General features: G+C 35.8%; 2 non-coding genes and 28 pseudogenes across 2 annotated transcripts; all 30 read left to right on the top strand.

The window, feature by feature from the left end:
• Window positions 1–2,947: 2,947 nt before the first annotated feature.
• On the top strand, window positions 2,948–13,502 carry LOC147387990 (G-type lectin S-receptor-like serine/threonine-protein kinase At4g27290; annotated as a pseudogene).
• A 20,238-nt stretch (window positions 13,503–33,740) lies between these two features.
• Window positions 33,741–33,859, top strand: LOC147387991 (5S ribosomal RNA; annotated as a pseudogene).
• A 338-nt stretch (window positions 33,860–34,197) lies between these two features.
• Window positions 34,198–34,316, top strand: LOC147387992 (5S ribosomal RNA; annotated as a pseudogene).
• Window positions 34,317–35,070: 754 nt separating this feature from the next.
• LOC147387993 (5S ribosomal RNA) lies at window positions 35,071–35,189 on the top strand (annotated as a pseudogene).
• Window positions 35,190–35,536: 347 nt separating this feature from the next.
• Window positions 35,537–35,655, top strand: LOC147387994 (5S ribosomal RNA; annotated as a pseudogene).
• A 349-nt stretch (window positions 35,656–36,004) lies between these two features.
• LOC147387995 (5S ribosomal RNA) lies at window positions 36,005–36,123 on the top strand. The gene has a single exon (XR_015171618.1). It is a non-coding gene; the product is annotated as a 5S ribosomal RNA (ribosomal RNA).
• Window positions 36,124–36,471: 348 nt separating this feature from the next.
• LOC147387996 (5S ribosomal RNA) lies at window positions 36,472–36,590 on the top strand (annotated as a pseudogene).
• An 801-nt stretch (window positions 36,591–37,391) lies between these two features.
• LOC147387997 (5S ribosomal RNA) lies at window positions 37,392–37,510 on the top strand (annotated as a pseudogene).
• A 302-nt stretch (window positions 37,511–37,812) lies between these two features.
• On the top strand, window positions 37,813–37,931 carry LOC147387998 (5S ribosomal RNA; annotated as a pseudogene).
• Window positions 37,932–39,165: 1,234 nt separating this feature from the next.
• Window positions 39,166–39,284, top strand: LOC147387999 (5S ribosomal RNA; annotated as a pseudogene).
• Window positions 39,285–40,108: 824 nt separating this feature from the next.
• LOC147388000 (5S ribosomal RNA) lies at window positions 40,109–40,227 on the top strand (annotated as a pseudogene).
• A 351-nt stretch (window positions 40,228–40,578) lies between these two features.
• LOC147388001 (5S ribosomal RNA) lies at window positions 40,579–40,697 on the top strand (annotated as a pseudogene).
• A 349-nt stretch (window positions 40,698–41,046) lies between these two features.
• LOC147388002 (5S ribosomal RNA) lies at window positions 41,047–41,165 on the top strand (annotated as a pseudogene).
• A 347-nt stretch (window positions 41,166–41,512) lies between these two features.
• LOC147388003 (5S ribosomal RNA) lies at window positions 41,513–41,631 on the top strand (annotated as a pseudogene).
• Window positions 41,632–55,763: 14,132 nt separating this feature from the next.
• LOC147388004 (5S ribosomal RNA) lies at window positions 55,764–55,882 on the top strand (annotated as a pseudogene).
• A 349-nt stretch (window positions 55,883–56,231) lies between these two features.
• On the top strand, window positions 56,232–56,349 carry LOC147388005 (5S ribosomal RNA). Its single transcript, XR_015171627.1, has one exon. It is a non-coding gene; the product is annotated as a 5S ribosomal RNA (ribosomal RNA).
• Window positions 56,350–58,077: 1,728 nt separating this feature from the next.
• On the top strand, window positions 58,078–58,196 carry LOC147388006 (5S ribosomal RNA; annotated as a pseudogene).
• A 335-nt stretch (window positions 58,197–58,531) lies between these two features.
• On the top strand, window positions 58,532–58,650 carry LOC147388007 (5S ribosomal RNA; annotated as a pseudogene).
• Window positions 58,651–58,997: 347 nt separating this feature from the next.
• On the top strand, window positions 58,998–59,116 carry LOC147388008 (5S ribosomal RNA; annotated as a pseudogene).
• Window positions 59,117–59,468: 352 nt separating this feature from the next.
• Window positions 59,469–59,586, top strand: LOC147388009 (5S ribosomal RNA; annotated as a pseudogene).
• Window positions 59,587–59,934: 348 nt separating this feature from the next.
• LOC147388010 (5S ribosomal RNA) lies at window positions 59,935–60,053 on the top strand (annotated as a pseudogene).
• A 348-nt stretch (window positions 60,054–60,401) lies between these two features.
• Window positions 60,402–60,520, top strand: LOC147388011 (5S ribosomal RNA; annotated as a pseudogene).
• Window positions 60,521–61,333: 813 nt separating this feature from the next.
• LOC147388012 (5S ribosomal RNA) lies at window positions 61,334–61,452 on the top strand (annotated as a pseudogene).
• A 12,276-nt stretch (window positions 61,453–73,728) lies between these two features.
• On the top strand, window positions 73,729–73,847 carry LOC147388013 (5S ribosomal RNA; annotated as a pseudogene).
• A 423-nt stretch (window positions 73,848–74,270) lies between these two features.
• LOC147388014 (5S ribosomal RNA) lies at window positions 74,271–74,389 on the top strand (annotated as a pseudogene).
• A 796-nt stretch (window positions 74,390–75,185) lies between these two features.
• LOC147388015 (5S ribosomal RNA) lies at window positions 75,186–75,304 on the top strand (annotated as a pseudogene).
• Window positions 75,305–93,373: 18,069 nt separating this feature from the next.
• Window positions 93,374–93,492, top strand: LOC147388016 (5S ribosomal RNA; annotated as a pseudogene).
• Window positions 93,493–95,241: 1,749 nt separating this feature from the next.
• LOC147388017 (5S ribosomal RNA) lies at window positions 95,242–95,360 on the top strand (annotated as a pseudogene).
• Window positions 95,361–98,051: 2,691 nt separating this feature from the next.
• On the top strand, window positions 98,052–98,170 carry LOC147388018 (5S ribosomal RNA; annotated as a pseudogene).
• A 4,596-nt stretch (window positions 98,171–102,766) lies between these two features.
• LOC147388019 (5S ribosomal RNA) lies at window positions 102,767–102,885 on the top strand (annotated as a pseudogene).
• Window positions 102,886–144,179: the final 41,294 nt, after the last annotated feature.

The raw sequence follows: 144,179 nt of genomic DNA on the forward strand, positions 1-144,179 counted from the left end.
TTGTAGTAATAAATAATTTGACAATTAATGCAAATAAACAATTATTGGGAAAAAAACCAAGATACCCCTATTTTTTTCACAAAGAAAAAAAATGAATAAGGCTATTATTTGAGAAAAAGTGTTGAACGATGCTACATCCTCATGAAGTCTATATATATATATATATATGGGTCCCATTCATCACCCAACAATTTGCCCAACATTTTGCCCAACGTGCTTTGTCCTATATGGATTAGAAGTTTTGGAATGAACTGATTTTTGGTGAGGATGATCTCTATGGTGAGGAGATTATTCTCACCAAAAATCAGTCCATTCCAAAACTTCTAATCCCATCACAAATGGTTTACAAAAAATAGACGGTTCACGACTTTTCAACTTGTAAACATAGGGTTAGAAGTTTTGGAATGAGCTGATTTTTTGTGAGGATGATCTCTACACCATAGAGATCGTCCTCACCAAAATCTAGCCCATTCCAAAACTTTTAACCCATGTAGGACAAAACATTTTGGGCAAATGGTGACTTATATCATCTTGACTTCTAAGAATCTTTCCTAGTCTTTTTATTTTTGTTTCGTTAATAGCTGGCTTATGTCATCTGTTTCGATGATTGTAAGAAAAAAAAAGAAAAAAAAGGAAAATGCTAAACTTGCCTATAGTGCTGACGTGGTGGTGTACACAGAACCATGCATGCTTTTCCACGAGATAGGAGTGTTGTACATTCTAGGAAAATCAATGGTTCTATGTAGAAACAGTGCTGTAGAGTGTTGTATCATGTCAGTGTAACATGACTTAACTTGTTACTGTCATTTTGCTGTCAAGTACATGTAACTGCGACATTCCCACCTTAATTATCGTACTTGAAAAGGCCATATTTATGTGGAAAATGCTCCCACGAAAGGATCCCTTCACAAGAGAATGTTCGTTAGGCATACATACTTTATTGTCTGGAAATGGAAATATTTTCATTTTCCCATTGAAGACAGTGGATTTGGTCATCCGTGTCAACTAAAAGTCTCTAATTGTAGCCAATGTTTAAAAGTTTCTTCATTTTCATACTAAATGAAGCCGATGAGGATCATGAATCACATCGGCCCCACTTGAAGTCTCTAATTTTGGCGCAATTGTAGCCAATGTTTTTGGTTCTTTGTTTTCATACTAAATAAAGCTAATGAGCATCATGAGTCACATTTTGGCACAATTTGGCGTCCATCTGCTCCACTTGAAACACATGCTTCACTATCATTGAAATGTTTCCCTACCTACCTGTGTACCATTAAATCACAGTTACTTTTGGTACAAAGAATATTAGTAGACAGGCAAACTGAGAATTGAATCCAATGGGTATTGGATTTCATGTGCCACACGTTTCCATGTTGCAATTCAGTTTGAATGGATCCTATCTAAGAAAAATAATACTAAGATATTTGTGTTTGAGTTTGATTGTTAGGGCCTTAACCATTTTTTGAAGCCCATTGAAATAATGAAAATAATACCCAGAACTCCATCAAACAAATGGTTAAGATGGGTGAGTGGAAAAAATATATTAATATCTTGAAAAATAGTATTAATCTCTAGAAAATTTATGTTTTTCTAATTTATCTTAACCATATGTTTGATGGAGAGTCTCAAACTGTTGTATGTGTTTTGAAAAGTATTTAAAATAATGGAGAGGTCACATTAGGAACTATGTTATCTAAAACCTTACTCCTGGCCCAAAATTAATGTTGACTTGAAGATTTAGGGACCATTTGATGGACCTACACTCCCAAAATCAGCTTGATTTGCTAATTTTGATTAGTGGGTCAACTTCCACCAACAGGTGGGCCAAGCTCAAGGTCTATCCCAAGCCTAGGCCTGCCTTTTTCAAAATTGTGTTGCAGCAAATTTGAAAAATGATGACTCAAAGAAGGAAGAAACAAAAAGACTTAAAGGCAACATTCTCCGATGACTCTAACCTCAAGAGTCAAGGCTCCACGTACCTTTCAAATTTAAAAGAACCACGATAATACGACAGCTCCCCTCTGACAACGCTTCCCTACGACCCCCCATCACACAATCGTAGATAATTCACCTTGGGATACACAAGGAAAGATTTATGATTCAACGTATCCAAAGATAAATGATTTATGATTTTGTGAGGGGCGTTTGTTAGAAAGGGGGAAAAAACAAAACATAAATAAATAAAAAATGAATCGTATGATGTTGCCCCCCCCCCCCCCCCCAATCACAAAACAGTAAATCAATTGCCTCGGGATACATAAAATTTTTTTTTATGACAAGGATGTAGAGGGGCGTGTGTTAGAGGGAGGTACAGAAAATCATTACACAATAAATATACCCAGTGTTTGATATGCTTCTCTTAGGAGAAAATGGGAAGCATCACAAATATTTGTAAGTTACACTTGCGATAGATACCCGAGAATGAACAATTAGAAGTTTGATCCCTTGTGCGCGCATCTTGTCTCATTTTTTACTTTATTTCACTCACATTTTTCTCAAATATTTGTAAGTTACACTTGCGATAGATACCCGAGAATGAACAATTAGAAGTTTGACCCCCTGCGCGCGCATCGTGTGCCCGCATACGCATTAAGGATATTTTGGACCAATGGAGCAAATCCAAATCTCTCTCTCATATACACTTAAGTGATATAAGAAGTTCTATATAAGAACTAGACAATTTTCTTATTCCTATCCGATGTGGGACTAAAGAATTTCTCAAACTCAATAATCTTATAAACCACATACAACTAACCATGACTAATAGGGGTTCTTTGGAGCTGATTTGTCATTCACCCATAATGGATTTTTGACAACTTAAAACATGAAACTATTCTCTTCAATGAGATGAATAAGTTTCCAAGTGGTCCATTCTCAAAATACTAATGGGACCCACTTGAATCGTAGCTCAAATATCCCTACTTGGTCACAAAAATCTGGATAAAAAATGCAGATTTTTTTTTTTTTTTCCAACAATATTTCCATTGCTTCCCCCACCCTATCTCCTAAACAATCCATTAAAGACGGTGAGACTCTCTTTTCAGAACGAAATCTTTTCAAATTAGGATTCTTCAGTCCTAGAAACAATTCAAAGAACCGATATTTGGGAATATGGTACGTCGAAAGTGAAACTGTAGTTTGGGTTGCAAACAGAGACAACCCAATTACAGATTCATCCAGATGTCTTAAAATGGGCGAAGAACGCCAGCTTGTTCTCTTAAATAAAGATTCCAGAATTATGTGGTCAACAAATCAGTCCAAGGCAGAGAACCCAATTGCAATGCTTTTGGATTCAGGAAATCTTGTTATTTTATCAGAGAGTAATGATGGTGCTAATGAGAATTATCTATGGCAGAGTTTCGATTACCCAACTAATACATTGTTACCTGCAATGAAGCTAGGGTGGGACTTCAAGACCGGTATTAATCGATTTCTTACATCATGGAAGAATACTAATGACCCATCTACAGGTGACTTTTCTTACAGTGTAGATCCTCATGGATTTCCAGAATTATTTCTTTCGAACCGACTGATCTTGTGGTACAGAACTGGACCTTGGAATGGTGTCCAATTTAGTGGTAGCTCCGAACTGAAGGCCCTTAATGGCTTCAATTTCAGTTTCATCCACAATCAGGATGAGATATATTTCATATTCGTAACTAATAGTGATTCTGTTGTGTCAAGGCTGATTTTGAATGAAACTGGTGTGCTTCAACTTCAATTGACCGGCAAGAATCTTGACTGGAACACTTTATGGTCCGCCCCAAATGATCAATGTGACAATTACAGCGAGTGCGGTGCTTATGGCATATGTGACATGAATAGCTCGCCTGTTTGCTATTGTGTTAAAGGGTTTGAGCCCAAGTACCAAAAGAATTGGTATTTGAAAGACGGGTCAGGTGGATTTATTCCAAAAGTGAAATTTGATTGCAATAAGGATGATGAGTTCTTTAAATTGAAGAATATCAAACTGCCCGACACTTCGAGCTCAATCGTTAACAATAGCATGAGTCTTAGGGAATGTGAAATAGAATGCAGGACTAGTTGTTCTTGTACAGCTTATGCGAATTCTGACATTAACGAAGGAGGGAAGGGTTGCGTAGTATGGTTTGGTGATTTGATCGATCTCCGAGATAATTCTCAAGGTGGACAAGATCTTTATGTAAAGGTGCCAGCTTCGAAATTAGGTATGTTTCATTGTTGCAAAAACATTTGATTGTTGGGGGAAATACAATTCAGCTCTCAGTTGTGAGGCCAAAAGAGAGCTTCTATTGCCACACCATCTTTACTTAAGAGTGCACCCCAATTCATGTGACATCAATAAAGATTTAACACATCCTGGAGTGTTCCAAGTAAAATTTGGTGTGGCAATAGAAACTCTTTTATACCAAAAACATGAAAATTTGCAAAACAGTAAATTATTCATTTTAATTCCGAAAATGGAATTAAAACATTTTGGTTAATGTGGGGAACAAATTTACTGTTTTGTAAAGCAAAAACTTATCAACAGTATACATGAAAATAAAATGGGAAATTATTTACTGTTTTATAAAATAGAATTTTTTTCCACTTTAACTGAAATGTTTTAATTTCGAAAAAAAAAAAAATTTACCAGTTTCAGAATTAAAATGAATAATATACTATTTTGGGACATCTCCAACTTTTCTTTACTTTTTTTTGGAATTTCACCTTTTTATATTTATTAGTGTTTACTGAAATGGGACACAATCATATTTGTGATTTTAAAATTCAAAATCTCAATTAGACTCAAATGTTCCCTGGGTTAAATCAAGTCAAAAACTCAAGTGTTGATGCGACTAGTATTCCTTTTAAAATATTTATGAAACGAAGATTCTTCATAAGCAGTTTTGAATGACTGACGTTTTCAAATTTTTCGACCTTGTTTCGTAAGAGCAATTCGGTATATCGTTTTCTATATTTGTTTGTTTCTATTAGAATGGGACTTAAGTCGTATTTACAATTTTACGTTTTTTTTAGCCTTATTGCTAACTCAAATAAAACATATATGCCTTCTAACAAAATTATGAAAAGTGGTAACTAAGTTGAAAATAAGGTTATAGAGGTACATTCAGTTACATGGGTGGATAATCCTTTTAGAAAGAGTCGTGATAATTTGACTACCCCACATGACACACTCAATTGACTCTCCTAATATGATAAGGTCAGGAACCGTAGATCTATATGTTTCAAGATAGACGATACCCTTGAGATACAAATTTTTAAGGGGAATTGCAGTTTTGTATTTCGATGCGTTTAGATCTATGGTTCCCGAACTTGTCATGCTAGGAGAGTCGATTGAGTGTGTTACATGGGGAAGTCAAATTATCACGATTCTTTTAGAAAAAATCAATTTATTTCTATAAATTTTAAAATTTTGATACAATCATGAAAGTAACTAGAGGCGGTTTGCTCCCTCTATTCCTGTGTTTGATACTGTGTTTTGTTGTACATTGAAAAACTTTTGTGAGATTGAGACATGTGATCACAAGGATCAACCCCACCCCTATTAGGTGTGTGAATACCTTGGAGTACTAAAAAAGAGTCGCAATTCAAAATAGTGTCCCATTCCTATACATAAGAATGGTGCCTACATGACACATTTAGATTGGATAATACACACATTGGGCTGTGTGCACGATTTGGTTAGGAGATCGAGGTGTTTTAGTCTCAAACTGAAGCGTACAGGTACCATATATATAGACACCGTTCCAATTTTATAAGAATGGGACACCGTATTGGATCTTGAGTCATCAAGAAAAAATATAAAAACATAAGTAAAAGTAAAATTTGGATAAGTTCTATATCCCGCTCTATAATTATTGTCAGAATCTAGAGGGCTTCTTAACAAATAATTTATCTTTTGGATATGATGTAGAATCAGCCTTTAGGACCAAAGTACCATTATTAAAATTCAGCCATTGTTAATGTCCCTCAAATTCACTAATACAAGTTTTTCCCTTTGTCCTTATTTAACTGGGTTAGTACTCGTCATTTACTTGCAGCCAATCCTCCACCGTTGGACATCAACTATTCGCCTCCACCCACTGTTACACCCCATCGTAACGGTAAGTCCATTTGTTTTAATTATCTTCACTAATATAATGAGGGCAGGCCGAGTAAAAGTGGTTTGACTCCAAAATTTGGATTTTCTAAAATACCACAGGAGAATGATATGCTCCTAGTTTTAAACATTTAAATGTATTTTTCTTATCTATTTCGACAATCTATAACAAAAAATTATGAATATTTGATTCTAAATTTTTTGAAATTGGGATTCTAATTTTTTTTTTTTTTTTAATATTTGATTCGAGTGTCCCTTTCACAACAATAACATAAGTATTTTGGGTATTTCGAGAAGATGTATCGAATGCCGAGGTTAAAGGGATTTTTGGATTGAGGTTGAAAACAAAGGCATTTAGGTCATTTTCTATTATTCTCCTAAATAAAACCTAGGTCAAATGGGCTGTGTCATCAGTTTGACAACATATGAGTGTATCACTAATATTGATCAAAACACTGGGGGACATGTCTAAATCACCAATTTTTTTTTTTTTTCCAATGTCAACTTCAACACTTTTATTATTGACTTCAAACTTTTTTACTGTCAAGTTCAACATTTTTATTGTCGAGAACTTGATAACAAAAATGTTGGACTTGACAATAAAATTATTTATCTCAACAGAAATAAGTGTTGAGCTCAACACTACAAATGTGTTTTTTTTCTTTTTCTATTTATTTTTCCGACCTTAACACTAGATAGATCTTCTTGAAATACCTAAAAGGTACATATTATAGTTGAAAAACAGAAAGTTGAATGAAATGTTAAAACAAAATCTTCAAAAAATTTAGAATCCCAACTTTGTTCGTCATTTTTTGTTATAGATTGTCGAAATAGATCAAAAAATATATTAAATGTCAAAAATTAGAAGTATATCATTACCCATTCATCATTCACCATAAAAAAATCGTCTAAAATTATCGTAACCGCCATTGAAGAACCCAAACATGTGAAGATGAGAAAAGGGTAGTGTGGGTACGCCAAAAAATATTATAAGGGGATATGAGGGACCATTTAAATATTAAAAAAAATTACTCAAGGGACTATCAAGATACCACCCAAAGTCAGCAATTATTTAGAAAGAAACCCGTCCTACAAGGTTTCTTAAGTGATTTTCCCTTTTAGTTTAAATTATACAAATGTCTTATATTATGTTATTTTCAAAATCTACTTAATTAATAATTTAAATTATAAAAAAGCCCTTAATGTGCCACCTTCCAGTAGATTATAAAGGTAAAATTACTTAATAAACCCTGTAGGAGGGGTTTCTATTTAGGTAGTCCCAAACTTTTGGGTGGTAGATTGATAGTCCATTTAGTGAACTTTTTCTTTCTTAATGGTCCCTCAACCTCATCTATTTTTATAATGTTTCAGGAATACCTAAATGACTGTTTTTCTCATCTTTTTAACACACATAGGTTTTCCAATGTTGATTGCACTCATTTTCGACGATTTTTCTTTTTATCGTGAATAACAAATGGAGAATGATATACTTTTAATTTTGAATATATATATATATATATATATATATATATATATATGGATTAGGATCTGTATACACATAAAGCTACAATGCATTTTGTCTTATATGGGAAAAAATGTTTGGAATGGGCTGATTTTTTGTGAGGATGATCTCTATGATGAGGAGATCATCCTCGTCAAAAATCAGCCCATTATGAAACTTCTAGCCCCATGTTTACAAGTTGAAAATTTTTAGACCATCCAATTTTTGTAAATCACTTTTGATAGGGTTAGAAGTTTTAGAATGGAATGATTTTTTGCAAGGATGATACCCTCACCACAGAGATCATCCTCACAAAAAATCAGCATATTCCGAACCTTTTTAATCATATAAGAAAAAAACGTTGTAGCTTTATGAGTAGCTTTATGTGTCTACGGAACCCCATATATATATAGTTTATTTTGATGATTTATATGAAATAAAAATTTGAAGAACGAAGTTGAGTTTTTAAAATTTTCAAAGATTTTCTCATAACTTTTGATTAGAGCGTTCATTTCACAGATATGATATATGCATTTTGGGTATTTTGTGAAGATATATCCAACATTGAAATTGAAAAAAGAAAAAAAAAATTGAAAATTTTGGATCCATTTACAATGTTGTGTACACCACTTTTTATTGTTGAGTTCACTACTTTTTAGGGTAAATTATACTTTGACCCCCTTGTGTAGGTTTGGTTTAATTCCATGTTAGCCCCCTAATATTTTGATAATTGCACTTACCTCCCCTTTACACACTATGTTAAAGTTCAAATGCTATTTACCCTCACATTTTATCTTTTTTTTTATACATAAAAAAAAAAAAATAATAAAAATAATAAAAATTGGAACTATAAAACTGGTCCTGTTTAAACATAATTCACAAGGAAACATAATTTTTTTTTATAAAAAAGAATAATATTTTAAAAAGGGTGAAATGATATTAATAAAAGGTAATAAAACAGTTTTTTTTATGTTTGGTTGATGGCAAGTAGAAGAAAGGGGGGTAAGTGAATCCGTTAGATATATATAGGGGAGGTAGGTGCAATTGTCAAAACGTTAGGGGGCGACATATGATTATGCCAAATCAAAGGGGGTGAAAGTGTAATTTACCCCACAGTTTATTGTCAAGTACAAGATTTTTATTGTTAAGTTCAAAAATAAAAATCTTGAACTCGACAATAAAAGGTACTGAACTCAATACTATAAATGTGGTCTAGATTTTTCAATTTTATTTTTCCAACTTTGAAATTGGATATATCTTCTCAAAGACTACTGATAATCTAACACTCTTTTTCAAACGATCCTTGTAAGCTCCTTGACGTGGCAGTTACAGAATCATAACTATTTTTCTTATGTATTTTGAAGTAAAGGATATACAATTCTGTGATTGAGAGCATACAAAGAGTGCTAGAGTATAATGACTACTTCTCAAAATACCCAAAATACATATATCATAGTTGTGAAATGAACATCGAATCAAAAGTTACTAAAAAATCTTCAAAATATTTAGAATCTTTAGTTCATTTTTTTTTTGTTATAAATTGTTGGAATAAATTGAAAAATACATCTTAAAGTTTAAAATTAAGAGTATATCATTCTACATTCGTCATTCACGATAAAAAAAATCATATGAAATTATTACAATCGTTATTGAGAAACTTAAGTATGTGACAAAAATATGTAAAAGACCAAGATATCATTGTATATTCACTAAAAGACAAAATGGATATCGGTATTACTGGAAAGTGAATTTGGCGGAGAATGTTAACGTCCTCATGAGGTCTTGGATGTTAACATGCCCCTATACATATATGGATTAAATGTCGATACATAATATAAACTAATTACAATTTGAAACTCATTCATCATCTCTTCATACTTTGTTCTCAATTAGTCACCACTCACTCATATTATATTTGATGGACTTATTCCTTTTTCAACACCTGCGAATTAACTCTTTAGCTATTTACCAAAGTAGAGAGATGCTTTTCATAATTAATTTTCCTAGCAAAAATTGGTTATAACTCATTATGTTACTTATATTAAAAAAAGAAAAAGAAAATACTAGCATATCATATCCTCAACGTTTGATATGAGTCATAAGATGATGATGTTGAAAATATTAAATTTAAATCTTAAGTTATATGTATTTTTGGAATCCAAATTTTGGTATTGAATCACTTCTACTCCGCCTTCTTTCATTATAATAGTAAAGATTTATTGGTGGAAAAATTTAGTTCATGGAAATACAATTAATTTATTGAAACACTTCCTCATCACAAAGTGAAAAAAAAGCCCATACTTGACAGCCCAAGACCTTTAAATTTCATAAAATTTGATGAATCAAGTTGTCCATTTTATTTTGACGGACCGAAATGGTCAAATTAATGGAGAATGAGAGAAATTCAACTCTAAGCTAGCCGCCAAATCTGTGAAACAACAAAATTTTCAATGGGCCTGGGCCGTCGAAATTCGGTTCTAAAATTTGTGGGCTTTCGCCCATCATATTTCCATGTCGAATTTTACAGTTTTACGTAGTGCCTTCTTATTCAAATTGCAGGTCGAACGAAAATAGTTCCAAGATTTGTTATCATATCAAGCATCATATTTGGTATAATTATATTGGCATCGTCAATATTTATCTTAAGCAGGTGGACGAAGAAAAGAAAAGGTAAATTCATCTAATAGGTATGAAAAGCATTTATGATGTTATACTTCCTACTAAATAGGGTCAAATAATGAGACCCCCTTAAAATTTTAGGATTATGGCAAGCATTGTTGATAATTGTGAAATTCACACTTTTACATGGATATGAATGTTGAAATCCTCTGTGAGATGGACCCATATAGTTGACCATGAGATCAATGATAATACTTGAATTCTAAATAGATGCAAATTGTGTGCCTACATGAGGTTCTTTCTTTTTTTAAGCTATGGAATGTTTTTTCACAAACTCACATACATATTACATTAAATGGTTGGTGAGGTGGCTAAGGCCACTCCTAAGGAAGTGCAGGTCTGAAGTTCGAAACCCTCCTTGGGGCCACCCTCATCTATTTTTCCCAAAAATTACTTGTTGTGTATGTGGCAGAGGGGATTGCGCCTATCTTGAGCATTAGTCGAGTGTTCTAAGAGACACGGATATCTTATTTCAAAAAAAATAAAAGGAATTACTACTATTCATCCATTCCACCCTATCTAGAGCATGTCTTATGTTATTGAAAGCATCTTCATATTCATTTACACTATCATTTTACTTTTAATTTGTCATTTATTGAAGCCACCCCTATATCTTCTGAAATATGATCATTTTAATTTTGCTTTTTTTAGTCTTGTCTACTAATCTCATCCAATATCCTCCTCTCTACTGTGCTCAATTTGTTGATATGATAATATATGACAGCCCAACATTACGCTCCATAAAGCATAGTCCATCATCTTATCATGCTATAAAGCCTCTTTTTAATTTAATCGGCTTACGTCAATCACATGCACTTTAGCAGGTCCTCTTTAACTGTCCAAATATGATCTTACGGACAATGAAAGCGGTCTCTTTGGGTATTTATAATCAATCAACTTTCTACTGGATACCACATCTTGTGTGTTTGTCATAAATTTACATTCCATGTACTTGATCTTAGATTCTGCTTATTCTAAAGTATTTGGCCTGGACTCCAGCATTTCTCTTCATAATTCTAGCTTTCGGCTGAATCCTTTAGTTTCATCGACAATCATTACATCATATGCAAACAACATATGCCAAGGTACACGCTCCTTAGCGTGAGCATTTACTTCATTTATAATTAGAGCAAATAACTAAGGAGTCAAGGTTGAGATACATCCAATTGTACATAGTTGGATACGCAGTCATCACCTCTCCATTTACTCTCATACTAGTTATTTAAGTTCTCTCCTATATAAACACAGAAGGTATGAAACTTTTTTTAATGCAATCATACCAATAGAGTGCAAGATGGATTTTTAAGTGATAGAATGAAATGGTACTAAGTCATCTGAAACTGGTTGGTCTCATTTTGTTGTTTTGCTTTAACCTTTGTTCAATCACTCTTTTCTATAGTTTCATCTTATGAATCAATAAGTTCAACATAAATTGATAGTGCAATTTTGTATTTCCCCTTTATTATTATATATAGGTATTTTGATCCTTTTTCTCTTGTCATTTGACATCTTTTCAATATATCGATCTTATCAACGAAAAATAATGTTGTTTGCATGAAATGAGAAATATTCTGATGTGGGTACAAAATCACTAGATATGCAAAATGTTGGTCAAGATGGCGTGTCTTACTCCTTCCCCAAGTATAAGGGGACATTCATACAGTTTTCCATGGATAGTACCATGGGATGTTGATTATATATTGAATTTCCCAACAACAGGAACAAAAAGAAAAATAGAGGACCTGTTTGATCTTCGTGGAACTGCCAAAAATTGCAAAGACACCACAGAGGCAGAAATGCCCATAGAGGCTTCGAAACAAGGAAACGCCCCACATTTACCAATATTCAACTTCAAAGTAATTGCAAATGCTACATATAATTTTTCCGATGCAAATAAGCTTGGAATGGGGGGATTCGGCCCTGTTTACAAGGTGAGGTAGTCTTTTATTTAATAAAATTTGAGGGAGTTGACAATTCAAAATAACTTATATGAATTTACTGCCATCTCAGGGCACGCTACCAGGAGGTCAAGTAATAGCAGTGAAAATACTTTCCAAAAGCTCTGGACAAGGCTTGAAGGAGTTCAAGAATGAGGTTATGTTGATATCCAAACTTCAACACAGGAATTTAGTTAGGCTTTTAGGGTGCTGCATTGAAAGGGAAGAGAAGATGTTACTCTATGAATACATGCCCAACAAAAGCTTGGATTCTTTTCTTTTTGGTATGGTTACTATTTATGAATAATTTCCAAAATCATTTCAACTTTTGCTAATATTGTCTGGTGGACAAAAAAAATGGACCAGATCCAACTAAACAAGGGCAACTGAACTGGCTTAAACGCTTCCACATTGTTGAAGGGATCGCTCGAGGTCTTCTCTATCTACACTGAGATTCAAGATTAAAAATTATTCATTGAGATTTGAAAGCCGGAAACATTTTATTGGATGATGAGATGAATCCCAGAATTTCAGACTTTGGCATGGCAAGGATTTTTGGAGGAAATCAAACTATAGCAAATACTAACAAGGTTGTAGGAACATAGTAAGTACTAGTTTCTTGATAGCCTAAAATTTCTCCTTAGTTGGTACTTTTATCCTTCTAATTAATTAATATAGAAATAAATTAAAAAGGGTGAAACTAATTGATTTGAACAATTTTTATTTCCTTAATCTATCCACTGAATCCTTAATGGTAAAATGCAGTGGATATATGTCCCCGGAATATGCCATGGAAGGGAGATTCTCTGAGAAATCGGATGTCTTTAGCTTTGGGGTATTACTTTTGGAGATCGTGAGCGGGAAGAGAATTAACCAATTTTATCTTCATGAACAATCATTAAGCCTTGTGGGATTTGTAAGTACATAGTATTTCATAACTTGTAGGATCCTTTTCTTTATTTATGAACTCATTTTAATAATCATAGAAGACGGATCAATATTATTTCAGGCATGGCGATTATGGAACGAAGGTAAGGAAATAGAATTAATGGACCCAACATTAAGAGACTCGTACTTTACCTCAGAAGTATTGAGATGCATTCGTATAGGTCTCTTATGTGTACAAGAAGATGCAAGGGAGCGACCAACAGTGTCTACTGTAGTTCTAATGCTTGGCATGGATACCACACATCTTCCTACTCCAAGACAACCTGGGTTTACAATAGAATCTGATTTATTTTTAGATGGCCCAGAAATGAGCTCAGTAAATAATGTCACTATTACAGAAGAGGGTAGCAGATAGCTGATAGCAAGTAATAACTGCAACATATTTTTTTTTTTCAGGAATGTATATATATTATTCAAGACTTTAAGTTTTGAATTAGTATAAATGAATCATTTACTTGAATAGAAGAAGTATTAAACAATGTCACTACTACATATGAAAGTGGCAGGTAGCTAGTGACAAGTAAATCCAACATTCTTCTTTGTTTGCTTTTTTTCTAGGGATATAAATATGAGAATGCTAACATCTAAGACTAGATGGGGACACTAGCATTCCCCAACAATTTTTGTTTTCAATTATACCCCTCCTCATTTTGTCTTTTAGTGAAAAAGATAAGGGTATATTAGTCTTTTACATAATAAATACATTTAGTTTGATACTAAGTATAAGCATTAATTCCTCAAGGGCCACCAGCGAGGACACACCCTCACTTACCTGGTGCGTGTGATGTGTGGGCGTTGCACATGCCCTAAGACTAGTATTTGGACAAGACCATGTGAAAGCACCCTCGATCCGCGGGGTACGCGGATCCATTTTTGACCTTTGAGGTTTGGGAGTCGCCACCTAGTTATTACGGTCTAGGAACCGAACACTAACTCTAAAAGAAAAATAATACTAATCTACGAAAGAAAAATATGGGTCCGGGGATCACGTTACGGGGTTGGAAGGTATTAGGTACCAACCCCGCCCGGTAAACGTCGGTCTCTACTAATTCCCAAAAATAATTACATTGCTAAAAAGACCTAAATAATAATAAAATAAAAATAAAAATATTTACCTTTGCCACGTAACGGTTTTGTTCCCTCAGATCTGATAGAACAGCTCTTCGTATAGTACTCATCGCTTTGTTCTGTCATTGGATTCGTTTCAGACCTCTAAGACGAAGTACCTCCTTCTTAGATCTGAATATTTCTGATTTGTTTATGGATATTATGGGTGTTTTTTAGGAGTTTCTAAGTATTTTTTGAGCTAAAGTTGGGGTATGGATGTTAGGTAAGGAGTTAGGACTTCAAAATTAGAGTTTATGAGAGGCTAGGGAATCTTTTTAACCTACATTTCTTAGGATTTATTTTTTGATACGAAAATAGGTTGTAGGAACCCTTATTTATATATTTTTTTGAGTGCTTGTTTTGATAGAGTTAGTGTTTAATTATAATTCTTTTAGAGAGAATTATTGTTTAATTAGAATTATAGAGGTATTTAATTAGAATTATATTAGATAGTTTTATAGTTTAATTAGAATTTTATTAGGTAATTTTAGAGTTTAATTATAATTCTATTAGGGTTAGGGATTGACTTCGGTCTTATTAGATTAATTAGGGTTTTGATTTTAATTAGGATTTTGACTTAAGTCTTATGAGATTGACTTTATTTTTTTTGACTTAAGTCTTACTTGATTGATTTTGACTTGAGTCTTACTTGACTGATTTTGACTTAAGTCTTACTTGATTGACTTTATTTTAAATTAGGATTAATGTTTTAATTATTAATTTCGAAAAATTTTAATTATTAAAATTATAAATTTACCATTTTGCCCTCGAAGACGATTTTTTGCGTTTTAAATCGGTTTTTGATGTTCCAGGATGTTTCGGAATTGATTTTTCGTAAGGAATTCAATGGGAATATTGGTTTGTGTCATTTATGAAAATTTTTTATGCGAAATGATTGTGAACTTTATGAGGGGTATTTTCGTAATTTTATCAAATTTTGTGAAAATTGGCAAAATGATTTATTTGGTTTCGATTTGTTATTTTATGTGTTTGAAAGAGTTTTTCTAAGCGTAATGTAGGCTCTAGGGATGTTTTGAGGTTAGGGGTATTTTGGTAATTTGATCATTTTTTAGTGATTTTTACCGTGAAACTTCTTTTTGTCTGCAAGATGATGATTTCTATATTTTTGGGATTATGTTTTCCTAGTGTTAAGTGGTTTCTACAGTTTTGTTAATTTGAGATACCTCATCCGGATTTCTGAAACATATCTTGTAACAAAATATAGCATTGGAATAATCATCCATCATTGGGAACCGTTGCAATCGAGTTGGCGAGTTGATTAATCAGGCGAGTGCAAAAATGGGGTGTCTACACCATGGTTTATAGATTAGGTGAAGCCCAGATATTGGCCCGATCCATTGTCTACAAGGATACCAGATTATCAAAAAATAAATAAATAAATACATTTATTATGCCCTTAATAAATGCATTTATTATATTGCCATTGTTTTCCAAAACAATTACTAGAAAAAAAATATTTAAATCAAAAGACTTAAATACCCTTAGTATTTATTATGTAAACAAACATTTATTATATAAAAGAACAATTTACTTTTGATTTTTCACTAAAAGATGAAATGCGGAGGTATATCATTGAAAAATGAATTTGTTGGACAATATTAACGACCCCATGAGGTCTTGGATGTTACACAGTCGTGTATTGAAGAGCCAAGTCCTTTTATGCAAATTTTTTATTTATTCAGTTTTGATGGATAGGTCACTATGTGAAAACAAGAAAATTCGACAAAAAAATTTATAGGATTGTCAAAATTCTAGATATTCCTAGATTTGACAACTTAGAGCTGTCAAATTTCTCCCATCCTTCATTAATTTGATAGTTTCGGCTCATTGATTAAAAAAATTTGACAATGAAAAATTCGATGCCAATTCGACCCCTTTGTCCGTCAAATTTGGGTTTTTTTTCGCATTGGGAACCAACCCAAGCAACAAAAAACAAATAAAAATACTATAAAAACTATTAAAGTATTTTAGTTATTCTGTACTGTTCGACAGATTATAATGTGAATAATGTTTCTCTTTTCTTATTCTCCTTCTTATCCTATAGGATTTATCTTTACTCTCGGATCCACATTTTTTCCATCAAATCTAAAAAGGCTAGTATTGGATTATCTATGAGATGACCACGTTGGCTTAATAACCCTTAGTAAAATTTGGAACCTTATGAGTTATTCAAGTTAGCCAATGTTCTCCAAAGATTTTTCATGCATGTCCTTAAAAGAAAAAGAATTTCTTGTGCCTATCTCAATGATTGATTATTTGTGTGTTATCTTAATTGATCACTTCCGTTCTATATTGCACTAACCTGATTGATTGTTTATCTAATATGCCATGATCTGATTGATGTATCTCTATGATGTGCATGCCTTAATCTTGATCTTGATACTTTGGATATTTATGTTGTATGATCATATTTTTTTAAAATCCATACTCTTGTGATCTGATTAGGCCCATGGACCTATTTATCTGAAAAATGCCCCGGGCACACCCCACCCTATTTTGTACACACCACTAGCACGTTTATTTTATTGCATTGCATGTCCCTTATAGCCAACGTGGCACTAGTGCGTGGCCCGGTCTCTTCGAAGATGCGATGTCATTCATAAAAATCACAACTCCACTCACGTACCTTAGGGTATATAAAACTGGGGCATCAGTACTGTTTGATTAGGTGACACTGAAAGGTATATCGATGCACCCATGCTAGAGCGACCTGAGTCTTTGTCCTATTGTAAGCCATAAAGTCACATGTCCCGGTCGCTAACCCTAGATTCGTACCTATACGGTATATAAAAGTTAATCTAAATTACAAACTACACTTCTTGGTAAAAATTAGTGCCTAAGTGAGATCCTGCCCCGATGTACTACGGTACAAAGGGGATATATTACATCTATTCTAGACGAGAGGTGACTTAAGAGTGTCCTTGCTCAGTATCGTGCTCCACCTCTCAACTAGGGATTAAACTGGCTACTTTTGACTTTAGAGATTTGAGTTGGATTCTTAGATTATCACTTATACATTATATCAAACTAAGTCACCATGTACCGTTTGATTGAGTACGCTCGAGAGGCATATAGGTGCACTTGGGCAAGGGTGGCCAGATAAATTGCATTACATATAGTAAACCTAGAGTCTAGGAACCTTCCTATAGATTACGACTCAAACCGACTATGGGTATTCCCGGATTGTTCTATTCAATCCAATCAACAAGTAAGTGGGTGGACCGATTTAGACCGTTCAAACTAAGCCCGCAATATCGGTCCAACCCAATGTATGAAATGTAAATCAATTGGCCTAATCAACAAATAGATTAAACTGATCAACACCAAACCGGTTGGACCAATTGATTTTACTTTCAAAGATTTAGCCTATTTTGTACCAAAAAGATTCGATCTTATGGTCAAATTAATTTGTTTGATCGAAGGTTCTATCCCAACCAGGGGTAGACCCGTGACTAATCTGTTTCACTTTCTTGGTCACTATAGATTTATAGTGCTTTTGGATTCGATATTTTCCACTGGACTTGGGCTAATTTATATCAAATTTTTAATCATGTGGTTAAGAGTCAAACCTTCAAAATCAATGGTTGATCTCGATGTATTTCTACTCAGGTAATAATTGCTCCCAAACACTTTAAACTGCCATCTATGCTACTTTGGGACCGTCAAAAGAGTGTCTAGTCAAAGTACCAATATCAAATCCAAGTACTCCATCCACCCAAAAGGACCTCCCCGCTTTGTAGATAAGCGTCCCTGAGTTTTCTCTTAGTTTCAATTCAATTTTTGCCAGTCTCTAATTTAATTGTTCGTTTCAGTTCCTTTAGTCTTTCTTTAATTTTTAGGTTTTAGTTGAGTTTGTCAATCTATGTTTTTTAAGTCCAATAAAATAAAGAAGCTTTTGATTATCTTGCGTGCAATAATGATGTGAACATAAAATTTGACATGATGAATGACTCAAGGCTTACTGATCAAGCTTGATAAAAATTAGAATTAAAGAGTACACTCAAAAAGTTTAAATGGATACTACATTATCCTCAGGGGAACATGGGAGAATAATAATTTTCTTGAGAAATTCAACAACATTCCTGCATGGTCTCATTAGGACATATTGATAGATTGCACCAAATATAGATCGAGGCATAAAATGACGGGTGAACTTCAAAATCAAAGATTATCGGTCAAAAATGATGTAGTTGATACCATCAACAAAGGTGTTAAGATCTGCAAGAAGGGATTTATCATGTTTTTCACTCAAGAGAGAAAACTTCTCATTCGTAAAAGAATATAAGATTTTTTTTGAAGTTTGGAAAGGGTTGAACTTGTCAATGTCAAATACAAAGAACTTAATCACACTCAACTTCATAAAAGAAGACTGAAGATTACTCCTTATCAAAAAAAGACTGAAGATTACTCTTTCTCAGAAAAAACTGAAGATTACTCCTTCTCAAAAGAAAAACTTACTTGACAAAGTAATCAAGACATCAAATTCCTAAAACCTTAACCAAATCAAATAGTATTTCACCAAAGGAGGCCTTCTTTTGGTCGAACTATTTTCCTGTCTTACCAAGAAAAGAAAACCTTCTTCTTTAGCTCCTTGTAACCTCTAAAAAAATTAATAGCCTTTTCTTTCTAAACCACACCAACCAACATTAGGAGGGAATTCTTGTATGAACTACATTTTGACCTGATCCCAAAAGAGAAAATAAATATTTGGGATACGTAGGCAACCTGAGAAGTTACTTCAGGCCCGGTCACAAAAAAAAATATATTCTCTTAAGAAAAGTGTCATCCAAAAGGAAAATTCCCTATTGAAAGATTTAAAAGAAAAGAATGCCAAACTAGGGACATTAAAAAAGAGAGAATAAAAAGAATTGACAGAAAAAAAAAATAATGCCAAAATAAGAGCATTAAAAAAAAGTCAAAAGAATTTACAAAAAAGAATGCCAAACTAGGGGTATTAGAAAAAAAAAGAATATCAGACTAGGGGCATTTTAGGAAAGTTGAGCCTTTATACATTTTCTTTCTAAATCATGTCCTAAACCCACCTATTAAGTCCTCTTGAATGCTAATTGACTCGATTAAGGTGCAGGGAACCAATAAGTTGGAAAGAGAAGCTCGTTAGGTGAAAACCTGAAAAGGTGACCTAGAAAAAAATTAAGGCAAACAAAAAAGACAAAATCATATTGAGAAGAACAAGTCAAAAGGAAGTTGTTGAGTTGGTTATTCAAGATCATCGAGACAAAAAAGTCCGCTAAGTCGAAAACCTGAAAGGGCGACTTAGGTAAAAGTTAGGGCATAACTATAAAAAAAGGAAGGCCTGTTAGGTTGAAAACTTGAAAAGACAACTTAGGTAAAAATCAAGGCATCATCAAAAAAAGAGAAACAAAACCTGTTAAATTGAAAATCTGAAGAGGTGATCTAGACAAAAATTAGGACATTATCAAATAGGGAAAAAATGTCTCATCAATAAGAAAATTTTAAAAAGAAGCTTGTGTAGAGACTAGGAAATGTAGGATCATTCATGCCACAACATTCGACACAAATAATGTTGAATTCGACAAAACTCAGAAGCCATTTTGAACATTGTAGGATAGTTAAGAATATGTTTACTGGTTCAAGGGCTCGCCAAAGAAAAATGTAGAACCATTGACCACTTTGAAAAAAAGATCTTCTATTCTAATAATCATCAAGATTTTAAGCTCAGCTTAAGTATTTCTCAAAAGAAATTGACCAAATTCCTTATTGCACATATGATAATCTTAAGAGTCTTGAATTTAAAGGAATGTCAATTCTTCTGTCTGTCATATATCAGAGTCCATAGTTGCCCATTCATATTTTCTAAGTGCAATCCATTTCATCAGTTTCATAGTCAAGTTTCAGTTAGAAGCCAACCTTGAAATAAGGGCATTTTTTAGAATAACTGTGATTCCAAAGTTTTCATTCTTAATCATATGATCAAAAAGAAAATCCTATTAAAAGTCTAAAATACTGGCGAAGCCCAATGATAATTATGAATCCAAATGCATAATAAGTCAATAAAGGCCTAATCTTTCAAACTTTGAGCTCGATAATACCGAGTCTTTAACTAATTTTAGCCCGAGAAGTGTGGCTCTAATAAGTTCGAGTTTGAGAAACGAGACTCTAACTTTTTTAAATTATATAATGAGTAGGTTTTTTGAAGTGCCTGCAAACCTTAGTCCGAGAAGCTTGACTTCAATAAGTTCGAGTCCGAGAAATGAGACTCCAACTTTTTTTAAATCATAGAATGAGTAGATTTTTTGAAGTGCCTACAAACCCTAGCCCGAGAAGCGTGACTCTAATAAGTTAGAGTCTGAGAAACGAGACTCCGATTTTTTTGAATCATAGAATGAATAGGTTTTTTGAAGTGCCTACAAACCTTAGCCTGAGAAGCATGGCTCCAATAAGTTCGAATCCGAGAAATGAGACTCTGACTTTTTTTGAATCATAGAATGAGTAGGTTTCTTGAAGTGCCTGCAAACCTTAGCCCGAGAAGTGTGGCTTTAATAGTTCTAGTCCGAGAAATGAGACTCCGAATTTTTTTTGAATCATAGAATAAGTAGGTTTTTTTAAGTGCCTACAAACTTTAGTTAGAATTCGAGAAACGAGATTCTAATTTTGTTTGAATCATAGAATGAATTAACAGGATTGTTTAAGTTCCTGTAAACCTTAGTCAGAGTCTGAGAAATGAGACTCTAACTTTTTTAAATCATAGAATGAATTAACAGGATTGTTTAAGTTCCTATAAACCTTAATTAGAGTCCGAGAAACGAGACTCCAGCTTTATTTGAATCATAGAATGAATTAACAGGATAATTTAAGTTCATGTAAATCTTAGCTAGCGTCCGAGAAACGAGACTCTAACTTTATTTGAATCATAGAATGAATTAACAGGATTGTTTAAGTTTCTGTAAACCTTAGTTAGAGTCTAAGAAATGAGAGTTTAGCTTTGTTTTAATCATAAAATGAATTAATGAGATTGTTTCAGTTCCTTTAAACCTTAGTCAGAGTCTAAGAAACGAGACTCCAGCTTTATTTGAATTATAAAATGAATTAATAAGATTGTTTAATTTCCTGTAAACCTCAGTCCTAGTCTGAAAAACGAGACTCCAACTTGAATGGGATTTTTTAAGTTCCTTCAAACCTTAACCCGGGAAGCATGGCTCCAATAAGCCCAAGTCTGATAAATGAGATTCAAATTTTTTTTGAACTCTAAAAAAGAATTTCGATAGATTTTAATGGAGTTTCTACATCACCTATCTCGTGTGATTGTTTTCATTGCGTATGTGCATTTAAATTTGAATCATCATCGTCACCGAGAAAAGATCTCTAAGACTTGACATTTGTGATTATCGAGGAAAGTTTATTCTCAATGATCCGATAGAATACTTAGTAGGCATCACCCACTACACACATGTGCACTTTTGATTAATCAGGAAGAATTTTCCAAAATTCAAGGATCTGATATCGTTAGTGAGAGTTCAGGCTCGAGGACTTGACATACCTTTAGTTCTGAAAGCACCATTGATTCGCGGGTTGTGGATCCACTTTTTTTTTAGGTTTGGGAGTTATCACCTAGTTATTACGATTTAGGAATCAAATATTGACTCTAAATAGACAAAAATAACTAATCTACGAATAAAAAGAAACTATGCTCCGGGGATCACGTTACGGGGTTGGAAGGTATTAGGCACCAATCCCGTCCGACAAACACCGATCTCTACTATTCCCAAAAAGTTTACATTGCTACAAAACTTAAAACCAATAAAAAATAAGAAGTATACCTAGATGATCGCAACGATTTGTTCCCTTAGAGCTGGCAGAGAGACTCTTCGAATGAGATTCCTTATTTTATTTCTGTCACTGGATCTACTTCTAATCTCCAAGTTGAGGTATCTAGATCTGAGTATTTTCTGTGTTTTTTGAAGGCTTTTTATATGTTTTTGAAAGGCTTCTGGGTGTTTTTTGAGTAAAAGCTATGGTTTGAATGATAGGTAAGGAGTTTGGACTTCAAAATTAAGGTTTAGAGAAGGTTAGGGAGACATTTTGACCTACTTTTTCTAGGGTGTATTTTGACCTGCGAGATTAGGTTGTGGAGCCTCCTATTTATAGATTTTTTTGGAAGAATTAGGGTTTGACTAGGTTTTCTTTTAGATAAGGTGAATTAGGATTTTGACTTAAGGCTTATTTGATTGACTAGGTTTCTTTAAATTAGAATTTTAATTCTTACGTACAATGAAAGAATATATTTTTGATTTTTGGAGAAATCCCCTTAATTATATTTGAATTCTTTAGGCCCCTAGATAGAGAGGTCTTTTAATAAATATCAGAGGGCTCCACTTAAATAAGTGGGCAACCATCAACAATTTGCCTGAGAGCTTGATTGATTGGTTTAAAAAATTTTAATTTTAATTAGAATTTCACTTTACATTAACTAATATTTTAATTATTAATTTTGAAATTTTAAATTATTAAAATTAGAAAATTGTCATTTTTCCCTCGAAGATGACTTTTGCATTGAAAAGTCATTTTTTGATATTTTGGAATGTTTTGGAATTGATTTTTCGTAAGGAATTTGATGAGTTTATTAGTTTGTCTCACTTATGAATTTTTACATGAAATGATTGTGAACCTTATGAGGGGTTTTTCATAATTTTGTTGAATTTGGTGAAAATTGATAAAATGATATATTTGATTTCATTATATTATTTATGTATTCGAATGAATTTTTCTAAACGTGATGTGGGATCTAAGGATGTTTTGATGTTAGGGGTATTTTGGTAATTTGATCATTTTTTAGTAATTTTTATCGTAAAGCTTCTTTTTGTCTAAAAATGATGATTTTTATGTTTTTTGGGTCATATTTTCTTAGGATAGCGTGATTTTTACAGTTTTGTTAGTTTGAGATACCTCATCTGAATTTCTAAAATATATCTAGGAACAAAATAGAACATTGGAATATCATCCATTATTGGAAACCGTCGCAATCAGGTTGACGAGTTGATTAATCAGGCGAGTACAAAAATGGGGTGTCTACAGATGTCCCTCTTTGGCAGAGGGTTGAAGCAAACTAGATAGCAAATATATTCTGGTAGATAGTGCGATATTCAAATGCTAAAGCTAGTGACAGTTCATTTTGCAGCTTGATTTAGCAATTCGTTAGAACATTCGGATCCCTGAAGGTAAAACTCTCCCTGAACTAAAGGTATGTCAGGTCTTCGAGCCTGAACACTCACTGACGATGTTAGATTCTTGAATTTTGGAAAGTTCTCCCTGACTAATCAAAAAGTGCACGTATGTGCAATGGGTGATACCTACTGAGTATTCTATCGGATCATTGAAAATAAACTCTCTTTCATAACCACAAATATCAGGTCTTAGAGATCTTCTCTCACTGACAATCATAATTCAAATTAAAATGCACATACGCAATGACAACAATCACACGAGATAGGTGATGTAGAAACTTCATTACATCTAATCGAAATTCATTTTTTAGAGTTCAAAAATTTTGAGTCTCATTTATCGAACTAGAGCTTATTAGAGCCACGATTCTCAGGCTAAAGTTTGTAGGAACTTAAAAAATCCTATTCAAGTTGGAATCTCGTTTCTCGGACTTGAACTGAGGTTTACAAGAACTTAAATAATCCCGTTAAGTCATTCTATGATTCAAACAAAGTTGGAGTCTCGTTTCTCGGATTCTGGCTAAGGTTTACATGAACTTAAACAATCCTGTTAATTCATTTTATGACTCAAATAAAGTTGGAGTCTTGTTTCTCGGACTCTAGCTAAGGTTTACAAGAACTTAAACAATCTTGTTAATTCATTCTATGATTCAAAAAAGTCAGAGTCTCGTTTCTCGAACTTTGACTAAGGTTTAGAGGAACTTAAACAATCCATTTAATTCATTTTATGATTCAAACAAAGGTGGAATCTCGTTTCTCGGACTCTAACTAAGGTTTGTAGGCGCACAAAAAACCTATTCATTCTATGATTCAAAAAAAGTTTGAATCTCATTTCTCAAAGTCAAACTTATTGAAGCCACGTTTCTCGGGCTAAGGTTTGTAGGCACTTCAAAAAATCTATTCATTCTATGATTCAAAAAAGTCGGAGTCTCATTTCTCAGAGTCGAACTTATTGGAGCCACGTTTCTTGGGCTAAGGTTTGTAGATACTTCAAAAAACTTACTTATTCTATGATTTAAAAAAGTCAGAGTCTCATATCTTGGACTCGAACTTATTAGAGCCACGTTTCTCGGGTTAAGGTTTGTAGGCACTTCAAAAAACCTCCTCATTCTATGATTAAAAAAAGTCAGAGTCTCATTTCTCATACTCAAACTTATTAGAGCCACGCTTCTCGGGCTAAAATTAGTTAAAGACTCGGTATTATCGAGCTCAAAGTTTGAAAGATCGATTCTTTATTGGTTTATCATGCATCTAGATTCATAATTATCATTGGATTTCACTGGACTTTTAAGTTTTTTGTAAGATTTTTCTCTTTATCATGTAATTAAGAACAAAACTTTAGAATCACAATGACTTTAAAAAATGCCCCTAGTTTCAAGGTTGGCTTTAACTGGAACTTGACTACAAAATTGATGGACTGGATTACACTCGAAAAATATGAACGAGCAACTATGGAATCTGATATATGACAGACTGAGGAATCGTCATTCCTTTAAATTTTCAAGACTCTTAAGATTATCATATTTGCAATTTGATCATTTTCTTTTTAAATTTCCTTTGAAAAATGATTGAGCTGGACTTAAATTCTTGATAATTATTAGAATAAAAGATCTTTCTCTTCAAAGTGGTCGATGGTTCTACACTTCCCTTTGACGACCATTTGGACAAGTAAACTTACTCTTAAAGATCTTATAATGTTCAAGATTGCTTCTGAGTTTCTTCAACTTCAACATTATTTTCATCGAATGTTGTGGCTTGAATGGTTCTGCATTTCCTAGTTTCCACACAAGCTTCCTTCTGAATTTTTCTTCTTAATGAGACTTTTCCCCCTATTTGATGATGCCTTAATTTTTGCCTAGATCGTCTCTTCAAGCTTTCAATCTAGCGGGCTATATATTTTTTTTCTGATGATGCCTTGATTTTTTCCTAGGTTGCTTTTTCAAGTTTTCAACCTAACAGGCCTTCTTTTTTTATGGTTATGCCCTAATTTATGCCTAAGTCGTCTTTTTGGATTTTCGACTTAGCAGGCTTCTATTTTTTTCTGTTGATCTTGAATAACCAACTCAACAACTTCCTTTTGACTTTTTCTTCTCAATAAGATTTTTCTTTTTTTGTGTACCCTAATTTTTTTCTGGGTTGCCTTTTCAAGTTTTCAACCTAACGGGCTTCTCTTTTCAACGTTATAGTTCCCTGTACCTTAACCGAGCATTCAGGAGGACTTAGTAGGTGAGCTTAAGACATGATTTAGAAAAAAAAGGTATAAAAGTTCAACTTTCCCAAAATACCCCTAATCTGATATTCTTTTTTTTCTAATACCCCTAGTTTGGCATTCTTTCTATAAATTCTGTCAATTTTTCTAATGCCCCTAGTTTGGCATTTTTTTTTTACCTTTCCATAGGGGATTTTCATTTTGAATGACACTTTTATTAAGAGAATCAATTTTTTTACGTAACCGGGCCTGAAATAACTTTTCAAGTTGCCTACGTACCCCAAATATTACTTTTCTCTTTTGGGATCAGGTCAAAACGTAGGTCATACCTAGACTTCCTTCCCGAGGTTAGTTGGTGTGATTTAGAAAGAAGAGACTATTAATTCTTTAAAGACTGTAAAAGGGCTAGAGAAGGTTATCATTTTCTTGGTAAAATAGGAAAATTGTTTGACCAAAGAAGACCTCCTTTAGAGAAATGCTACTTGATTTTGTCAAAGTTTCTAAAACTTAGTATCTAGATTGCTCTGTCGAGTAAGGTCTTCTTTTGAGAATGAATACTCTTCAGTCTTCTTCTACAAAATTGAGTGGCATTGAATTCTTTGTATTTAACATTGACTTGTTCAACCCTTTCCAAACTTCGAAGAAAACTTCATATTCTTTTGTAAATGAGAAGTTTTCTTTCTCCAATGAAAAACATGATGGATCCCTTCTTGCAGATCTTTGTACCTTTGTCAATGATTTCAACTACATCATTCTCGATCGATAATCTTTGATTTTAAATTCACCTTTGACTTTATATTCTCATGAGACCATGTAGGAACGTTGTTGAATTTCTCAAGTTAGTTTATTATTCTCTCATATTCCCTTGAGGATAATGTTGTATCAATTTAGATTTCTTGAGTGTACTCTTTAACTCCAATATTTATCAAATTTGATTAGTGAGCTTTGAGGCATTCCTCATGTAAAATTTTATGTTCACATCATTATTACACGCATGATAATTAAAAACTTCTATATTTTATTGGTATTAAAAAACATAGACTAACAAACTCGACTAAAACTCAAAAATTAAAGAAAGACTAACGTAACTGAAACAACTAACTAAATTTAAAGACTGACGAAAACTAGATTGAAACTAAAAGAAAACTCAGGGACAGTTATCTACCAAATAGGGAGGTCCTTCTGGGTGGAGGGACATAATACTATGGTGCAGGGTTAGACCACATGGACTTACTATTGGTACTTTGGCTTGATGTCTCCTTTGACACGGATCCAAAGTGGTACAGATAACAATTTAGAACATTTGGGGGTAATTATTACCTGAGTAGAAGTACACCTAAGATTAACCATTGATTCTGAAGGTTTGATTCTAAATCACATGATTAAAAATTTGATATAAATTAGCCTAAGTCTGGTGGAAAACATCGAATCCAAATGCACTATAAGTCTATAATAGCCACAAATGTGATAAAGGTTAGTCACAGGTCTGCCCCTGATTGGGATTGGACATTTAATCAGACAAATTAATTTGACCATAAGATCAACTCTTTTCGGTATAAAATAGTCTGAATCTTTGAAAATAAAACCAATTGGTCCAAGCAGTTTGGTGTTGATCAGTTTCATCCATTTGTCGATTGGCCCAATTGATTTACATTTCACACATTAGATCGGACCGACATTGTGGGTTTAGTTTGAACGGTCTAGATCGGTCTGTCCACTTACCTGTTGATTGGATTAAATAGAGCAACCTGGAAACACCCATAGTTGGTTGGATCGTGACCTATAGGAAGGTTCCTAGACTCTAGGTTTACTACATGCAATGCAATTTATCCTGCCATCCTTGCTCAAGTGCACCTATATACCTTTCGAGTGTGCTCAATCAAATGGCACGTGGTGACTTCATTTGCTACACCATATAGGTGATAATGTAAGACTCCAACCCAAAATCTCTGAAGTTAAAAGCAGTCAGTTTAATCCCCAATGAGAGATGGCGCACAATGTTGACCAAGGGCACTCTTAAGTCACCTCTCGTCTAGAATAGATGTAGTCTATCCCCTTGTACCGTAGTACATCAGGATATGATCTCGCTTAGGCACTAATTTTAACCAAGAAGTGCAATTGGTGAACTTACATTAGCTTTGAATACCGTATAGGTAAAGTCTCGGCTTGTAGCTTTCATAAATGATTTAGCATCCGTGTGGGGACCAACCACGTATTGTATTACGTTGGTAATCAGGACATGTGACTGTACGGCTTACAATAGGACAAAGGCTCAGGTCGCTCCAGCATGGGTGCATCGATATACCTTTCAGTGTCACCTGATCAAATGGTACTGATGCCCTAGTTTTATATACCCTAAAGTACGTGAATGGAGTTGTGATTTTCATAAATGACGTCGCATCTCCGAGGAGACTGGGCCACACACTAGTGCCACGTTGGCTATAACGGACATGTAAGCGTGTAATGCAACAAAATAAACGTGCCAGTGGTGTATGCAAAATAGGATGGGGTGTTCCTAAGGCGTTTTTCCGATAAAAGGGCCTATGGGCCAGATCAAATCATAAAAGTATGGATATCAAATAAATATTGATCAAGAAATATAAAAATTCATAACATTAAGTTCGAGATCAAAGCATGCACATCATAAAAATATATCAATCAGATCATGGCATATTAGATAAAAAATCAATCAGGATATAACACAAAAAATAATCAATCAGATCCAACATAGAAACAGGCACAAATTTTTTTTTAAAGATTTTTTTTATTATCTATGGTCCAATCAAGGATCGCTATGTGCAACCCAAAACAAATCGAGATTCTAACAATATTTGAATTGATGATAGAACATTGAATTAATGATAGAATGGCATTCGATGAGATTAGGAGATTATTTTTTTTTTAACTACTAAAGAAAACTAAAAAACAAGTCTAAAAAGAAATTCATGTAACCAACAAGTGAGCCATTATTGTCATACCATCTTTTACTAATGCCACCCCAATTTTTATGTGAGTCATTAAACAAATGCTTTTAATTGAGGTAATATAAGGAAAAATCGGTGTGGAAAAAAAAAAATTCTCCTTAGCCACAGAGAGGGCTGCCAATAGTCGTAAATTTTTTAAAAAAAAGTTTCATGTTGCTGCCAACAAGACTCATGACTAAAAAAACTCTTGTTTTTATTTTTTTTATTTTTTTTATTTTTTAAATATATGTTGTTGTCAGCAACACACAACTCAAAAATTTTCTTTTTATACATGTTGCTGCCAGCAAGTTTTTTTTATTTTCTTTTTTTCCATTGACCGCATACACAGTTATATTTTTTTTCTGTTTTGTGATCTTGTTGTCAAAGGATATACGACCACCTAATTTTTTTTGGGTTTCTTTTCAAACGACTCTTGAGGTATAAAACAAACTTGTAACCCAACGAACATAGCTTGATCGAGTCTAACTCGGACCTCGATCAAGGTCTCCTTTTTTAATTGTTTTTTTTCTTAAGAAGCTCGTTACCAACAAAACAACAACTAACCTTCCTAATTCAGATTCAGAAAAAATAAACTTCTCTATTGCGTCACTCGCAGCACTAACTTTCAAAACAGTGTCTCTAGAAACACTAGATGCAACCAAATCCTGAAGCGCACCATTGTGGCAAACCTCCATCTAATGCCCAAGCTCTATCATGCCCAAACACTCGGAACATCCACCAAACACGAGCTGTACTAAAAATTCCCTTGCGATTGTAAACAACCAGCCCATCTTTGTAATCCCTCTTCCTATTCAAAAACTAGTCGGGGGACTTTGAACTATCGATGGTTTGCAATGATCACCATGAGGTTCTCAAGCTCCGCTGCAGATAATTTACCAGCCCTTTTGTTCATGTCGACATCAGCCTTCTTGTAGACGATATTAGTGAATTTCTTCCCAATATTCTCAATAGAGGTCAGAGCGAACATGATTTTTTGTTTCTCATCAACGTTAGTGTTCAACACATGCAAAATGTGTTGAAAATCTTCGTTTGCGACCAAAAACATCGTGTTGCAAAGATTTGTTGATGGACAGAATAAAGCTTGGAAATTATTAGAGAGAGAGAGACGTCCCTCTCCTTTTGCTGCCCCCTTCTTCACACACAGATGAGAAGAAATAAAAATTACCCTTTTGCTAACAGCACCCCACGCAAAGTTACATTGGGTTTTTATTTATTTTTTTATGATATTTTTTTGGAAATCTTTTCTTATCACGCACAATAGAATTTTTTATTGTTACTGATAGGAGCATAAAAATTCTTTTTTTTTTCTCTTTTTCTTTAATACCATTTATCATACCCAAATTGAGAAAAGAAAGGAAAAAAAACTAACCATGCATTATGCAAAGCAACACTGATTAAAAAAAAATTATATATAAAAAAAACATTCAGGGCTCCTCATCCCAACTATCATCATTCCATCCTAATTTCATTGATCTTTGAAATCTTGAATTATTTAGGATAATCAAAAGTGACCCTTGATTGGATCATAGAACAAAAAACAAACAAACTAAAATACTCAAAAATCAAACAAATAATCCACAATCAAGTCAAAATAAATAAATAAATAAACAAATCAAAATAAAATAAAAAACTAGATCAATTTGGTAATGCACCAAAATTTAGGATTTTATTTCAAGTCTGATCCTTAAAATATCCCCAGTAGAGTCGCCACTAAAAGCGTCCTCGTCCACGGGTTGCAGATCCATTTTTTTTTTAGGTTTGGGAGTCGTCACCTAATTATTACGGTCTAGGTACCAAATATTGACTCTAAATAGACAAAAATAACCATTTAAGAGTAAAAAGAAACTATGGTCTTGGGATGGGGTTTGAAAGGTGTTAGACACCAACCCCGCCAGGCAAACATCGGTCTCTACTATTTTCAATAAATATTACATTGTTAAAAGACCAAAACCAATAAAAAAATAAGAAGTATACCTAGATGATCGCAACGATTTATTCCCTTAGAGCTGGCGGAGAGACTCCTCGTATGAGATTCCTTGCTTTGTTTCCGTCACTAGATCTACTTCTGATCTCCAAGTTGAGGTATCTAGATCTGAGTACTTTTTTTATTTTTTTGAAGGTTTTCTGTATATTTTTGAAAGGTTTCTAGGTGTTTTTTGAGTAAAAGCTAAAATTTGAAAGATAGGTAAAGAGTTAGGACTTCAAAATTAGGGTTTGGAGAAGGTTAGGGAGACTTTTTGACCTACTTTTTCTAGGGTGTATTTTGACTTGCGAGATTAGATTGTGGAGGCTCCTATTTATAAATTTTTTTTGGAAGAATTAGGGTTTGACTAGGTCTCTTTTTAGATAAGATGAATTAGGATTTTGACTTTATTCTTATTTGATTGACTAGGTTTCTTTAGATTAGGATTTTAATTCTTACGTACAATGAAATAATATATTTTTGGTTTTGGAGAACCCCCCTTAATTATATTTTTATTCTTTAGGCCCCCAAATGGAGGGATATTTTAATAAATATCAGGGGCTCCACTTAAATAAGTGGGCAACCATCAACAATTTTGCCTGAGAGTTTAATTGATTGGTTTAAATTTTTTTAATTTTAATTAAGATTTCACTTTACATTAATTAATATTTTAATTATTAATTTTGAAATTTTAAATTGTTAAAACTAAAAAATTATCGTTTTACCCCCGAAGAGGACTTTTGCATTGAAAAGTCATTTTTTGATATTTTGAAATATTTTGGAATCAGTTTTTCGTAAGAAATTTGATGAGATTATCGGTTTGTGTCACTTATGAGTTTTTTGGCGTGAAATGATTGTGAACCTTATGAAGGGCATTTTCGTAATTTTATCAAATTTGATAAAAATTGGAGAAATGGTTTTTTTGATTTCATTTTGTTATTTTATATATTTGAATGAGTTTTCTTAAACGTGATGTGGGATCTAAGGATGTTTTGATGTTAGGGGTATTTTAGTAATTTGATCATTTTTTTTGTGATTTTTATCGTAAAGCTTCTTTTTGTCTGAAAAATGATGATTTCTATGTTTTTCGGGTCATATTATCCTAGCGTAGCGTGATTTCAACAGTTTTGTTAGTTTGAGATACCTCATCCGAATTTCTGAAACATATCTAGGAACAAAATACAATATTGGAATATCATCCATCATTGGGAACTGTTGCAATCAAGTTGACGAGTTGATTAATCAAGCGAGTGCAAAAATGGGGTGTCTACAAGTTCGATGAGACTTTTACCCTCAAAGATCCAAACGTTTTGACGAATTGCTAAATCAGACAGTAAAATGAACTATCATTAGCCTTGGCATTCGAATATCACACTATCTACCAAAATAGATTTACTATCTAGTTTGCTTCAATCCTTTACCAAATAGGGGCATTGGTAAATACCTCATTTTCGCACTCGTCTAATTAATCAACTCATCAACTCGATTGCGACAGTTCCCAATGATGGATGAATATTCCAATATTTTTGTTTGTTATTAGATATGTTTCAGAAATTCAAATAAGGTATCTTAAGCGAACAAAATTTTAGAAATCACACTACGCTAGGAAAATGTGACCCAAAAACATATAGAAGTCATCATTTTGTGACAAAATGAAGATTTACGAAAAAAAAAATCATTAAAAATGATCAAATTACCAAAATACCCTTGACATAAAAAAAGCGTCCCTAAAGCCTACACTATGCTTAGGAAAATCCATTTGAACACATAAAACAACAAATTAAAATCAAATAAACCGTTTCGCCAATTTTCACAAATTTTGATAAAATTGTGAAAATGCCCCTCATAGGGTCTACGATTATTTCATACCAAAAATTCATAAATGACATAAACCGATACTCCCATTAAATTCTTTACAAAAAAATCAATTCCAAAACATCCCAAAACGTTATAAAACGACCTCGAAATGCAAAAGTCCTCTTCGAGGGTAAAGTAGTAATTTTTTAATTTTAACAATTTAAAATTCTGAACTTAATTATTCAAACATTAATTAACGTAAAGTGAAATCCTGATTAAAATTAAAATTTTTAAATCAATCAATCAAGCTCTGAGGCAAAATTGTTAATGGTTGCCCACTTATTTAAGTGGAGTCCCCTGATATTTATTAAAAGACCCTTCCATCTGAGGGTCTAAAGAATTAAAATATAATTAAGAGGGGTTATCCAAAAATAAAAAATATATTCTTTTATTGTACGTAAGAATTAAAACCCTAATCTAAAGAACCCTAGTCAATCAAATAAGACTTAAGTCAAAATCCTAATTAAAACCCTAATCTAAAGAAACTTAGTCAATCAAATAAGACTTAAGTTAAAATCCTAATTCACCTTATCTAAAAGGAGACCTAATCCAACACCAACTCTACCTAAAAAAATCTATAAATATAGATCCTCCACAACCTAATTTCGCAGGTCAAAATAAACCCTAGAAAAAGTAGGTCAAAAAGTCTCCCTAACCTTCTCCAAACCCTAGTTTTGAAGCCCTAACTCTCTACCTATCATTCAAACCCTAACTTATACTCAAAAAACACCCAGAAACCCTTAAAAAAATATAAAAACCACTCAAATCTAGTTACCTCAACTTGGAGATCAAAAGTAGATTCAGTGACAGAAACAAAACAAAGAATCTCATACGAGGAGTCTCTCCGCGAGCTCTGAGGGAACAAATCGTTACGATCATCTAAGTATAGTTCTTAATTTTTTTGATTGGTTTTATGTCTTTTAGCAATGTAATCTTTTTTGTAAATAGTAGAGACCGACGTTTGTCGGGTGGAGTTGGTGCCTAACACCTTCCAACCCCGTAACATGATCTCCGGACCATAGTTTCTTTTTATTCATAGATTAGTTGTTTTTATCTATTTAGAGTCAATATTTGGTTCCTAGACCGTAATAACTAGGTGGCGACTCCCAAACCTAAAATAAAAAGTGGATCCGCACCCCGCAGATCAATGACGCTTTTACTTACATCGTCGTGTGGTCATCCGTGCATTATTCCGTCGGTGACGAGGTGTAGGATAGAATGAATTAAGTAAATAAAATGGCACAAATATAACGGGTGCGATTATACCAGCACTAATACATCGGATCCTATAAGAACTTTGCATTTAAGTGTGCTTAGGTGAGAGTAATAGTAAGATGGGTGACCTCCTGGGAAGTTCTCGTATTGCACCCCTCCCATTTTTTTCGGTCAATTCAAATTTTTTTTCAGTCAGATGGGATTATAGTTGGTTGAACCACACGAAGAAGATCCGTGGGCCCGCGTGTCAGTTCAGTGAAACTGTCGGAAGTTGTCACACATGGCGTTCCACATTTGGCTGAGCCAAGTTCTGCATCGTAGTATACCTCGTGGCAAATTTCGATCTATCGTAAGGCTCCATTTGACCTGCTAAACGGCGACGTGCTATGATTTTGTTGGATCATGTGGCTGTGTGGTCATCCGTGCATTATTCCGTCCACGGTGAGGTATATAAGGTACGATGAATTAAATAAATAAAATGGCGCTAATATTATGGGTGCGATTATACCAACACTAATACACCGGATCTCATAAGAACTCCGTCGTTAAGTGTGCTTGGACGAGAGTAGTACAAGGATAGGTGACCTCCTAGGAAGTCCTCATGTTGCACCCCCCAGTCAATTCAATTGTTTTATTAATAATTTTTTCAATCGGACGAGGCTTTGGTGGGTCAAACCGCATGGAGAAGGTCCGTGGGCCCGGAGTATGCGTTCGGTGAAATTGACGTAAGTTGTGACATGTGGCGTACCGCGTTTGGTTGAGCCGAGATTCAGCATCGTATTATACCACATGTTGCGATTTCGTTGGATCACGTGGCCGTGTGGTCATCCGTGCTTTATTCCATCATTGGCGAGGTGTAGGATACGATGAATTAAGTAAATAAAATAGCGCAAATACTACAGGTGCACTCATACCAACATTAATGCATCAAATCACATCAGAACTCCGCAGTAAAGTGTATTTCGGCGAGAGTAATACTAGGATGGGTGACCTCCTGGGAAGTCCTCGTGTTGCATCCCTCCCATTTTTTTCAAAAAATTCAATTGTTTTATTAAATTTTTATCAACCAGGCGGGGTTACGGTGGGTCGAACTCAATGGAGAAGGTCCGTGAGACTGCGTGTGCGTCCGGCGAAACTATTGCAAGTTGTGACACATGGCATTCCGTGTTTGGCTAAGATGAGATTCGGTGTCGCAATATACCACATGGCATATTTCAATCAATCGTAAACCAACTTTTGACTGGACGAACAGGGATGTGTTACGATTTCATTTGATTCCGTGGTCGTGAGGTCATCCGTGCATTATTCCGTCGACAGCGAGGTGTAGGATACGATGAATTAAGTAAATAAAATTGCGTAAATACTACAAGTGCGATCATACCAGCACTAATGCACTAGATTCCATCAAAACTCTACAGTTACGCATGCTTGGGTAAGAGTAGTACTAGGATGGGTGACCTCCTAGGAAGTCCTTGTGTTGCACCTTTCCTACTTTTTTTCAGTAAATTTAATTGTCTAATTAAATTTTTTCAGTCGACGAGATTATTGTGGGTCAAACCGCACAGAGAAGGTCCGTGAGCCCGCGAGTGCATTCGGTGAAACTGTTGTAAGTTGTGACACGTGGTGTTCTGCGTTTGATTGAGGCAAGATTTGACGTCGCAGTATACCACGTAGCATTTCTTGATCGACTGTAAGGCTGAGTTTGACCGAGCGAGCTGCTACGTGTTACAATTTCGTCGGATCACATGGCCATGTGGTCATCCATGCATTATTCCATTGACGACGAGGTGTAAGATAGGATGAATTAAGTAAATAAAATGGTGTAAATACTACGGGTGCGATCAAACCAACACTAATGTACCGGATTCAATCAGAACTCCGCAGTTAAGCATGTTTGGGCGAGAGTAGTACTAGGATGGGTGACCTCATAGGAAGTCCAAGTGTTGCACCCCTCCCATATTTTTCAATAAATTCAATTGTTTTATTAAATTTTTTTTCAGTCAGAAGGGGTAACGGTGGGTCGAACAGTAGGGATAAGGTCCGTGGGACCTCGTGTGCATTCGACGAAATTGTTGCAAGTTGTGACATTTGGCATTCCGTGTTTGGCTGAGCAGAGATTCGAGGTCGTAGTATGCCACGTGGAATATTTTGATCGACCGCAAGGTTGCGTCTAACCGGGCGAAGGATGACATGTTACTATTTCGTTGGATCACGTGGTCGTGTGGTCATCCGTGTATTATTCCGTCGACGGCGAGGTGTAGGATAGGATGAATTAAGTAAATAAAATGGCGCAAATACTACGGGTGCGATCATACCAGCACTAATGCACCGGATCCCATCAGAACTCCGCAGTTAAGCGTGCTTGGGCGAGAGTAGTACTAGGATGGGTGACCTCCTGGGAAGTCCTCGTGTTGCACCCCTCCCACTTTTTTCGGTAAATTAAATTGTCTTATTAAATTTTTTTCAGTCGGGCGGGGTTACGGTGGGTCGAACCGCACGGAGAAGGTCCGTGGGCCCGCGTGTGCGTTCGGCGAAACTGGCGCAAGTTGTGACACGTGGCGCTCCGCGTTTGGCTGAGCCGAGATTCGGCGTCGCAGTATACCACGTGGCATATTTCGATCGACCGGAAGGCTGCGTCCGACCGGGCGAACGGCTACGCGTTACGATTTCGTTGGATCACGTGGCCGTGTGGTCATCCGTGCATTATTCCGTCGACGGCGAGGTGTAGGATAGGATGAATTAAGTAAATAAAATGGCGCAAATACTACGGGTGCGATCATACCAGCACTAAGGCACCAGATCCAATTAGAACTCCGCAGTTAAGGGTGTTTGGGTGAGAGTAGTACTAGGATGGGTGACTTTTTGGGAAGTCTTCGTGTTGTACCCCTCTTACTTATTTTTGGTAAATTCAATTCCTTTATTCAAATTTTTTTTTCAGGGAGGCGGGGTTACGGTTGATCAAACTGCATGGAGAAGGTCCGTGGGCCCGCGTGTGCGTTCGAAAATATTGTAGCAAGTTGTGACACGTGGTGTTATGCGTTTGGGCCAAGATTCGGCGGTGCAGTATACCACGTGGTACATTTCGATCGACCGTCAAGCTGCGTCTGACTGGGTGAACGACGACGTGTTATGATTTCGTTATATCACGTGGTTATGTGGTCATCCGTGTATTATTCTGTCGACAACAAGGTTTCGATAGGATGATTAAGTAAACAAAATAATGCAAATATTACGGGTTTGATCATACCAGCACTAATGCATTGGATCCCATCAGATTTCTGTATGGGCTATAGCAGTACTAGGATGGGTAACCTCCGGGGAAGTCCTCGTGTTGCACCCCACCCACTTTTTTTCGATAAATTCAATTTTTTATTAAATTTATTTTCAGTCGAGCGTGGTTATGGTCGGTCGAATTGCACGAAGAATGTCTGTGGGCCCACGTGTACGTTCAATGAAAGTGTCGCATGTTCTACCACGTGGCATTCCACATTTGGCTAAGCCGAGATTCGGAGTCGTAGTATACCACGTGGCATATTTCGATCGATCGTATGGCTGCGTCTGATTGGACGAACGGCGACAGTTACGATTTTGTTGGATTACGTGGCCGTGTAGTCATCCGTGCATTATTCCATCAACGATGAGGTGTAGAATACGATGAATTAATTAAATAAAATAGTACTAATACAACGGGTGCGATCATACCAGCACTAATGCATCGGATCCCTTCAGAACTCCGTACTAAAGCGTGCTTGGGTAAGAGTAATACTAGGATGGGTGACTTCCTGGGAAGTCCTCGTGTTGTACCGTTCTAACTTTTTTTTGGTAAATTCAATTTTTTTCAACAGTCGGGTTTACAATGTGTCGAACCGCACGGAGAAGGTCCGTAGACCCGCGTGTGCGTTAGGCGAAATTGTTGCAAGTTGTGACACGTGGCATTCCACTTTTAGTTGAGCCGAGATTCGACGTCGTAGTATACCACGTAGCATATTTCGATCTACTGTAAAGCTGTGTCTAACCGGACGAATAATGACGTATTACGATTTTATTGGATTACGTGATCGTGTGGTCATCCGTGATTAATTAAGTAAATAAAATAATGCAAATACTAAAGGTACGATCATACCAGCACTAATGCACCGGATCCCATCAGAACTCCGTAGCTAAACGTGTTTGGGCGAGAGTGGTACTAAGATGGGTGACCTCGTGGCAAGTCCTCGTATTGCACCCCTCTTACATATTTTAGGTATATTCAATTATTTTATTCAATTTTTTCTCAGTCAAAGGGGGTTACGGTGGGTAGAACAACATGGAGAAGGTCTGTGGGCCACGTGTGCGTTCGGCGAAATTGTCGCAAGTTGTGACACGTGGTGTTTTTCGTTTGACTGAGCCGAGATTCGACGTTGCAGTATACCACGTGGCATATTTCCATCGATCGTAAGGCTATGTCTTACTAGGTGAACGACTTCGTATTACCATTTCGTTGGATCACGTTGCCGTCTGGTAATCCGTGCATTATTCCATCAACGGTGAGGGTAGGATAAGATGAATTAAGTAAATAAAATGACGTAAATACTACGTGTGCGATCATACCAGCACTAATACACCGTATCCTATTAGAATACTGCAGTTGAGAGTGCTTGGGTGAAAGAAGTACTAGGATGGGTGACCTCTTGGGAAGTCCTCGTGTTGCACCCCTCCCACCTTTTTTGGTAAATTAAATTGTCTTATTAAATTTTTTTCAGTCGGGCGGGGTTACGGTGGGTCGAACCGCACGGAGAAGGTCCGTGGGCCCGCGTGTGCGTTCGGCGAAACTGTCGCAAGTTGTGACACGTGGCGCTCCGCGTTTGGCTGAGCCGAGATTAGGTGTCGTAGTATACCACGTGGCATATTTAAAATTGATCGTAAGGTTGCGTCTAAATGGGTGTGGCCGTGTGGTGATCCATGCATTAATCCGCCACCGATGAGGTATAGGATTTGATGAATTAAGTAAATAAAATAGTGCAAATATTACGGGTACGATCATACCAGCATTAATGCATTTGATCCCATCAGAATTCTGCAGTTAAACGTGCTCGAGCGAGAGTAGTACTAGGATGGGTGACCTCATGGGAAGTCATTGTGCACCCTTCCCACTTTTCTTCGATAAATTCAATTTTTTCCAGTCGGGTGAGATTATGGTGGGTCGAACCGCACGAAGATGGTACTTGGGCCCGCGTGTGCTTTCGGAGAATATGTCACAATTTGTGCACATGGCGTTCTGTGTTTAACTTATTCGAGATTCGGCATCACAGTATACGACATGGCATATTTCAGTCAACCGTAAGCCTGCGTCTGACCGGGTGTACAGCGACGTGTTATGATTTTGTTGGATCACATGAGCGTGTGGTAATCCATGCATTATTCTGTCTACGGCAAGGAGTAGGATAGGACAAATTAAGTAAATAAAATGGCCCCAATACTACAGGTGAGATCATACCAGCACTAATGCACCGGATCACATCAGGACTCCGCAGTTAAGTGTGCTTAGGCGAGAGTAGTACAAGGATGGGTAACCTCATGGGAAGTCCTCGTGTTGCACCCCTCCCACTTTTTTCAAAAAATTCAATTTGTTTTATTAAATTTTTTTTTTCATTCAGTCAGGGTTATGGTGGGTCGAACCGCATGGAGAAGATCCGTCGGCCCGTGTTTGCGTTCGATGAAACTGTCGAAAGTTGTGACACGTGGCATTCTGCATTTTGCTGAGCTGAGATTTGGCATCATAGTATATCACGTGGCATATTTCGATTGACCGTAAGGCTGCGTCTGACTGGAAGAACGGCGACGTGTTACAATTTTGTTGGTTCACGTGGCCGTGTGGTCATCCGTGCATTATTTCGTCGACGGTGAGGTGTAGGATAGGACGAATTAAGTAAATAAAATGGCGCAAATACTACAGGTGCAATCATACCAACATTAATGCATCGGATCACATTAGGACTCCACAGTTAAGTGTGCTTGCGCGAGAATAGTACTAGAATGGGTAACCTCCTGATTATTCATCGTGTTGCACCTCTCCGACTTTTTTTTTCTATAAATTCAATTGTTTTATTCAATTTTTTTATTCAATCGGATGGGGTTATAGTGGGTCTAACCACACGGAAAAGGTCCGTGGACCCGCGTGTGCGTTCAGCGAAACTGTCGCAAGTTGTGACAAGTGGCATTCCGCACTTGACTGAGCAAGATTTGACGTCGTAGTATAACACGTGACATATTTCGATCGATCGTAAGGTTGCGTCTGACCAGGCGAACGATAACGTGTTAAGATTTCGTTAGATCACGTGGCCGTGTGATCATCCGTGTACTATTCCGTCGATGACGAGGTGTAAGATAGGATGAATTAAATAAATAAAATGATCCAAGAACTACGAGTGCGATCAAACCAGTATTAATGCTCTGGATTCCATTAGAACTCCACAGTTAAGCATGCTTGGGAGAGAGTAGTAATATGATGGGTGACCTCCGGGGAAGTCCTCGTGTTGCACCCCTCCCATTTTTTTTAGGTAAATTGAATTGTTTTTTTAATGTTTTTTTTTCAGTCGAACGGGGTTACGGTTGGTCGAACCGCACATGAAAGGTATGTTGGCTCGCGTGTGCATTTGGCGAAATTGTCGCAAGTTGTGACATGTGGTATTCTACGTTTTGTTGAGATGAGATTTGACGTCACAGTATACGTTGTGGCATATTTCGATCGACCGTAAGGCTGCATCTGACCGGGTGAACGGCGACGTGTTACGATTTCGTTGGATCACGTGGTCATGAGGCATCCGTGCATAATTCCGTCGACAATGAGGTGTAGGATACGATGAATTAAATAAATAAAATGGCGCAAATACGACGGGTGTGATCATACTAGCACTAATGCAACGGATCCCATCAGAACTCCTCAGTGAAACGTTGTTGGGCGAGAGTAGTATTAGGATGGGTGACCTCCTAATAAGTCCTCGTGTTGCACCCCTCCCACTTTTTTCGCTAAATTCAATTATTTTATTAAATTTTTTTTCCTTCAGGCAAGGTTATGGTGGGTTGAACTGGACAGAGAAAGTTCATGGGACTGCGTTTGCATTAGACGAAATTGTCGCAAGTTATGGCACGTGGCATTCCAGGTTTGACTGAGACGAGATTCGGCATTGCTGTATATAACGTGGCATATTTCAGTCGACCGTAAAGCAGTGTCTGACCGGGAGAATGGCGATTTGTTACGATTTCGTTGGATCATGTGGCCGTTTGGTCATACGTGTATTATTCCGTCGATAGCGAGGTATAAGATAGGATGAATTAAGTAAATAAAATGTCGCAAATACTACGGGTGTGATCATACCAGCACTAATGTATTTGATCCTATCAGAACACCGTAGTTAAGAGTGCTTGGGTGAGAGTAGTAATAGGATGGGTGACCTTCTGGGAAGTCCTCGTGTTGCAACCCTTTCACTTTTTTTTTTGGTAAATTCAATTGTTCTATACAATTTTTTTCAGTCGGACAGGGTTACGGTGGGACTAACAGCATGGGCAAGGTCCATGAGCGTGTGTGTGCGTTCGGCGAAACTGTCGCAAGTTGTGACTGTGGCGTTCCATGTTTGGTTGAGTCGACATACGTTGTAGTATACCACATGGCATATTTCGATCGAACGTAAGGCTGCGTCTGATCGGGCAAACGGCGACGTGTTACGATTTCATTATATCACATGGTTATGTGGTCATCTGTGCATTATTACGTCGACGGTGAGGTATAGGATATGATGAATTTGGTAAATAAAATAGCACAAACAATATGGGTGCGATTATACTAGAACTAATGCACCGGATCCTATCAGAACTCTACAGTTAAGTGTGCTTGGGCGAGAGTAGTACAAGGATGGGTGACCCCCTAGGAAATCCTCGTGTTGCACCCCTCTTACTTATTTCGATAAATTCAATTTTTTTATTATTCTGTCGACGACAAGAGTAGGATAAGATGAATTAAGTAAATAAAATGGCACAAATACTACGTGTGCGATCATACCAGCGTTAAAACAGCAGACCCCATTAGAACACCGCTGTTGAGCGTGATTGGGTGAGATAAGTACTAGGATGGGTAACTTCCTAGGAAGTCCTCGTGTCGCACCACTCTCACTTTTTTTCGTGAATTCAATTGTTTTATTCAATTTTTTTTTCAGTCGGGCAGGTTATAGTGGGTCGAACCACATTGAGAAGGTCTGTGGGCCCGCGCATATGTTCAGTGAAATTGTTGCAAGTTGTGATACGTGGCGTTCCACATTTGGCTGAGCCGAGATTCGGCCTCGTAGTATACCACGTGGTATATTTCGATCGATAGTAAGGCTACGTTTGACTAGGCGAACGGCGACGTGTTACGATTTCATTGATCACGTGGCCATGTGGTTATCTGTGCATTATTCCGTCGACGACGAAGTGTAAGTGAAAGTGCACTCGATCCGCGGGGTGCGCGTCCGCTTTTGACCTTTGAGGTTTGGGAGTCACCACCTAGTTATTATTGTCTAGGAATCGAATATAGACTCGAAATGGATAAAAACGACTAATCTACTAAAAAATACTGAGTCCGGGGATCACATTACGGGGTTGGAAGGTGTTAGGCACCAACCCTGCCCAACCAATGCCGGTCTCTACTTATCCCAAATAAAACTACATTGCTAACAAAATACCTAGATAAAAAAAATAAAAGAAATTTACCTTCGAACGCAATGATTGTATTCCCTCAGACCTGATAGAACCACTCCTCGTATAATATTCCTTGCTTCGTTCTGATACCGAATTCACTTCGGATCTCCAAGTTGAGGTATCTCCTTCTTAGATTTGTGAGTTTTCTGATTTTTTTTTTTATGGATTTCAAGGTGTTTTGGAAGGATTTTTGGGTGTTTTTTTTATTTGAAATTGGGGTATGGATGTTAGGTAAAGAGTTGGGGCTTCAAAATTAGGGTTTTGGGGAGATTGAGGAGGCTTCTTGACCTACTTTTTCTAGGGTTTTTTCTTTGATACGAAAATAGGGTGTGGAGGCTCCTATTTATAAACTTTTTTGGGTAGAGTTAATGTTTAACTAGGTTTCCTTTAGGATTTTGACTTTAGTCTTATGAGATTGACTTATTTTTATTAGGGTTTTAATTAAGGTTTTGACTTTAGTCTTATGAGATTGACTTGCTTAGTTTAGATTAGGGTTTTGACTTTTAGTCTCATTTGATTGACTTTAAGATTTTGACTTTAGTCTTACTTGATTGACTTTAATTTTTTGACTTTAGTCTTACTTGATTAATTTTTTGACTTTAGTCTTACTTGATTGACTTTAATTTTATTTGGAGGACCCCCTTTATTATATTTTTAATTCTTTGGGCCCTTAGATGGAGAGGTCCTTTAATAAATATCTAGAGAACCATCAACAATTTTGCTTGAGAGCTTGATTGATCGATTTTTTTATTCAAAATTTTAAATTAATTTTATTAATGTTTCACTTTATATTATTTATTAATTTCAGAATTTTAAAAATTTTTAATTGAAAAATTACCGTTTTGCCCTCGGCAAGGACTTTTTGCGTTTTAAGTTAGTTTTTGATGTTCTAGGATGTTTTAGAATCGATTTTTCATAAGGAATTCAATGGGAATATTGGTTTGTGTCATTTATGAAATTTTTTGTGCGAAATGATCATGAACTTTATGAGGGGCATTTTCGTAATTTTATCAAATTTTGTGAAAATTTGTGAAATAGTTTATTTGGTTTCGATTTGTTGTTTTATGTGTTTGAAAGGGTTTTTCTAAGATTAATGTAGGCTCTAGGAATGTTTTAAGGTTAGGGATATTTTTGTAATTTGATCATTTTTTAGTGATTTTTGTCGTGAAGTTTCTTTTTGTCTGAAAATTGATGATTTCTATGTTTTTGGGGTTATATTTTCCTAGCGTAGCGTGATTTCTATAGTTTTATCAGTTTGAGATACCTCATTTGAATTTCTGAAACATATCTAGTAATAAAATAAACCCTTGGAATAAACATCCATCATTGGGAACTATTACGATAGGGTTGACGAGTTGATTAATCCGACGAATGCAAAAATGGGGTGTCTACAGATGCCCCTCTTTGACAGAGGGTTGAAGCAAACTAGATAGAAAATCTATTTTAGTAGGTAGTGCAATATTCGAATGCCAAAGCTAGTGATAGTTCATTTTGCAGTCTGATTTAGCAATTTGTCGAGGCGTTCGGATCTTTGAGTGTAAAGCTCTCCCCGAACTAAAAAATGTCAGGTCCTTGAGCACGAGCTCTCGCTGACGGTGTCAGATCCTAGAATTTTAGAAAATTCTCCCTGACTAATGCAAAAGTACACATGTGTGCATTGGTGTGATGCTAATTTTGGAAAAGTGAGTTTCTATTTTGCGCATTCATGAAAAAACTGAGTAAGGTGACTGAGTAAAACATGAAATCTGTGCAAAACCTGAGAAAAAATTTGAGTTTGAATAAAGAAAAATAAGATCTGAGAAAAATTCGAGCAAAAGTTGAATGTCCTATTCTACCTACCCTGGGTGAAAGAGTAATGAACTTAGCTTTTTGGGAAGTTCTACTCTACCTACTCCGAGTGAAAGAGTAATAAACTAATTTTTTGGGAGTCCTACTCTATCTGCCCAGGGTGAATGAATTATTTTTTTTGGGAAGTTCTACTCTACTTACTCGGAGTGAAAAAGTAATGAACTAATTTTTTGGGAGTCCTACTCTACCTGCTCAGGGTGAAAGAGTAATGAACTAATTTTTTTGGGAAGTTCTACTCTACCTACTCGGAGTGAAAGAGTAATAAACTAATTATTTTGGGAGTCCTACTCTACCTGCCAAGGGTGAAAGAGTAATGAACTAATTTTTTTGGGAAGTTCTACTCTACCTACTCGGAGTGAAAGAGTAATAACCTAATTTTTTTTAGAAGTTCTACTCTACCTACTCAGAGTGAAAGAGTAATGAATTAATTTTTTGAGAATCTTACTCTACCTACTCGGGGTGAAAGAGTGATGAACTAATTTTTTTTGAGAAGTTCTACTCTACCTACTCGGAGTGAAAGAGTAATGAACTAAGCTTTTGGGAGTCCTACTCTACCTGCCTAGGGTGAAAGAGTAATGAACTAATTCTTTTGGGAAGTTCTACTCTACCTACTCGGAGTGAAAGAGTAATGAACTAATTTTTTTTGGGAAGTTCTATTTTACCTACTCTGAGTGAAAGAGTAATGAACTAATTTTTTTTTTTTTGGAAAGTTACCTACTCTGAGTGAAAGAGTAATGAACTAAGCTTTGAGGGAACAAACAAGGGATTAACCTCGCATTTGATTTTTTTTTAAATAAAAAATTAGATTTTATGAAGATCCGGTAAACATTTTAACTCTCTTTGAATCTGAGGAGTTTTCAAAATTGCTATCAAGAAGGTAACCTTTAATTCAAAGTTAGCTTTATCCTTTGGGGTTGAAATTGACCAGGCTTCAGAACCAAAATGCCCCTAGTTTGACAAGGAATATTACACTGGGATAATTGAACATAATTTGAAAACAAATGCCCCTAGTGTAAGGGGGGGAAACTGTACTCTTTAGAAAAAGGAAGTGCCCTTGTTATGAAAATTTGAAATCATTGATTACCGCAAGCGCAATAAAGGTTTAACTTTTAATTTTGACTTTTTATATTGAAGATTGTGAGTCAAACTCAAAGAAATTGGAATAAAATATTTCTTTCTGAAATTCATCATAAAATTTGTTCTTTCACCCCGTCGGTTCTCTTAGAGACATGAAACTCTTCAGATCAATCATAGATGAGATACTTGTATCCACTGATTCTATATTTGGTTCAAACTGGGTATTGAAACTTGATCATTCGGCCTTTTGAGGTTTTGGCTCGGACCACTTTTTCAGCTTCTCAACTCAACGGAGATTTTCTTTTATTGGTTGCTCTAAACTTTTCCTAGATTGCCTTTTCAGGTTTTCAATCTAGCAAGCATGCTCTAGCTTTTGCCTAGATCGTCTTTTTAGGTTTTCGATCTAGAGAGCTTACAATTTTTTCTCTTTTCTTTGCTCTGATTGTTGCCAAGGCCGTCCTTTCAGATTTTTAACCTTGCAAGCTTGCCTTAATTTTCGCCCAAGTTTCCCTTTTGGATTTTCAACCTAGTAGGCTTCATTTTTCTTTTTCTTCCATTTTGCACTTTTGGAAAGTTATTGCCTGATCAATCTTTGCTACCTTCCTTGACTTTTTCGCACGGTACTTAAGAGGACTTTCATGGGTATGCTTAGGACTGGGTATAAAAAGAAAGGAATCTTGAGGCTCAAAAATCCAAATGCCCCTTGTGTGGCATTTCCTTTTAAATTATTTTCTTTTTTCCTTGAATTTTTTTCCCCACTCTGACAATATTTCTTTTTCTTTTGACTTTTTTTCTTTTTAGATTTTTTATTTGTCACGAAATCTATTTTTTTTATTTTGATGTGGTCGAGCCTGAAATAACTTCTCAGGTTGCTTACGTACCCTAGAATTTTGGGATCAGACCAAAACGTAGTTCAAATTTTTCCCTCCCCTAGATTAGGTGATCGGACTGAGAAAGAAAAAGGCATCATTTTTTTTTAAAAGACTGCAAAGGGCTGAGAAAGGAGATATTGAATTGGGTAGCAGGAAAATTGATTCAGCCAAAGATGGCCTCCTTAAATGTAGTACCGTTTGATCTGGTCAAGGTTGGTTGACTCTGGTAATTCGATTCCATCATGATCTTGAAGTCTAACAGTTTTTCCAGATAGTATTTCCTTAATGATTAAATCTCTCCAATTGGGTTCAAACTTTCTATGATCGAGAAAGAGTACTCAAAAAACATTTTGGTAGTCTGATGGTTAGATCATTGACTTATAAGTGATGAACTTTAAATTTCTTGTCAAAAATGTGAGTGACTCCTCTCCATTGACAGACCTAATCTGTTTCTAACAATTAACTTCCATCAAGACCTTGAGATATAGGATTTTCCCTTTTAACCGGTAAGATTGCTTCCATATCATTCATTAGAGTGACTCTAGTGGAAGACTGTATTGAAGTGTAATATGTCCATAATGCGAAAGGTAACTTCTCTGGCCAATCCCAGTGTGATGTGTGATTGGCACATTTTCATGATGATTGTCTTGAGATTTTTACTAGCTGTTTCAACTATTCCATCGATCTGAAAATAGTAAACTTTTTTTTTTAAAAGTCCAGCACTAATACATTTTGTAATCTCTCATCTCACTATGTGAGTCTCTGGTTTGTACATGTGCTGTTCTCATAGGATGGGTATATATTTCATGTTCAACAACACCCCAAATTTAACCGACATATCCTCATAGGACCATGTAAGCAAGTCTTTGGAATTTTTTGAATAAATTCATCATCTCTTTGTGCTCCTCTGGGGATAAGTTAGTTCCAATCTGAATTTCTTGGGAATTATTTTTGTTCCGAGGTCAATGACCTTTGCTTCCTCGAGCAAGACATTTAACTTTTTATTCAAGAGGGGGTTCCTTATTAAATGAATTTCTCCTTGAAGCCAGTTATTAGTTAATTTGTTAATGCGCTCAAGGTATTCAAAAATTTTCTTTATTCAATTAAATTTAGATGGGACGACTGACACCATTGCAGACTCGACAAACTAACTTGACTAAAACAAAATAAGAAATAAAAGGACAGACTTAATTACTGAATTGATAGAAAGAACTGGACTCAAGACTCATAAACAACTAAAGACAATTACCCACAACGAGCTTGGTTACAGACTGAGAACTTGAGAAACTATTTTCAAGCGGTTGGACTGAGTCTTCTTCTTTAGATTCTTTGCATTCTTCAGACTTACTTCTTCTCTCTTGGCCAAGACTGCATTTGGTGGTGAAAACCTCATTAGGGACCATCACTCTAGTAAAAGGGAGGCTAGGAGGTTTATGATTGACTGATCGGATGAGAAGGATTGGGTCAAACGAGAGTTGAGTATTGGATACCATGTTCAAAGTCTGAGGAGGTTGGTAAAAGGGTAGAGGGTTGGTAGTAACATTTGGTTACTCAGGGGGCAAGGCAGTAACTTTTTTGGCGTCAGTGAGGTCTTGAACTATATGACGAAGAATGACTCAACGATCAGTAAGTTGACCAGAATTTTGGTGAAACTCACAAAATAGGTTAGGATTGTGAGAAGTAGGAAGTGAATTTGGTAAAGGTCGAGGTTGGAGAAGTGCAATGAGCCCTTTACTTAATAATTTTTGAAAAACAATTCTCAAAGACATACCAAGATTGATGAGTTTTCTACGTGATCGAGGTTGATTAGGGTTAACTTGGTTACTAGGCAAGATAGTAGATTGGACGGGTGTAGTAGTCGTATTGGCTACATAGGCGTGATCAGCGTTATACTTGGAATTGGTGAAAGGCTTTTTGAACTTGTTGTCAGACGGATTGGAAATGATTCCAGAAGCGAAAGCATCTTCCAATTGGCTACCAGCTTGCCATAGAGACTTGAATGTAGGAAGGTTTTGGAAGACTAGGTGTCGGGCATACCCTTGCGAGAGGTTTTTTAAGATAATAGCCACTTGTTTTTTCTTTGAAGGTCTATCCCACATTTGTGCAGCCTTGGCCCTCCAACGACCGATGAAGTCAGTAAATGTTTCCCCATTCTTCTATTTAGTTGACTCCAAGTCCCTTCTTGAAGTTTCAATTTCGGTATTGTATTTGTACTGATGCCAGAAAGTCTTTGACATATTTTCCCATATACCTACCATAGTTAGGTCTTGAGACATCAACCATCGCAGAGCTGACCCGGATAGAGTTCACTGAAATAGCAATGTCATCTGTTCATCACTGAGCCCTATAGTGCGCATGTTAGTAACATACACCTTAAGATGCGTTTTTGCACAACCTACCCCATTGAACTTGTCCATTTCAGGCATCAAAAACTTCTCTAGTAGATGAATTCTAGGGATACGGTTCAGGGCTTCAATGCCCGCTGTAATTTCATCGATACTCTTTATACTCTTCATAGCTGACGCTAGTTGAGACATTCTATTGGCTAACACTGGATTCTCATCAACATACTCTTTGTCTCCATCGAGTTCGAAGACTTCATGGGCATGTCTCGTTGTATTTTCTTCTACCCTTTTTCCTTTAGGATCGTCAATGGGATTGCCAGTTGATTCTGAAATCTGTTCTAAGACTTCCACTTTGCCCTTTATACTGTTGATATCATTGGCAAAGGCTGCCAAAATCTTACGGATCTCTGTGAGCTCAGATTTTGAAGCCATTTCTGCCTGTTGACATGGTACCAATGTTCGTTCTAACCGACTGGACTTACGACTCCAACTAGGAGGTGGGTGTTTGAGTTTGGGTGCAATGATAACCCTGAAAACCCCATCAAAGGTGGATTACTAGTTATGGACCCTAGAGTAGACTTTTAATAAATAGAGATTTCTCTTGATAGCATGGGTTAAGTTAACCGCTTGATTAAAAATCTCTAACCAATAAAATATTTCGATCAAGAAATATTACATGAAAATGATTTACTGATCTTGTTAAGTATGAAATATTCAGTCCATTGAATTAAACTGGCTGATGCAAGGTGATTGGAACTATGTACCCATTTGAGTTTGGGCCGGTTCTACCCAATGGATCTGAATATTTTTAAGCCAATTAGTTCAACTGATCCATATATTGATCCATAAGATCCATTTACCAATTGGCCTAGCTGGTTTAACTTGATATTGACCAATATGTCTCATCAATTAAGTTTATTGGGTTGGACCGATATTGCGGGTTTGATTAGAGCGGTGTGGACCGGTCTACCCACTTATCTTTTGGTTGGATTAAATAGAGCAACCCGGAAACACCCACGATAAGTTCGAGTCGTGGCCTACAGGGGAGGTTTCTAGACTCTAAGCTTACTATATGCAATGCATTTTTATATGGTCACCCTTGCCCAAGTATACCTATATACCTCTCAAGCGTACTCAATCAGACGGTACGTGATGACTTGGTTTGATATACCATATAGGTGATAATCTAAAACTCCAACTCACTTCTCTGAAGTCAAAAACAGCCAGTTTGATCTCCAGTTGAGAGATGGCACACGATGTTGAGCAAGGGCCTACTTAAATACCTCTCGTCTAGAATAGACGTAGTCTATCCCCCTCGTACAGTAGGGTACAGTGGGGCAAGATCTTGTTTAGGCACTAATTTTGACCAAGAAGTGAAATTGATGTACTTGGATTATCTTTGATATACCTACGGGTACGAGTCAAGAGTTGTAGTTTTCATAAATGGTTTGGCATCCCACGAGGGGACCGACCACGTATTAGTACTACGTTGGCAAACGGGACATGTGATTGTGTGGCTTACAATAGGTCAAAGGCTCAGGTCGCTCCAGCCTGGGTGCATCAATATACCTTTCAGAGTCATGTGATTAGACGGTACTGATACCCCAGTTTGATATACTCTAAGGTACGTGACTGGAGTTGTGATTTTCATGAATGACGTCGCATCTCTGAGGAAACCGGGCCACGCACTAGTGTCACATTGGCTATAAGGGACATGCAACGTGCAATGCAACAATATAAACGTGCTAGTGGTGTGTGCAAAATAGGGTGGGGTGTGCCCGGGGCCTTTTCCAATCAAATGGGCCCATGGGTCCAATCAAACCAATCATTATAACATGAGTCACATGAATATTTAATTAAAACAAACACCATTCCAATCACATAATTAAAGATAAGCACATCAAACATATACCAATGTTAGAAGCAAGCATTTAATCCAAAATATTTCTTTATGTGTTCCAATCAAGGATTATTTTGGATGGCCAAAAATAATTCAGAATTTCAAAGCATCTTGAATTGAGGATGAATGGATATTCATTAGGATAGAGATTTTAAAATCAAATACCCCCTTTTTTTTTTTGGAAAAAATAAAATAAAATCCTAATAAAAATTTAGCCAACAAGTGGATTGTTGTTGACATACCATCTTTTACTAGTGTCACCCCAATTTTCATGTAAATCATCAAATAATTACTATAATTAAGGTGACATTAGAACAATTGGTGTGTCAATAACAACTCACAAAGAATCCAGAATCGTCCTCTATTTAATCATAGAGTGGGCTATTAGTTAGTCCTTTTACTTTTGCCGTACTTGCCAAACATCCATGATTTTAAAGGTAAATCATATAAAATAGATGTGCGAGATTTCATCTACCCATAACACGTGAAATCACATTTTTTAAAAAACTGGAAACAAATCGGAAACGAAGTGGTCGGTTGCCTCATCCAATTATCAATCTCACCGAATTAGACTCAAATCAATTGGTTCAAAATTCAAGTTTGAGCCGAGCAGGTCCCTTTAGGAACGTCAAACAAGAGATTACCAAATTTTTAAGAATTAATCTTAAAGGTTCAATTCTATCAAAATCCTTGACTTTCTTCCAGCCTTTCAAATTGAACAATCCGAAGTTTTTAAAGATTACTCAGATGATATGATAAAAACCAATAAATTGAAACTCGATTTTTTGGTATTTACTGAATCAATCATCCGTTAAAAACGAAGAATAATCCTCAAAACCTGCAAAAAAAATTACAATTTTAAGTTCAAATATTTTAATCCTCTCCTCTTCTTTTTGTTTTCATTACTCTAGATCAGCTCTTCGACTGACGGATGAGCTCGACTTTTACTCAACCAAAAAAAGACGATGGCTACAATCGCAAAGGGGCATCTGTAAATCTCGGCTACAATCAGAGATTTCAACAAAAAAAATGATGGCTCTTGCTGGGGTGCGGGATTTTCCCTTTCTCTCTAATAATTTCTAAGACAAACCCAGATTTCTTTGAAGAAAAAAAAATCTATCTCGTCTGCCATTGACGCTCTGTTAGAGCTTGAAACTGAAAAAACCATCGTGGAACAGCTTCCAAAAACACCACAAGCCATAATTTCCACTCATTCTTCCGTTATCGGCTCAAGAATCACGATCGAGAACACGACTGTAGAATTCTTAATTTACATTAAAATCCAAATCAGATTTTCAAAAAAAAAAAAAAAAAACCACACAAATCGTTATGAATATTTTTTTTTAATCTTCACGTGAAATCCCAACCTTTGTCTCCAACTCTCCAACAAAAAGAAATTAGCCTTACTATTCTTAAAATCTGGGTTTCAAACAAACCCAAAACAGAAATTTTTTGTCGAGGATTCAAACGAATTCGAAAGAAAACAACAAGGATTTAAAACAAATCGACTCCGAACGAGATCTATTGTTTCATTTCGAATCAAAAGTCTCTTGTTGACAGTCGAAAGAGAAGGGTGATCTCTCTTACAGTCGAAAGAGAAGGGTGATCTCCAATAACTCATTCTAATTCAAGTAGACTTCAAGGGGACATTGATTCAGTGTTCTGTATCTTTTCGTCAGGAGAAATAGATAGTTTTTTTTTATAAAAAAATTGATTGGTCATATAAGAATGGAACCGATCGGTCCGAGAGAACCCACCCATCGTTCTCTGTTGAAGACGATGGAGTTTGGGGAAGAAAGCAAATTTTTTTTTTTTTTAAAACATGTTTAAAAGGGTTGAAGAAATAAAATAGTTGTTTTACTAAAAGCACCCCATTGAAAATCATTGGGTTTAGAAGTTAAAAATCGATTTGTACTAGGGGCACCCCAACCATTCCAGCACCTTGTTGCTGTTGACAGAACCTAAAAAATTTCCTTTTTTGTTATTTTTTTTTCAGTTTTCCTTCTTGCTGTCCATGGCCAGCACGCCTAACATAGAAAAACTATATATATATATTTCTCTTTTTATTTTTTTGAAAAAATTAACCAACCAATTTAACACATAAAAAAAAATTTAAAAAACTAAAAAAAAATGCTTTGTCAAAGATCAATCGCACACATCTAAAAAGTATCCTTGTTTTTTCAAAATAAAAAATAATAATAATAACACTACCAAAGAATGGATCCATACATGTTAAAAAAAAATCAAATAACGATAGTAACGTAGAAATTTTTTTTTTTTAACAATCTCCATGATCTATTAATCATTATCCTTAATAAAATTATCCATTTGAAATTTCGCATTATTTAGGGTCATTCCGAATGGCCCTCAATTGAACCGTAAAAGTAATGCTTGATTGAACTATAAAAATAATATGCCGAGATATCCAATATTAAAAAACACATGCTCAATAATCGAATCAAAACACAAAAATGCAAATAAAATAATAAATAAACAAATAAACCAACAAAATAAGATAAAATAAAAACATTCTAGGTAATTTTATCAATGCTCCCATACTTGAGATTTTTCAAGTCTGATCCTCAAAAAATTCTTAGTGGAGTCACCACAGAAAGCTCCCTCGATCTGAGGGGTGCACGGATCCGCTTTTGACCTTTATGGTTTGGGAGTCGCCACCTAGTTATTACGGTCTAGGAACCGAATATAGACTCGAAACAGATAAAAATGACTAATCTACTAAAAAATATTGAGTATGGGGATCACATTACGGGGTTGGAAGGTGTTAGGCACCAACCTCGCCCGGCCAATGCCGGTCTCTACTTATCCCAAATAAAACTACATTGCTAACAAAAGACCTAGATAAAAAATAAATAAAAGAAATTTACCTTTGAACGCAACGATTATATTCCCTCAGATCTGATAGATACGCTCCTCGTACAGTATTTCTTGTTTTGTTCTGTTATCGGATTCGCTTCAGATCTCCAAGTTGAGGTATCTCCTTCTTAGATCTGTGAGTTTTCTGATTTTTTTTATGGATTTCAAGGTGTTTTGAAAGGGTTTTTGGGTGTTTTTTGATCTAAAATTGGGGTATGGATGTTAGGTAAGGAGTTGGGGCCTCAAAATTAGGGTTTTAGAGAGGTTGGGGAGGCTTCTTGACCTACTTTTTCTAAGGTTTTTTCTTTGATACGAAAATAGGGTGTGGAGGCTCCTATTTATAAACTTTTTTTGGGTAGAGTTAATGTTTAATTAGGTTTTCTTTAGGATTTTAATTAGGGTTCTGATTTTAGTCTTATAAGATTGACTTAGTCTTATTAGGGTTTTAATTAGGATTTTGACTTTAGTCTTATGAGATTGACTTGATTAGGATTTTAATTAGGGTTTTGACTTTAGTCTTATGAGATTGACTTGCTTAGTTTAGATTAGGGCTTTGACTTTTAGTCTCATTTGATTGACTTTAAGATTTTGATTTTAGTCTTACTTAATTGACTTTAATTTTTTGACTTTAGTCTTACTTGATTAATTTCTTGACTTTATTCTTACTTGATTGACTTTAATTTTCTTTGAAGAACCCCCCTTTATTATATTTTTAATTCTTTGGACCCCCAGATGGAGGGGTCCTTTAATAAATATCTGGGCAACCATCAACAATTTTGCCTGAGAGCCTGATTGATCGATTTTTTGGTTTAAAATTTTAAATTAATTTTATTAATGTTTCACTTTACATTATTTAATGTTTTATTTATTAATTTCAGAATTTTAAAATTTTTTAATTGGAAAATTACCATTTTACCCTTGAAGAGGAATTTTTGCGTTTTAAGTCGGTTTTTGATGTTCTAGGATGTTTTGGAATCAATTTTTCGTAAGGAATTCAATGGGAGTATTGGTTTGTGCCATTTATGAAATTTTTTGTACGAAATGGTCGTGAATTTTATGAGGGGTATTTTCGTAATTTTGTCAAATTTTGTGAAAATTGGCAAAATAGTTTATTTGGTTTCAATTTGTTATTTTATGTGTTTGAAAGGATTTTCCTAAGCGTAATGTAGGCTCTAGGGATGTTTTAAGATTATAGGTATTTTGGTAATTTGGTCATTTTTTAGTAATTTTTATCGTGAAGTTTCTTTTTGTCTGAAAATTGATGATTTCTATGTTTTTGGGGTTATATTTTCCTAGTGTAACGTGATTTCTATAGTTTTGTCAGTTTGAGATACCTCATCGGAATTTCTGAAACATATCTGGTAATAAAATAAAGCATTGGAATAAACATAAATCATTGGGAATCGTTGCGATCGGGTTGACGAGTTGATTAATCAGGCACATGCAAAAATGGGGTATAGGATACGATGAATTAAGTAAATAAAATGATGCAAATACTACGGATACAATTATACTAGCACTAATGCATAGGATCCAATCAGAACTCCGCAGTTAAGCGTACATGAACGAGAGTTGTATTTGGATGGGTGACCTCCTAAAAAGTCCTCGTGTTGCACTCATCCCAATTTTTTTGGTAAATTCAACTATTTTATTCAATTATTTTCAGTCGGATGGGTTTATGGTGGGTCGAACTGCACGCAAAAGGTCCATCGGCCCGTGCGTGCACTTGGCGAAATTGTAGTGAGTTGTGATGCGTGGCATTTTGTATTTGGTTGAGCCGAGATTCGGCGTCGCAGTATACTACGTGGCATAATTTGATAGACCGTTAGGCCACGTTTGACCGGGCGAACGGTGACGTGTTACGATTTCATTGAATCATGTGGCCGTATGGTTATCCGTGCATTATTTCATCGACAGCGAGGTGTAGGCTAAGATGAATTAAGTAAATAAAATGACGCTAATACTACGGGTGTGATAATACCAGTACTAATGCATCGGATCAATCAGAACTCCGTAGTGAATCTTACTTGGGCAAGAGTAGTACTAGAATTGGTGACCTCCTAAGAAGTCCTCGTGTTGTATCCCTCCCACATTTTTGGTAAATTCAATTGTTTAAGTAAATTTTTTTTAAGTCTGGCGGGGTTATGGTTGGTTGAACTGCTCAGAGAAGATTCGTGGGCCCGCATTTGCGTTCGACGAACCTATCACAAGTTGTAACACATGGCATTCTACATTTTATTGAGTCGAGATTCGGCGTCGCAGTATATCACGTAGCATATTTCGATCGATCGTAAGGCTACGTCTAACCGGGCGAATAGCAACATGTTACGATTTTATTGATCACGTGGTCGTGTGGTCATCTGTGCATTATTCCGTCGACGGTGAGGTATAGGATACTATGAATTAAGTAAATAAAATACCACAAATACTATGGGTGCGATCGTACCAGCACTAATACACCAGAGTCCATCAGAACTCTGCAGTGAAGCGTGATTGGGTGAGAATAGTATTAGGATGGGTGATCTCCTGGGAAGTCCTCGTGTTGCACCCCTCCTACATTTTTTGATAAATTCAATTATTTTGTTAAATTTTTTTTCAGTTGAACGGGGTTATGGTGGATCGAACCGCACGGAGAAGGTCCGTAGATCCGCGTGTGCGTTCGACGAAACTATCACAAAGTGTAACACGTGGCATTCCACGTTTGGCTGAACCAAGATTCGACGTCACAGTATACCACATGACGTATTTTGATTGACCCTCAGGCTGCGTCTGACCGGGCAAATGGCGATGTGTTAAGATTTCATTGGATCACGTGATCGTGTGGTCATCCGTGCATTATTCCGTTGACGGCGAGGTGTAGGATACAATAAATTAAGTAAATAAAATGGCGCAAATACTACGGGTGCGATCATACCAACACTAATGCATCGGATCCCATCAGAACTCTGCAGTGAATCGTGTTGGGGCGAGAGTAGTACTAGGATGGGTGACCTCCTGGGAAGTCATGTGTTGCACCCCTCATACTTTTTTCGATAAATTCAATTGTTTTATTAAATTTTTTTTCAGTCAGGCGGGGTTATGGTGGGTTGAACCACACGAAAAATGTTTGTGGAGTCGCGTGTGCTTTCGACAAAACTGTCACAAGTTGTGACACGTGGCATTTAGCATTTTGCTGAGCCGAGATTCTACGTCGTAGTATACCACGTAGTATATTTCGATCGATTGTAAGGCAACGTCTGACCGGACGAACAGTGACATGTTACGATTTTGTTGGATCACGTGACCGTGTGGTCATTCATGCATTATTCCGTCGACGACGAGGTGTAGGATAGGACGAATCTAGTAAATAAAATGGTGCTAATACAACGGGTGCGAACATACCAGCACTAATGCATCGGATACAATAAGAACTTAACAGTTAAGCGTGTTTGGGCGAGAATAGTACTAGGATGGGTGACTGTCATGGAAGTCCTCAACTCACACCCCTCCTTCTTATTTTTGGTAAATTCAATTATTTTATTATTTTTTTTCAGTCGAGCGGGGTTACGATGGGTCGAACCCCACGGAGAAGGTCCGTGGGCCCGCGACGAAACTTTTGCATGTTGTGACATGTGATTTTCAACATTTTACTGAGTCGAGATTCGGTGTTGCAGTATACCACGTGGCATATTTCGATTGACCGTAAGGTTTCATTTGATCGGGCGAATGACAACGTGTTATGATTTCTTTGGATCACGTTACCGTGTGGCCATCTACGCATTATTCTGTCGACGACAAGGGAAGGATAAGATGAATTAAGTAAATAAAATGGCACAAATACTACGTGTGCGATCATACAGCACTAATACACTAGATCCTAATAGAACAACGCAGTTGAGCGTACTTAGGTGAGAGTAATACTAGGATAGGTGACCTCCTAGGAAGTCCTTGTGTTGCACTCGTCCCACTTTTTTTGGTAAATTCAATTGTGTTATTAAATTTTTTTTAGTCGGACAGGGTCGAACTGCATGGAGAAGGTCCATGAGACCGCATGTGCTTTCGGCGAAATAGTCACAAGTTGTGACACGTGGCATTCCACATTTGGCTGAGCCGAGATTCGGCGTCGCAATATACCACGTGCCATATTTCAGTTGACCGCAAAGCTGCGTCTGACTGGACAAACAACGACGTGTTACGATTTCGTTGGATCACGTGGTTGTGTGGTCATGTGTGCATTATTCCATCGACGGTGAGGTGTAGGATACGATGAATCAAATAAATAAAATGGCACAAATACTAAGGGTACAATCATACCAGCACTAATGTACAAGATCCCATCAAAACTCTGTAGTAAAGCGTTCTTTGGCGAGAGTAACACTAGGATGGCTGACCTCCTAGGAAGTCTTCGTGTTGCACGCCTTCCACTTTTTTCGATAAATTCAATTATTTTATTAAAAAAAAATTTAGTCGTGCAGGGTTTCGGTTGGTCGAACTGCACGGAGAAGTTCTGTGGAACTGCGTGTGCAATCGACGAAACTGTCACAAGTTATGAGACGTGGCATTCCGCATTTGGCTGTGCCGAGATTTAAAGTTGTAGTATACCACGTTGCATATTTTGATCAATCGTAAGGTTGCGTCCGATCGAGTGAACAACGACGTGTTATGATTTCATTAGATCACGTGGCTGTGTGGTTATCTGTGCATTATTCTGTCAACAACGAGGTGTAGGATAGGATGAATTAAGTGAATAAAACGATGCTAAAACTACGGTGCGATCATACCAGCACTAATGCACCGGATCACATCAAAACTCCGCAGTTAAGTGTGCTTGGACAAGAGTAGTACTAGGATGGGTAACCTCCTGAGAAGTCCTCGTGTTACACCCTTCCCTCTTTTTATCTATAAATTCAATTTTTTTAGTCGGTTAGAGTTAGGATGGGTCGAACTGCACGGAGAAGGTACGTAGGCCCACGTGTGCGTACGGCGAAACTGTCGTAAGGTGTTACACATGGCATTCTACATTTGCCTAAGCCGACATTCGGCGTCACAGTATACTACGTGACATATTTTGATCGACCGTAAGGTTGCATCTAAACGAGCGAACGACGACGTGTTACGATATCGTTGCATCACAAGGCCATGTGGTCATCCGTGCATTATTTCGTCGACGACAAGGTGTAGGAGAAGATGAATTAAGTAAAGAAAATGGCTCTAATACTACGGGTGTGATCATACCACCACTAACGCATTTGATCTCGTCAGAACTCCGCAGTCAAGGGTGCTTGGGCGAGAATAGTACTTGGATGGGTGACCTCTTGGAAAGTCCTCGTGTTGCACCCTCCCACTTCTTTTCGATAAATTCAATTGTCGTATTAAATTTTTTTAGTTGGGCGGGTTACGATGGATCGACCCGCACGGAAAAGGTCCGCAGGCCTGCGTGTGTGTTTGGTGAAACTGTGACAAGTTGTGACATGTGGCATTCTGCGTTTGGCTGAGCCGAGATTCGGCGTCGTAGTATACCACGTGGCATATTTTGATTGATCGTAAGGCTGCGTCTGACTGGGCGAATTTACGACGTGTTACGATTTCGATGGATCACATGGTCGTGTCATCATCCGTGCATTATTCCGCCGACGGCAAGGTGTAGGATACGATGAATTAATTAAATAAAATGGTGCAAGTATTACAGGTGCGATCATACCAACACTAATGCATTGGATCCCATCAAAACTTTGCAGTTAAGCGTGCTTGGGCGAGAGTAGTACTAGGATGGGTGACCTCCTGGGAAGTCCTCGTGTTGCACCCCTCCCACTTTTTTTTTTCGGTAAATTAAATTGTCTTATTAAATTTTTTTCAGTCGGGCGGGGTTACGGTTTGTCGAACTGCATGAAGAAATTCTGTGGGCCAGCGTGTGTGATCGACGAATTTTTCGCAAGTTGATATACGTGGCATTCCGCGTTTGGCTGAGCCGAGATTCGGCGTCGCAGTATACCACGTGGCATATTTCGATCGACCGGAAGGCTGCGTCTGACAGAGCGAATGGCGACGTGTTACGATTTTGTTCGATAACGTGATCGTGTGGTCATCTGTGCATTAGTCTGTCGACGACGAGGTATAGGAGAAGATGAATTAAGTAAAGAAAATGGTTCTAATACTACGGGTGTGATCATACCAGTACTAAACATTGGATCACATCAGAACTCCGCAGTTAAGCGTGCTTGGGCGAGAGTAGTACTAGGATGGGTTACCTCCTAAAAAGTCCTCTTTTTACACCCCTCCTTATTTTTTTCGATAAATTCAATTATTTTATTCAATTTTTTCAGTCATATAGGGCTAGGGTTGGTCGAACTACATGGAGAAGTTTCGTGGCCCCGCGTGTGTGATCGGTGAAATTGTGGGAAGTTGTGACACGTGGCATTCCACGTTTAGCTAAATCGAGATTCAGCGTCGTAGTATACCACATGACATATTTCGATCGATCGTAAGCCTGTGTCTAACTGAGCGAATGACGACATGTTACGATTTCGTTAGATAACGTGACCATGTGGTCATCTGTGCATTATTTCGTCGACGACAAGGTGTAGGAGAAGATGAATTAAGTAAAGAAAATGGCTCTAATACTACGGGTGTGATCATACCACCACTAACGCATTTGATCTCGTCAGAACTCCGCAGTCAAGGGTGCTTGGGCGAGAATAGTACTTGGATGGGTGACCTCTTGGAAAGTCCTCGTGTTGCACCCTCCCACTTCTTTTCGATAAATTCAATTGTCGTATTAAATTTTTTTCAGTCGGGCGGGGTTACGGTGGGTCGAACCGCACGGAGAAGGTCCGTGGGCCCGCGCGTGCGTTCGGCGAAACTGTCGCAAGTTGTGACACGTGGCGCTCCGCGTTTGGCTGAGCCGAGATTCGGCGTCGCAGTATACCACGTGGCATATTTCGATCGACCGGAAGGCTGCGTCTGACCGGGCGAACGGCTACGCGTTACGATTTCGTTGGATCACGTGGTCGTGTGGTCATCCGTGCATTATTCCGCCGACGGCAAGGTGTAGGATACGATGAATTAATTAAATAAAATGGTGCAAGTATTACAGGTGCGATCATACCAACACTAATGCATTGGATCCCATCAAAACTTTGCAGTAAAGCGTGGTTGGACGAGAGTAGTACTAGGATGGGTGACCTCCTAGGAAGTCCTCGTGTTGCACCCCTCCAACTTTTTTTTGTAAATTAAATTGTTTTATTAAATTTTTTTCAGTCATGCGGGGTTACTGTTCGTCGAACTGCATGAAGAAATTCTGTGGGTCAGCGTGTGCGATCGACAAATTTGTCGCAAGTTGATATACGTGGCAATCCGCGTTTGGCTAAGATGAGATTCGACGTCGCAGTATACCACGTGGCATATTTCGCTCGACCGTAAGCCTGCGTCTGACAGAGCGAATGGCGACGTGTTACGATTTTGTTCGATAACGTGATCGTGTGGTCATCTGTGCATTAGTCCGTCGACGACGAGGTATAGGAGAAGATGAATTAAGTAAAGAAAATGGTTCTAATACTACGGGTGTGATCATACCAATACTAAACATTGGATCACATCAGAACACCGCAGTTAAGCATGCTTGGGCGAGAGTAGTACTAGGATGGGTTACCTCCTAAAAAGTCCTCTTTTTACACCCCTCCCTATTTTTTCGGTAAATTCAATTATTTTATTCAATTTTTTCAGTCATATAGGGCTAGAATTGGTCGAACTACATGGAGAAGTTTCGTGGCCCCGCATGTGTGATCGGTGAAATTGTGGGAAGTTGTGACACGTGGCATTCCACGTTTAGCTAAACCGAGATTCAGCGTCGTAGTATACCACATGACATATTTCGATCGATCGTAAGCCTGTGTCTAACTGAGCGAATGACGACGTGTTACGATTTCGTTAGATAACGTGACCGTGTGGTCATCTGTGCATTATTTCTTCGACGACAAGGTGTAGGAGAAGATGAATTAAGTAAAGAAAATGGCTATAATACTACGGGTGTGATCATACCACCACTAACGCATTGGATCACAACAGAACTCCGCAGTTAAGTGTGCTTGGACGAGAGTAGTACTAGGATAGGTAACTTCCTAAGAATTCCTCGTTTTACAACCCTCCCTCTTTTTTTCGATAAATTCAATTTTTTTTTCAGTCGGCCAGAATTATGGTGAGTCGAACCACATGGAGAAGGTCCGTAAGTTCGCCTGTGCGTTCGGCGAAACTGTCGCACGGTATGACACGTGGTATTCTGCGTTTGGCTCAGTCGAGATTCGGTGTCACAGTATACCATGTGGCATATTTTGGTTGACCATAAGACTGCGTCTGACCGGACGAATGACGACGTGTTACGATTTTGTTCGATCATGTGGCCGTGTGGTCATTAGTGTATTATTTTGTCGATGGCGAGGTGTAGGATAGGATGAATTAAGTAAATAAAATGGCGCAAATACTACGGGTGCGATCATACCAACACTAATGCACTGGTTCCCATCAAAACTCCGTAGTTAAGTATGCTTGGGTGAAAGTAGTACTCGAATGGGTAACCTCTTGGGATGTCCTCGTGGTTCACCCTTCCCACTTTTTTTTTTCAGTAAATTCAATTGTTTTATTAATTTTTTCAGCTAGGTAGGGTTACGGTTGGTCGAACTGCACGGAGAATGTCCGTAAGACTGCGTGTACGTCCGGCAAAACTGTTGCAAGTTGTGACGCATGGCATTCCACGTTTGGCTTAGCCAAGATTCGGCGTCGCAGTATACCACACGGTATATTTCGATCGACCATAAGGTTGCGTCTGACCAGGTGAACGACGACGTGTTATGATTTCGTTCGATCACGTGGTCATGTGGTCATCCGTGCATTATTCAATCAACGACGAGGTGTAGGTTACAATGAATAAAGTAAATAAAATGGAGCAAATGCTATTGGTGCGATCATACCAGCACTAATGCACCAGATCCCATCAAAACTTCGTAGTAAAGCGTTATTGGGCGAGAGTATTACTAGGATGGGTGACCTCTTGGGAAGTCCTTATGTTGCACCCCTCCCATTTTTTTTCGATAAATTCAATTGTTTTATTAAAAACTATTTCTGCCAGGTGGGGTTACGGTTGGTTGATTGCACGGAAAAGGTTCATTGGCCCGCGTGTGTGTTCGACCAAACTGTCGCAAGTTGTAACACGTGGCATTCTCCGTTTTGCTAAGCCGAGATTCGACGTCTTAATATACCACTGTAGACACCCCATTTTTGCACTTGCCTGATTAATCAATTTGTCAACCTGATCGCAATGGTTTCCAATGATGGATGGTTATTCCAATGTTCTGTTTGTTATCAGATATATTGAAAAATTTGGATGAGGTATCTCAAGCAAACAAAACTGTAGAAATCACGCTACACTAGAAAAATATGTCCCAAAAATATAGAAATCATCATTTTTCAGACAAAAAGAAGCTTCACGATAAAAATTACTAAAAAATGATCAAATTACCATAATACCCCTAATCTCAAAACAACCCTAGAGTCTACATTATGCTTAGAAAAACCCTTTCAAACACATAAAACAACAAATTGAAACCAAATAAGCCATTTCGCCAATTTTCATCAAATTTAACAAAATTATGAAAATACCCCTCATAAAGTTCACGATAAAAAATGACACAAACCAATATTTTCATTGAATTTCTTACGAAAAATCGATTCCAAAACATACTGGAATATTGAAAAACGACTTAAAAAGCAAAAAATCCTGTCTGAGGGTAAAAAAGGTAATTTTATAATTTTAATAATTAAAAATTCTATTTATCAAAAGAAAATTAAAAATTCTGAAATTAATAATTAAAACATTAATTAATGTAAAGTCAAAATACTAATTAAAAGTTAGTCAATCAAGTAAGACTTAAGTCAAAATCCTAAAATAAAATCAATCAAGTAAGACTTAAGTCAAAATCTTAAAATCTAGTCAATTAAGTGAGACTTAAGTCAAAATCCTAAATTTTAGTCAATCAAGTGAGACTTAAGTCAAAACCATAATCAATTTAATAAGACCAAAGTCAAACTATCTAAAAGAAACATAATTAAACTCTAAAACTATCTAATAGAATTCTAATTAAACTCTAAAACTATTTAAAAGAAACATAATTAAACTCTAAAACTATCTAAAAGAAACATAATCTAACTCTAATTCTATGTAAAAAGTTCTTAAAAAAAATCTATAAATAGGGGTCTCTACAACCTATTTTTTATCCAAGAGAAAATCCTATAAAAAGTAGGTCACGAAGCCTCCTCAAAACCCTAATTTTGAAATCTTAACCCCTTACCTAACATCCATACCCCAACTTTAGCTCAAAAAATACTAAAAAATTCTTCAAAAATACCTAGAAATCCATCAAAAAATTAGGAAACATTTAGATCTAAGGAGAAGATACTACATCTTGAAGATCCGAAGTGGATCTAGTAACGGTAATGAAGCAAGGAATCTCTCCGCCAGCTCTGAGGGAACTATCGTTGTGATCATCTAGGTATTTTTCATTCTAATTTTTTTTATTATTTATTTAGGTCTTTTAGGAATGTAGTTTTATTTGGGAAAAATAGAGACTGGTGTTTGCTGGACTGGATTGGTGCCTAATACCTTCCAACCTCATAACGTGCTCCCCAGACCGGTATTTTCATTCATAGATTAGTGTTATTTGCCTTTTAGAGTCAGTGTTCGGTTCTTAGACCGCAATAACTAGGTGGTGACTCCCAAACCTCAAAAGTCAAAAGTGGATCCGCTCTCCCCGTAGATCGAGGACGCTTTCAGTGGCGTCTTCACTGGGGATTATTGAGGATTAAACTTGAAAACCCCCAAGTATGGAACATTGCCATTTAGACCTAGTTTTTTTTTATGTTTATTTGATTTGTTTATTTTTGGGATTGTATTATGTTCTCTCGGCATCATTTTTAGCGTATTATTATGGAATATTATTTGCTATGATTCAATTTAGAATCGTTTGGGATGATCCTAAATAATGCAGGATATTGAGAGCATGATGATGTGGAAAAATGGGTGTTGACCCATTTTTATTTGGATTTTTTTTGGATTTGTATTATCCTTTATTGGTATCCTTTGGTTCGATTATGGATACTATGATTTGGCATATAATTTTTTTTATGATTTAATCTAGGGTCATTTGGGATGATCCTAAATAATGAAATATTCAAATTGACATATGAATTGATGATAAGATGATGCTGAAATTAGCTATAAAAGTTTGGAGAGCATATTCTTAGATGTTTTATTGTGGTCTCAATTAAAGGTCGATTTGGGAGACTCGCAAATAATCTAATGGCTTAAAGGAAAATAATAAGATAAAATGGAATGAAGGTTGTTGGATCATAAAGATTTTTTTTAAATATAAAAAAAAAAAATTTATTTATTTATTTTTATTTTTTAGTTTTTTTATTTAATTTTTTTTAGGGTACATGCATTAATCTTTGATAGTAAATTAAAAAAAAAAGGTTTAAAAAAAAAAAGAAAATAGAAAAAACATTTAAAAAAAAGTTTTTAAAAAAATTAAAAAAAAACATTTTAAAAAAATGTTTAAAATATATTTAAAAAAAAACATTTAAAAAAAAAAAGAAATAAAAAAAAACGTTTTAAAAAAAATTTTAAAATGTTTTTAAAATAATTAAAAAAACGTAAAAAAAAATTATTTTTAAAAAGAATTAAAAAAAAATTTGTTTCAAAATTTTTTATTTTAAACAATATTCGGTTTTTCTCTTAAAAAAAAAGGGGAACAATTTTTTTTTAAAACTGAATTCAGTTTTTCTTTAATTCTTTAAATTAAAAAAGGGAAAAATCATCACCCCTTGTCTCAACGATTATCATCCTATCCTCGATTCAATATTCATTAAAATCTCAATTTATTTTGAATCGTCCAAAAGCGATCTTTGATTGGACCATATATATTTGTGTTTGGACTAAGAATTGCATGCTTGTTCAAACGATCAAATTCGATTATTAGTCATTGTGTTGAACGCCTATCTAATATTGTCATGATCTTGGTATATGTTTGATGTACTTATTTTTTATCTTAATGATGTGATTGGATTGGTATTTGTTTTGGATAATATTCATGTGATACCCACGTTGTAATGATATGATCAGGCCCATGGGCCCATTTGTTTGAAAATGGCCCCGGGCACACCCTACCCTATTTTGCACACACTACTAGCACATTTATTTTATTGCATTACACGTTTGCATGTCCCTTATAGCCAACGTGGCATTAGTGCGTGGCCCGATCTCTTCGAAGATGCGAAGTCATTCTTAAAAACCACAACTCCAGTCACGTACCTTAGGGTATATAAAACTAGGACATCAGTACTGTTTGATCAGGTGACTCTGAAAGCTATATCGATGCACCCAGGTTGGAGCGACCTGAGCCTTTGACTTATTGTAAACGGCACCGTCACATATCCCAATTGCTAATGTAGTACTAGTACGTGGTCGATCCTCTCGTGAGATGCTAAACTATTTATGAAAGCTACAACCCTAGACTCGTACCTATACAATATATTAAAATTAATCTAAGTTCACCAACTACACTTCTTGGTCAAAATCAGTGCCTAAGCGAGATCCTGCCCCGCTGTACCCTACTGTACGAGGGAGATAGACTACGTCTATTCTAGAGGAGAGGTATTTATGTGGGCCCTTACTCAACGTCATGCGCCACCTCTCAACTAGGGCTTAAACTGGTTGCTTTTGACTTCAGAGATTTGGGTTGGAATCTTAAATTATCATCTATACGGTATATCAAATCAAGTCACCACGTACCGTCTGATTAAGTATGCTTGAGAGGTATATTGGTGAATTTGAGTAAGGGTGGCCAGATAAATTGCATTGCACATAATAAACCTAGAGTCTAGGAGCCTGTCTATAGGTCACGACCTAAACTAACTATGGGTGTTCCCGGGTTGCTCTATTTAATCCAACCAACAGGTAAGTGGGCGGACCGGTCTAGACCGTTCAAACTAAACCTGCAATATCAGTCCAACCCAATGTGTGAAATGTAAATCAATTAGCCTAATCGACAAATGCATCAAACTGATCAATACTAAACCGGTTGGACCAATTGGTTTTACTTTCAAAGATTCAGACTATTTTATACAAAAAAAATTCGATCTTAGGGTCAAATTATTTTGTCTGATCAAATGTTCTATCTTAATCAGGGGTAGACTCGTGACTAATCTTTTTCATATTCTTGGTCATTATAGACTTATAGTGTATTTGGATTTGATATTTCCCACTGGAGGGCTAATTTATATCAAAATTTTAATCATGTGGTTAAGAGTCAAACTTTCAGAATTGATGGTTAATCTTATGTGCCCCTAAGTATTCTAAACCCTCATCTGTGTCATTTTGGGCCCATCAAAAGAGTCATCTAGTCAAAGTACCAATGTCAAGTCCAAGTAGTCCATCCACCCAGAAGGACCTTCTCGTTTTGTAGATAATTGTCCCTGAGTTTTCTTTGAGTTTCAATCCAGTTTTTGTCAGTATTTAAATCCAGTTAGTTGTTTCAATTACGTTAATCTTTCTTCAATTTTCAAGTTTTAGTCGAGTTTGTCAGTCTATGTTTTTCAATTCCAATAAAATATAGAAGCTTTTGATTGTCATGCGTGCAATAATGATGTAAACATAAAATTGGATATGAGGAATGCCTCAAAGCTCACTAATCAAATTTGATAAATATTATAATTGAAGCGTACACTCAAAAAAGTGCAAATGGGTACTACATTATCCTTAGGGGAATATGAAAGAATAATAAACTTACTTGAGAAGCTCAACAACGTTCTTACATAGTCTCATGAGGATATAAAGTTAATGATGATTTTCAAAGTCAAAATTTATCGATCAAGAATGATGCAGTTGAAACCATTGACAAAGGTGCTAAGACCCACAAGAAGGGATCCATCATGTTTTTCACTCGAGAAAGAGAGTTCTCATTCACAAAAGAATAAAAGATTTTCTGAAAGTTTGAGAAAAGTTGAACAGTTAAATACAAATAACTTAATCACACTCAATTTCGTAGAAGAAGATTGAATATTACTCTTTCTCAGAAGAAGATTGAAGATTACTCATTCTCAAAAGAAGACCATACTCGTTAGAATAATCAAGATATCGAGTTCATATAACCTTGACCAAATCAATTAATATTTCACCAAAGGAGGCCTTCTTTGATCGAACCATTTTCCTGTCTTACCAAGAAAAGATAACCTTTGTTATCCCTTTGCAGCCTCTGAAAAAAATCAATTGCCACTTCTTTCTAAACCACACTGACCAACTGTAGACACCCCATTTTTACGCTCGCCTGATTAATTAACTCGTCAACCCAATCGCAACGGTTCCCAATGATGGATGTTTATTCCAATGCTTTATTTTGTTACCAGATATGTTTCAGAAATCCGGATGAGATATCTCGAACTGACAAAACCTTAGAAACCACGTTACGTAGGAAAATATGACCCCAGAAACATAGAAATCATCATCTTGCAGACAAAAAGAAGCTTCACGATAAAAATCACTAAAAATGACCAAATTACCAAAATACCCCTAACATCAAAACAACCCTAGAGCCTACGTTACGCTTAGGAAAACTCATTCAAACACATAAAATAACAAATCGATACCAAATAAATCATTTCGCCAATTTTCACAGAATTCAACAAAATTATGAAAATGCCCCTCATAAAGTTCATGACCATTTCATACAAAAAACTTCATAAATGACAAAAACCAACATTCCCATTGAATTCCTTATGAAAAATTGATTCCAAAACATCTTGGAACATTGAAAAATGACTTAAAACGTAAAAAATCCTTTCCGAGGACAAAATAGTAATTTTATAATTTTAATAATTAAAAAATTTGAAATTAATAAATAAACCATTAAATAATGTAAAGTGAAACATTAATAAAATTAATTTAAAATTTTGAACCAAAAAATCGATCAATCAGGCTTTCAGGCAAAATTGTTGATGGTTGTTAGGATATTTACTCAAGGACCCCTCCATCTGGGGGTCCAAAGAATTAAAGATATAATAAAAGGGGGTTCTCCAAAAATTAAAGTCAATCAAGTAAGACTAAAGTCAATCTTAAAGTCAATCAAGTAAGGCTAAAGTCAAGATATTAAAAGTCAACCAAGAAAGACTAAAGTCAAAGTATTAAAGTCAATCTCATAAGACTAAAGTCAAAACCCTAATTTAAACTAATCAAGTCAATCTCATAAGACTAAAGTCAAAACCCTAAATCAAAACCCTAATCTAAACTAATCAAATCAATCTCATAAGACTAAAGTCAAAACCCTAAATTAAAACCCTAAAGACTAAGTCAATTTCATAAGCCTAAAGTCAAAACCCTAATTAAAACCCTAAAAGAAACCCTAATCAAACCCTAATTCTTCTAAAAAACTTTATAAATAAGAGCCTCCACACCTTATTTTCGGATCAAAGAAAAATCCCTAGAAAAAGTAGGTCAAGAAGCCTCCATAACATTCCCAAAACCCTAATTTTGAAGCCCCAATCCCTTACCTAACACCCATGCTTCAATTTTAGCTTGAAAAACACCTAGAAGCACTTCAAAAACACCCCAAAATCCATAATAAATTCTAAGAATCCATATCTAAGAAGGAGATACCTTGTCTCGGAGATCAGAAATCAGATCCGGAGACAGAACGAATCAAGGAGTACGGTACAAGGAGCAGTTTCATCAGATCTAAGTGAATAGAACCTTTGCGTATCGAAGGTAAAATTTCTGTTATTTTTTTTATCTAGGTTTTGTCATTAGCAATGTACTCTTATTTGGGATAAGTAGAGACCGGCATTGGCCGGGTGGAGTTGGTGCCTAACACCTTCCAACCCCGCAATGTGATTCCCGGATTTAGTTTTTCTGTAGTAGATTAGTTTTTTATCCGTTTAGAGTCAGTATTCGGTTCCTAGACCGTAATAACTAGGTGGCGACTCCCAAACCTCAAGGGTCAAAAGTGTCATCCAAAAGGAAAATCCTCTATTGAAAGGGTCAAAAGAAGATAATGCCAAACTAGAAGCATTAGAAAAAAAAAATCAAAAGAATTGATAAAAAGAACAGAATGCCAAACTAGGGGCATTTAGAAAAAATCAAAATAATTGACAAAAAAGAGAGAATATCAAACTAGGGGCATTTTAAGAAATTGAGCCTTATATCTTTTCTTTCTAAACTATATCCTAAGCCCACCTATAAGTCCTCCAGAATGCTAATTGACTCGGTTAAGATGCAAGGAACCAAGAAGTTGTCGAGTTGGTTATTCAATATTATCAAGAAGAAAGAAAGTCCGTTAAGTCAAAAACCCAAAAGGACGACTTTGACAAAAGTTAAGGCATAACCATAAAAAAAAGCCTACTAGGTTGAAAACCTAAAAAGACGACCTAGACAAAAGTCAAGGCATCATCAGAAAAAGAAAAACAAAGCTCGTTAGATTGAAAACCTGAATAGGGGATCTAGGTAAAAATTAGGGCATCATCAAATTAGGAAAAATGTTTCATCAAAGAGAAAAATTCAGAAGTAAGCTTGTGCAGAAACTAAGAAATGCAAAACTATTCAAGCCACAACATTTGATAAAAATAATGTTGAAGTCGAAGAAACTCAGAAGCCATTTTGAACATTGTAAAATATTTAGAAGTATGTTTACTTGTTCAAGTGTTCACCAAAGGAAAATGTAGAACCATCGACCACTTTGAAGAGAAAAATCTTTTATTCCAATAATTATCAAGATTTTAAGTTCAGCTAAAATATTTCTCAAAAGAAAATGATTAAATTCCTTATTGCACACATGATAATCTTAAGAGCCTTTAAAATTTAAAGGAATGTCGATTCTTCTATCTGTCATATATCAGAGTCCATAGCTACTCGTGCAATCCATTCCATTAGTTTTTTAATCAAGTTCCAGTTAAAGCCAACCTTGAAACTAGGGGCATTTTTGAAAGTCTTTGTGATTCCAAATTTTTGTCCTTAATTACATGATAAAAAGGAAAATCTTACAAAAGTTTTAAAGTCCAGCGAATTCCAATGATAATTATGAATCCGGATGCATGATAAGCCAATAAAGGCCTAATCTCTCGATCTTTGAACTTGATAATACCGAGTCCTTAATTAATCCAAGTCCGAAAAGCGTGGTTCCAATAAGTTCGAGTCCGAGAAACGAGAGTCAAACTTTTTTGAATCATAAAATGAATTAACGGAATTGTTTAAGTTCCTGTAAACTTCAGCACGAGAAGAGTGGCTCCAATAAGTTCGAGTCCGAGAAACGAGACTCCAACTTTTTTTGAATCATAGAATGAATTAACGAGATTGTTTAAGCTCCTGTAAACCTCAGCCAGAGTCCGAGAAACGAGACTCCAACTTTGTTTGAATTATAGAATGAAATAACTGGATTGTTTAAGTTCCTATAAACCTTAGTTCGAGTACGAGAAGCGAAACTCCAACTATTAACAAGATTGTTTAAGTTCTTGTAAATCTTAGCCAGGATCCGAGAAGCGAGACTCCAACTTTTACAGGATTTTTTAAGTTCCTGTAAACCTCAGTCAGAGTTCGAGAAACGAGACTCCAATTTTGTTTGAATCATATAATGAATTAACATGATTGTTTAAGTTCCTGTAAACCTTAGTTCGAGTCTGAGAAATGAGACTCCAATTTTAATAGGATTGTTTAAGTTCTTGTAAACCTTAGCCAGAGTCCGAGAAACGAGACTCCAGCTTTGTTTGAATCATATATTGAATTAACAGGATTGTTTAAGTTCCTGCAAACCTCAGCCTAAAAAGCATGGTTCCAGTAAGCATGAGTCCGATAAATGAGACTCAAACTCTTCGAACTCTAAAAAAGAATTTAATGAAGTTCTTATAATATCGTATGATTGTTTTCATTGCATAAAATGCATTTTGATTTGAATCATTATTGTTAGTGAGAGAAGATCTCTAGGACTTGACATTCTTTTAATCGAAGAGAGTTTATTCTCAAGGATCCGATAGAATACTCAGTAAGCATCATACCATTACACACACGTGCACTTTTGCATTAGTCAGGGAGAATTTTTTAAAATTCGATGATCTGACATCGTTAGTGAAAGTTCAAGCTCGAGGACCTGACAAACTTGTTTGGGGAGAATTTTACCCTCAAGGATCTGAATGTCCCGACAAATTGTTAAATCAGGCTGCAAAATGAACTGTCACTAGCTTTGGCATTCAGATATCGCACAATCTACCAAAATAGATCTGCTATCTAGTTTGCTTCAACCCTTTACCAAAGAGGGACATCTGTAGACACCCTATTTTTGCACTTGCCTGATTAATCAATTCATCAACCTGATCGCGACGGTTCCCAATGATGGATGGTTATGCCAATGTTCTGCTTGTTACCAGATATGTTTCAGAAATTCGGATGAGGTATCTCAAGCAAACAAAACTGTAGAAACCACGCTACGCTAGAAAAATGTGTCCCAAAAACATAGAAATAATCATTTTTCAGATAAAAAGAAGTTTCACGATAAAAATTGCTAAAAATTGACCAAATTACCAAAATACCCCTAACCTCAAAACAACCCTAGAACCTACATTACGCTTATAAAAATCCTTTCAAACACATAAAACAACAAATTGAAATCAAATAAGCCATTTCGTAAATTTTCACCAAATTTGATAAAATTACGAAAATACCCTTCATAAAGTTCATGATAAAAAATGACACAAACCAATATTTCTATTCAATTTTTTACGAAAAATTGATTCCAAAACATCTTGAAATATTGAAAAACGACTTAACATGCAAAAAGTCCTCTCCGAGAGCAAAATGATAATTTTATAATTTTAATAATTAAAAATTCTAAAATTAATATTAAAATATTAATTAATGTAAAGTCAAAATCCTAATTAAAATTTAGTCAATCAAGTAAGACTTAAGTCAAAATCCTAAAATAAAGTCAATTAAGTGAGACTTAAGTCAAAGTCATAAATTCTAGTCAAGCAAGTGAGACTTAAGTCAAAACCCTAATCAATCTAATAAGACCAAAGTCAAACTATCTAAAAGAAACATAATTAAACTCTAAAACTATCTAAAAAAAATATAATTGAACTCTAAAATTATCTAAAAGAAACATTATCTAACTCTAACTCTATCTAAAAAGCTCTTAAAAAAAATCTTTAAATAGGGGTCTCGACAATCGATTTTCGTATCCAAGAGAAAATCCTAGAAAAAGTAGGTCACGAAGCCTCCCCAACCTTCCCAAAACCCTAATTTTGAAGTCCTAACCCTTACCTAACATCCATACCCTAGAAATCCATCAAAAAATTAGGAAACATTTAGATATAAGGAGAAGATATTTTTTCTTGGAGATCCGAAACAGATCCAGTAACGGAAATGAAACAAGGAATCACAAGTAAGAAATCTCTCTACCAACTCTGAGGGAACTATCGTTGTGATCATCTAGGTATTTATTATTATTATTATTATTATTTTATTTAGGTCTTTTAGCAATGTAGTTTTATTTGGAAAAAGTAGAGACAGGCGTTTGTCGAGTGGGGTTGGTGCCTAACACCTTCCAACCCCATAACGTGATCCCCGGACCCGTATTTTCTTTCATAGATTAGTGTTATTTCCCTTTTAGAGTTAGTGTTCGGTTGCTAGACTTTAATAACTCGGTGGCGACTCCCAAACCTTAAAAGTCAAAAATGGATCCGCGTACCCCGTGGATCGAGGGTGTTTTCAACCACGTGGCATATTGCGATTGACGGTAAGCCTGCGTCTGACCGGGCGAATAGCGACGTGTTATGATTTAGCTAGATCACATGACCATGTGGTCATCCGTGCATTATTTCTTCGACGGCGAGGTGTAGGATAGGATGTATTAAGTAAATAAAATGGTGCTAATCTTATGGGTGTGATCACACCAACACTAATGCACCGGATCCCATTACAACTCCGCAATTAAGCGTGCTTGGGCGAGAGTAGTACTAGGATGGGTGAACTCCTGGAAGTCCTCATTTTGCACCCTTCCCACTTTTTTAGATAAATTCAATTTTTTTTATTATCGAAGGGGGGTTACTGTGGGTCGAACCGCACGGAGAAGGTCCGTGGACCCGCGTCTGCGTTTGGTCAATCTGTTGCAAGTTGTAACACGTGGCGGTCTATGTTTGGCTAAGCCGAGATTCGACGTCGTAATATACCATGTGGCATATTTCGATCAACCGTAAGGTTGCGTCTGACCGGGGAACGGTGACATGTTACGATTTCATTAGATCACGTTGTCGTGTGATCATCCGTGCATTATTCCGTCAACGACGAGGTGTAAGATATGATGAATTAAGTAAATAAAATGATGCAAATACTATGGGTGCGATCATACCAGCACTAATGCACCGAATCCCATCAGAACTTCGCAATTAAGCGTGCTTGGGCTTGAATAGTACTAGGATGGGTAACCTCCTAGGAAATCCTCGTGGTGCACCCCCTCCTACTTTTTTTCGTTAAATTCCTTTGTTTTATTCAATTTTTTTCAGTTGAGCGGTGTTACGGAGGGTCGAACAACACAGAAAAGGTCCATGGAACCACGTGTGCGTTCAGTGAAATTGTCGCAAATTGTGTCACGTGGGTAGAACCACACGGAGAAGGTCCGTGGGCCTGCGTGTGCATTCGACAAAACTATCACAAATTGTTACATGTGGCGTTCTGCATTTGGCTGAGCCGAGATTCGGCATCGTAGTATACCACGTGGCATATTTTGATGCACCGTAAGGCAACGTCTGACCTGGCGAACAACAATGTGTTACGATTTCTTTCGATCATGTAGCCGTTTCTTCATTCATTGATTATTCCATTGACAGTGAAATGTAGGATATGATGAATTCAATAAATAAAATGGTGCAAATACTATGGGTATGATCATACCAGCACTAATGCATCAGATCCCATCAGAACTCCGCAGTTAAGCGTGCTTGGGCGAGAGTAGTACTAGGATGGGTGATCTCCGGGGAAGTCCTCGTGTTGCACCCTTCCCACTTTTTTTCCCTATAAATTCAATTGTTTTATTAAATTTTTTTCAATAGAGGGGGGGTTATGATGGATCGAACCGCACGGAGATGGTCCATGAGCCCGCGTGTGCATTCGGTCATACTATAGCAGGTTGTGACACGTGGCGGTTTGCGTTTGGCTAAACCAAGATTCGGCGTTGTAGTATACCACATGGCATATTTCGATCAACCGTAAGGCTGCATCTGACCAGAGATGGTGATGTGTTACGATTTTGTTGGATCATGTGACCGTGTGGTCATCTGTGCATTATTCCATCTACGGCGAGGTGTACGATAGGATGAATTAAGTAAATAAAATGGCGCACATACTACGGGTGCAATCATACCTACACTAATGCATTTGATCCCATCCGAACTCCATAGTTAAGCGTGCTTGAGCAATAGTAGTACTAGGATGGGTGACCTCCTGGGCATTCCTCGAGTTACACCCCTCCTAATTTATTTCAGCAAATTTAATTTTTTTTAGTCGGGCGGGGTTACGGTCTAAACGCACGGAGGTCTAGGGGCATGCGTGTGCGTTCGACGAAACTATCGCAAGTTGTGACACGTGGCATTCCATGTCTGGCTGAGCCAAGATTCGGCGTTGCAGTATGCAATGTGGAATATATCGATTACATAAAGGTTGCGTTTGACTGGACGAACAATGACGTGTTACGATTTTATTGGATCACGTGACCGTGTGGTCATCCGTGCATTATTCCGTCTACGGCGAGTTTAGGAAAGTATAAATTAAGTAAATAAAATGGTGCAAATACTACAGGTGTGATCAGACCAGCACTAATGCATTGGATCCCATCAGAACTCCGCAGTTAAGCGTACTTGGGCGAGAGTAGTGCTAGGATGGGTAATCTTTTGGGATGTCCTCGTGTTACACCCCTCCTTCTTTTTTTTTCGGTAAATTCATTTTTTTTATCCTAGTTTTTTAGTCGGATAGGGTTACGGTTGGTCGAATAGCACGGAGAAGGTCTGTGGGCCCACCTGTACGTTCGACGAAAATGTCACAAATTGTAACGCGTGGAGTTATTTGTTTAGTTGATTCAAAATTCAGTGTCGTAGTATACCATGTGGCATATTTCAATCGACCATAAGCCTGCGTCTGACCGGGAGAACGTTAATGTGTTACGATTTCATTGGATCACGTGATCGTGTGGTTATCCATGCATTATTCCGTCAATGGCGACGTGTAGGATAGAATGAATTAAGTAAATTAAATGGAGCAAATACTACGAGTGTGTTCTTAACAGCACTAATACACCGGATCCCATCAAAACTCCGCAGTAAAGCGTGCTTGGACGAGAGTAGTATTAGGATAGGTGACCTTCTATGAAGTCATCGTGTTGGACACCTCCCATTTTATTTTGGTAAATTCAATTGTTTTATTCAATTTTTTTTCCAGTCGGGTAAGGTTACATTTGGTTGAACCGCACGGAGAAGATCTATGGTCCTGCGTGTGCGTTCGGTGAACCTATCATAAATTGTGACATGTGTCATTCCGCGTTTGGCTGAGTCGTGATGCAGCGCCGAAGTATACCACATGGCATATTTCAATCGACTGTAAGGCTGTGTCTAGCCGAGCTAATGGTGACGTGTTACGATTTCGTTGGATCACGTAGCCGTTTGGTTATCCGTGCATTATTTTGTCGACGGTGAGGTGTATGATAGGATGAATTAAGTAAATAAAATGGCGCAAATACTACGGGTGCGATTATTCTAATACTAATGCACCGGATCCCATTAGAACTCCGTAGTTAATCGTGCTTGGGCGAGAGTAGTATTAGGATGGGTAGCGTACCAGGAAGTCCTCTTGTTGCATCTTGAAAGCGCCTTCGATCCGCGGGGTGCGCGGATCCGCTTTTGACCTTTGAGGTTTGGGAGTCGCCACCAAATTATTACAGTCTATGAATTGAATATCGACTCTAAACGGATAAAAACAACTTATCTACTTAAAAAAATTGAGTTCGGGGATCACGTTACGAAGTTGGAAAGTGTTAGGCACCAACCTCGCCCGGCAAACGCCGGTCTCTACTAATTCCCAAATAGAACTACATTGCTAAAAAGACCTAATCAATAAAAAAAATAGATACCTTTTCTGAACGCAAAGGTTTTGTTCCCTCAGATCGAATAGAACAACTCCTTGTACAGTATTCCTCGCTTCGTTCTATCACCAGATCTGATTTCTGATCTTCAAGTTGAGGTATCTCTTTCTTAGATCTGAATTCTTCGAATTTTTTTATGGGTTTCTGGGTGTTTTCGAAGGGCTTCTAGGTATTTTTGAGCTAAAGTTGAGGTATTGGTGTTAGGACTTCAAAATTAGGGTTGATGGGAGGCTAGGGAAGCTTTTTGACCTACTTTTTTTAGGGTTTATTATTTGATACGAAAATAGGTTGTGAGGACCACTATTTATAGATTCTTTAAGTGTTTGTTTAGATAGAATTAGTGTTTAATTAGGATTGTTAAAAAGAATTATTATTTAATTAGAACTCTATTAGGGTTTTTACTTTTGGTCTTATTTGATTGACTTTAAGATTTTGACTTTAGTCTTACTTGATTGACTTTAATATATTGACTTTAGTTTTACTTAATTGACTTTAATATCTTGACTTTAGTCTTACTTGATTGACTTTAATTTTTTGGAGAACCCCCTCTATTATATCTTTAATTCTTTGGACCCCCAAATGGAGGGGTCCTTGAATAAATATCTTGGCAACCATCAACAATTTTGCCTGAGAGCCTGATTGATCGCTTTTTTGGTTAAAAATTAATTTTATTAATATTTCACTTTAATTATTTAATGTTTTATTTATTAATTATGAAAATTTTAATTATAAAAATTATTAAATTACCATTTTACCCTCAGAGAGGATTTTTTGTGTTCCAAGTCGGTTTTTGATGTTCTAGGATGTTTTAGAATCGATTTTTCGTAAGGAATTCAATGAAAATATTGGTTTTTATCATTTATGAAATTTTTTTGTGTGGAATGGTCGTGAACTTTATGAGGAGTATTTTCGTAATTTTGTCGAATATTATGAAAATTGGCAAAATGATTTATTTGATTTCGATTTGTTGTTTTATGTGTTTGAATGGATTTTTCTAAGCGTAACGTAGTCTCTAGGGATATTTTAAGATTAAGGGTATTTTGGTAATTTGGTCATTTTTTAGTGATTCTTATCGTGAAACTTCTTTTTGTCTGAAAAATGATGATTTCTAAGCTTTTGAGGCTATATTTTCCTATCGTAGCGCGTTTTCTACAGTTTTGTCAGTTCGAGACACCTCATCCGAGTTTCTGAAACATATTTGGTAAGAAAATAAAGCATTAGAATAAACATCTATCATTGGGAACCGTTGCAATTGCGTTGACGAGTTGATTAATCAGGCGAGTGCAAAAATTGGGTGTTTACAGATGCCCCTCTTTGGTTGAAGCAAACTAGATAGCAAATCTATTTTGGTAGATAGTGCGATATCCGAATGCCAAAGCTAGTGACAGTTCATTTTGCAGCCTGATTTAGCAATTCGTCAGGGTGCTCGGATCCTTGAGCGTAAAACTCTCCCCGAACTAAAAGGTTGTCAGGTCATCGAGCGAGAACCCTTACTGACAGTGTCAGATCCTTGAATTTTAAAGAATTCTCCTTGACTAAAAAATGCAAGTGTGAGTGTGTGTACTGTGTCAAACTGAGTAAAAATGTGTCAGGTCCTAGAGATCTTCTCTCATTGACAATAATGATTCAAAATTGAAATGTGCTTATGCAACGAAAGCAATCATGGCAAGGTTGAACAATAAGGTAATTGGAGTCATAATAATGTAGGTACTTCGTTAAATCCTATTTTAAATTCTTTTTTAGTATTCGAAAAAGTATGAGTCTCGATTATCTGACTCGAACTTATTGTAGCCACGCTTCTCGGGCTAAAGAACTTAAAGAATCCTGTTAATTCAATATGATTCAAACAAAGCTAGAGTCTCGTTTCTCGGACTCTAGCTAAGGTTTACAGGAACTTAAATAATCCTATTAAAATTGGAGTCTCATTTCTCGAACTCGAACTAAGATTTATAGGCACTTCAAAAAACCTATTCATTCTACGATTCAAAAAGTTGGAGTTTCACTTCTCAAACTCGAACTTAGGTTTGTAGGCACTTCAAAAAGCTTATTCATTCTATGATTCAAAAAGTTGGAGTCTCATTTCTCGGACTCGAACTTAGGTTTATAGGCACTTCAAAAAGCCTATTCATTCTATGATTCAAAAAGTTGGAGTCTCGTTTCTTGAACTCAAACTTAGGTGTATAGGCACTTCAAAAGACCTACTCATTCTATGATTCAAAAAGTTGGAGTCTCGTTTCTTGGACTCGAACTTAGGTTTATAAGCACTTCAAAAAGCCTACTCCTTCTATGATTCAAAAAGTTTGAGTCTCGTTTCTCGGACTCGAACTTAGGTTTGTAGGCACTTCAAAAAGCCTACTCATTCTATGATTCAAAAAGTTTGAGTCTCGTTTCTCAGACTCGAACTTAGGTTTGTAGGCACTTCAAAAAATCTACTCATTCTATGATTCAAAAAATTGGAGTCTCGTTTCTCAGATTCTAACTTACTAAGTCACGTTTCTCGGACTTAGATTTATAGGAACTTAAACAATCCTATTAATTCATTCTATGATTCAAAATTGAGCTCAAAGTTTGAAAAATCGGGCCTTTATTGGCTTATCATGCATCTGGATTCATGATTATCATTGGATTTCATCGGATTTTTAAGTAAGATTTTCATTTTTATCATGTGATTAAGAACAAAACTTTAGAATTAAATGACTTTCAAAAAAGCCCCTAGTTTCAAGGTTGGCTTTAATTGAAACTTGACTATGAGATTGATGGAGTGGATTACGTTTGAAAAATATGAACTCTGATATATGACAGATAGAAGAACTAACATTCCCTTAAATTTAAGACTCTTAAGATTATCATATATGCAATAAGGGATTGATCATTTTCTTTCGAATTTCTTTTGAAAAATGCTTGGGCTGGACTTAAAAAATCTTGATAAAAATTAGAATAGAAGATCTTTCTCTTCAAAGTGGTTGATGATTCTACATCTTCCATTAGCGAATACTTGAACAAGTAAACATACTTTTAAAGATCCTACAATGTTCAAGATGACTTCTGATTTTTTTCGACTTTAACATTGTCTTTGTGGGATGTGATCTCTTGGCTGAAAAATGAATATTGTGGCTTGAATGGTTCTGCATTTCCTAGTTTCTGCACAAGTTTTCTTCTGAATTTTTCTTCTTGATAGGACCTTTCCTCCCATTTGATGATGTCCTAATTTTTTCCTAGATCGTCTCTTCAGGTTTTCAATCTAGCGGGATTTGTTTTTCTTTTTCTGATGATGCCTTGATTTTTGCCTAGGTCACCTTTTCAGGTTTTCAACCTAGCAGGCTTTCTTTTTTATGGTTATATCCTAAATTTTGCCTAAGTCACCTTTTCGAATTTTTGACTTAACGGGCTTCTCTTTTTTCTTGATGATCTTGAATAACCAACTCGACAACTTCTTGGTTCCCTGCACCTTAACCGAGTAAATTAGCATTCAGGAGGACTTAATAGGTGGGCTTAGGATATGGTTTAGAAAGAAAAGATATAAGGCTCAACTTTCCAAAATGCCCCTAGTTTGATATTCTCTCTGTCAATTATTTTGATTTTTTCTAAATGCCCCTAGTTTGGCATTCTTTTCTTTTTATCAATTCTTTTGATTCTTTTTTCTAATGCCCTTAGTTTGGCATTCTTTTCTTTTGAACCTTTTAATAGGGATTTTCCTTTTAGATGACACTTTTCTTAAGATAATACACTTATTCTTTGTGTGACCGGGCCTGAAGTAACTTCTCAGGTTGCCTACGTACCCTAAATATTTTTTTTTCTTTTAGGATCAGGTCAAAACGTAGTTTATATTAAGATTCCCTCCCAAGGTTGGTTGGTGTGATTTAAAAAAAGAGGCTATTGATTTTTTAAAGGCTGCAAAAGGCTACGAGGGGCTAAAGAAAGTTATCTTTTTTTTTTTTTGGTAAGACAGGGAAATGGTTCAACCAAAGGAGGCCTCCTTTGGTGAATGCTACTTGACTTGGTCAAAGTTTTAAGAATTCGATATCTGGATTGCTCCGTCAAGTAAGGTTTTCTTTTGGAAAATGAATATTCTTCAGTCTTTTTTTGTGAAATCAAGTATGATCGAGTTTTCTGACTATTCAACTCTTCTAAAACTTCAAGAAAATCTTTTATTCTTTTGTGAATGAAAACTCTCTTCTTTTGAGTGAAAAACATGGTAGATCCACTTGTAAGTCTTAGCATTTTTGTTGATGCTTTCAACTATATCATTTTTGACTGATAATCTTTAACTTTGAAATCATTCTTGATTTTATGTCTTAATCTATGTTTTTGTGTGATCCATCCATATATCCTTATGAGACCATGCAAAAACATTGTTGAATTTCTCCAGTAAGTTTATTATTCTCTCATGTTCTCTTGAGGATAATGTATCACCAATTTGCACTTCTTGAGTGTACTCTTTAATTTCAATATTTATCAAATTTGGTTAGTGAGCTTTAAGTCAATCCTCATGTTAGATATTATGCTCAAATCATTATTATACGCATCATCAGAAGATTCTATATTTTATTGGAATTGAAAAACATAGACTAAGAAACTCGACTAAAACTCAAAAATTAAAGAGAGACTAAAGTAACTGAAAAGATTGACGAAAATTGAACTCAAACTAAAAGAAAACTCAGGGATGCTTATCTACAAAATGGGGAGATCTTTATGGGCGGATGGACATAATACTATAGTGCAATGGTAGATTTCTTGGACTTGACATTAGTACTTTGCCTAGTTGACTCTTTTGACGGACCCAAAGTGGCATAGACAGGGGTTTAAAACGTTTAGGAGCAATTCTTACCTATTTGGAAGTAAACCAAGGTTAATCATTGACTCTACAAGTTTGACTCTTAACCACATGATTAAAGTTTCGATATAGAATAGCCCAAGTCCGGTGGAAAATATCGAATCCAAATGCAATATAAGTCTATAGTGACCAAGAAAGTGAGAAAGGTTAGACGCGGGTCTACCCCTGATTAGGATTGAACCTTTGATCAGACAAATTAATTTGATCCTAAGATCGAATCTTTCTATACAAAGTGGTCTAGATCTTTAAAGGTGAAACCAATTAGTCCAACTGATTTGATACTAATCAGTTTGATCCATTTGTCAATTAGGCCAACTGATTTAAGTGGTTCAAATTAATCGGTACATTTCACCGATTGGGTTAGACCGATATCGTCGGCTTTGTTTGATTGTTCTGGATTGGTCCGCCCACTTACCTATTGGTTAGATTAAATAAAGCAACCCGGGAACACCCATAGTCAGTTCTGGTCGTGACCTATAGGAAGGCTTCTAGACTCTAGGTTTACTACGTGCAATGCAATTTATCTTGCCACCCTTGCCCAAGTACACCTATATACCTCTCGAGCGGACTCAATCAGACGGTACATGATCACTTGGTTTGATATACCGTATAGGTGATAATCTAAAACTTTAACTCACTTCTCTGAAGCCAAAAATAATCAGTTTGCTCCCCAGTTGAGAGGTGGCGCACGATGCTGAGCAAGGACCCACTTAAATACCTCTCATCTAGAATAGACGTAGTATTTCCCCCTCGTACAGTAGGGTACAACGGGGCAGGATCTCGCTTAGGTACTGGTTTTGACCAAGAAGTGCAATTGATGTACTTGGATCATCTTTGTTATACCTATAGGTACGGGTCAAGAGTTGTAACTTTCATAAATGGTTTAGCATCGCACGAGAGGACCGACCACGTACTAGTACTACGTTGGTAATTGGGACATGTGACTGTGTGGCTCACCATAGGTCGCTCCAACCTAGGTGCATCAATATACCTTTCAGAGTCACCTGATCAGACGGTACTGATGCCCCAGTTTGATATACCCTAAGGTACGTGACTGGAGTTGTGATTTTCATGAATGACGTCGCATCTCCGAAGAGACCGGGCCACGCACTAGTGCCACGTTTGCTATTAGGGACATGCAAGCATGAAAAAAAGTAAACGTGCATGTGGTATGTGCAAAACAGGGTGGGGTGTGCCCGGGGCCTTTTCAAACAAATGGGCCCATGGGCCTGATTATACCATCACACATTGATACCATATGGATATTAGCCAAAATAAATACCAATCCAATAACATCATTAAGATCACCAATAAGCACATCAAACATATATCTAATCAAGATTAATGACAAATTAATTAATGAGCATAGCATAGAATAATTGATCAAACCCAAACATTACAATAGGCATTATTTTTATAATTTTTAAGGTCCAATCGATGATCACTTTTGGGTGATCCAAAATAAATCGAGATTCCAATAAGTGTTACATTGATGATAGAATGATAATTATTGAGATGAGGAGCGATGAACCCTTTTTTTTTAATTATAAAAAAAATGACGAACACATCCCAAAAAAATCAAAAAGAAAGATCCTAGTGCCAAATGAGCTCGCTCTCAGGAACATTAACTGTGCTAACACTAGATAAATTCAGATTTTCGGTGAATTAGGAAAATACATTCAGAACTTGCATCGATGATATCTAAGGCTCCCGATAATGAAATTGAGTGAATTTAGATTCTAAATTAATCTACTCGATGGGATCTATGTTTTATTAAGGGTTCCCAGACCTAATTTTGACTAGAATATTCTGTAAAAACGTTTTAACATTGCTGTCCCAACCTTCATTCAGTAACAATTCCAGATTTACAGATTGAGCTTGCATTGATGATATCTAAGGCTCCTGATAACGAAATTGAGTGAAATTATGTTCTAAATTAATCTACTCGATGAGATATAGATTTTATTAATAGGTGCCCAGACTTAATTCTCACTAGAATGTTCTGTAAAAATGTTTTAACATTACTCCCAACCTTCATTCAGCAACAATTCCAGATTTACAGATTGAACTTTCATCAATGATATCTAAGGCTTTCGATAACGAAATTGAATGAACTCAGGTTCTAAATTAATCTACTCAATGAAATCTATGTTTTATTAAGAGGTGCCCAGACTTTATTATCACTAGAATGTTCTATAAAAAACGTTTTAACATTGCTAACCCAACCTTCATTTAGCAACAATTCCAGATTTACAGATTGAACTTACATCGATGATATCTAAGGCTTTCAATAACGAAATTGAGTGAACTTAGGTTCTAAATTAATCTATTACATGAGATCTACGTTTTATTAAAGATGTCCAGACTTAATTCTCACTGAAACATTCTGTAAAAACGTTTTAACATTGTTGTCCCAACCTTCATTCAGCAACAATTCCAGATTTACAGATTAAACTTGCATTGAAGATATTCAAGGCTCTCGATAACGAAATTGAGTGAACTCAGATTCTAAATTAATCTACTCGATGAGATCTACGTTTTATTAAAGGTGACCAGACTTAATTCTTACTAGAATATTCTGTAAAAACGTTTTAACATTGCTATCCCAACCTTCATTCAGCAACAATTCCAGATTTACAGATTGAACTTACATCGATGATATCTAAGGCCTTCGATAACGAAATTGAGTGAACTCAGGTTCTAAATTAATCTACTCGATGATATCTACGTTTTATTAATAGGTGCCCAGACTTAATTCTCACTAAAATATTCTGTAAAAACGTTTTAACATTGCTATCCCAACCTTCATCATTCCATCATTTTCATATGTCAATTTGAATCTTTCATTATTTAGGGGTTATCAAAAAGTGACCTTTAATTGGACAAAAATACAATATCCAAAATCATCCACAATCAAGCCACAAAAAAAATAAAAATAAATAAACAAATAAACAAATAAAATAAATTGAACTAAATAATAATAAAAAACTAGGTCATCCTTGCAATGCTCCTATACTTGGGATTTTTCAAGTTTGATCCTCAATGATCCCCAGCGGAGTAGCCATTGAAAGCGCCTTTGACCGCGGGGTGCGCGGATCCGCTTTTAACTTTTGAGGTTTAGGAGTCGCCACCTAATTATTATGGTCTAGGAACCGAATATCGACTCTAAACGGATAAAAATAACTAATCTACTTAAAAAAATTGAGTTCAGGGATCACGTTACGGAGTTGGAGGGGGTTAGGCACCAATCCCTCCCGGCAAACGTCGGTCTCTACTAATTTCCAAATAGAACTACATTGCTAAAAAGACCTAATCAATAAAAAAATAAAAATAGTTATCTTTTCCGAATGTAATGGTTTTGTTCCCTCAGATCTGATAGAACAACTCCTTGTACAGTATTCTTCGCTTTGTTCTGTCACCGGATCTGATTTCTGATCTCCAGGTTGAGATATCTCTTTCTTAAATCTAAATTCTTCGAATTTTTTTATGGATTTCTAGTATTTTTGAAAGGATTCTAGGTGTTTTTTGAGCTAAAGTTGAGGTATGTGTGTTAGGACTTCAAAATTAGGGTTTATGGGAGGCTAGAGAAGTTTTTTGACCTACTTTTTCTAGGATTTATTATTTGATACGAAAATAGGTTGTGAGGACCACTATTTATAGATTCTTTAAGTGTTTGTTTAGATAGAATTAGTGTTTAATTATAATTCTTTTAGTTAGAGTTATATTTTAATTAGAATTATTTTAGGTAGAGTTATATTTTAGTTAGAATTCTATTAAATAGAGTTATTATTTAATTAGGATTGTTAAATAGAATTATTATTTAATTAGAACTCTATTAGGGTTTTGAATTTTGGTTTTATTTGATTGACTTTAGTCTTATTTGATTGACTTTAATTTTTTGGAGAACCCCCTTCTATTATATCTTTAATTCTTTGGACCCCCAAATGGAGGGGTCCTTGAATAAATATCTTGGCAACCATCAACAATTTTGCCTGAGAGCCTGATTGATCGTTTTTTTTTTGTTCAAAATTTTAAATTAATTTTATTAATATTTCACTTTAATTATTTAATATTTTATTTATTAATTTCAAAATTTTTAATTATAAAAATTATAAAATTATCGTTTTGCCCTCGGAGAGGACTTTTTGTATTTCAAGTCAGTTTTTGATGTTCTAGGATGTTTTAGAATCGATTTTTCGTATGGAATACAATGGAAATATTGGTTTGTGTTATTTATGAAATTTTTTGTGTGGAATGGTTGTGAACTTTATGAAGGGTATTTTCGTAATTTTGTTATATGAAAATTGACGAAATGATTTATTTGATTTCGATTTGTTATTTTATGTGTTTGAATGGGTTTTCCTAAGCGTAACGTAGGCTCTAGGGATATTTTAAGGTTAATGGTGTTTTGGTAATTTGATCATTTTTTAGTGATTTTTATCGTGAAGCTTCTTTTTATTTGAAAAATGATGATTTCTAAGCTTTTAGGGTTATATTTTCCTATCATAACGCGGTTTCTACAATTTTGTCAGTTCGAGATACCTCATCTGAATTTCTGAAACATATCTGGTAACAAAATAAAGCATTAGAATAAACATCCATCATTGGGAACTATTGCAATCGGGTTGACGAGTTGATTAATCAGGCGAGTGCAAAAATGGGGTATCTACACACCTCTCCCACTTTTTCGATAAATTCAATTGTTTTATTCAATATTTTTTAGTTGGACGGGATTACGATGAGTTCAATCGCACGGAGAAGATCCGTTGGCCCGCGTATGCGTTCGACCAAACTTTTGCAAGTTGTGAGACATGGCATTTCGCGTTTGGCTGAACCGAGATTCGGCGTGGTAGTATATCACAGAGAAGGTCCGTGGGCCTGCATGTGCGTTCAACCAAATTATAGCATGTTGTGAAACGTGGCGTTCTGTGTTTGATTGAATCGATATTCGTTATCGCAGTATACCACTGGCATATTTTGATCGACCGTAAGGCTGCGTCTGACCGGGCGAACGGCTACGTGTTACAATTTCATTGGATTACATGGTTGTGTGGTCATTCATGCATTATTCAGTTGACGACGAGGTGTAGTATATGATGAATTAAGTATAAGATCCCTTGGTACCTAGAATAGGGTAGTCAGCCATCCACCAAGGGCATCTCAAACCAATATAACGGGCAATGCGAGAATCCAACTATTTACTCTAAGTCTTGACTAAGTTGTGACGCACTAACATGTTTCTTTTGGAAAAGTGTTTTGGCCTATACTCAAAGTTGAAGGAATGTCCACAATTTTAAGACAGTCGCAAAGCCACATATAAAATAGGTGAGGGCTTCCTTTGAAACCTCTTCCCTCACCATTTTTTATGGTATCTAGACATATGAATGTTTCAGCTAGAATGAAAAGTACAGGATTGGCTTTTCTTAAGAGTTGGGAAGCTATGTCTATGAAGGACTCAGGGACAGGTTGACCATCACTTTTGGAGGTCAGTATGTATTAGGCTAAGATTCCTAAACACAACCGGTAGTCTCTAGTAACTCGCCAGGCTTCTGATTTTACATTGATGGGATGACTGCGGGAGCGGTATGGACTCAATAAAAGTATTAAATTCAATTTCCCGTTATAGACTAGGACTTTGACTTCTTCTTTTGAAATGTTTAGGCCTGTGGTGAGGTCACCAGAATATCCTGTCTTCACTGAAGACCCAACTAGAGGACCTGAAGTAGATATCCCCATGATACCACAATAATCTTCATGAGTAGGACATAAGTGCATATGCCCAATGTGGAAGATATGAAGATATGGGTTCCAACGTTTAGCCATAGCGCGTAAAAATTTCTAATCTATCTCAAACTCATGGAAGTACAGGACACATCTCAACATGAATTTTCCAAAGTTGATTTTCTCTATGGTGTGCATCCCTATGATGGTTGTTTGGACCAACTGGTCGATTGGGTTATTGCCTGTAGCTAGTATCCTGAGCTAACACAAAAGGGTATCTCAATACATTTTCAAGGTCCATGCAAAACATATCTTTGTAAGTCATTTTTTTTGCAACAATAAATCTTTTGTAAATCATTTTTCTTTTTCTTTTCCTTTGAAAATTATTTTTCTTCTTTTGAAATGGGTTGGGACCCGAATTAGAGAGAAAAAAAAAACTTAAATGTCATTTCGACTTAAATGGTCCGGCCCATCATGATCGTTAAATCGAGATGAACTGGGTCATTATGAATCATTACCGTATTTAAAATGGATTCTTTATTGGGTTGGTGCACCCATTGATATAATAGCTTTGAATTAGGTTAAACAAATAGTTTGATTTTCTTAAGGACAAATTGTAACTTCCTGATCTCAACAATTTGTAATGTTCATTTTCGAAAAGCAACCAGGAAACACCCACGATAAGTTCGAGTCGTGATTTATGCGAAGGTTTATAGACTCTAGGTTTACTACATGCAATGCAATTTATCTGACCACCCTTGCCCAAGTGCACCTATATACCTCTCGAACGTACTCAATCAGACGGTACATGGTGACTTGGTTTGATATACTGTATAGGTGATAATCTAAGCCTCCAACTCAAATCTTTGAAGTTAAAAACAACCAATTTAATCTCCAGTTGAAAGGTGGCGCACAATGTTGAGCAAAGGCACTCTTAAGTTCCCTCTCATCTAGAATAGACGTTGTCTATCCCCTTAGTACCATATTACAACAAGGTGGGATCTCATTTAGGCACTAATTTTGATCAAGAAGTGCAATTGGTGAACTTAGATTACTTTGATATACCGTAGGTACGAGTCTAGAGTTGTACCTTTCATAAATAGTTTAGCATCCCGCGAGGGGACAAATCAAGTACTAGTACTACGTTGGCAATCGGGACATGTGACTGTGCGGCTGACAATAAGAAAAAGGCTCAGGTCGCTCCAGCATGGGTGCATCGATATACATTTCAGAATCACCTTATCAAACAGTACTGATTCCCCAATTTTATATACCTTAATGTACGTGACTGGAGTTATGGTTTTCATGAATGACACCGCATCTCCGAGGAAACTAAGCCACGTACTAGTCCCACGTTGGCTATTAGGGACATGCAAGTGTGTAATGTAATAAAGTAAACGTGTTAGTGGTGTGTGCAAATAGGATGGATTGTGCCCGGGGCATTTTCCAGATGAATGGGCTCGTGAGCCAAATCAAACCATCAATATATAGATGCCACATAGATCAAAGAATACAAAATCCATCACATCAACATTAAGATCAAATAAGCACATTGAAAATATATATATATAGACCATGGTATTTCAAATAATTAATCAACAAAGATAGCACATCCATAATTGAGTATCGACCAATCACAAAAAAAATCCCTTTTTTTCAATTTTTTTTTTAAATTTAAAAAAAAAATGAATGAACTAAAACAAGAGGACTTCTTCTTTTTTATTTATGATCCAACTGAGGATTGCTTTGGGTGACCCAAACAAAATCAAACCTTTAACGAATATTGACTCGAGGATATAATGAAAATTGTTGACATGGAAAAATTCTTTTTGAGGCACATTGCCTTTGATTTTTAGCTTGTGCCACAAAAAAAAATATATTTTTTAATTTTTTTTACTCATTTTGTATCCCTACAAGGAGCAAAACATAAATATTAGTAAAAATAATAGTAAACAGACTCAAAAATTGATTATAACTTATCAAAATCTTGTTGACTTTGTCACATTTGAAAGAAAATTTTGTTCTACCCCAAATCGATATACTATAATCGTTAATCGGAGCTGAAAGTTACAGTCAGTTTAAGGTCTACTGTCTGGGATAAAAAATAAATACGAAAATGATAGAATAGAAATGATAGTAAACGAACTCAGAAATTAATTCTGACTAATCAAAATCTCGCTGACTTTGTCACATTTGAAAGAAAATTTCATTATACCCTAAATCGATATACTATAATAGTTAATCGGAGATCGGAACAGAAAGTTATAGTTAGTTTAAGTTCTACTATCTACTTGAAAAAAATGATTTTTTTAAGTTTGTTAGTCCAAACTAAAGGTATATTGCCTTCGATTTTTTGCTTGAACCGATAAAAAAAATATTTATTTTTCATTCTTTTGTTTTTTGATGATATGCATGACTAAAAATTGGATAACTAAAGAAAATGGATTTTTCCTTTTTACCCAGGGGAATAAATAAAGAAAAAGAAACACACCTTGACAACGAACACAACAAATAATGTTAGCTTGTAAATAAAAGTATTTTGTATTTTGTATTTTTTTTCAAAATGGCCAAGTTGACATGAAGGTAGAGCCTTCTTCCCCAATGGAGTCGCCAAGTTGTAGTGAAAACGCCCTCGATCCGCGGGGTGCACAAATTCGCTTTTTATTTTTGAGGTTTGGGAGTCGCCACCTAGTTATTACGGTCTAGAAATCGAACATTGACTCTAAAAGGTAAATAACACTAATCTACGAAAGAAAATACGGGTCCGGGGATCACGTTACGGGGTTGGAAGGTGTTAGGCACCAATCCCTCCCAAGAAATGTCGGTCTCTACTTTTTTCAAATAAAACTACATTGCTAAAAGACCTAAATAAATAATAAAAAAATAAGAATGAAAAATACCTAGATGATCACAACGATAGTTCCCTCAGAGCTGGTGGAGAGATTTCTTGCTTCGTTTTCGTTACTGGATCCACTTCGGATCTCCAAGATGAAGTATCTTCTAGATCTAAGTGCTTCTTAATTTTTAATGAATTTCTAGGTATTTTTGAAGGATTTCTGGATATTTTTTGAGCTAAAGTTTGGGGTTAGATGTTAGGTAAGGGGTTAGGGCTTCAAAATTAGAATTTTGGAAAGGTTGGGGAGGCTTCGTGACCTACTTTTTCTAGGATTTTCTCTTAGATACTAAAATAAGTTGTAGAGGTCTCTATTTATAGATTTTTTTAAAGTATTTTTTAGATAGAGTTAGTGTTAGATTAGAATTCTTTTAGATAGAGTTAGTGTTTAATTAAAATTCTATTAAAGTTAAGGTTTGACTAGGTTTCTTTAAATTAGGGTTTTGACTTAAGTCATACTTGATTGACTTGATTTTAGGATTTTGACTTAAGTCTTGATTGACTTTATTTTAGGATTTTGACTTAAGTTTCATTTAATTGACTTTAATTTTAATTAGTATTTCACTTTACATTAATTAATTTTTAATTATTAATTTTTAAAATTTTAATTATTAAAATTGTAAAATTACTGTTTTACCCTCGGAGAGGACTTTTTGCGTTTTAAGTCATTTTTCAATTTTCCAGGATGTTTTGGAATCGAATTTTCATAAGGAATTCAATGGGAATATTGGTTGGTGTCATTTATAAAAACTTTTATGCGAAATGGTCATGAATTTTATGAGGGGTATTTTCATAATTTTGTAAAAATTGACGAAATGATTTATTTGGTTCCAATTTGTTATTTTATGTGTTTGAAAGGATTTTTCGAAGCGTAATGTAGGCTCTAGGCTTTTGGGGTTATTTTTTTTAGCGTAGCGCGATTTTTATAGTTTTGTTAGTTTGAGATACCTCATCTGAATTTCTAAAATATGTCTAGTAACAAAATATAGCATTGGAATAATCATCCATCATTGGGAATCGTCGTGATCAGGTTGATGAGTTGGTTAATCAGGTGAGTGCAAAAATGGGGTGTCTACATGTAGATATGAGAATGTTCATCCTTGAACCTCAATCCTACGTTGTTAGAATCGCCACCATTCATTTTTTGAAAATAGGTGTGAATGGGCACCCGAATTGATTTTTTTGAAAATCATTTTTTATGGCATTGTAGTGACTCTCATACAAAAAAAATGTGTGGTCAACAAAAAATCTAGGTAAGGAGATCCGATTAGATGTGGAGAAGGTGTTAGGTACCCCATCCTCTCCACCAAGGGTGATTACCTTGCTTAGCAATTTTAAAAAAGCTTGAGAACATAGATGAAAAATGCATGAAAATGCATGTTAAGGTGATGTGTGCATTCAGTAAAAATATCCCCTTAGAGAAGGGTTTTAATTTCAATGTGACTTTAGGGACATCCTATAGAAAAGGATGACCCATGTAACCACATTATTTTTATGGATATGAATGTTGGTTTTAAGCTATTAGAGAGACTCCATGATAGAGTTCCCTTGATACTACAACCTTAATGCATGTATGCGTGGCTAGAAACTTAGTGTTTCACCCTATCAAAAGGGTGACACATTTCTTCATCATTGCCATGCATATGTGAGTGTATGCATTGTGTACATTATGATGCATGAGATTAAAATGGGTTAAAAAGGGGTTTCAACCTCCATCATTTCGACCAACCGTCTCAAGCATTTCATGCTTAAGGTTGAGGTTCAATCTACTACGGATGAAGGAGAGTTCTCCATTACATCCTAAGGACTTCTATAAAGGAAAATGAGAAGGATAGAAGAAGAAGATGCAAGTATTAAAATAAAACAAAAGGAAAAGAAAACCTAACTATACCCACCTTGTCCCTGTGGGAAGTCTTGAATCAACTTGAACTTTTAAAGATGAATTTGAGAGTTGAATATTGTAGTTGAGGGTTGAAAGATAAGAGAATGAGTAGGGATTTGGGTAGAATTTTAGGTTGAGAGATAAGGGCTTGAGAACATGAATTGTTCATAGAAAATGAGGGTTATAGAGTTTTTGGAGAATTTTTGGGAATAAAGTGGTCCAACCCTAAAAATAAAGAGAATGGACATGAGGATTATGTTATTTCTTTTTAGATTTTTTATTTATATGAGGGTAAAGATAACATTTGTGAAGAAATCCTAAAAGTATTATTTGATCTTTAATTTTTTGATAAATAGAGGTGAGAGAACAAAAAATACTTTTATAAAGGTGAAGTGGTAGGTAAAAAGTAGACTTTGATTCATTTGTAAATAACTCATAAAGCAATGGGTGAATGTATATTTTTGAAATAGACAAATAAGAAAATAAAAGTACTTTTTGGAGGGTGAGTAGGGGAGTGACATGTGTAAAGGTGGAGTAGTAGGTGAAAGATAGACATTCGTTCATTTGTAAATAACTCATAAAACAAGGGTGGATGTATGTTTTTGAAATGGACTAATGGGAGAGTTCCATGTATGTACTTGAAGATTTTCACCTTTTGAGGGTATGATTGGAAATTCTCTTAACTTTATGGATTATTACCAAAAACCAATAAACTTTTTGGTTTGACTACACTTTTTTATAAGGGTATTCTTGAATTTTTATAAAGGGGAGTTGACTCACCAATTAGATTAAGCAATGGGTATTGAGGGCTTATAGGAGATTAACATGTGTCACCTTTTGAGGGGGTGTGAGAGAATGGGCTTAGAATGGACTTGGTATTGGGTTTAAGTGATGCACTTGGGCTATGGACTATGGGTATTATGGCTATGGATTTATCTTATGAATAATGGGTTTGGAGATGGACTTGGTTTATGAATAATTGCTTATGGACTTTGGGTATTAAGGCTAAGTTCGAGAGTGGGTTTAGTAGGACTTAGCTTATTGATTTAGGTTACGGATAAGGGATTGGTTATTGTAGAATGGATACGAAATTGGGTTGGTCCATGATTAGGAAGGTGGGTTAGGTATGGATTTAGATTAGATTAGGGAAGTGGTATGGAATTAGAATGGATTAAGGATAAGGTTGAGCATGCAAACTATATGACATGATGCATGTATGTATATATGCATGAAAATAATGCCAAGTGACAATACGGGCCCGTTGAGAGGCTCAAGTTCTCAATTGAAATCAATTCGAGAAAATTTGAATTTTCTTAATGGGTTCGTGCAAATTGAGGTGTCTACAACAACATACCACATGGCATACTTTGATTGACTGTAACGCTATGTCTGACTGGGTGAACGGTGACGTGTTACGATTTCGTTGGATCATGTGGCCGTGTGGTCATCCGTACATTATTTCGTCGACGGCAAGGTGTAAAATAGGATGAATTAAGTAAATAAAATGGCGTAAACACTACTGGTACAATCATGCCAGCACAAATGCACCGGATCTCATCAGAACTCCGCAGTGAAGTGTGCTTGGGCAAGAATAGTACTAGGATGGGTGACTTCCTGAGAAGTCCTCGTGTTGCGCCCCTCCCACTTTTTTTCGGTAAATTCAATTATTTTGTTCAAATTTTTTCAATCGGGTGAGGTTACAGTGGGTCGAACCGCACGAAAAAGGCCCATGGGTAGGCGTGTGCATTAGGCAAAATTGTAGCAAGTCATGACACGTGGCGTTCCGCGTTTGACTGAGACGTGATTCGGCGTTGTAGTATACCACGTGATATATTTCGATCTACTGTAAGGCTGCATCTGACTGGGCGAACAGCGACGTGTTACGATTTCGTTGGATCACGTGGCCGTGTGGTCATTTGTGCAATATTCCATCGATGGTGAGGTGTAGGATAGTATGAATTAAGTGAATAAAATGATGCAAATACTACGGGTGCGATCATAACAACACTAATGCACTGGACCCCATCAGACTTCCGCACTTAAGCATGCTTGGACGAGAGTAGTACTAAGATGGATAACCTCTTGGGAAGTTCTAGTGCAGCACCTTTCCCACTTTTTTTTGGTAAATTTAATTGTCTTATTCAATTTTATTTCAATCGGACAGGGTTATGGTGGGTTGAACCGCACGAAGAAGGTCTGTGGGCCAGCGTATGCGTTCGGTGAAATTGTCGCAAGTTGTGACATATGGCGTTTCACGTTTCGTTGAGATGAGATTCGGTGCCGTAGTATACACGTGGCATATTTCTATCTACCGTAAGGCTGCGTCTAACTGGTCGAACAGCAACGTGTTACGATTTTGTTCGATCACATGGTCGTGTGGTCATCTGTGCATTATTCCGTCGACGGTGAGGTGTAGGATAGGATGACTTAAGTAAATAAAATGATGCAAATAATACGGATGCGATCATACTAGCACTAATGTAATGGATCCCATTAGAACTCCGCATCTAAGCGTGATTGGCCGAGAGTAGTACTAGGATGGGTGTCTTGAGAAGTCCTCGTATTGCACCTTTCCCACCTTTTTCATTAAATTTAATTCTTTAATTCAATTTTTTTTTAATCGAGCGGGTTTATGGTGGGTCGAACCGCATAGAGAAAGTCCGTGGGCCCGCGTGCGCATTCGGTGAACTGTACAAGTTGTGACATGTGACGTTCCATGTTTGGCTGATTCAAGATTCAACGTCGCAGTATACAACATGGCATATATCGATCTAGCGTAAGCCTTCGTCTGATCGGGCAAACGGCGACGTGTTACGATTTCGTTGGATCACTTGACCGTATGGTAATCCTTGCATTATTCTATCGACGGCAAGGTGTTGCATAAGATGAATTAAGTAAATAAAATAGTGCAAATACTACGAGTACGATCTTACCAGCACTAATGCACCGGACCCCATCAGAACTTTGCAGTGAAGCATGCTTGGACAAGAATAATACTAGGATAGGTGACCTCCTGGGAATCCTCGTGTTGTACCCTTCCCACTTTTTTTTAGTAAATTCAATTGTTTTATTTATTTATTTTTTCAGTCTGACGGGGTTGCGGTGTGTTGAATCGCATGAAGAAGATTCGTGGATCCACGTGTACGTTATGTAAAACTATCGCAAATTATGACATGTGGCATTCTGCGCTTAGCTGAACCGAGATTCGGTGTCATAATATACAATGTGGCATATTTCGATCATTTGTAAGGTTGCGTCTGATCGAACGAATGACGATGTGTTATGATTTCGTTGGATAACGTGGCCGTATGATCATCCGTGCATTATTTCATCGACAGCGAAGTGTAGGATAGGATGAATTAAGTAAATAAAATGGCGCAAATACTACGGATGCGATCATACCAGTACTAATGAACCGGATCCCATTAGAACACCGCAATTAAGCGTGCTTGAGTGAAAGTAGTACTTGGATGGGTGACCTCTTGGGAAGTCCTCGTGTTGCACCCATCCCTTTTTTTTCGATTAATTTAATTATTTTATTCAATTTTTTTCAGTCGGGCGGGCTACGATAGGTCAAACAGCATAGAAAAGGTCCGTGGGTTCGAGTGTGCGTTCGATGAAATCGTCGCAAATTGTTACACGTAGTATGCCACGTGACATATTTTGATCGGCCGTAAACCTACGTCTGACAGGACGAACGGCGACGTGTTACGATTTCGTTGGATCACGTGATCGTGTGGTTATCCGTGCATTATTTTGTCGACGGCGAGGTGTAGGATAAAATGAATTAAGTAAATAAAATGGCACAAATATTACAAATGCGATCTTACCAGCACCAATGCATCCGATCCCATTAGAACTTCGCAGAGAAACGTGATTGGGCGAGAGCAGTACTAGGATGGGTGACCTCCTGGGAAGTCCTAGAGTTGCACCCCTCTTACTTTTTTCCGAAAATTCAATTATTTTATTCAATTTCTTTTCAGTCGGACGGGGTTACGATGGGTCGTACCGAACGGAGAAGGTCCATGGGTAGGCATGTGCGTTTGGTGAAACTATCGCAAATTGTTACACATGGCGTTCTACGATTGGCTGATCCGAGATTCGACATCGCAGCATACCACGTGGCATATTTCGATCGATCGTAAAGCTGTGTCTGACCAAGCATACGGCGACGTGTTACGATTTTGTTGGATCACGTGGCTATATGGTCATCCGTGCATTATTTCTTCAACGGCTAGGTGTATAATAGGATGAATTAAGTAAATTAAATGGTGTAATTACTACGGGCACGATCATATCAGCACTAATGCATCGGATCCCATTAGAACTTCGTAGTTAAGCGTGTTTAGGCGAAAATAGTACTAGGATGGGTGACCTCATGGGAAGTCCTTGCTTTGCACCCCTCCCACTTTTTTTCGATAAATTCAATTATTTTATTAAGTTTTTTTTAATCAAAGGGGATGGGGGTTACATTGGGATGAACCACACGGAAAAGGTCCGTGGCCTGTGTGTGCATTCGGCAAAAATGTTGCAAGTTTTGACACATGGCGTTTCACGTTTTGGTTGAGCCGAGATTCAGCGTTGCAATATACCACATGGCATATTTCGATCAACCATAAGGCTGCGTCTGACCGGATGAACAACGACGTGTTACGACTTCCTTGGATCACGTGACCGTGTGGTCATCCATACATTATTTCGTCAATGGCGAAGTGTAGGATATGATTAATTAACTAAATAAAATGGCACAAATACTACGGGTGCGATCATACCAGCACTAATGCACTAGATCCCATCAGAACGCCGTAATGAAGCGTGCTTGGGCAAAAGTAGTATGGGATGGGTGACCTCCAAGGAAGTCCTCGTGTTGCACACCTCCCATTATTTTTCGTTAAATTCAATTGTTTCATTCAATTTTTAGTCGGGAAGGGTTACAGTAAGTTGAACCGCACGAAGAAGATCCGTGGGCCTGCGTGTATGTTCGACGAAACTGTCGTCAGTTGTGACACATGATGTTCCGTATTTGGTTGAGCCGAGATTCGGCGTCGCAATATACCACGTGGCATATTTCGATCGACCGTAAGGCTAAGTCTAAAAGGACGAACGGTGATGTGTTACGATTTTGTTGGATTATGTGGTCATGTGGTCGTCCATGCATTATTCTGTCGACGGCAAGGTGTAGGATATGATGAATTAAATAAATGAAATGGCATAAATAGTACGTGTGCGATTATAACAGCACTAATGTTACAGATCCCATCAAAACTTCGTAATTAAGCATGCATGGGTGAAAGTAGTATTAGGATGGGTGACCTACTAGGAAGTCCTCATGTTGCATCCCTCCCAATTTTTTTGGTAAATTATATTGTTTTATTCAATTTTTTTCTATCGGGAGGGGTTACGGTGGGTCGAATCGCACGAAAAAGGTTTGTGGGACCGCTTGTGCGTTCGGCGAAACTTTTGCAAGTTGTGACACATGGCATTCCGCACTTTGTTGAGCCGAGATTCGGCTTCGCAGTGTACCACATGGCATATTTCGATCGACCGTAAAGCTGCGTTTGACCGACCAAACGATGACTTGGTATGATTTCGTTGGATCACATGGTCGTGTGGTCGTTCGTGCATTATTTCATCGACGACATGGTATAGGATAGGATGAATTAAGTAAATAAAATGGTGCAAATACTACAGGGGCGATCATACCAACACTAATGCATCGGATCTCATTAAAACTCCGTTGTTAAGCATGCTTGGACGAAAGTAGTACTAGGATGGGTGTTAAGCGTGCTTGGGTGAAAGTAGTACTAGGATGGGTGACCTCTTGGGAAGTCCTCGTTTTGCACCCTTCCCACTTTTTTTGATAAATTCAATAATTTTATAAAAAAAAATTTCAATCGCAGGGGGGGGGTTACGTTAGGTCTAATCACATAGAGAAAGTCTGTGGGCTTGCGTATGCGTTCAGCGAAACTGTCGCAAGTTGAGACACGTGGCATTCCATATTTGGCTGGGCCGAGATTCAGTGTCACAATATATCACGTGCCATATTTAGATCAACTGTAAGGCTGCGTCAAACCAGGCAAACGGCGACGTGTTACGATTTTGTTGGATCATGTGGCAGTATGGAAATTCGTGCATTATTTCGTCAACGGCAAGGTATAGGATAGTATGAATTAACTAATAAAATAGTGCAAAAACTACGAGTGCGATCATATCAGGACTAATGCACCGGATCCCATCAGAACTTCGCAGTGAAGCTTGCTTGGGCAAGAATAGTACTAGGATGGGTGACCTCTTGGGAAGTCCTCGTGTTGTACTCCTCCCACTTTTTTTGGCAAATTCAATTGTTTTATTCAATTTTTTTCAGTTGGACGGGGTTACAATGGGTCGAACCGCTCGAAGAAGGTCTGTGGGCCCGCATGTGCATTCGGCAAAACTATCCCATGTTGTGACACGTGGCGTTCCATGTTTGATTGAGCCGATATTCAGCGTCACAGTATACCACGTGGCATATTTCAATCAACCATAAGGCTGCATCTGACCGGGCGAATGGTGACGTGTTACGATTTCGTTGGATTATGTGGCTGTATGCTTATCCGTGCATTATTCCGTAGACGACGAGGTGTATGATAAGATGTATTAAGTACATAAAATAGCGCAAATACTACGGGTGTGATCATACCAACATTAATGCACTGGATCCCATCAGACCTCTCCACTTAAGCGTGCTTGGGCAAGAGTAATACTAGGATGGGTGACATCTTAGGATGTCCTCGTGTTGCAACTCTCTCAATTTTCTTTTGTAAATTCAATTATTTTATTCAATTTTTTCAGGCTTCGTGGAGTTATGGTAGGTCGAACCACAAGGAGAAGGTCTATTGGCCCGTTTGTGCGTTCGGAGAAACTGTTGCAACTAGTGAGACATGGCGTCTCGCATTTAGCTGATTCGAGATTCGGCGTCAGCTTATACGATGTAGCATATTTCGATCGTTTGCATGGATGCATCTGACTGAGCGAACGGCGATGTGTTACGATTTCCTTGGATCACGTGGTCGTGTGGTCATCCGTGCATTATTCCTTCGACGATGAGTTTTAGGATAGGATAAATTAAGTAAATAAAATAACGCAAATACTACGGATACGATCATACCAGCACTAATGCACCGGATCCCATTAGAATTCTGTAGTTAAGTTTGCTTGGGCGAGAGTAGAATTAGGATGGGTGACTTCTTAGAAAGTCCTCATGTTGCACCCTTCATATTTTTTTCAAGTAAATTCAATTATTTTATTCAATTTTTTTAGTATTCGCAGGGTAACATTAGGTTGAATCACATGGAGAAGGTTTGTCGGCCCGTATATGCGTTCGATGAAACTGTCGTAAATTATGACACGTTACGTACCGCGTTTAGATGAGTTGAGATTTGGCGTCGTAATATACCACATTGCATATTTTGATCGAACGTAAGGTTGCATCTAACCGAACGAACGGTGGCGTGTTGCAATTTCGTTAGACCACGTGGCCATATGGTTATCCGTGCAATAATCCATCGACGACGAGGTGTAGGATAAGATGAATTTAGTAAATAAAATGACGCAAATACTACGGGTACGATTATACCAGCACTAATGCTCTGAATCACATTAGAACTACACAACTAAGCGTACTTGGGCTAGAGTAGTACTAGGATGGGTGACTTCCTAGGATGTCTTCGTGTTGCACCCCTCCCACTTTTTTTCAATAAATTCAATTTTTTTCAGTCGAAAAGGGTTAAGGGGGGTCAAATCGCATAGAGAAGGTCTGGGGGAATGCTTGTGCGTTCGGTGAAACTTTCGCAAGTTGTGACACCTGGCATTATGCATTTGGCTGAGCCGAGATTCAGCTTCACAGTGTACAACATGGCATATTTCGATCGACCGTAAAGCTACATCTGACCGGGCGAATGACGATGTGTTATTATTTCGTTGGATGACGTGGTCGTGTGGTCATTCGTGCATTATTTCATAGACGATGTGGTGTTGGATAAGATGAATTAAGTAAATAATATGAAGCAAATACTACCAGCACTAATGCAATGAATACCATCAGAATTCCGCAGTCAAGTGTGCTTAGGCGAGAGTAGTACTAGGATGGATGACCTCCTGGGAAGTCCTCATTTTAGACCGCTTCCACCTTTTTCGGTAAATTCAATTATTTTATTAATTTTACTTTTCAATCGAGGGCGGGGGTTACGGTGGGTCGAACTGCACGAAAAAGGTCCGTGGGCCTGTGTGTGCGTTCGATAAACTATTGCAAGTTGTGACACATAGCGTTCTATATTTAGCTGAGTAGAGATTCGGTATCGCATTATACCACGTGGCATATTTCGATCGACTATAAAACTGTGTTTGACCAGGCGAACGATGACATGTTACGATTTCGTTGGATCACATGGTCATGTGATCATTTGTGCATTATTCCGTCGATGAAGAGATGTAGTATAGGATGAATTAAGTAAATAAAATGACGCAAACACTACAGGTGCAATCATACCAGCACTAATTCCCCAGATCCCATAAGAACTCCGTAGTTAAACGTGCTAGGCGAGAGTAGTACTAGGAAGGGTGACCTCCTCGAAAGTCCGCATGTTGCACCCCTCCCATTTTTTTTTGCCAAATTCTATTTTTTTTTCAGTTGGGCGGGGTTACGGTGGGTCGAACCTCACAACGAAGGTCCGTGGGCCTGCGTGTACGTTGTGCGAAACTGTTGCAAATTGTGACACATGGCATTCCATGTTTGGTTTAGTTGAGATTCGATGTCGTAATATACGTGGCATACTTCGATCGACCGTAAGGCTACATCTGACCGGACGAACAGTAACGTGTTACAATTTCTTTGATTCACATGGTCGTGTGGTCATCCATGCATTATTCCGTCCACGGTGAAATGTATGATAGGATAAATTAAGTAAATAAAATGGCACAAATACTACGAGTGCGATCATACCAGCACTAATGCACTCGATCCCATTAGAACTCCGCAGTTAAGTATGCTTGGGCATAAGTATTACTAGGATGGGTGACTTCCTGGGAAGTCCTCGTGTAGCACCCCTCTCACTTTTTTCAGTCGGGCGGGGTTACGGTGGGTCGAACGGCACGAATAAGGTCCGTGGGCCTCCGTGTGTGTTGGGTGAAACTGTCGTAAATTGTGACATGTGGCGTTCCGTGTTTAGTTGAGTTGAGATTCGGCATTGCCATATACCACGTGACATATTTCGATCTACCGTAAGGCTATGACTGACCGGACGAATGGCAACGTGTTATGATTTCATTTGATCGCGTGCTCGTGTGGTCATTTATGCATTATTCCATCTACAGCGAGGTGTAGCATAGGATGAATTAAGTAAATAAAATGGCTTAAGCACTACGGGTACGCTCATACCAGGACTAATGCACCAGATCCCATTAGAACTTCGCAGTTAAGTGTTTGGGCGAGAGTAGTATGAGGATGGGTGACCTCCTAGGAAGTTCTCGTGATGCACCCCTCCCACTTTTTTTTCAATAAATTCAATTATTTTATTCAATTTGTTTCTTTCGAACAAGGTCCGATAGGGATATGTTGGTCCAACACACAAGATGGAACAGTGGTATAGTAGGTTGAGTTGCATAGAAAAAGTCTTTGAGCCCACGTCTGCATTCTATGAAACTGTCGCAAGTTGTAACATGTGGCATTCCGCATTTTGCTAAGCCAAGATTTGGTGTCAGAGTATCCCATGTGGCATATTTTGATCGATCGTAAGGCTGCATCTGACCGGACGAACAACGATGGGTTATGATTTCATTTGGTCACTTGGTCGTGTGATCATCTACACATTATTCTGTCAATGACGGAGTGTAGGATATGATAATTAAGTAAATAATATGGTGCAATTACTATTGATGCGATCATACCAGCACTAATGCATCAGATCAATTAGAACTCCACAAACAAACGTGCTTGGGCGAGAATAATACTAAGATGGGTGACCTCTTGGGAAGTCTTCGTGTTGCATCCCTCCCACCTTTTTTTATAAATTCAATTTTTTTTAGTCAGGTTAGGTCGTATAGGGATGTGTTGGTCCAACAGACACAAAGGGCTAGGGGTTCGATCGGTCAAATTAAATGGAGAAGGTCTGTGGGATCGTGTGTCCATTCGGTTAAATTGTCATAAGTTGTGACATGTGGTGTTCCGCGTTTTGCTGAGCCGAGATTCGACATCGTAGTATTCCACGTAGCATATTTCGATCAACCGTAAGACTGCATCGACCAAGTTAACGGCGTTGTGTTACGATTTTGTTAGGTTATGTGCCCTTATTGACATCTGCACATTATTCCGTCGACGGCGTGGTGTAGGATAGGATGAATTAACTAAATAAAATGACGCTAATACTATGCGTGTGATCATACCAGCACTAATACACTGAATCCCATTAGAACTTTACAAGAAAATGTGTTTGAACGAGAGTAGTACTAGAATGAGTGGCCTCTTAGGAAGTCCTCATGTTACACCCCTCCCACTTTTTTATTATATTCAATTGGTTTATTAAATTTTGTTTAGTTGGACGGGGTCGTATAAGGACGTGTTGGTCCAAGATGCACGAAGGGCGAGGGTAAAATGGGTCGAATCGCATAAAAAAGGTCTATAGGCCCGCGTGTGCGTTCGGTGAAACTGTTGCAAGTTGTGAAACATGGTGTTCCTTGTTTGGTTAAGTCAGGATATAACGTCTTAGTATACCATGTGGCATATTTCGATCGATCGTAAGGCTGCATCTGACTAAGCAAACTGTGACGTGTTACGATTTTGTTGGGTCATGTGACCATGTAGTCATCCGTGTATTATTCCATTGACGGCGAAGCATAGGATAAGATGAATTAAGTAAATAAAATGGTGTAAATACTATGGGTGCGATCATACCAACACTACTGCACCGGATCCCATCAGAACTATGCAGCTAAGCGTGCTTGTGGGAGAGTAGTACTAGGATGGTTGACCTCCTAAGAAGTCCTCATGTTGCACCTCTCCCACTTTTTTTGCTCAATTCAATTTTTTTCAGTAGGACGAGGTCAAATAGGGGCATGTTGGTCCAACACACACGAAGGTCGAGGGTATGGTGGGTTGAACTGCATGGAGAAAGTTAGTGGGCCCGTGGTGTGTGTTTCGACAAAACTGTAGTAAGTTGTGACATGTAGTGTTTCTCTCTGCCATAATTAAACCAAGGGCCCTTGGAAATTTTCTAGGGCCACCGACAACATGCGCTCATGTTCAATTAGGGAGGCTAGTGTGTCCACCAAGACTGCTACTAGAGTTACTCCAACGATCTAAAAATTCAAAAATATAATCGTTGGAGCTGTTAGTGCCCCGATAATTAAATCAACCCCACCGGTAGCAATAAGTCTAGCCTCAAATGTCTTTAAAACTCAACCCTTAAGTTCATTTGTGGGGTCTTAAACTCTAGAAAAGATTTGTTCTCATCTCATAACATCTAGAGAGCCTCCTCTAATAATAGAAGGTCCAAATCTTAGTTGAACCCATCTTCAACCTAAGCTCTTTCTTGTTTGATCATCTTCATCCCTTCACCATTGCCTTTCACATATATTGGAACACATTAATGGAGAAGATAACCTCAAGGAAATAAAAAGTTCAATCATCTAATTGAGAGATCGATCAAATTGAGTCAAGTCCTTTTAAGTGGGTTTTTAGTTTTCCTTTTCATTATCTAAAAGTTCATGGTTCCTAATTAAAATTAAGCTCTTGATAGAGTTGAGGATCCTACTCAAGAGACCAAGATTGTGGATTTCCTAGGGTCAAAATCCACAAGTTTAAGGAAGAAGTTTTCTTCTCAAACCATATGTTTAGATTTAGCCTAGAGAAAAATCTTAGTTGTAAGGTTTTGAAGTGAATCGTAAATCTTATTTGTTAGTGAAACCCAAGACCCTAGAGTAGGGTACTTGATAGTAGATGTAGGCAAGTTGCTGAACCACTATAAATTTTGTGTCTCTTTTACAATTATGTTTTATGCCTTGTTTTGAACGAATGTGAATGCCATGACTTTCATATCAAATGTTTGATAAAATGTCTACATCATATTTTAGAGTTGCATGCCTTGCCATGAATGATTTAACTTAAATGTATGCATCTCTAAGTACTAAGTTGCTTTAGCATAATCTTGAGACCTAAGTTAGCTTCTTGATTGGTGAATTATCTAGGTTTCTTAATATCATCAGTTGACTTACCTATATAAGTTAGGAGATTTAAAAAGAATTTTATTTTACATATACATCCCCTTCTAGGTCTATACACTGTGCAAGGCCCAAAAATTCACAAACCTCTCGTCTACTTAGTTTTCTCACACATTGACTTCCTATCACTCTTGGTTGAAAGGAACTTGAACCGATCTATCTCACTCATGATTTTGCATGCCCCGAGCCCAATCTTTTCAGTCTTTGATTTTTGTGTCAAAGCCATCACAACGTTTACTCAACTTTTTTAAAGGGACCTCAGCAATCGATTGCCTTCACTTCTATAGTTAATCGTTTTCTTTATTTTTTATTTTCTTTTTCTAGTTTATGCCAAGTCAATTTAATACATGTAAAGATTTTTTTTAGTCAACTTTATTTTTGAAAAAAAAATAAAAAAAGAAAATTAAATAAACATATGTTGAATTATATTTGGTCTAATCCCAAAATAGATCCGGGATACATAGGCAAGCTTAGAAGTCACTTTAGGCCCAACCATAATAAAAAATAAAAATTTTCATTATTATTTCATTTTTTGAATTATTTTTCAAAATTTTACAATTCAACTTAGTAGGATTTTCAATTTAATTTGATTATTTCGATTTGACTTTTGACCATTGTTTTGATATTTGACCTTTGACTTTTGGCCATAGTCTTATCGTTTTCATTAGGACATTGACCTAGGTATTTTTGACCTTAGTCTCTCTAGTTGACTTTAAGTTTGATTTTGACTCCTAATTTGACTTTAGTCTTCACCCGTTGACCGTAGGATAGTCTTAGATCGTAGTAAAGACCGATTATCTCGATCAGGGGGGTTTAGTGCCTAGCATCTTCTAATACTCGTAGTCTGATCCCTTACCAATTGTCTTTATCGTAGAATAACCCAAATTCAATTCAAGGTCATCTTATGGTTCTTAGACCTAAACTAGGTGACGATTCCAAAAACATCAGGCTTCACGTATATCACGCAAATTTTTCGAAAGGCACTTTCAGTTGGTCTAACCACACCAAATGGCGAAGGTACAATAGGTTGAACTATATGGAAAAGGTCTATGGGGTTCACCAGTAAGTTCGACAAAACTATCATAAGTTGTGACACATGGCGTTCCATGGTTAGCTTAGTTAAGATTTGGTGTTATAGTATTTCATGTGGCATATTTTACTTGGTCGTAAGACTGCATCTGATCAAGCAAAATGTGATAATTACAATTTTGTTGGGTCACGTTGCCATGTATTCATCCATGGATTATTTCATCAACATATAGGATTGGATGACTCATGTAAATAAAATTTTGCAAATATTAAATGTTTGATCATACCAGCAGTAATTCATCAAATCCTATCAAAACTCTGTAGTTAAGCATGTTTGGGCAAGAGTAATACTAGGATGGGTTACCTCTTGGGAAGTTCTCATGTTGTATCCCTCTTAGTTTTTAGTAAATTTGGGCAGGATCAGATAGGGACATGTTTGTCCTATCCTCACCAAGTGGTGAGGTTGCACTAGGTCGAATCGTATAGAGAAGGTCTATAGGACCCACCAGTGCATTCCACGAAATTATAGCAAGTTCGGACATGTGGCACTCCACATTTGATGAAATCGATATTCAACATCGTAGTATTCCACGTGATATATTTTGACTAGCTGTAAGGCTGCATCTAATAAGGCGACCAAAGACAATTATGATTTCATTGGGTCATGTGGCTATATACTCATCAGTGCATTATTCCATCAATGGCAATGTGTAGGATGAGACGACGTAAATAAATAAAATTGCGTAAATGCTACAGTTGCAATCATATTAGTATTAATGCATTGTATCCAATCAGAACTCCATAGTTAAGCGTGCTTTTGCAAAAGTAGTACTAGGGTGGATGATTTCCTAGAAAGTCTTTGGTTGCACCCCTCCTACTTTGTAGTATATTTATTATTTTATTTTATTTTTTGAGTTGGCCAGGGTTGGATAGGGATGTGTTGGTCCAATACATTCCAAGTGGTGGAGGTACGGTAGGTTGAACCGCATGAAGAAGGTTTGTGATCGTCATCGGTACGTTTGATGAAATTGTTGCAAGCTGTGATACATGGCATTTAACGGTTGGCTGAGTAAAATTAGGTATCATAGTATTCCATGCAACATATTTTTGCTGGTCGTAAAGTTGCATTTGATCAGACGAATGGTGATGTTTATGATTTTGTTGGGTCACATGGCCATGTACTCATCCATGCATTATTCCATCGATGGTGACGCGTACGATCAAATGACTTAAGTAAATATAATGGTGCAAATCCTAAGGGTGCGATTATACCAACACTAATGCAATAGATCTCATTAGAACTCCATATTTTAGTATGCTTGGGTGAGAGTAGAACTAGGATGGGTGACCTCTTTGAAAGTCCTGGTGTTACACCCTTCCCACTTTTTTAGTAAATTTATTTATTCTATTTTTTTCAATCAAGCAGGGTTACATAGGGACGTGTTGGTCCAACACATACCAAGTGACGGGGGTACCGTAGGTCTAACCACATGGAAAAGATCTGTGGGCCCACCGGTACGTTTCGAAAAACTATCACAAGTTGTAACACGTGATATTCTGCGATTAGCTTGTTCAAGATTTGATGTTGTGATATTTTTCGTGGAATATTTCAATCAACCGTACGATGCATCTAATTGAGCGAGCAGCGACAGTTATGATTCCATTGGGTCACATGGCTGTATACTCATCCGTGCATTATTCCATCAATGACAACCTGTAAGATTTGATGAGTTAAGTAAATATAAAATGGCTTAACTACTATGGGATCGATCATACCATCATTAATGCTTCATATCCCATTAGAACTTCGTAATTAAGTGTACTTAGCAGAAAGTATAACTAGGATGGACGTCCTCCTGGGAAGTCATCATATTGCATCCCTCCCACTTTTTAGTAAATTTATTTTTTATTTTTTCAATCTTGTAGGGTTGAAGAGGAACGTGTTGATCCAACACACATCAATTAGTAGGTATATACTAGGTCGAACTGCACGAAGAAGGTCAATAGGGCCCCTCGGCATGTTCAACGATACTGTTGCAAGTTGTGGCACGTGACATTTTACGATTTGCTAAGTTGAGATTCTGCATCATAGTATTCCACATTGCATATTTCAATTGGCTGTAAGACTGCATATTATCAAGCAAACAGTGATGGTAGCGATCAAAGCAAAATGCTTAAAATAACAATCTCCAACTTTGGCAACTTAACTGGTTTTCATGCATTTCTTGATTTTCATTTTTTTCCTATGTAAAACCTCCTTACTCGAAAGCTATAAATAGAGGGGAGGGGTCTCCATTCAAAAGGGGCTAAAAATAAGAGTTAAGGTTAAACAAAATTATAATGAGAGAAATTTAGATAGAGACTTTCAGATCTTGAGAGATTTCTCCCTAATAATCGTCGAAATTTTTTTTAAAGTTGGATCAATCTGGTTTTCACCATTAATCTTAATTTTTCACTGTGAATTCTTAGTTCTTTTATCATTAAATTGGATTTCCACCATTAATCTTGATTTCTTAATTGCCAATTGCTTTTCACCATTAGTTTTGATTTCTAATCTTGAATTCTGATCTTTTACCACTAGAAAAATCTTTAATTGAATCTAAAAGTTTGTATTAGATATAATTAAGATGTGATATTTTATTTCGACTCAAATCTGGGTAACAAAAACTAAAATAGATTCGATTATTTTACTACGTATAAGATTAGATCCTCGATCTTTTCTCCTTGTAGAGAGATGAGATTAATCATGAACTCTTAGAAATGTACCACTCCAACCAACAACAAAAATGAAGAATTTTCAAATCAATCCATCTGGAGTGGGAACAAAAATGGTAATTTCATTAAGAAGATCTTAGTTGTGATCGGTTCCAGTTTACATCTTCTAAATTTTCTTTCTTATTCCTTTCATTTGCATTTAGATTTGAAGATTTTAAACATGCAATGATGTTGTTTTTGTGTGAATTTTATTTTTTTCAAATTTGATTTTGATTGTCTTCTTTGCTAAGAATTCTTGTTCATAATTATCTCTATTTTTCTTCGTGTGATATTCATCTTAGATGAATTTGTTATCTGTTCTGGTCACTTTCCAATCTTTCTTTCAATAGAAACTCTCATAATTTTTCAGATTATTATTTTAAATGTCTATCTTATGTTCAAATGTTATTTTCTTTTCTTTAACTCATTGTTTTCCTTATTTCCTTTTCTATTTATCTCTTTTTTATTTGATTTTGATCCAAATTAACTTTTTCTATTTTAGTTTACATTTTGAGTTTGATAGATGCTTAATTCTTGGTATTTTCCTTTTTTAATTTATTTACTTGATCTATTTTATCCGCAAATCTTGATAATGAATGTCCAATCTTGCTATTTTTGATATGTTTTGATGAAACTTTATTTCTTTTTGTTGTATTTTTTTTAAGATTGTTGAAAACATTCCAATTTCACCAAATTCTACTATATAGCGAATTTAAAGTCATTATATGGAGATTTTTGTTGAAAATTATTCTTCATCCAATTTTTACTAAAAGTATTTTTAAATTGTTATTAGTGCCCTCAAATTTACTCTATGATGATCTCAAAATTGTTATATAACGATGTCAACAGGGTTTTATCTTTTAATTCGAGTGGTTTTTCCTTATTTCTTATGTCTTTTTCTTTTATTTATTTCAATATTCATTTCTTGCTTATTTTTCTCGTATTTTCAATTCCTTCTTCTCTTGCTTCTTTTCTTGTTTTGAGATTTAGATTTGATGGATGAATTGAGTGTTGAGTAACACCCCACATTTTTCTTCGAAAAAATATTATCACTCTAGTGATATCACTACTACACCACTTTTTCTCTCTTTAGAGAATTAGAGACTTGGTTTGATGCCACTTGTGTGGTAACATTTCATCTTTTCTAAGGTGTTATGCTACCCAATTTTTCTTAACTATTTTTATACCAATATTTTGTTTTTAGCCTTTTGGTATATGTTTGTTGCCTAGAAATCAAACATAAATTATTTTCTAAGATGATAATATTGTCTTTTATTATTGATGTGACTATTTTAATAAATTTGTGAGTGTTGCATTGCTTTATTTTATCATCTTTTTAATTGTTAATGGTACTATTTTTTATAACATGCTATTATTTTGAGATATCCTAAGCCATTTGGTTGATAATATAATTATTTTCAAGCACCAATGTGGTTGTTTCAATTATAAAATTGGTTTTATGCTTTTATTGATAATGTGATTATCTTCCTTCTTAATGCTTGCAATGTTAATGATTTTGTTTGAGTAGTTTTAAACATTTTTCTAGGATACGTGATTTTCATCAAAACAAAAAAAATAAAAAAAAATCTTGCATTTCTAACATTGATGATCTGATTTTAAAAGCAAAAGAATTTATAAGTCAATCTAAACAATACAAAGGCAATGTTCAAATATATGACTGTCTGGTGGACTTAGTGGAATTAACCAGTGAGATGGCCGACAATGAAGCTAGGAAAATACCGGCTGAAAATCCAGTAGGTAATGGATTTGAACGCAATCAAGGATATTTTCTATGGGTTGTTGAGAGAAATAAGAAATAGCATTAGAGAAGCCCAAATAACGGATAGAAAGGCATATAAAAGAGACAATGCTTCTACTTCCAAGGCACCAATGGTTGATAGGAGTAAAGATGACGAGTTATTAAAGGGGAATAGAGCTCAAAAATCATAGTTACTTTAGATGAGAGAGGCCATGGATAAATTGATGAGAGAGAAAAAAGAACAAATACCCAAAAAAGAATACAAATTTATTGAACCTTCGAAGTGCTATGAGAATTTACTCAAAATGCAACTTCAAAATGATTTCTCCTTAAACAACATGATAAAAGTCAAAAACATCATATGTAAAAAATGATAAAAGATCTAGTCAATTCAAAGAAATGAGAGAAAAAGAATCATCAAAGAGTATTCCAAAGAGAAGTATTTTCACACCCTTTCTCGAAAAAATTTATTCCATTGACCTTCCCTCAGTATGATGGATCCATAGCTCTAAGCGAACACATCTCTAAATTCGAGATCTTATACGAAAAATATGCCATGGATCCAATGTTGATGCTCAAGCTTTTCCTGACATCTGTAGACACCCCATTTTTGCACTCGCCTGATTAATCAACTCGTCAATCCGATCGCAACGGTTCCCAATGATGGATGTCTATTCTAATGCTTTATTTTGTTACTAGATATGTTTCAGAAATCCGGATGAGGTATCTCAAACTAACAAAACTTTAGAAATCACGCTACGCTAGGAAAATACGATCCCAGAAACATAGAAATCATCATCTCGCAAACTAAAAAGAAGCTTCACGATAAAAACCACTAAAAATGACCAAATTACCAAAATACCCCTAACATCAAAACAACCCTAGAACCTACGTTATGCTTAGGAAAACCCATTCAAAACACATAAAACAACAAATCGAAACCAAATAAACCACTTCGCCAATTTTCACAAAATTTGACAAAATTATGAAAATACCCCTCATAAAATTCACGACCATTTGATACAAAAAATTTCATAAATGACAAAAACCAACATTCTCATTGAATTCCTTACAAAAAACTGATTTCAAAACATCTTGAAACATTGAAAAATGACTTAAAACATAAAAAATCCTCTCCGAGGGTAAAACGGTAATTTTACAACTTTAATAATTAAAAATTTTAAAATTAATAAATAAATCATTAAATAATGTAAAGTGAAACATTAAAGTCAATCAAGTAAGACTAAAGTCAATCTTAAAGTCAATCAAGTAAGACTAAAGTCAAGATATTAAAAGCCAACCAAGAAAGACTAAAGTCAAAGTATTAAAGTCAATCTCATAAGACTAAAGTCAAAATCCTAAATCAAAACCCTAACCTAAACTAATCAAGTCAATCTCATAAGACTAAATTCAAAATCCTAAATCAAAATCCTAATCTAAATTAATCAAGTCAATCTCATAAGACTAAAGTCAAAACCCTAAATTAAAATCCTTAAGACTAAGTCCATCTCATAAGACCAAAGTCAAAACCTTAATTAAAACTCTAAAAGAAATCCTAATCAAACCCTAATGCTTCTAAAAATCTTTATAAAAAGGAGCCTCCACACTCTGTTTTCGTATCAAAGAAAAAATCATAGAAAAAGTAGGTGAAGAAGCCTCCACAACCTCTCCAAAACCTTAATTTTGGAGCCCCAACTCCTTACCTAACACCCCTACTTCGATTTTAGCCTAAAAAATACCTAAAAATCTTTCAAAAAATACTCCCAAAATCCACAACAAATTCAAAGCACCCAGATCCAAGAAGGAGATACCTTGCCTCAGAGATCAGAAATCAGATTCGGAGACAGAACGAAGTAAGGAGTACGATACAAGGAGCAATTTCACCAGATCTGAGGGAACAGAACCTTTGCAGATCTAAGGTAAGATTTTTATTATTTTTTTTTCTAGATTTTGTCATTAGCGATGTAGTCTTATTTGGGATAAGTAGAGACCGGCATTGGCCGGGCGGGATTGGTGCCTAACACCTTCCAACCCCGTAATATGATCCCTGGATTTAGTTTTTCTGTAGTAGATTAGTTTTTTTTATCCGTTTTAGAGTCAGTTTGGTTCCTAGACCATAATAACTAGGTGGCGACTCCCAAACCTCAAGGGTCAAAAGCGGATCCGCGCACCCCGCGGATCGAGGGCACTTTCAACATCCTTGAGTAATCCGACTATCACTTGGTTCTCAAACCTCCCGGCCAATAGTATAGAAATTGGAAAACTTCTATGAGCTATTTTGTAGTAGATTTTTCTCTTCCAAGAAGATTATAACAATTGAAGTTCTCTAAAAGTGTCGATAGGAACCTAGGCAATCAATAACTACGTATTTTGACAAATTTTAGATGCTCATCTATAAACTCACTAAAGATGTATCTGACCATAATATGGTGAGTGCCTTCATTGGTGGTGCGTCACCAAAATTCCAAAAAGATCTAATCATAAGTACCACTAAGATCATGATGAATTTACAAAGAGTAGTATAAGGACTTCATTAATGTTACAACCAAACATGAGTATATGCACGTACTACTGAAGAAGGCTTTCAGTTAAGACAAAGAGGAGAAAGAAGATGAGGTTTTCTAAAAAGAGGCCAAGGGAGAGCTAGAGGACAAGAGAGAAGATTTACTTACAAAATAAAAGAAAAGTTGAACTATGATCTAGACAAAACAGAGGCAATTTTCCATCATTTGGTGGAAAATAATTTGATTACTTTGTCGCCATCAAATCTTTGGGATAAAGCCATTAACCTAATTTATGAAACTAGGTGGTGTAACTTCTATAGAATGCTAGAATATTCAACAAAGTATTGTTTTAAATTGCAAAGCATTATTCATGACCAAGTGGTTAATGGTACTTTAATGGAATAAGTAAATGACTAGCGGTTGGATAAAATAAAAGTACATCATAATTCGATAATGGAAGAAGTAGGAAGTAGTAAAACTAATGAGATGGGAAAAAGAGGGGATGGTGGTAGAGACTAGAAAAAAGAATGGGGAAAAAATAGAAGACAACAGAAATAAAGCCAAAAAGATATTGCTTGAAAGGATTTCATAGAAGGAAAAAAACATAGAACGATGGAAAAACACATAGTTGATAGAGATAAATGATGATGAGATAGCCAACTAAGTGGTTCGATTGAGCACAATGAAACATAAGCTAACAGAGAAAGACAATTGGATACTAACATCAAGGTCTTTTTATGACATTGTTGTGCATCTCAAGAAGATTCCTATTGTGGTATTTGTATCTAATATTTTGAGATTTTCCTTTAGAACATGATTGGCACTTGAGATTACCTTGAACGAAACCTTAATTTGTAGCAATGACGTTCAAGCTCTATTTTTCTTAGAAGTCTTACGGTCACTCAAAACATGAAAAGAAGTTATATTAGTAGAAGTAAAAAAAAATTTGGAATAATTAATGAAGGAAAACAAAAAAGAAAAAGTATGCAATACCAACGCTTGGAAATATACAAAAAGTTTGATTTGTTTTTCTAATGATGACTTGGCGGTGAAATTTCTCTACAAGATACCTTTTACATTCAAGTTTTGATTAGAGATGTCTTAGTCAAGAGAGCTCTTGAAAACACAGATAGTTGTGTAAATATTCTACTACTGTCAATACTTGAGATGTTGGGTATTCCAAGCAATAAGATCCAAACTGAGGCTCTCAGATCATCCATGGGGTGGGGAAGATGATACAATAGACTATGGCAATTTTGCCACGTCAAGTTGTTTGTGAAAAACTAGATTTCATCCATAACTTCTGTCTTATGGATGTTGTTGTTTCATATCATATACTTTTGGGAAAATCGTGGATTCATAAGCACATCGATATTATTTCATCGTGAGTAAAGGTTGAGAAAGGTAATGATTCACACTAGCATCCTTCAACACTCAGATTGCATTCTAAAACATCCACAAGGTTATTTGAAAAAGAAAATCTAGGCAAAAATCAGAACAAAAAAGAAAAAAAATGTGCTCATTAGGTTGAAAACCCGAGAGGGCAGCCTAACAAAAAATCAGAGCAATTAAAAATTCATATCTCGCTAGGTTGAAAACCCGAAAGAGCAGCTTATGCAAACATGATAAGAATTTCAAAGCTTCAAAGTTCAATCAAGCATCCGTAAATTCTAGGTAACCATCCATCATCAACTTGAACGAATGCCCAGCTCAAGACAAATAGAATACTCAAGTGAATAAGCTTCTCATTTATAAACATTTGAATATTTTCACTTCACTGAATGAACTCAAGGGACAAGAGGAATCCTTAATGATTTTCACAGGGAAATACTCTTCGCTCCAATTACTTTGAACTCAATTCAAAAACCTTCACTTTAATGCTAGGGATACAAGTTGGTCTTTATTTCACTTCTAATAATTTGAAATTTCTTAGTTTGTTTAATCTTCTTAAGAGCTTATTCTTGGTCTAGGAGTTCATAATTTTCTACCTTATACTATGGGAATTTTCTAAGGAAGTGTGCATTCAATTTTATGAGGTTCCTCTCTTAAACTAGGGGCATTTTTGTCTTTGGTCATAAATTTTTAAGTCAGTTCGCTTTGACCCCGAATAACGAAGTTTACTCGAGTTAATGTTCACCCTCTTGATAAAAAAAAATATAAACTCCTAAGGTTCAAAGAAAAACAAAATACTCGCTTGAAACTCGTAAGTTTTAAATTTTTTCAAAAATAAAAAAAAGTTTTTAAAGTCTCATTTGTATTTTCTCAAACTCAATTCATTACTCTTTCGCTCAGAATAGATAGAGTAAAAGAGTTTTCATCCAATATTCTATCACTCAAAATGAATATAATAGGACTCTCAATTTTATACTCAGTTTATGTTTAGTTCTATGCTCAATTTATGATTAGTTCTATGCTCAACTTATGTTCAGTTCTATGCTCAATTTTATGTTTAGTTCTATGCTTAGTTTATGTTCAATTTTATGCTTAGCTTCATGCTCAGTTCATGCTCGGTTCATGATTAGTTCATATTCGGTTCATACTCAGTTCATGTTCAGTTCTATGCTAAGTTTATGTTTAGTTCATGTTTAGGTTTATGTTGAGTTTCATGCTCAGTTCTATGGTCAGTTCATGTTTAGTTCTATGTTAAGTTTATGCTTAGTTCATGTTTAGGTTTATGTTGAGTTTCATGCTCAATTTATGCATAGTTTATTATCAATTTACGCTTAGATTTCTCTCTAATCTACTCGAATTTTGCTCAATTTTATTTGGATTATATTCTATTTTTCTCAGATTTTACTCAATTTGCATTGGTTAGAAAGAATTTCCAAATTCAAAGATCTAACATGTTCGATGTCAACAAAAAATCACACTCAAGGACCTAACTTCTTTCAGTTCGAGGAAAACTTTACCCTCAAGGATTTAGACGTCTTGACAAATTGTCGAATTAAGCTACAAAATGAAATATCACTAACTTTTGCATTTGGATGACACACTATTGATCAATATGAAGTTTCCTTACATCCTCTACCAAAGAGGGGTATCTATAGACACCTCATTTTTCATCTACCTGATCCAATAATCCGTCATCCGATTATTTTTTATCCCTAATGATAAGTACATAATATATGCAATGAATCGAAAGCTTATGAGAGGTTACTCTCCAATTTTCTCAATTTCAATCAAAATCCTTGTCAGTCCTTCTGCATTTTTTCTTTCCTCTACACACTCAACTAAGAAATTACGCACACTTATGGTCGCCACCCATTTATACTTGATGTATCAAGTACGTAAGTTTAGGATCATCACAAGTTTCAATAACCTAAAGACATTGCTATTATAATAAAGTACAACATCGAGACTTAGAAATAATCATGTTGGAATCAAACGAAGCATCTTATCAAAATTTAAAAATTGACCAAATAACAAAAATACCCCAAGGGGGTCCCACATATCTGAAATGTCCCTAAAGTGCTATCATTATTCTCGGAATGAGATTTCAAATCTAACAATATTAAAATCAGTGAAAATGGAAAAATTCACAAAGAATTACAAAAATGATTCAAATGCCCTTGACATTTGATTCTTATTTAGAAATTTTATAGAACGTGATTTTAAGACTAAAATTAAATCTTTCAACAATATTCAAGCAAATAAATAATATTTAAAAATCCCCCATGCTTAAGAAAACCACAAATTTTTACATAAAAAATAGATTTTCATCACATGAAATGACGATTTTCATCACATGAAATGACGAATTTTCAAATGAAATGACTAATTTTTCAAGTGAAATGATGACCCTCAATCATATGAAATCATGAAATTTAAGATACGATCAAAAAATGGAGACCTTAAATTAAAATCTCAAAATAAAAAACTAAATATCGAAACTTGGATTAAAATTTTAAAAATAGCGATCGAACCAATCAATCTAAAATTTACATTAATCACCATGAATAAACCCTATAAATCATCAATCAACAAAAATCTAACTTAAATCAATTAATTAAAACTATAAATCCCTTAGGATCAACCAATATAAATCAGCCCATTGAGCCAATCAATTTTGAAAATCATTCATTTTTCGATATTTTTAATAAACTAAATTTACCTAAGAAATTATAATAAAAAATTAAAACTCTAAAAACTAATTGATCCAATATTTTAAACAAAGAACCCGCGTGATTGGTTGAGAAATTAAGGAGTGTTTTAAATCAATACATCTGAAAAGCATAGAATCATTGCTCTTATCTTTCACATACGTAAGAAATAAAAATAAAAGATAAAAGAGAAGATTCAACCGAAATACTAAGAGTAAGAGAGAAAGTCCCATAGGAACTCAATCTCTTATCCCATATTGGTTCAACCAAGGAAAAAAATTGAAAAAGAGAGGAAAAGAGTCCTTCTAGGACTAATCTCCTCTATCTTCTCTATAAAAATAACAAGTCCTCCACATTAGAATGTGATCGAAAATTCTGAGAATACAAAAAATGAAAGAAGAGAGAAAAGGAAGATTATCCACTTACTTTCTTTCCCAAACTACATCTCAGTCCAACAACTTCCAACCCCATTAACGCACAGTTCATCATTCATTCTCATTTTTTCTTCTTCTTCACATCCATTACAGCACCTTAACCTTCATTTTTCACCCCATGAACCATCACCTTTACCTTTTCTTTGTATCATTAAACCTCCAGAAGACCTCACAGACTTTTGTCATTAAACCTCTAACAGACCTCACGACTTTTAACATTAAACCTCCAATAAACACTCCCTCAGCCATTAACACCCTTCATCACTTTAACTTTTCCATCATTTCAGCCCCAATGTAGCCCATAGACCACTTTTTTCCCACGATTTTTTTAGCCACCCAATACCTCCACAGACCTCATGTTTCCTCTATTAAGATTGACCCAAACACCTTTTTTTAATCGTTAAAGTCAAACCATCCCTATCCATTCAATTTTTTTTACAGTCTTAAAAAGACCCATCTACTTCATTTTACTCAAAAAAATTCCATTCCTTTTGATTTTACAACATCAAAAAATCTAAAGATAACTTCATTTTAGCTCCCAGAAAAGGCCCATAGACCATTTTGTTTTAGTAATCAAGCACAGCCCATCGAGTTATTGTTCTCGTCCTTACCTCATAATGTCTTCAGTTCCTCTCAGTTTCACATTCACTTTGTAAATAACAAAAGTTTCTAAAGGAATATCACAACATCCACAATTGCATCATTTGGTCGAGGTGAGTTGCTTTACCATACTCTTTTAATATTTTTTTCAAAAAAATAAGTCAATTCAATGTTTTGTTGAATATCTTAATCCATTTTATTTGCTTTCACGGAGTTAATATGAATTTCTAATTAATAATTTTGATGAAACTTAGAGTCGAAATCGATTTAATTCTAAATTTCAATAAATTGAGTCAACTCGCCAATATTTTCATATTTATAATGAGGTTTCAATTGATTTTTCATTTCTTTACAAAATCATTGTGATTAATTCACTTATTTTAAGTGTTTTGGAACCAAAGTAAAATAATTCTTCGTAACATTTTCCCAAGTCAATTTATTGATTCTATAGGTGTGAGAAGAACAAAATCAATTTTCTTCGCAAATGTAGCATCGAGTATATCCCGGGTATTTTTTACTTTTTTTTTATCCATAGATTTTAAAAATCAAATCTTTTACATGACTTGACCAATGAGATGATTTATTGTGCATTAAAATTAATCTTATTTATTAATGTGTACCACAAGGGTATTACTAAGTTGATTAGAAACTATAGTTTTTTCGATACTCTTTAAATGTAGAAAGAATTATGTTAAGTTAAGGAAATTTTAGACATAGGATTTGATTGACCGATTTGATATAAAATGACAATGATGATCACCTTAGGACCTTGACCTAGATGGCCTTTGAACCTTGACCACTATTTGACTTTAGTCTCTTTTTTTACTTTAGGATTATTTGACAGTTAGTTTGATTTTAGTCTTCACCCGTTAATCATAGGATAGCCTTGATTTGTAGTAGAGAGCGATCACATCAATTGGGTGGCTTCTGTACCTAATACCTTTCGAAACTCATAACTTGACCTCTTACCCATTTTTCTTAATCATGGATAGATCCCGATCCATTTGGAGTTATTTTACAATTACTAAACCTAAACTAGTGGCAACTCAAAAAAAAAATTCGGATCTACATTCTTGTAGATTGCCAAGGGCATTTTTAGCTTCCCCAAAATATTTTTCGAAAAAGAATTAAAACCTTGAGGCACCCCCAAAATATTAACCAAGGAAATATTAGAACCCTGAGGCACCCTTTCCATATGATCAAAAAGTATTTTGAATGTTTCAGTAATAATACTCATTTTATTTATCCCATCAAAATACTCAAATGCATGTCAAAGATAAGGAATTATGAATTCTAACTTTTGCCAATATAATAGAATAATATTATATATGTTTATGTGTTACAAAGTTTGAGTGAAATGTTCATTGCAATGATTGCTTAGATTGCTTGATGAGAAGTTTTACATTAACATATATAGAATCTTACATGCATTATTTTTTTTCAATATAAATTTATGATCATGTAAACAAATGTTTTGACAATGTAATCATGAATTTCCTTGTGAGGTATATGCATGTGATGAACAAATCAAATAAAATGATGATAATAAGTTATTATCGACTCCACCATGTTTAGAGGATGGAATATTGTCTATAACAGAAACTTTGGTTGAATTGAATTTGGGAAAAAAAAGGGTAAATAGAATCACATATATTGCTTCTTCTTTAATTGATGATGAAAAACAATGTCTGATAAAAATGTTGTACGAGTATGTGGATGTCTTTGCTTGAAATTATGACGAGATGCCAAGATTGTCATTGAAAATCGCGATGCCAAAATTAACAATATCCTCATTTCAAACTAGTCAAGGAAGTTCACTATAACTTTAAACATGAACTAGAAGTGCAAATAGAAAAGATAACGAGAAATTGATTAAAGTAGGTTTTCTCAAAGAAGAACAATACCCAAAGTAGTTGAAAAATATTGTTCTGATAAAAAAGAATAGACAGATCAGAGTTTGTGTCGATTTTCAAGATTTGAATAAAGTTTATTTAAAAGATGAATTTTATTTACCTGACATAGATATAATGATTGATAATACCTAAAATATCAAATGTTTAATTTCATGGATGGGTACAATGGCTATAACCAAATAAAGATGATACCTAAAAATATAGCTAAAATTTCTTTCATAACCCCTTATTGGAATGTATTGTTATACTATGATGCCTTTCAAATTAAGGAATGCCAAAGCCACTTATTAGCGGGCAATGACAAAAATCTTTAGAGACATGTTACAAAAAAAGGTCAAAGACTATGTCAATGATATTATTATTCGATTAGAAACTTACTCAGGTCAAGCAACCATTTTTAAACGAATACTAGAAAGATGTGGAGAAAAGTCTTTAAAAATGAATGTGTTGACGTACACTTTCAAAGTGACTATTAAAAAAAATTAGGTTTTATGGCCAAACACAAGGGAACCGAAATTGATCCAACAAAACTTAAGACTATTAAGAAAATGCCCCAACCAATTTTTGTAGAACAAGTCAAGAATTTTTTAGGAAAGATTTAATATATCTGTTGTTTCATTCCGAATTTGTCTAAAAAAGCCTTACCTATAATGTGATTGTAAAAGAAAAATATGACTTTTAAATAGAATAGTGATTGTCAAGAGGTATTTGATCGCATTAAAGAAGAAGTGTTCAAACCTCTGACTTTGATGTCTTCTAGGGAAAGAAAACAATTATTGTTATACCTGTCATCTACTGATATCATAATGAATGTTTTATTGGCTCAAGAGGATGGTTGAATTGAAAAGACAATTTATTACCTTGGCAAAGTACTCTTCAAGGGTTGAACATCTCTGTTTGGCTTTGGTTTTTGCTATTCAAAAATTAAGACACTATGTTTTGGGATAAACTATATGGCTCATCACAAAAATAAATTTGATTCAATACCTTTTGAATCAGTCAATGCTGATGGGTCACCTTGCTAGATGGTCTCTAAAATTAGTTGAGTTTGATATTCAATGTAAAAAATTATAAAGTAATTCGTGGATTAGCAATAGTTGGTATGTTAGTAGAATGTCAAATTCTTAATCAACAAGATGTTATTGATCATCTAAATGATGAAGAGGATATAGTCACAAAATGTGTCTACAATAGAAAAGTAACTTCCAAGTTCGAAAGAAAAGACTAGTATTTACAATAATATTCTAACACAACGCACTTTGGTAATACATTTTGACAATTCACCTCGAGGATAAGATTGTCAACTAGATAAGGGGCTGATAGATAACTCGCATGATTGAGGAATTGGAAATGTTTTTACAATTTCCTTAGGAAATGAGTTAACTTATAAGTTAGATTTGGATTGATCCAATTATCTGACTGTAAAATCTTGAGTTTTTCTCCTATCTCGAGGAAAATAAATAGTGAAATTTTGAGAAAATTTTGAAAGTGAGACTTAGGGTAAAACTTTAAGATCTTTTTCTGATCATTTTTAATAAAATTTTACCTCACCATTAGATTCAAAATGATTGAAAAATATATTTTAGCCTATAAGAACTCTCAAATGCGAATCCGAATGGAAAAATTGTAAAATCTCCGATTTCAAGTCGGACTAGGTTAATAAAAAGAATTTTTAAAATTCAAGCATAACATTGGATCCACAATGAAAAGTTATATAAAATAGAGTATTTACTCGTTATTTTTTTAGCACAGAAAGTCAAATTGTCATAAAAACGAAAATAATGTCAAATTTCGAGTCCGACCAGACCGAAAAAGTGAATTTTTGTTAGAGATAGAATTTGTAGAATCTGATTATGCCGTTAGATCCATAATAAAAAATTATAAAAAATAGAGTATTCACTCGTCACTTTTGGAGTCCGAACGGTTGGTTATCGTCAAATAAAATAATGTCAAAAATATCGATTTCGTCCCGTCGACTTATATAAATAATTTTTAAATGAAATTCAATATTCATTGTCTTTTAAATCAGTCCAAAAATTAGTCGAATGTTTTAAAGGAAATCATTGATTTTTAACTAACTTAGGGTCATTGATTCATCATGATTGGGAAACTGTTGATGCTCAACGAAAAAAGTAAAATGTCCACAGCGTCGAATTCTACAAACCCTAGCCATCCCATTTTCTTTTTCTTTTTCTCTTATCTTTCTTCCCATTTCATCAAAAATTCATCGAAAACATAATGGGGGTTTTGAACCTTCAACCTCAGATTTAATCAACTTCAAGTCCAAACCGTCCTCCATCGTAAAAAGAAAAAATGACATTGTCATAGAGATCTTTGAAACCACTGGGCCCAATTCAAAAATCAGTTTACTCTTTGTTAGATCCACCTCAATTTCTATACTAATCACCTCGATTTTCATGCATACTCTTCAATTCTATCACACAGAAATTGATAGGGGACTCTCAATTTCTACTAATAATTGTAGATTTTGAAAATAATATTTTAGACTTTTAACGAAAATTTATAATGTGTTTAAAAAATATAGAATTATTTTCATTATTTCATATGTACATCAAGATATTCATATTTGATGGATTTAACTATGTTTTATAACAAATTATACGTAGGTAGGACATTTTACCAGGTTATTTTCGCTAGTTGAATCCAATGCACTACTCGAATCCCGTTTTGATCCAAGTTTTATAATTTTTAATTTAATTGATGAAAATAAATTTTAAAGTTTGAAAAATGATTTAATATTTAATAAACTCTTATTGAGTGATGAATATCAAAAAATGAATGTTGTGTTCGAAAGATTGAAAACTATAAAAATCAGAAAATGGGGAATGGGATGAAATGATAAAATGTCAGAATCACACCCGTGGGGTGATGTCTGCATTTTACGTTATGATGTTATGTGTGGGTTGATGAACGGATATCCAAGGTTAATTTATTTTTTTATCACGAGGTGACGTGCATGTTTATTTACTTTTTTGTAATGTTATTTATTTTAAGCTAGTGGGCCACAATTGCATGGTAGGAAACTGAATATCCATTCTCAACTTTGTAATGTTAATTTCTTATTTGTTTTCAAAGAAAAATGATATATATATACAATAGGGACAATTAATCTCATACATAGTATGGGACGCGTATGAGAATGGAGTCACAAATTGGAATTCAGATTTATTCCTCTCTATCTTTATCAGTGAACTTGTAATGTAAAGGTGCTCATACATGAATGAGATTGTATATTGGGAATCACATGTACGCCTGATAGGCATAGACGAAGATGATTGGTCAGTGATCACTAATAATGTATAATAGTCGAACGTTCTGACACATTAAAAAGAGATCTATTGCTTACGGTCACGTCAAACGGCCAGTCTGAGTTGGATAAATGGTCAACCAAATATGGTACATTGCATCGACCGGTCACAAAATCAAGAATTAAAAACCAGTAAAGTATTATAACATCATGTCCCGATTGGAAGCGATACAGTCGTGAATCCCAACTCTCTAATTCCACTACTCCACCATTGTATATTATGTATATGTTTCCTTATTTTGATATATAAAATGAAATGCATGTTTAATGTTTCTATTTAGTCAATTAGATTTGTATAAAAAAATAATATAGTGAGTACTACTGATTGATGTAATGTGACTTTAAAATGTTTAGTTGCTCATCCCTGACTATATGTACCAGTTAATCGTAGGTTATTCTGTAAAATTTTGCATATGTTAAAATGATTCAGTATGCTTATTCGTTCATGTTATGAGAGATTATTAGTAGAAATTATTTGCTTTCCTACTGGATAATCATTGTTACTCAACCTTTCCTTTCTATTTTTTTAACTCCAAATCTTGCAGTTGGTGAGCCGAGCATAGAACCAACTAGCGATGATCACCTGGTGGGTCAGATAAACGACTAGAGTATGTTATCTAGTGAGTGTTGGGGTTATATCCCCTAATGACGTCAATTAGTCCAAGTTATATTATAGATTTTGGTGGAGCGTTAGGACTTTTGTTAGAGTGCAGACTTTCTATAATCTTGTATATTAATTTCTTCTTCCATACTCTGATCTTTCGTACGTTATTAGATGTACATAGGCTTCCGTTATTATTCTATTTTGTATATAGATATGTATATACATGATAATATGTATATTATTTATTAGGTAAAACAGGTCGAGTACCTTGAATGCTAACATAAATAGATGAAATCATGTCAAAATTTTGAGGCGCCACCTAATACCTCAAGATTTGATATGGGACTTTGTGTTAGTATTTTAGGGGTGCCACAGTTGCAGAATATGAAATTGTAATCATAGGTTTAGAACTAACTATTGAAGAACAGATTCGGGATCTACATATGGTAGGGGACTCTCTTCTAATAAATTCTCTGGATTTTTATTGCTCCAACAAAGTGGTAGAATACGAAGTTGTAATAATTGGTTTAAAACTAGCCATTGAAGCACAAATTCGAGATCTACATATAGTAGGAGAATTTCTTCTAATGATCTCTCAACTTCAAAAATGGTATCAAATTAAAAAAAAATCACATTCGTTCTTATGTTAAGAAAGTTATATGACTCTTGCAATACTTTCGTTATAAAACCATGAAATATGTACCAAGACGAAAAAAAGCCCATGCAGATTTTCTCGCCACAATTGCATCTAGGTTTAAAATAAAGAGACAGATGGTCAAGTTTCTATTAACGTCATACGAAGAAAAACAAATACTCAATTTGAACTCGAGGACTTGTAAGAAACAAACAATATATAAATTTGAATCATTAAAAGCCTTGAAGAACCGTGGTTTCAATCTCTAATAGATAACCTAGAAAAAGGGATACTTCCCACGGATAAAATTCAAACACGAAATGTCAAGTGGCAAACCATAAGATACACCTTCATTGGTAACATCCTCTATAAAAGAAGTTTTACCGATGTGTCACACAGGAAGAAAGTCTTAATATTCTACGAGAAATACATGCAAGAGTTTGTGGTGAACATCAAAGTGGTGATCTTCTCGTCTTCAAAGTTTTACGTATCGGGTATTATTGGTCGAAGATGTACAAGAATTACAGAATCTTTATCCAAGAATGTAAAGTCTACCAAATCTATTCAAGTATTTCCAAACTACATCCTAATGAGTTCCACCCAATATGTGCTTATTGGACTTTTCAAATGTGGGGTCTTGATCTAATTGGGAAAATCTAGCTTCCTTTAAGTAAAAAATAAATGTGTATTTTAACCATCGTTGAATATTTAACTAAATGGGTTGAGGCCATTCTACTATAATGAGCATCTTTTGAAGTGATTGCAAGTTTCATGATGGAAAATATTCTTGTCAAATTTGGCTTGCCTCAAACCATTATCACGGATCATTCAGAATTCCAAGGAGAAACTAGAGTACTTTTAAGCCAAATGGGTATTTCATGTTTAGTTGACTACATACAATCCAACTAGGAATTGTCAAGTTGAAACCATGAATAAGATCTTACTAAGAATACTTAGAAAAATAGTAAACGAAAGTCAACACGAATGACATTTGAAGATGATTAATGGATTCTTATCTTATCGTACTTCAACCCGGACAACTATATGACAAACACCATTTTATTTAGTTTATGGGACAGAAGCAATCTCACCAGTCGAGTTACAATAAACTACATAAAGAACGGTGAATGCTAAAAGTTTACATAATGGGTCTATTGAATATGTTGATTTACTTATAGTTGGTTTGGATTTATATAAGAGAAATTTTAAAATGTGCACCGAGCTATGGACCAATATTGTCTCTGAATTTTGTGAGCATATGGTAAACATGTTAAGCTACGATTCTTCAAAATAGTGGACTACATTCTAAAAGTCGTGAACTATATTCAACCAAGACAAAATTTACATTGAATTACGAGAAAAATCCTTACATCGTCATTCACACTTTTGAAATTGATTATTACAGGTTACAAGATTATCACGACATTCAAAATGCACGAGTCAATTAATGGGAAATTGTTGAAAAAACTTTATTTCTAATATTACAAAAGTACTTGTATTCATGATCATCTTTTTTGTATTTCTTGAAGTATTTTAAATCTGTTAAAAAGTTTTCATTTGCAATAAAATTGATTAGAGATTCCATTTATTTCCTAAAGTAATTTTTTTTATCATGATTATATTTTCACTAAAAATGATTCGGTCTCTAGACAAGACTAGAAGATATTAATTATATTTGTAGGAAATAGTAGAAATAATCACAACACAAAATCATGAAGAATATTAATAGTTGTTTTAGCAAATGCAAGTGCTTGGGTGGCTTTGTGTTCATTTGCACGCAGATTTTCAATTCTCGTTTATGTCATCTTCTACTACTTCATCAAGAATGATAATGAAACTCGAATGGTGCCAGTTGTGCCATGTTCTCCTCTCATTCCTTTTTCGTCACTAACAAGGTAGTCTAGTAACTCAATATTGCATGGCTATATGACCCTACATGCCTTAGTTTTCCATCTTTAACACTTTTCTGTACAATAATTTGACCCTAGACTCCATCAAACGTTGAAGTCGGAAGAGCTTGCAGTACAACTTCACAAATTTTTTATAGTTGAAGATATATCAGCTTGTTCTGTACGTCTAGCGAATACTTCAACAAGTCTTCGGCACCTTTGGCTATTGTGGGAAAATAATGAAAAATTATGGATACTACTTCACGATCTTCTTCATAGTCCCATTTATTAGTGTCTCAAAACATTGATTTATCTACAATTTTCCAGATATGTGTCTCGATTTCCATCTTTATTTTATTATATTAGGTAAATTAGTATGTTAAGGTTCAATTTATCACATTTCATATTATACCATGTTAATTAGACTTAATTGCACAAAATAAATGTAATTATCGAAAAATTGATCGCATGTGTTTATTGTACAAGTAAGTGATCAATCAATCTAGATGAACACCAAATCAATCAATCAAGAGTGCACTACAATCAGGAAGACCAATCAAGCAGCCATGCAAAAATAGAGATCTCAATGCTTCCAGATCAATGTGGCACAATTACAAAGCAATGTGGCGCAATCCACCTTGAATGGATCACCCTAAAAAAGCTCAAGTTTGCTTCGCTTTTGAGTTTATATGTAAGAGTAATGACAACTATTTTTGGATTCTTCTAGAGCACCTCAAGTCTATAAATAGATAATTTTCCCAATTAGGAAAGATTTTTTGGGCCATTGTCCTTTCTTTCTTCTCCCAATGCCTTTGGCATTTTCTCTGTGATTTTTATTTTGTAGTTAGATTTTATTTCAACAACTTCTGTAGTTTCTCAAGGAGATAGTATATATCGGTTACCACATGAATACAAGTATTGTTTCTTTTTACTTTTTCTTGTATCATTACAATGACCATAGGCTAGACTCCCTCCATTAGTAAGAAGAGGAATCCTATGAGCAAGCTTTAATTCCATGTTCATTTCTTTATCCTTCCATAATTTTTATGTTGTTTATAGGATTTTCTTCAAGGTTTAATCCAAATCTAATGGATCAAAAGTTTAGATGAATCTCTACACCTCATATGTTTAACTTAAATATTTTATGCTTAGATAAGATCAAGATAGAACATGCTTAATCTAGATATTTGGTGGTAGGGACTTTACACATCAGTGAGTGAAGAAGTCTTAACTATAGTATTATTTCAAGCTTTATGCCATATCTTCCAACCCAAGGAGCTCATACCAAGCCCTTGAAGTTGAGTGTAAAAAAGGATAGACTTAAATATAGTTTTATATACTAATCCTAGGTTACTCTAATCACTAATGACTTTATTTTCTTAGTATAAATTATTTTCTATTGCTTTATTTTCCAATAACATTTACTCTCCCTTTTGTTTTATAAAAATAAAAAAAATAGATTTTAAATTTGTACTTAGATTAACTTCATTTTTGTTAACTTAGAAACATCCTCCCTTACTCTTAGGTTCAATCTATTACTTGCCCATAAGTTAAGGAGAGTATAAAAATATTAATTTCTGATGAGATAACAACAACGACATTAGAATTTCGGCATCGCTGCCAAGAAAAAGTGTAGTTTCTCTAAGTAGGAGAAATCTTTGGAAAAAAATATCAAATGTAATCCATTATATCTAAGATTCATTCTATCTTGCTATTTTTTTTTACATTTTAGTTAGATTTTTTCTGTTTTAGATCTATTTGTATTAGGAATGTTATAAAACTTTTATTACTTAATAATTATCCAAGGAGGCTTAGATTGTAATAAACAAGAGAAGGATGACGGTTGGATGATACCGTCACGGCTCCTTAGCTTCACACACCAAAATTGGAGTTCGTGGCCTAAGTCAACTCAACCCATCTTCACTCCTTTTAGCACGGGAGGTAAATTTTATCCACCCACGTCTCTCATTGCTAGTGGATTACTTATTATCTTTGTTTGTTATCTTTCAATTTGCACACACTTGGATTAGTTAATTAAGATTATTAAAGAGTACCCCTCTTCTAAGGATGACACCATAAGATAAGGATTGAAGGTTATTACCAATTCCTTACTCTAAATAGGAGAATCAATTTACTAGTTATCCAATCAAATTAATTAAAATCCATTAGAATTAACTATAGGGCTCACAAGCTCAATAGGAGAAATCTACTTCAAATTGTTTCAACTATGTTTCTTTATCTATTTGGCATCTATTAAGATCTTACCATTTTAAGGGGATAGACTACGTCTATTCGAGAAAGGAATGTGATTTAAGAGTGTCATTGCTTATGCATTGTGTGTCACCTTCGATCTGAAAATCCGAATGATCTAAATTTGATTTCATAGAACAGAGTCGAAAGGTTAGTTGCGCAATTTCTAACCAGTAAGGAGCTGTCTAGAATTAGAAACCTATCTAGGTCTAGTCTTTTCTTTCATAATTATTTGTAATAATCTATGATTTGCATACTTAGTAGACGATCTAGGAGTAACACATTAGAACCATTTGATCTTGAGATCGAGCATACCATCAGTAGAAGTTGTAAAAAACCCTCATTAAATATGATAGGTGATCAAGAGCGAACTCTAAATAAACTCTTCGCTCTTACTTCCGCTATCGCACCTATATCCATTATTTTATCATTAAATACTACACCTCAATTTGAAATTTGGGCAGTCACCATAAACATATTCCCTAAATTTCACGGTTTAGAGCATGGATAGCCTTACACCCACCTCAATCGATTCTTTACCATATGTTAAACCTTTAGAAATCAAAACTTAGATGAAGAGAGTGTTAAACTTATATTGTTTTCATTATCCATGGAGGATCACGCAACTACATGGTTGAACTCCTTAACTCTCAATTTCATAAATTTATTGGATGTTTTATCCAAGAAATTCATAACCAAATTTTTTCCCGTGACCAAAATTGAGAGAATGAAAGACGCAATTAGAAATTTTGAAGGGTGCCCGGATGAAGAATTATCCCAAACTTATGAGAGATTCAATGATTTGTTACTCAAATGCCCATACCATGGTATTGACAAAGCACAGTTGGTGTAATACTTTTATCAAGGATTAACAATGAATCAATGTACCTTAGTTAAGTATATGCATAAGGGTTAATTCATGAACCAAGCTTCCAACAAAGTGTATGATTTTTCAATTGAGCTAACCAAGAGTATTCAAAATTAGAATATTAATAACGAAAAATTTGATAAAGAAGATCCCGTTAAAAAGCTTGGAATATATGAAATGAAGGTAGACCATGATCTCAAGAACATTATATCTAATCTAGTAAGTAGTATGCACAGTCTTACAAAAAAGCTAGATGTTTTCATCATCTCAGCATCTAACCCTTATTATGATTCTCGCTCAGTTTCACAAATTTCAGTTGAGCAAACTTATTTATGTGTCTTGTGTGACGGCAACGACCATTTGGTTGAATGTTGTCCCAATTTGCCATACATTAAGGTCAAACAAGCTAATGTTGTTAATGGCTACAGTATTTTTAGTAAGTCCACTCAGAATTCGTATAGCCAAACATATCATCAAGATAATAGGTATCTTTTGAATTTTTCATACAAATAAAATGAACCTATTCAATCTAATGGTCCACTAGGTTATAAATAAAACTATCATAAATAAGTCATTTCTTCTATGAACCAAGTTATTGTTCCATAAGTACCATATCAATCTTGTCAATCTATTGAATGTAGAGTTATAATTCTAGATTTTATGCCCAATTATTATCCACCTGGCCAACAACAACCATCTTTAGAATTTATGATGGCGGAGTTGATGAAGCAACAACATTAGCTCATCCAAACTTAACAACAGACCAATCAAAACCAAACCCATATTAATCAAGTCATTGCTCAATCCATAGCTAAGATGAAAATTTAGTTGGGCCAGTTAACTCTTTCCCTAAGAGGGAGAGAGAAAGGTCAATTCTCCAGTCAAATTATTCACAATCCTAGAGGTCAACTTATGGTTTCCAACAGACTGAAGGATCAATACGAGGTAAGATCTGTCTAAGCTACCATACCTTGAGGTTAGAAAAAAAGGTGAACAACAAAGTTCAATCTTTTAACGAGGAAGATGATGTCCTAGAGAATGATAAAATTCAAGTAGAAGAAATCATAGAATTTCTTAAGGAGAAGGAGAAATATTTTGAGAAACTTCCCATCGTTTTACTAATTCCAAAAGCTATATTTTCCTATCACCTTAGAGACAATAAGAAGAGTAAGCAATTCAAAAGTGTCTTCAAAAATTTTCAAAATGTGCACATCAATATTCTATTATTAGATACCATTAAATAAAACCTTCTTATGCAAAATTCCTTAAAGATTTGAGCACAACTAAGAGAAAAATATCATTTCCTCAAGAAACCATCATGGTAGCCTAAGTTTTGTCTCTCAACTAATAAATGGTTGCACCAAAATTTAAAGATACTAGATGTCTGATAATTTCCATTCACATTGGAGATCAAGTGGTTGAAAAATGTCTCTTAAACTTAGGGGCAATTGTGAATCTTTTACCTTACTCGGTTATTAAACAACTAGGTTTGAAAATTTAGAAACCCACTAATATCACATTGAACTTAACCGATAGGTCCATTAAGGTTCTCAAAGGTATAATCGAGGACGTGATAGTAAAAGTCAAAGAAAATCTATTTTCTAGTTGACTTTGTTGTCTTAAATACAGAACCAGTTATCAATTCACATAGTCACGTTCCTATAATCTTAGGATGTCCATTTTTAACATCTTCTGATGCAGTCATTCGTTGTAGAAATGAGATTATGACTTTAGTATTCGGGAATATGAAAGTCAAATTGAACGTCTTCCACAATTTTTAAAGAATTGATGTAGACAATGATGTGGAGGAAGTGAATATGTTAAATATGCTAGTCAATCGAATATGTCAAGATTTAGGGTATTCTGATCCCCTAAAAAGATATTTGACCAATTTTGGTCAAGATTTTGACATAGAAGAGTCCATAAGCGAAGTCAATGTTTTGTTTGAATCAGTTTCTTACTTAAACTTTACGTTTTGGCACGTAAAAATCGAAGGTCTTTTTATTTGTACTTCTACTATCGTTCCTTCCCAAATCAAGTCTCCTAAATTAGAACTCAAAGTACTTCAAGAGATTTTGAGATCGCATTTCTTGTCAAAAAAATCAAATTTTGTCTATGATAATTTCTTCTCACTTTAGTATAATCCAAGTGGAAAAGTTGTTAAAATTTTTAAGAAGACATCAAGAAACGATTGGTAGGATTATAGTTGATATTAAGGAAATTATTCCATCTATGGTAATGCATCACATTCATCTAGAGGATTTTGTTATACCTTCCTTAGAATCTCAAAAACGGCTAAAGCTTGTCATGAAGGATGTAGTCTAGAGTGAAGTAATGAAACTATTAAATGTAGGTATCATTTATCCCATTTTCAACAATCATTAGGTGAGTCCCATTCAAGTTGTTCCTAAAAAATTTGGTATCACTATGGCAGTGAACCAATACAACGAGTTAATTCCTACTCGAGTCTAAATCGGATGGAGAGTGTGTATCGATTATAAGAAACTCAACTTAATGACTCTTAAATAACACTTTTCACCACTTTTCACTGATCAAATGTTAGAGTATTTAGTAGGACATTCCCACTATTTCTTCTTGGATGGTTACTCCAGGTACAACCAAATACCCATTGCTCCTACCGATCAAGAGAAAATAACTTTTACTTGTTCCTTTGAAATTTTTGCATATTATCGCATGCCATTTGGATTGTGCAATATACTAGTTACTTTTCAGTGGTTTATAATGAGTATATTTTCAAATATGATATAAAGATATCTTGAAGTGTTCATAGATAATTTTTTAGTATTCAGATCAAGTTTTGAGGAATGTCTCCATTACTTGACTTTGGTCATCGTGTGTTATAAAGAATTCAATATAATCCTCAATTGGGAAAAATGTCATTTTATGGTGACATCAGGAATTGTGCTAGGGCACATTCTTTCTGTGAGAAAGATTGAAGTAGATAAAGCGAAGGTAGGTTTAATTGAAAAGTTACATCTCCTAAAATAGTTAAAGAAATTAGGTCATTCTTAAACCATGCAGTTTTTTACCGTAAATTCATTAAAGATTTCGAAAAAATCTTGTAACCTTTATGTGATCTCTTAGGCAATGATGTTCCTTTCAACTTCTCAGAGTCATGCCTGTAGACACCCCAATTTGCACGAACCCACTAAAAAAATCCAAATTTTCTCGAATTGATTTAACATGAGAATTTAAACCTCTCAACGGGCCCGCATTGTTACTTGGGATTATTTTCATGCAGACATGCATACATGCATCATGTCATATAGTTTGCATGCTCAACCTTGTCCCTAACCCAGTCTAATTCCATACCACCTCTATGATCCAAGCCGGATTCGTAACCGTTCTCCATTCACCGCTCCATCACCCATACCATAACCAAGGTCCATTTCCTAATCCAACCTAAGCCCAAGACAAAGCCCACCTTCTAACCCAAATTCAAGTCCATTATTTTAACCCACCCTTAAAGTCCATAGTCCATAACCCAAGTCTATCACCTTAGTCCAATACCAAGTCCATTCCAAGCCCATTCTCTCACACCCCTTCAAAAGATGACACATGTTGACATCTCATAAGCCCTCAATACCTAATGTATTATCTAATTAGAGGGTCAACTCCTCCTTTGTGAAAACTCAAGAATGCCATTCTCAAAAGGTGTGGTCAAACCAAAATGATACTTTGATCTTTGGTAATAATCCATAAAGTTGAGAGAACTTCTAATCATACCCTCAAAATGTGAGAATCTTCAAGTACATACATGAAGTTCTCCTATTAGTCAATTTCAAAATTATACTTCCACCCTTGCTTTATGAGGTATTTACAAATGAACCAAGGTCTACTTTTCACCTACCACTCCACCTTTACACATGTCACTCCCTTATTCATCCTCCCAAAAATACTTTTTATTCTCTCATCTCTATTTACCAAAAAACTAAAAATCAAATAATATTTTTAGGGTTTCTTCACAAATGTCATCTTTACCCTCATACAAGTGAAAAATCCAAAAAAAAATAACCTAAACCTCATGTGCATTTTCTTTATTTTTAGGGTTAGACCACTTTATCCCCAAAAATTATCCAAAAACTCTATAAATACCCCCAATTTTTTATGAACAATTAATGCTCTCAAGCCCCCATCTTTCAACCTAAAACTCTACCAAAATTTCTACTAATCTCTCATCTCTCAACCTTCAACTACATCCTTCAACTCTCAAGTTCATTTCTAAAACTCAAGTTCATTCAAGACCTCCAAAGGGACAAGGTGGGTATAGTAGTGTTATTTGTTTTTTAACTTACATCTTCTTCTTCTATTCTTCTCTCTTTTTTTTTAGAAACCTTTAGGATGTGATGAAAAACCCTCCTTCATTTCAAGTAGATTGAATCTCAACCTTGGGCATGGAATGCTTGAGACGGTTTGGTCGAAAAGATGGAGGTAGAAGCCCTTCTTTACCCACTTTTATCTCATGCATCATAATGTACATCATTCACACATACCACACATGCTTGACAATGATGAAAAATTGTGTAATTCTCTTGATGGGGCTAAAACACTAAGTTTCTTGTTAAGCATGCATGCATCAAGGTTGTAGATCTAAGGGAACTCCATCCATGAAATTTCTCTAAAATCCTAAACCAACATTCCAAGTCATGCAAAAGTGTGTTGACTTCATAGAATATCCTCTCCCATAGGATATTTCTTATGATTAACATTAACATCAAATCCTCTTTCAAATAGGTACATATTCACCATATGCACACACCACTTCATGTATCTCATGCATTTTCCTTGTTATGTTAATCATTTTTAAAATTGTCAAATCTAAAGGTAACCACCATAGGTGGAGAGAATGGGGTGCTTAACACCTTCCCCATTCTCTAATCGAATCTCCTTACCTAGATCTTAGGTAGACCATACATTTTCCATGATTGAGAGTCACTACATTACCCTAAAAAATGATTTTCAAAATAATCGATTTGGGTGCCCATTCACACCCATTTCCAAAAAAGAATTGTGGCGACTCCAAACCACGTAGCATTGAGGTTCAAAAGTGAACCTTTCCATGTCTACAACTTGACGACTCCACTGGAGACATTGCGGGTCAAACCATGACCATTTGGCTATTTTTACAAAGTTTAAAAAAAAATAAAAAACAAAATTCAATATGTATTTACTGACATTGTTGTTGTTTGTGTTTTGTTTGATACTTTGTCTTTTTTTTCTTGGGGAATGGTTGTAATATGTTCTTTAACATTTTTGGGTTAAATGCTTGTAAGAGGGGGTTGATACTTATTATTTTTAAAATGCACTTGTGCACCTACGTTTGCATAGCCCATTACACAAACCTTCTTTACCTTTAAAAGTTTAAATCCCAGATGTCTAGTAGTTTCACGACTCGAGATCGCTTATTTTAGGTACGGGGACGAACACATCCAACCCAATCTCTGACCTAAGATGTGTGTACTTCAGTATGCATCGAGGTTTGAAGAATGGGTAACCGTGAAACCACCTATAACAGCATGCATTAAACACGATTAGAGGCTTAGGACATAATTTTGAAAAAATGATTTATCAACCCCCTCATTATTGTAATTTTCCCCATCCAAGGAGACAACTTTGTAAATTTTATTTTGAAGCCCATGAAGGCAATATTGTATAGAATTTATGATTTTTTTTCTTACTCTCCCCTAGGTAAAAGGGGAGCATCTTCATTTTCAAGTTTACTCATCTTGCTTTGCATAGAAAAAAAAACTTTAAAAAAAAAAAAAATTTCAGCCTAAGAACAAGAACAGTGAACAATGTACTCACAACCAGTGAGCATTGTGTCCATGACAGAAAATAAATGTTTCTGGTCCGTTTTTGTGAAACGGATAAGTATAAACTATACCCATCCATTTTCTAAGCATGGATAGGTATAACTTACACCTATCCGTTTTTGAAAAACGGATAGGTATAAATTATGCATATCCGATTTGAAAAACGGATCCAAAAAAAAAAAAAATTTTGCTTATTTCGTCCCTTACATCAGTCTTGACAACTTTTCTCTTGGATTTTATTTTTCTTTTGAGTTTTAAGACTTTAAAATTATTAAATGGATAATTTTTATCATTAAGTTTAGGGCCCACCCCTCATCACTTGGTGCTTGATCCAAACGGAGCTCACCTACACTCTACCCATCAATATTGATCTAGACCCAACATGGCACACTATCAACCTCGCCATCATCCATCATCGAGGACCAACTTAAATGGGTCCACAACCCATACCCACTTCAAATGGGTCCACGACCCATATTCACCTCAAATAGATCCACGACCCATATTCACCTCCAAATGGGTCCATAATCAGTGCTCACTCCCAAATGGGTTCACGACCCATATCCATGTCAAATTGGGTCCACAAACCATACCCATTTCAAATTGGGTCCACGACCCATATCATATCCGATCCGAACCGAGTTCATGACCCGTATCCATTTCGAATTGGGTCTACGACCCATATCCAATCCAAATCGGGTTCACGACCCGTATCCATTTCGAATTAGGTCTACCCATATCCAATCCGAACCGGGTCCACGACCCGTATCCAATCTGAATTGGGTTTACGACCCATATCCATTTTCGAATCGGTCCATGATCCCTATTCAGCCCAAAGTAGGCTCATCCTCCAATTTCGACCCAAACCATGATTCATATATGATCCATCAAAATCAACAATCTCTTGATTAATTCAAACAAATTTGATCATTTTCTAACAAATTAATTCGAAAAAAAAAAAGATTTTAAAGTGCTAGTTGTAATTTTTGATCAAAGTCGGTGCCTAAGAACGATCTTACCCTGTTGATACGAAGGGGATAGACTATGTCTATTTAAAGAAAATAGGTGATTTAAGAGTACCATTTTGCACCACCTTTTCCTTAGGGATTTGACTAGCCGATCTTGATTTCAGAGAATTGAATTGGGGAGACTAACAAAATGGTTTTTCTGACTCAATCTTTTTACAGTAATCCATCTTTAAAAAATATTTTTCTAGTCCCATGCTGACAAACCTCCGGCTCCGTGCCGATAAACCTACAGCTCTATGCTGACAAACCTTGGCTCCGCACCGATGACCCTCCAGCTCCGTGCAGACAAACCTTCAGTTCCGTGCTGATAAACCTCCGGTTCCATGCAGATGAACCTACAGCTCCATGCTAACAAACCTTGGCTCCTCGCCGATGACCCTCCAGCTCCGTATTGACAAACCATCAGTTCCGTGCTGACAAACCTCCGGCTCCATGTCGATGAACCTCCGGCTCCGTGCCGTTGAACCCCAGCTCCATGCCGACAAACTTCCGGTTCCGTGTCGATAAACCTCCAGCCTCGGCTCCATGCTGATGAACCTCCAATGTAGCGCTGACAAACCCCAGCACTATGCTGATCAATATCTAGCTCCATGCCGGCAAACCCCAGCTCCATGCTGACAAAAAAATCCAACCCTAACCAAATTCAAGACTTTCTTAAGGCAACTTTACCAATTAATCCAATTTGACCTAATAAATCATCATGCATCTTCATTATGTAAATGATATATTAATGGCTAACCTTTTATCCATAGGTGGCCAAACGACCCAGAAAGAAGTACTTGCCACCTAACAATCCTCCATACTTTCTGCGCTCACAACCAATTATGAGTACCTCAGAGAAACCTCAACAGTCGGTAACAAAAGTCATAACAGATCTCACTTCGAAGCTAGATATAGTGGTAAAGGCGTTGGAAAAGCATAACAAGATTCTGGACTTACTAATGGCAAATCCGAGCATCATTCAGGCTGTTCAACATCAAACCTCAGGTTCGAATCAGGCCACACCGGAACAATACCAACAACTACCACCACCGGTATAGAATATTCTACCTCCTATGGCTCTGACTAATCAAGAGACACCAATCCACATTCATTGCAACCCTCAGCGACAAGATGTCGTTCAAGAAGAAGAAGGAAAATTTAAAATAACTGAGGTAAGAAGTACCACAGAGGAAAAATTAGCAAACAAGTTAGAAGCAGTTGATGAGGAGATCCAAAGAGTGAAAGGAAAGGGTTCTGCAAGCAGAATGAGGTTCAGAGATCTTTGCCTTTACCCAAATGCACCATTACCGCCGAAATTAAAATGTCCTGACTTCGAAAAGTATAACGGCATTGGATGCCCTCTATCCTACTTGAAACTCTACTATGGTTCTATGTGCCAATTTGGTGATGATGACAGGTTGTTGGTTCAACTCTTTTAAAAGAGTTTAATAGGGGCGACCCTCTCATGGTTCTCTCAGTTAGATCATTCATGGATTAAGAGCTGGCAAGATCTAGCTACAAGTTTCTCGGAAGAGTACAGATTCAATACGGATATGGGATTGGATAGAAATGACATGGCCAAAATAACTCGAAAGCCAAAAGAAAGTGTGAAAGAGTATGCCCAAAGGTGGCGGGAATCGACTTCTAAAGTGAAGCCACCAATGACTGAACAAGAGATGAATACCATATTCATCTTAACTTTGGGTCATTCATTCTATACGCATCTAGTGGGTCATACAACAACAAGCTTCTCGTCATTGGTCCAAGTGACGGATCAAGTTGAGGACGATATTCGGTCAGGTCTGATCTACGACTTGTCTAGTCTAGGGGCACCAGCAGGGGGGTCTACTCAATGGAAATCGGTAGTCTTGAACAAGAAGAAAGAAGAAGCACAAGTTAATAATGTACAACCTGTTCGACCTTTCTTCATCTCAATACCAAACCAGAGGCTACCAGCACCTCAAGTCCCCTTCAAGGTTAACCCACCCCAAGCTGCACCTATTCCACAAACATTTCAGTTTGGTCAAAATCCAATATTTGGTCAGAACCCACAGTTCGCCCAGAATCATCAAATTGAGCAACGCAAACCCAACAGAATCTCACGAGTCTTCACTCGCTTGCCTATGACTCTATCAGAACTACTCCCAGCCTACTCAGGAGAGAATATCTCACCAAGAGGAAATCAAATCCAGAAGCAATAAAGGGGCTAGGGTACAACCCCAATCAATTTTGCGAATTCCATATGGGTACACCGGGGCATGCCACCGACCAATGTAGGCAACTCAAGCACCAGGTTCAAAATCTAATCGACAGGAAAACGATCATCTTCGATGGTCCAGTGGCCCAAGCACCTCAAGAAAACATCAACCAGAATCCATTACCAACTCACAACGGAGGAGGCGATGGGCCTACAATCAATGCTATAGAAAGAGACGAACCAAGTTTCGACCCTTCAGCTTTGATAGCACCTGTTGGCTCGAAGATTAGAGTCAGCTTGAGAAAGGAACCCATTTCCTCGAGCATCAATACTGTACCCCAAGACGTAACTAATCAATCACCATCTCAACTTCCCATTAGAATGGCCAATCTTACTATTCACTCCAAATCCCAAACTTCAAATCCTCCACGATCACCTCTCATTATATCCTACACATTACCAACTTCAAGCTCTTCCTACCAACCACCTCTTATCATACCTTACACTACACTGACCCCTCAAACTTCAAGCTTCTCCTTCCGACCACCCCTCTTCTTATCTCATACTAACCCACAAATCCAAAACATCACTACATCAATCGTCAAACCCAATCTTCCACCTCTTATCCTTCATCTAAAACCGGACCCTCAACCCATGACCATATATCCCTTAACCCATTTTCATACAACTCAAATCAAACCGTCCCATGGAGTTATGAGACGATGATTGTGACATCTTGAAAGCTTCCTCGATCCGCTGGATGCGCGGATCCATTTTTGATCCATGAGGTTTGGGAGTCGCCACCTAGTTATTACGGTCCAGGAACCAAACTGACTCGAAAATGGATAAAAAACTAATCTACAATAGAAAAATTGAATTCGGGGATCACATGACGGGGTTGGAAGGTGTTAGGCACCAATCCCGCCCAACGAATGTCGGTCTCTACTTATCCCAAATAAGACTGCATTGCTAATGACAAAACCTAGATAAAAATATAATAGAAATGTTACATTCGATAAGCAAAGGTTCTATTCCCTCAAATCTAATGAAACTGCTCCTTGTACCGTACTCATTACTTCGTTCTGTCTCCGGATCTAATTTCTGATCTCCGAGGCAAGGTATCTCCTTCTTGGATCTGGATTCTTCGAATTTTTTATGGATTCTGGGGTATTTTTGAAAGGCTTTTAGATATTTTTTAGGCTAAAATCAAAGCATGGGTGTTAGGTAAGGAGTTGGGACTTCAAAATTAGGGTTTTTGGGAAGTTGTGGAGGCTTCTTCACCTACTTTTTCTAGGGTTTTTTCTTTGATACGAAAATAGGGTGTGGAGGCTCCCATTTATAAAGTTTTTTAGAAGCATTAGGGTTGATTAGGGTTTCTTTTAGAGTTATAATTAGGGTTTTGACTTTGGTCTTATAAGATGGACTTAGTCTTTAGGGTTTTAATTTAGGATTTTGACTTTAGTCTTATGAGATTGACTTGATTAGTTTAGATTAGGATTTTGATTTAGGATTTTGACTTTAGTCTTATAAGATTGACTTGATTAGTTTAGATTAGGATTTTGATTTAGGGTTTTGACTTTAGTCTTATGAGATTGACTTTAATACTTTGACTTTAGTCTTTCTTGGTTGGCTTTTAATATCTTGACTTTAGTCTTACTTGATTGACTTTAAGATTGACTTTAGTCTTACTTGATTGACTTTAATGTTTCACTTTACATTATTTAATGATTCATTTATTTATTTCAAAAATTTTAATTATTAAAGTTGTAAAATTATCGTTTTGTCCTCGGAGAGGATTTTTTACGTTTTAAGTCATTTTTTAATGTTTCAGGATGTTTTGGAATCCGTTTTTTGTAAGGAATTCAATGGAAATGTTGGTTTTTGTCATTTATGAAAAAAATTTGTGTGAAATGGTCGTGAATTTTATGAGAGGTATTTTCGTAATTTTATCAAATTTTGTGAAAATTGGCGAAGTGGTTTATTTGATTTCGATTTGTTATTTTATGTGTTTTGAATGGGTTTTCTTAAGCGTAACGTAGGTTCTAGGGTTGTTTTGATGTTAGGGGTATATTGGTAATTTGATCATTTTTAGTGGTTTTTATCGTGAAGCTTCTTTTAGTTTGCAAGATGATGATTTCTATGTTTCTGGGGTCGTATTTTCCTAGCGTAGTGTGGTTTCTAAAGTTTTGTCAGTTCAAGATACCTCATCAGGATTTCTGAAACATATCTGGTAACAAAATAAAGTATTGGAATAGACATCCATCATTGGGAACCATTGCGATCGGATTGACGAGTTGATTAATTAGGCGAGTGCAAAAATGAGGTGTCTACAGATGCCCCTCTTTGGCAGAGGGTTGAAGCAAACTAGATAGCAAATCTATTTTGGTAGATAGTGCGGTATCTGAATGCCAAAGCTAGTGACAGTTCATTTTGCAGCCTGATTTAGCAATTCGTCGGGGTGTTCGGATCCTTGAGGGTAAAACTCTCTCCGAACTAAAAAATTGTCAGGTCCTTGAGCTAGAGCTCTCATTGACAGTGTCAGATCCTTGAATTTTAGAAATTTCTCCTTGACTAATGAAACAAATGTGCAAATGTGTGCACTGTGTGAAACTGAGTAAAATCTGAGTAAAACAAAACTCGAGAAAATTTGAATGATATTTGAGACAAATCTGAGCAAAAGTTGGAGAAAGTTGAATGTCCTACTCTACCTACTCTAGGTAGAGTCTTACTCTACTTACTCAGAGTGAAAGAATAATGCACTAAATTTTTTTATTTTTTTTTAGGGAAGTTCTACTCTACCTACCCGAAGTGAAAGAGTAATGAACTATTTTTTTTTTGGAAAGTTCTACTTTACCTACTCGGAGTGAAAAAGTAACGAACTAAACTTTTTGAGAGTCCTACTCTACCTGCCCAGGGTGAAAGAGTAATGAACTAATTTGTTGGGAAGTTCTACTCTACCTACTCGGGGTGAAAGAGTAATGAACTAATTTTTTTAGGAAGTTCTACTCTACCTACTCGGAGTGAAAGAGTAATGAACTAATCTTTTTTAGAGTCCTACTCCACCTGCCCAGGGTCAAAGAGTAATGAACTAATTTGTTTTGGGAAGTTCTACTCTACCTACTCGGGGTGAAAAAGTAATAAACTAATTTTTTGGGAGTTTTACTCTACCTACTCGGAGTGAAAGAGTAATGAACTAATCTTTTTGAGAGTCCTACTCTACCTGCCCAGGGTGAAAGAGTAATGAACTAATTTTTTTTTTTTTTGGAAGTTCTACTCTGCCTACTTGGAGTGAAAGAGTAATGAACTAATTTTTTTTGGGAAGTTCTACTCTACTTACTCGGAGTGAAAGAGTAATGAACTAATCTTTTTGAGAGTCCTACTCTACCTGCCCAGGGTGAAAGAGTAATGAACTAATTTTTTTTGGGAAGTTCTACTCTACCTACTTGGAGTGAAAGAGTAATGAACTAATTTTTTGGGAAGTTCTACTCTACCTACTCAGAGTGAAAGAGTAATGAACTAATTTTTTGGGAGTTCTACTCTACCTACTTGGAGTGAAAGAGTAATGAACTAATTTTCTAGGAGTCCTACTCTACCTGCTCGGGGTGAAAGAGTATTGAACAAATTTTTTTTGTTGGGAAGTTTTACTCTACCTACTCGGAGTGAAAGAGTAATGAACTAATCTTTTTGGGAGTCCTACTCTACCTATGCATGGTGAAAGAGTAATAAACTAAATTTTTTGGGAAACGAACGGGGGATTAACACCTTTTTTAAATGATCCTTTTTTTTGAGAAAAATAAAGAGTTGGATTTTATGAAGGTCCGATCAACACTTTAACTTGCTTTTGAACCTCAGGGGTTTTCAACAAATTGCTATCAAGAGGGTAACCTTTAAATTCAGAGTTAACCTTATCCTTTGGAGTTAGAATTGACCAGGTTTCAGAACCAAAATGCCCTTAGTTTGACAGGGACTATTGCACTGGGGATAATTGAACATAATTTGAAAACGAATGCCTCTAGTGTAAGAGGGAAACTATACTCTTTAGAAAAGGAAGTGCTCTTGTTATGAAAATTTGAAATCCTTGATTACAGCAAGCGCAATAAAGGTTTAACTTTTAATTTTGACTTTTTATATTGAAGATTTTGAGTCAGGCTCAAAGAAATTGGAACAAAATATTTCTTTACGAAATTCATCATAGAATTTATTATTTCTCCCCGTCGATTCACTTAGGGATATGAAACTCTTCAGATCAATCATAGACGAGATACTTGTATCCACTGAGTCTATATTTGGTTCAAACTGGGTATTGAAACTCGATCATTCGGACTTTGGATGTTTCGACTCAGACCATCTTTTCAGCTTCTCAACTCAATGGAGATTTTCTTTTATTTTTTGGTTGCTCTCAGTTTTGCCTAAATTGCCTCTTCAGGTTTTCAATCTAGCTTTTGCCTAGATCGCCTTTTTAGGTTTTCGAACTAGCGAACTTACAATTTTTTCTCTTTTCTTTGCTCTGATTGTTGTCAAGGTCGTCCTTTCAGATTTTCAACTTTGCGAGCTTGCCTTAATTTTTGCCTAAACCGCCCTTTTCGGATTTTCAACTTAGCAGGCTTTTTTCTTTTCTTCCTGTCTGAACTTCTGGGATTACTGTCTGATCATGCTTTACTATCTTCCTTGACTTTTCGTACGGTACTTAGGAGGACTTTTATAGGTAAGCTTAGGTCTAGGTATAAAATGAAAGGAATTTTGAGGCTCAAAAACCCAAATGCCCATTGTGTGGCATTTCCTTTTAAATTATTTTCTTTTTCCTTGAATTTTCTTCCCCACTCTGACAATATTTCTTTTTCTTTTGAATTTTTTACTTTTAAAATTTTTCTTTGTCGGGAAATCTATTTTTTATTTTGATGTGGTCGGGCCTAAAGTAACTTCTCAGATTGCCTATGTACCCCAGAATTTTGGGATCAGACCAAGACGTAGTTCGAATTTTTCCCTCCCCTAGGTTAGGTGATCAGGCTGAGAAAGAAAAAGGTATATATATTTTTTGAAAAAGGTTACAAAGGGCTGAGAAATGAGATATTGAACTGGGTAGTAGAAAAATTGATTCGACCAAAGATGGCCTCCTTAAATGTAGTACCGCTTGATTTGGTCAAAGTTGGTTGACTTTGATAGTTCGATTTCATCATGGTCTTGAAGTCTGACAGCTTTTCCAGGTAATATTTTTTTATGATGAACAGATCTCCCCAGTTAGGTTTGAACTTCCCTTTGGAGTCAAAAATAAGTGCCTGATTCTCTTTGAGTACCAAATCTCTGACTTCTAAGTGACGGGCCTTGATCTTTTTGTCAAACACACGACTCTTCTTTAATAAGCCTGCACGTGGTACAAAGCTTTTAGGTTATTTTCTTCAGTTAGGTTCAGTTCTTTGTACTAAGGTCGGACTCAGTTTGTTTTTAACAATTGACTTTCCATCATGTCCTTGATATACGGGATCTCCATTTCAACTGGTGAGACTGCTTCCATATCATATACTAGAGAATAGGGAATGACTCCAGTGGAAGACTGTATTGAAGTGTAATATGTCCATAACGTGAATTGTAACTTCTCTGACCAATCCCGGTGTGATGTGTGATTGACACATTTTCACGATGATTGTCTTGAGATTTGTACTGGCTGCTGCAACTATTCCATCGATTTTAAAAGTTCACACTGATTCATTTGGTAATCTCTCCTCTGACTACGTGAGTCTATTCTGGTTTGTATATGTGGTGTTCTCACAGGATGGGTATATATTTCATATTGAACAACACTCCAAATTTAACCGACATATCCTCTAGGACCATGTAAGCAAGTCTTTTGAATTTTTTGAATAAATTCATCATCTCTTTGTGCTCCTCTAGGGATAAGTTAGTTCCAATCTGAATTTCTTGGGAATTATTTTTGTTCCAAGGTCAATGACCTTTGCTTCCTCGAGCAAGACATTTATCTTCTCATTCAAGAGGGGGTTCCTTATTAGAGGAATTTCTCCTTGAAGCCAGTTATTAGTTAATTCGTTAATGCGCTCTCGGTATTCAAAAATTTTCTTTATTCAATTAAATTCAGATGGGGCGACTGAGACCATTGCAGACTCGACGAACTAACTTGACTAGAACAAAATAAGAAATAAGAAGACAGACTTGATTATTGAATCGATAGAAAAAAAATTGGACTCAAGACTCATGAAGAACTAAAGACAATTACCCACAACGGGCTTGATTACAGACTGAGAACTCGAAAAACTATTTCCAAGTGATTGGACAGAGTCTTCTTTTTCAGATTATTTGCATTCTTCAAACTTACTTCTTCTCTCTTGGGCAAGACTGTATTTGGTGGTGAAAA

This window comes from Akebia trifoliata, chromosome 13 (genome assembly GCF_017979445.1).
Source record: "Akebia trifoliata isolate Shusen 1 chromosome 13, ASM1797944v1, whole genome shotgun sequence".
NCBI lineage: Eukaryota > Viridiplantae > Streptophyta > Magnoliopsida > Ranunculales > Lardizabalaceae > Akebia > Akebia trifoliata.